We start from the raw sequence: 121896 nt of genomic DNA on the forward strand, positions 1-121896 counted from the left end.
ACCGTAAGACCTTTGTTTATCTTCAGAACACAAAATAAGATATTTTTGATGAAATCCGAGAGGTATACGACTTGTCCATAGACAGCAATATAATCAACACTTCCAAGGTCCAGAAACGTACTAAAGACATTGTTAAAGCAGTCAACATGACTGCAGTGGTTCAACCTTAATTTTATGAAGTGACGAGAATACTTTTTGTGTGCAAAAACAAAACAAAAATGACTTTATTCAACAATATCTTCTCTTCTGTGTCATTCTCATACGTTGTTTAAATCCAGTTCCTCCAGGTTCTACGTCAGAACAGCGACTCATTATTGGCCGGCATCTGCATCAACATTGAATGCATGCGTCGTGCTGCTCATGTGAACAGCGTCTGCCTATAGAGGGTATGCATCGACGTCACTTTCTCACCAGAACGCTGGACTGAGTGGCAAAAGAACCTGCTGCGTGACTGGATTTAATAGGGGGAAACTGTGAAAACGCGAGTAAAACAAACGATTACACTAAAGGTTGGGCTCGAAAATGTTTCTTACAACTTGTCAAAGAAACCTAATCCATGGATATTGACATGCAGCCAGGAGTCGTGTTTCCTGACATTTATATGTGCCTGATTTCGACGCCGGGGAAATACATAAAGCAAATCTGCCTGTGAATATTTTATATAACTACAATATAGGTAGGTTTAAATCCACGTAATCACTTAAATCTCAATGTTAAATCGTCATATTGTCCAGCCCTAAAACATATATAGTTTTATAGTATAGTTTTTGTCAGTGTTTATTTAAAAGCACCCAATTATGCAGAATATAAGATGGTAAATATTTAATTGATGATTTGTCAACACAATATGTAACAATACAAATACGGTATGATTTTACCTCAAAATCCAACATTTTGACACAAAATGATAACTGCAAATCCATGTTTCTCTGCTGGAGTCCAGTTGTTTCTGTGAATTGCAGTGAATCATTTGCTTCTTTTTTCTGTAGCTTTCGGCAGTCTTTAAAGGGATAGTTCACCCAAAAATGAAAATTTGATGTTTATCTGCTTACCCCCAGGGCATCCAAGATGTAGGTGACTTTGTTTCTTCAGTAGAACACAAATGATGATTTTTTAACTCCAACCGCTGCCGTCTGTCAGTCAAATAATAAGAGTGATTGGGAACTTAAACTAATAAGAGTCGAAAAAACTTCCATAGACAAATCCAAATTAAACCCTGCGGCTCGTGATGACGCATTGATGTCCTAAGACACGATGGGACATCAATGCGTCATCACGAGCCGCAGGGTTTAATTTGGATTTGTATATGGAAGTTTTTTTGACTTTTATTGTTCAAGTTCCCATTCACTCTTATTATTTGACTGACAGACGGCAGTTGGAGTTAAAAATCAGCATTTGTGTTCTACTGAAGAAACAAAGTCACCTGGGTCATTCTACAGAAACGTCCACTTTTCTGTCCCTAGACTTTACAGAAATATTACACTTGAAAAACACTTTAGGATTACAATTTTTTTTATATTTTAATATGAAACAATATGATATTTGAACAATTAAACCCTCTTGAGCCATCAATGTGGCAATATTTGTTTTTTAATTAATTATAAAAATTCCAAGCGCCACAAAAGTGCTCGTCCCCACAGTCATGTACAGAGGGAAAGTGCTTTATTTTGAGCTCAGAAACAGGTTTTTCTACCATTTCAAATACAATAATGTATACATAACTATCAAATATATCATGTAAATGACATAAAAAAAACAAATGCCAAATAAATATTATAAAATATATAATGAATATAGTTGTCCCCTGGTGTTGTGTCACTGGTGTTACCTTTAACAAAAATCTCTTATTTTGAAATAAATAATCACACTGATGACATCACTTGACTTCCTTCTTCCTATTTCCTGAAGATCCATGAAGAAAGGCCAATGGAAAGTCCACTCTCTCTTTTCAGTTATCAGAAATTTTAATTAGAAAATCATAATTTCATATGAAGCTTTTAGTTGAAGTCACTGGTGTGACCTACTTTATTGCTAGGTAATTAAAAAAAAAACTAGAGTACAAATGGATTAAATTACTTGATTTAGTGAATATATCATGATTGACAACATGTGGATTGATACCTTGCAGCAGCCATTTTGTAAAATGCATTTTTCATTAAAAATGTCACTGGTGTTACTGTCACTGGTGTTACCTTTTTATGAAAATGTCACTGGTGTTACCGTCACTGGTGTTACCCATTTATAGATAAACTTTATTTAAAGCTATTCATTTAGTTCTTTTGCATAAAATAGCACTAAGATTACATGATTATAACTTTTCTTTCTCATTGTTAATCCTCCTTTGGTTAGAAATAGCTAAATTAAGGATATATGGCTAAATTCAGTGCAGCGCGTTTACGGACAGCATATTTTACAGACAGTTTTAAAATGTTTTTTTTTTATAATCTTTTACTGACTGCTTTCACTAAGTGTCAATGATAGTCTTTTATTGTACACCAAATGTAAAAATTTAGTCCAATCTACTTAATTATAGTTGAAAAATTAAGGATCATTGGTCTTATGTATACGTCACTGGTGATTCATTGTGTCACTGGTGTTACTGTTTTTTGTCTGTCACATTAAATAAAATGTGTCATATGTGACATAATAATTTTACATCCAATGAATTCTGCTACACTCAAGAATTAAGATTTAAAGGATTGCATCATTACTTTTTTATAACTGTTTTTCAAATATTTTCATTGTTATAGCAAACACATGGTTGCGCAATTGAATTATCATCATTCAATCACACTTTTAACTAACCTGATTAAAATAAATAACACATAATCTCCTTATTTTTTGCATTATCATTATTATTCTGTAACTCTGACTGCATGTTCTGAAAAAATTGAAAAATAATATTTCATAAAAACATTTGAAAATGCCAGAGAAGTAAGGTAACACCAGTGACAAAAAAGTGCATGCAGTCTTTAAATAAATGTACAAAAAAAAAAAAAAATCGTTAAGCTGTCATTTATGTGTATTCATAAAGTCTAAGTGTAATATAATAATGTTGTCTAAGTTTAAATGTTAAAAAAAGAAATACATTTTAAGACATTTTGTCAGACCAAAAGTGGACGTTTTTGTAGAATGACCCACCTACATCTTGGCTGCGCTGGGGGTAAGCAGATAAACATCAAATTTTCATTTTTGGGTGAACTATCCCTTTAAATATATACCTCAGGTTTTGTGTCAAAGCTATTTGTACAGTCAATCACAAAGCTCTTTCCCGTTTTGGATGTATTTTGTGTGTTTTTCGCGGCATTCACGTTGAAAACCAATGCTGCCGCTCAGTCTTTTGCCACTTAACGGGCGTGACCGCAGCCGTAACGGTCGACGGTGACGTCACGTGCATACCCTCTATAATGAGTCGGCATTCGGATGTATTGCCGTCTAGGACAAGTCATAAACCTCTTGGATTTCATCAAAAATATCTTAATTTGTATTCCGAAGATGAATGAAAGACTTACGGGTGTGGAACAACATGAGGGTGAGTAATTAATAACAGAAATTTCATTTTTGGGTGAACTAACCCTTTAAGCTTTTTCTCCACCCATTATAGGACTGTACTCTAGATGTAAACTTTTTTATTTTAATCAATTTAGTCAACTTAATTTATTTTAATCGAATTATTGACTTACTATAATCAATGATTTAGTTTAATCATATTTTATTTATTTTACACTGTCTGTCTCTATACTTTTCCACTAAAACCCCTTGCACTACCTTGTAGATATAATTTTTAACAGACACAATCCAGTCCATTCGTCAATCCAGATCTGTTATATTAAATAAATATTATATTATATTATATTATATTATATTATATTATATTATATATAATATATTATATAAATTATATATGTTTTCTGAATTTGCCTGTCCCCCCAAAAATAAACCTAATTTATGTTTTAACTGAACTGTATTTTGGGCAAAACAAGCTTTAACCCACCAGCATGACTGATGACCAGATCTGAGTGTCTCATGTCCTCGGCGATTGAGTCTTTGAAGCGAAACACTTGCAGCGTCAGTCCTGGACAGCTGTCTGGATCAGGCACGACTGAACCTCTGCCAACCTGAAGCACCATGTCTGTGTATCCACGGTGAATCAATGCCTTCATTCAGAAACATAAGTCATTAGTGAGCCAGGATATTTAAACCCTCACGGGATACTGCGGTTAAAACTAACTCACAGGTACTGAATTGTATTCGTGTCATTCAGCTTACGTTTCCTTCGCAGCTCACTATTTATGAATGATATTATTACCTTCACAGATTCATCTGAAGTCAAAGTGCCAATCAGATCATCAAAACTTGTTGTCCCGACAGTTACAAATACAGTTTTCATTGTATCAGTGTGACAGGCTTTACTAAATGTAAAAATGAAAACAGAAATCGTGAAGAAAAAATAAACATGAAGTTTCTCTCCACCCTTCAAAATAAAAGTCCTACTATAAGGGAACTACTCTACTTGAGTCTTGTGTCTGATTTTAACAGAAGTTGGTGGTATCTCAAAGTATTTAGCCTTGTCAAAGGTGGGATTTGTCTCTAAAATATTTTTTATATTAAAAAGTATATATATATTTATATAGTCAAACCAAAATTTATTCAAAATTATAATAAAATATGACAAGATCTCAGAGTTAAACTGTGTCAGGAAAAAAAAAAAATTGTCGGATAACACTTAAGCAAAACATGGTCAGGTCAAAGTGTCTGAATAATTTTTGGTTCCAATTTTTTTTATAAATTTTACTGGTAGTCCACTGTATGAAGAATTTTTGGGTATAATATGTCACACTTTACTTTATTTTGCTATCCTCACTTACATAAATTAACTATAGTGTCCTGCACCCACTATTAAAAATATATCAAAAATGTCTGAATAATTTTTGGTTTGACTGTACATACACACTACCGGTCAAAAGTTTTTGAATTTTTTTAAGATTTTTTAATGTTTTTAAAAGAAGTCTCTTCATCTATACTGTCACTTTTGATCAATTTAATGCATCCTTGCTGAATAAAAGTATTAATTTCTTTAATTTAACCCCCAACTTTGATCTTTTTGTTTTTTTGCTGTATTTTGGATCAAATAAATGAACCGTTGGTGAGCAGAAGGGACTTTTTTTAAAAACATTTAAAAATCTTACCGTTCAAAAACTTTTGACCGGTTTTGTGTGTGTGTGTATATATATATATACATATATACATATATATATATATATATATATATATATATATATATGCAGTAGCCTAAGCAAACAAACAAAACAATACATAAAACAAAACATTTACAGAAGCGATTTACAAATGAGAACAACAGAAGCAATCAAATCAACAAGAGGTCAACAGTATGTCAGTGCTGTGTCAAGTCCCAGTTAGCGAAATGCATGTAGCAAGTTTTTCTTTTTAAATATAAATAGAGAAAAAGAATAGAAATATAAAAAGTGCTAAAATTAAAATGGGTCAAGTATTGATGAAAAATATGTCTTTTTAAACATTTTCTGAAAAATTATCATGATGATGATCATTTTCTCGGAATGAGCTAGGCAGGTCATTCAAACATAAATATTTAATTTGCTTGGCCCATTCCTGTTATGTAGTACATCACTGCATATCTCATTAGTTAACTATATATTTATATCTATATTACACCTTTTGCTAAAGACAAAAAAAACTTACAGAGCACCAATGACTCATGTAATTATTAAAACCTTTTATATTGAAACCTATTTAGTACCCTTTAGAAAAGTGGTTCTCAATAAGGGCGCTGGGGGCAGGATGATGCACCTGAATTTGGAGCCCTAAATTACTTGTTTTTAAATATATTCTCTAAATCTGGATAGTGAACTCTTGCTGGGTGACACAAGAACATTCAGAGATGACTCCTGAAGCCACTCCCATGAGTCACAGGAGGTCTTTGACTCAGATGTGCCTTTTGTCAAGTCACTCTGCTACAGATATCTAATCAAGTTCTGCAGATGGTCACCATTCCAACAGGTTTTCCCATCTCCACACAGAATGTTGCAGCTGTTACAGTAGCCGTTACGTTCTTACCCATCTCCTTGACCATAGGCCTTATGGGCAAACAGCAAAGGGCTGAACCTTGGTGATTTCATGCGTTTTCAATTACTCTTTCTCTTTTTTGTATTTAATACAGCATTTAAAATACTTTCAAGAACACACATGGTTTTAATTCTCTCTCTCTCTCTCTATGCTAAAGTCCTGAATTTCAGTCAGATGTGTATAAAACATTACATACAGTATATTAACGGCATCAGCCCTATATATTTTGTCCATGCAAAAATTTAAATCTTTTTTAAAACAGGTTTTAGTTGGGAAAGACCCACATCATCAGTAAGCAAACAGTGTTCCTCAAGCTCATCACGAGATCCGCAGATTTCAGACATTGGGTTTCTGCCACAATAAGACAGATTGTTGGGAACTGATAATGGCTGATTTCCAGGCAACCCAAAGGTCATTATCAAAAGCCTATTGTGAGGTATTGCATGCATCAATTGCGAGTTCTTTATTTAGTTGTTTTTGGTTTAAATGCCTCAAAAATGTCACTGATTACCAACTTTGGTATTTGTACATTTTATGTGCTTACAGTATGAATATTCACATTACTGCGATGAATGACCTTTAACATTACAAGTTTCTATAGAAGCAGTGGTGGAAATGTGTCAAAAACAAAGATTACAAGAAGAGACTGACAACACAGGTTTCAGACTGTAATCATTTAAGGCATCATCAATGCTGTACTTCAGAAACAATGCATACTATAGTCACAAAAAGCCAAAACAGCCAACGGAATATAAAAACGCAATATTCATCTATCTCAGTAATTAAAGACTTTAATAAATAGAGTATTAGGAGAGAAAGCATACATACCAGTAGTTTAAAAAAAAAAAAAATCAAGAGGGGGGGAGAAAAAAAGAACAGAAATGTTACATACTGAGGTCTCAAACCTGCATAATGGCTGTTACAGTTTAATAATAAGATATCAAACTTAATATGTTAAAAGAAAAAAACAGGGAACATTTACAACAGAGCATCTCCAGGGATATTATAGCCCTGAGCTGACCTGCTCGTCATAACACTTTTCCCTATATACGAAAAATAGCTATTAATAGCCCAAAAGTTTTCTGTGCTCCAATTCGCAGGCTTGAATTGTTTCCAGGTAACCAAAACATAACTTGAAGATATTGTATATGTGCTCTACAATCCAGACCCAGGAGGATTTGAGTTTTGAAGACCCTGCGATGATTTATTTCCGGGCAGCAAATTCAAGCCTCGGCCAGATGTCTTAAGTGTCAGAGTTCAAGGGGCTCAGTGGCACAGGTGTGGCTCAGAGGGTCATACGATCAGAGACTGGTTCAAAAGAGCGTCCGTCTGGATCATGTGTCTAAGAAACACAGAAATGAGAAATGTGCTGTGGTTACAAGAAATAGAAACAACTTTATATAGCATTACATCTATACATATGATACAATGGATTTTCTTTGGAATTTAACTTTCAAATAAATGACACCCAAGTCTGAAGTAAGATCATTTTCAATCAGCAAAACCTCCGAGACTGTAAAAAAATGTTTACATAAAGACACCACTGAAATGCCACATCTCCGGAACTCTATTTCCTGTTTTGCGACATCACTTTCCATTCAGGATGTTTGGATTTCCTTTTTCTTCACAAGGATCGTCCAGACAGCTTCATCTCAATGGTACTGGGATTAAGCAGTTTCACATTCTTGCTGTGATCCTGTCAGTCTAGAGCTTCTGTCCTCATTTATCTATACATTTATGTTTGGTCAGAATTATCACAACACAATTATATGTAAAAACAATAAAAAAAAAAAAAAATGAAGCATGATAAAGCTTTTTACCTGGAGTGAAAGTAAGGCCGGGACGTTCACTGCACAACGCAGGCGGTGCAGCACTGCTCTTGCTTCTCGGGCAAAGTGGTGTAGTTCATCTGCCTCACAATCTCCGCAAACAGCTCATCCACCATGCTCTTGCTCTTGGCCGAGGTCTCTATGAAGGGACAGCCCCACTCTTGTGCAAGGGCACGGCCGTCAGAACCAGCGACCTCCCGCTCTGACTCCAGGTCTACCTTATTCCCCACCAAGATCAGAGGCACCTTCTCAAAGCGCTTCACACGAACGATCTGGTCCCGCATTGGTCTGATGTCCTGCGGAGCATGGAGATAAGGGTGTGTTCATGGGAAACAAACGTATAAGATAACACACAGTTTAAGAGAAATGAACACTGTGATGAAACCCAAGTAGCAACAGATCTTTTCTTCTGTATTGTGATGTACCATTGAGTGTAAGAGATCATTAAAAAGGAAAAATGTAGGGCGGGGAATTGATTCTGTCCATGGGTTGTTGACTTGATTTTGAGATGTGGGAATGGCACTCAAAAGTGGAAACGGATGAATGCGAACTTGACGGGTGTGGTTTAAGCGGACAAAATGATTGGAAAAGTCCTGTATACGTAACCACAGAGAAGTGTTGTTTCACCAGAATATCCACTTATGACATTTTGATTACGCATATTGCTCACTGTAAGATCTAGCATGCACTTTAAAATGGGTGAATATTAATTTCATGCCAACTTGTTGAAGTTAGGGGCTGATGACTTTAAGTAGACATCTTTTTTCTGCTTTAGTGTATTAGGATCCCATCCAATTATGTTGTTCCTAATATATTGTGTTTATGATTTGTGGAATAGAATATTTTCCTTGTGAACATATGTAAAACAAAATGTTATGTGCATGTTTTGAATTGGATAATAAAAAAGTTATGATACAAATAGTGGGTGTGTGAGGACAACAGTGAATTTGAATATACTAAGTTTCAACCTGTTGCATGTGTCTCAAAACTACTTTTACTTATGATTTCATGTCATCTAGTTTGGCTGAAGTGGTTTAGGTTTCTAAATTACAGAAGTTCCTTTTTTCTAGAGTGTTTTTCTGCCCTCATTTGTGGCATTACGCAAGTAACAGTGGTCATAATGTCCTAATTTAAACCTCAAGTGCCTATTTGCTGAACTAGTATCACCAGATATGAGATGCAGCACTCACCTGAAATGACTGCTGATTGACAAGGCTGTAGACTAGAATGAAGCCTTGCCCGTTTTTAATGTACAGATCTCGCATGGAGGCAAACTGCTCGGTCCCAGCGGTGTCCAGGATCTCCAGCACCGAGGGGGACGAATCCACCTCGATCTCCTTCCTATAGAAGTCCTCGATGGTCGGGTCATATTTTTCTATGAATGTTCCGGTCACAAACTGGACCGTGAGTGCGGACTTGCCCACGCCGCCGCTGCCCAGCACAACCACCTTATACTCCTTCATTTGGTCTGATCCAGGCTTAATCTACAGCTAACTTCACCTGCTCAGCATCGGCCATAAAAACCTAAAAATACCACAGCACTTCTTATCGAGACGTTTTATGATCAAAACAACACCAGAGGAGCACTTTTCTCGGGTTCGAAGAAATCAGAAGCACAGATTCAACAGAGGAGTGTTTTATCTGAGTGAATGTCTAGCTAAATCCACAACGCCCCTCCATCTGCACTCTATCTCCATCGAGATCCGATCATCCGAGAGTTTATTAGCCACAGAGGCGATATAAAACACAAGTATAGTATGTAGTCGTGTCCATGTTTGGTGTCCGTGTGAATGAAGCGCTACATGACTAGCGTTAGCTGGCTAGTGCTTCTAAAAGAGAGCGAGGCTGCACTCACACACAAACGGCCCTTTCCTGCTTTAATACCGCTTCTGAGCGACGAATTTAATCTCCGGCTTCAGGTTTCTTGGTCTGAGATCATCAACTCATAGACGCTGTCTTTGAATCCTGCATTGCCTTCCCTTCTTGTGTCTCTTTCCCCCGGCCCGCCTCTGCATATCGGCCCAGACAGCAGCAGCAGCGGCCCCGCAGCGGAGCTCCTCTCACACGGTAGCGTGAACGAACTGTTCTTCCGATTCGGATCCTTTCAATGAATCAGTTGAATTGGTTCACGGACTGAGCGAATCAGCAAGGGTATTTGGAACCAAGGATTTGACTGACAGACCTTAAAGGATTAGTTCGCTTTTAAATTAAAATTTCCAGATAATTTACTCACCCCCATGTCATCCAAGACGTTCATGTCTTTCTTTCTTCAGTCGAAAAGAAATTAAGTTTTTTGATGAAAACATTCCAGGATTATTCTCCTTTATAGTTGACTTCAATGGAGCCCAAACGGTTGAAGGTCAAAATTACAGTTTCATTGCAGCTTCAAAGCGTCCTACGCAACCCCAGACGAGGAATAAGGGTCTTATCTAGAGAAACCATCGCTCATTTTCTAATAAATAAATAAATAAATAAATGAACAAACAATATAAGTTTTAACAATAAATGCTTATCTTGAATTCTGGCAGTGTAGACACTGCTAAGTGTATTACTGCCCTTCACAGGTTAAAGTTTGAACTAATTGTTATATACTTGCACTAGCATATTGTATATGACAATTTAGTTCAAACTTTGACCTGTGGAGGGCAGTAATACACTTAGCAGTGTCTACACTGCTGGAATTCAAATAGAGAAGAAGAAGAGAGCTAGTTCAAGATGAGCATTTATGGTTAAAACGTATAAAATGTTTATTATTATTATTTTTTTTTTTTTAGAAAATGAGTGATGGTTTCTCTAGATAAGACCCTTATTTCTCATCTGGGATCGCTGTAAACTGTAATTTCGACCTTCAACCGTTTGGGCTCCAGTGAAGTCCACTATATGGAGAAAAATCCTGGAATGTTTTCATCAAAAACCTTCATTTCTTTTCGACTGAAGAATGTCATCTTGGATGACATGGGGGTGAGTAAATTATCAGGAAATTTTAATTAGAAAGTGAACTAATCCTTTATATTAATAGCTGAATAGCAGAAATGTTACAAAAACGTGCAGGAAATATGTTTACAAATTAACTGTATGGTAATTTTATCAACACAGTTGATTTACTGTGCAAAACGTTTTCCCAACAGATATAGGCTAAGCAATAGTCATTTTGTTCTGAATTACTTTGATTGATAAACTGAATAATGACTGCAACAAACAAACTGAAATGACATACATGAAAATTAAATACTCGTTTTAGTAAAACTTTACATTTTAATATGGGACGCCAGTCAGAGGCGACGTCGTGACGCGATTACGTTATGACGCAAGGGGAGCGCAAAGTCGTTTTTCTGAACCGGTTCTATAAAATGAACTGTTCAAAAGAACCGATTCGCAGACATAAGGCGGGCCCCGTAGAGAAGCGCTTTTCTCTCACACGCCTCACACTGACCAATAAACATCCGCCGGAAATAACATCACTCTCACAATAAGTATTTAAAAAGTATAAACACAGGACAGCAATTTAGAATAGAAAAGAAGTTTAATTATTATTATTATTTTTTTTTGTAAATCTGAATGGCAATGAATAGTTATCAATAACCTGAAATGAATATAGCAGTATCTTTGAAAGCCAATTCTGATTCTAGGGGAATCATTGAAAAAAAATAAAAAATAAAAATAATAATAATAAAAAATACACACACACACACACACACACACACACACACACACACACACACACACACACACACACACACACACACACACACACACACACACACACACACACACACACACAGAGTGCTACTTTTCGGGGTACTTTTGAGATTACTTTTGACCTAATTTGTTTATTACATTGATTTGAATGAGATAATCTTGTACCATACTGATATAAAAATACCAAGAGAAAGAAAATATATTCCATTCTATTCCATATCAACAACATGATGTGCATTAAATACTACATTACATCAGGTACATTACCCCCAACTGCGGGGGGTTTGTGAGTTTAATGAAAAGCTATTAAGTAATTAAATCATGAAAATTAAAATAAATAACTTTAAATAAATAATCAAAATAAAACAAAAATAAAAAACTTGTCTCTCAATAAAAATGTATACATTTTAATGTGTTTGAAAGACAAAACCCTTCTAAAGACAGTCAAACATGGTTAAATGACTCACTGAGTGATAATTAATAATAATAATAATAATTAATGTGTTCATCAGAAGCTGATTAGATATGCAATCTTGCAATTTTATGAAAACATTTCTTAAAAGTGAAATGATTTGTGTAAATCCAGTGGTCTCAGTTATCAGTGATAGTCACATGACTAGTGGCTGGTCTGTGTGAGCAATTACAGAAACCCAGAAGACCTTCTGAACTTATATAAGCAGTAGACTTTTTCTATATAGAAAGGAAAATTTAAAATATAAGAAAGAATAGAATCAATGAATCATGAATAATTTACTGTCATTGTGACATTCTGATTACGTAATCCAGATTACATGTAATCAGTTACTACCCAGCACTGATATATATATATATATATATATATATATATATATATATATATATATATATATATATATCTCAAGTACAGTCCAAAAGTTTGGAACCACTAAGATATTTAATGTTTTTAAAAGAAGTTTCGTCTGCTCACCAAGGCTACATTTATTTAATTAAAAATACAGTAAAAAACAGTAATATTGTGAAATATTATTACAATTTAAAATAACTGTGTATTATTTAAATATATTTGACAAAGTAATTTATTCCTGTGATGCAAAGCTGAATTTTCAGCATCGTTACTCCAGTCTTCAGTGTCACATGATCCTTCAGAAATCATTCTAATATGCTGATTTGCTGCTCAATAAACATTTATGATTATTTTCAATGTTGAAAACAGTTGTGAACTTTTTTTTTTCAGGATTCCTTGATGAATAGAAAGTTCAAAAGAACAGCATTTATCTGAAATACAAAGCTTCTGTAGCATTATACACTACCGTTCAAAAGTTTGGGGTCAGTAAGAATTTTTATTTTTATTTTTTTGAAAAGAAATTAAAGAAATGAATACTTTTATTCAGCAAGGATGCATTAAATCAATCAAAAGTGGCAGTAAAGACATTTATAATGTTACAAAAGATTAGATTTCAGATAAACACTGTTCTTTTGAACTTTCTATTCATCAAATAATCCTGAAAAAAAATATTGTACACAAATATTTTGTACAATTGTACACATTAAATGTTTCTTGAGCAGCAGATCAGCATATTAGAATGATTTCTGAAGGATCATGTGACACTGAAGACTGGAGTAATGATGCTGAAAATTCAGCTTTGCCATCACAGGAATAAATTACTTTGTGAAATATATTCAAATAGAAAACAGTTATTTTAAATTGTAATAATATTTCACAATATTACTGTTTTTTACTGTATTTTTAATTAAATAAATGTAGCCTTGGTGAGCAGACGAAACTTCTTTTAAAAACATTAAAAATCTTAGTGGTTCCAAACTTTTGGACTGTACTGTATATATATATATATATATATATATATATATATATATATATATATATATAAATATACAGTGCTGGGTAGTAACTGGGTAGTCTATATAGAAAGTAACTTTCTATATAGACTTTTTCTATATAGAAAGGAAAATTTAAAATATAAGAAAGCATAGAATCAATGAATCATGAATAATTTACTGTCATTGTGACATTCTGATTACGTAATCCAGATTACATGTAATCAGTTATATATATGAGAATATATAGTCCCAGAATAAAATGCATGTTTGAGCTGTTTAAACTGAAAGCAACTTGCACTGATGTATTATTTTAAAATATGTCAGTGTCATTGTTTTGTCTCAAGATGCTTTTTTCTACGGCACGTTTATAAAAGCTACTTTAATGTCCTAATTAATCTAAACCCTGCCTGGCCATTAAATAATAATTAATATTATTTATAATAATAATCACCCTTTAATAAAGTCTATGTATTCAGCTATTGAGACAATATTTACAGACTATATAATTTACAATTCTATAATTTATAATACTAAAATTATAAAATAATAAGATAAAAATATGACAGTCAACGAGCTGACTAATAGTTTTTTGATAGTGGCAAAACCTAGGTCATTTAAGTGTGTGATCATGAAGCGGTCATCTGTTTCTGTTAGCGGACACACCCTGGGCATCCTTTTCAACGCAGACAAAAAGTCACAGCCGATGGCATTATCTTAACAGTTCAGCAAATGAACACTCTAGTTCTTAAACCCAATGATTTGTTTTGTCGACGTCTCTTCAGAGAGGTTCGTATTTGAACGCAACCAGGAAAGAAAAAAATAAAAACACAGCAAACACAGTCCAAAATTGCCTTTTAAGTGCTTTATTAAAATCAAACAAAAAGAACATAAGTCTTAAGTATGTATATATTCCATACATTTATATATTGCAAAGGGATTGACAAGAAACACAGTTCTTGAAGCACATACAAGCACGATAAGCTAAATAGAAAGAGAAGCATTTCATATAAAGAGTCAAAGCATTCAGTTTTATCTTGTCCTACAGTGGGAGAGAGAGGAATCTATTACATATGGCTTTGAAACAATGTAGACATTCTTTGAACGGTTCCACACACATAATAGCATTTACAGAGGCATCAGCAGATGCCTTTAAAGGGACATAACCTCTGCATCAACAAGCGATTTCATTTGAAACTATACAGCTTTGTACAACATTAATGTGATGCTCCGGTCTCGGTGACTTCTACACGTTAACACGAACCAATGACATTAGTGTTCCAGTCACAGAAATGACGATGACGTGACTGAATGTAGGGCACAGTTAGGTGGAAGTCTAACCTCAATGGCTTTCTTTACAGACCAGTCCTTTCACATCACACTGAATGTTTAGGCACAGGATAATGGACAGCAGAAGAGTGTTTGTTGATTTTCTCTGTCAAGCACAGTGGTAAAAGGAACGTCCCGTGTAGTTGCATTCGCATTGGGAACCTTAGTCTATGCTAAGTCCTAAGTGCTACCTCAGCTTTACAGTCAAAAGGCTGAGGACCATATTCAATTGGTCCAAAGGTGCGTCTATATGCAAGAACCTACAAAAAGACTCGGTCTCTCCCTCACTATTAGGGCAAGTGCCATGGCAACAAAATTATTGGCTTCCAAAGCAACTGTAGAGCACAGAATGTACAAGTTTTCTTCAACAGAGGGTTTTGTCTGGCGATTTCACGTGGGATTTTGAAGCAATTTGTTTGAGGATATCCTGTGAGATTTTCAGCTTTATTTGTTGTTCTTAGTGAATGCACAAGAATGGAAAATGTCCGTCAACAACCAAACCAAAAGGAAAACTGAAAACTTCGGTATTTTGTATAACCTGCAGCAATGCTTTCCAGCTGCAGTCTGATCCTGAGGTGCTCTTTATGCGCCCCGTGCTGCCCTTCCTGTTATCACACCCCCGTTTTACATTGCATCTAATGGGACTACACGGAAAACAAAACTGTGAGAATCGAGTTGGCCGTTCTTTGGTTTCTGGACTCGACCGCACCTCGGGATCAGACGCAAGCGACGTGCTTTTGTAAGCTACGCAAAACTACAAAGCCTTTTTTGACATCATTTTTTCTTTCGCAAAATGCAACATCATGCTTAACGATGAGAACGAGGGCATTAGCAAACAGAACAAACAACAAATTTCTCCGCGACACCCCGGCAAAACAGCTTCTATCTCTTTAACTGTTTACCTGTATCCCGAACAATACAGACATTTGATTTGAATCTGCTCTTCTACACATATATATATATATATATTTATTCATCTATGTATATTCAAAATAAATTCTGAATATTTTGACTCAGTTATGTACATAAGTGCAAACAAGGTGAATAACACACATTCGTACACCAATGGGGCGACGCGAGTCACCAGGTCCCAGCACAGCTGGGGTGCAGTCTGGGCGGGCCAGAGGGGGACAGAGACTTAAATCAGGGGCTCACTGTGGCTGATACCGTCCCGTTTCTGACATCACAGGGCTGCGCTATTTATAAAAACCAGAACGCACCATTGCGGATGCATCGCCAGCCCTTTTTGAACCAAATACGAGACTGGAAAGTCTTTCCCCCCCAAATTGATCCATCAGATTGGTTCAAAAGCTCAAATGCTGTTTAAGTAAAGATCTAAAAGTGATCAGCAACCCCAATAGAAAAATAATAATCATTACAACAGAAATAACGTATGATGTCTCCAAAGGGCCTTTGGACATAAAGTATCTCACAAGTCTGTATATATATATATATATATATATACGTATAATATATATATATAATTTTTTTTTTTTTTTTTTACAAAATAGTCAATCATCTCTTTTTCCAAGACAACTTAAGAACACATTCCCTTTCTGAATAAGTTAACGTTGTACATTATTTCACTTGAAGTGTGAAAAAATTCACAATTAAGATATACAAAGGTAGCCATGTTGTAGTTTTGTTGCCATAGCAACAAGAACTTACTATCATAGGTAACAATGAATCTATCATTGTAATACATACAAATGTGTATATTGATATATAGATATATAGATTAAGTAATTTTTTAATCTTAAACCACTAACTGCACAAACTATGATGTAGATTATTTAGATTATTTTAATTTCATGCGATGACAGACTTCACGATGTAAGGTAAGGAACCGAGTAACGCTAATGATCAAACTCAAACTACCATTGACGGCTTTGTCAAAACACACCGTAACATGACTGAAGTCGTGAAGATATAGTTAAAACAGGTACCATTAATGCGTGTCAATAAAAACTAGAATGATGATGATGATGATGATGCATTTGTAATACGTACACATAGATTATTCTAGCTAACTACTTTATGCAGGTATGCACACTTCTTAAAAAGTGAGATCTTAAAATCCTAAAGCCCCTGATGAGGCACATTGTTTTTTCTTTATCAAGTATTTCATTGATTCCAGCTGGATTGCAGTTGGAGAAGGCATAATTCTTTATATGAAAGAAAGAGAGAGAGAGAGAGAGAGAGAGAGAGAAGAGCATCTACACCTTGGCTGGGCAATGGAACTCAATTACAAAACACAATCCAACACATCAATAAACAGAAGAGATCCTTCCTAAAGAAATCCACACGTATTTGCCCCAGTATTTCTTAAAACAATCTTAAAACACATTATACAGAGATGTTTACAATACAGATATTTCAGATATAACACAGTATAGTATCATCTTGCTCTGATTTTGTGTTGTTTTAGACCACCATTGTATATCGTTTCATTTGTGTTTGGCCTAGATAGTGTGTGCTGATCAGCAAAAAAGGTGAAATGATGTTTTTAAGGGCTGGTTATCACAAACAAACAAAAATAATTCAGCTTTATGGCTCTCTCTTGGGGTTATGCTGTTGAAACAACATGGCTGTCCCAAAGGAGACAACAGTTTAGAGAAGGGTCTTTGAGATAAGTGATGATAAACACTTTTTTTTTTTCTTTTTTTTTCTCGGTTTTCTGTCTTTTTGTACATCAACAGTGGATGGCATTGGGAGGCTTTCACTTCCTTGATATGTTGAGAAAGGTTGTAGTTTCATTCGAGAGAAATGGTGAGACAGGCGTCCAAAACCTCTCGTGACATTCTCTCTGTCTTAAATGTCACATTCATTTATGCATGTAAAGGCCCGTGAGGGGCGGTAATGTCTTGTAAATGAAGCTTTGGCTGATGAGGGCCTTTACTAAGTACCCAGTCTGAAAATAATCAATTTTCTTTTCTTTGTTTGTTTGTTCCTTTAATGGTAACATGTCTACATGAGAGCTGCAGCTTTCAGCTCACAGTCCAAACAAGGATAGTATTCAACTGTCACACGGTCATCTACGCCCTTGCATTTTAGAGTCTGCCGACTTTTGAAAGTAAGGACACAGTCAGTGATTTAACCTTTTCACACTCTAAACATGAACACAACAAACACAAACTTAAATAGTCAGAAGTCAACCAGTTGTCTCTCTCAAAGTCAAAACGGGCAAAGAAATTCCAGTACGACGCTAATGGATTGCAGGCCTCTGTGTATCGTCTGTCTGACACAGTTTTCATGTTCCATCCATGGACGAACTATCAATAATATATTACTGCAATAATCTAATAGAGCTCTTGGTTGGCAAGGACTGGAACTCTATTAGTGGGTGCGCATGGTGTCCACTGATGCAGTAATAAAAACATCTGCTGAAAACTGGCCTACTCGCCTAATGAACGGTAACAATAACTGAGATGTTTCGAAACAAAGCACAAGATAATTGCTTGCTCAAGTGGCTTTACATTTGTTGCTCGAGTGGGCACATTTGCGATATTGCAATTTAAATCCATCTGGCTCATGACCTTGGCGTGACAAGGCCCGATTGCGCAGTCCAGTGATTGGCACAGGGTGACCTGTCAGGGAGTCATTGGCACAAAAGCAGTGCACTTGACATGTCTGTGCAGGGGGGCGCACATGGTGCTGAGTACAGCAAACTAATGGGAGAGATGCAGAATAATTACATCAGGTACCGGTCTGTAACTTCTAGAAAGGCTTTAGCATATCTCCTTGTTGTGATTGGGAATTTAACACATGTGTGCCAATCTGCTTTAAATGAGTGTGTATACAGCTAAACATGCAGTTAGAAGTGATTAAAGAATCATTTTGGCATCTGATGACCAGATCTTATAGTACTATGGGATGCACCAAACATGGCTGAACAAAGAGTGCAGACGAACAGACTGTCACACAGCAGGTGGGACAGAGCATAGATTGTGGCAGAGACAGTCCAGCCATCAGAAGGGGTTTGTCTACAAAAGACAGACACGGTAATAGGGTGAATCTCATGAAAATATGTCACGTTTCACATCAAAATCAGAACAATGAAAATCACATTTTGCATAAAAAAGATGAAGCCTCATTTTAGAACCTTTTTTTGCATTGCGACGTCATTCTCATGACAGTTTTAATTTTGATTTTTTTTGTAACTAGCACATGATTTTTTACTGTATAACTGCATTTTTTTGTGATATAATTATTTTTATTATAATTTTTTTTGTTAAAATTAGTATTAAATACAACCATGATGTATAAATACTTATTTATTGCGTATTACGGTAATGATTTTTTTTTTTTTTTTTTTGCATTATGGTAATGGCGATAGGAGGCTTAATGTTTTTCATTCAGTTGTCTTTTTTTCTTCTGCTTTTTGGGTGACATGTTTTCGTGAGATTCACCCAATAACCGTAGAAATGTGATACGTACTAATCATCGAAAAAACAAATAAATGTCATTATTTTTACAGTATCTGAATATCCAGGACATCAGGCGAAGGGTAAGGAGCATCTGCAAGAAAAACTGACTAGTCCAGCTGGAATAGAAAAAAAAGGTCCAGTTAAAATCTTCTCAATGAGACGTCTTTTACATCCAGAAGGCCTGCAATCAGACCTTACATTTCAGTGTGCAGCACACTTTGTAAAAAGAAGTGCTCAGATTTAGTCTGCTTAAGGCAGTTCTATTTTTAAAATGGAGGTACGAGTACGTGAACCAATCTTGCGTTTGACCATCTCGATGTGGAGCTTGAAATGCGAGGTGAGATACTTCAGGCATGAATATTAACACTTATCTCAGTAGACCAGTTTTAGCCTGTTGGACAGTGGTTAAATAAATAATACTCTTTCATGAGACCAAGAAAAACCAAGTCACTCACAACAACACACATCTCTAAGTCGACGGAAGAACGACACATTGATTCTGAAAGGCTACACAGGTATACTTTCTTAGTCTATGATAAAATGCAAGTCAGTTGTAGTACAGAAGAATGGGGAAAAAAGACGTCCACACACTTGTAACTCAAAGGCACGAACAACGACATTTTGAAAACCTCTCAACAAAAACCCTAAATCAGTATCAAGAACAGATTATCTTACAAAAGAACCAATTGTTTTCAAATAATCTTTTTTTTTTTTTTTCTACATTTTGAAATGTAAACATGAAATAAAAACGTGCCACGTTCATTAATTATAATTAAATGTGAAAGAAATTACCACCACCACAACTATGTAAAATATCATTAGCAGGTGTCGCTCTCACACGCTCTGTTGTCACATTTTACGACGGAGAAACATTCTGTCTGCTGATGATCTGTATCGGCTCCATCTCTTACCATACGTCGGCTCTGAAATCTAATGTTCACCTCCAGAGAATTCATTTTCTCATCTAATTGGTTTGCATGTATTCGTATGGCTGTGAGTTACGAGAGCGTTCCGTCTCCTGATTCAGCAACTGCACGCTCCTTACGTCTCCTTGCTTTGAGATGGCATGCTTCCTTATACAGTTGTAGGTCCAAATTTAAGTATTGCCTGTTTCAATGTCAACAAACCTCTGTCGACGCCAAATGAAGTGGGCATCTCTGATATGAGGATGAATGTATTGCCCGTTAAGGACTTACTGATTAGGCACATGTTTGTTGCATTCAATTTTCTGTTGTGTTTGGGCACACGTTGCATGAGTGATGGGCCTGATTAGGTTGTAGGATTGCGGGAGAGGCTTACTGGATTCAGCGTCATAGGCGCGGCCACCAGGAGTTTAGGAACGGGGCAGAAATGGGCCTCCATGGGAACGCACTGGAGGTCGATGGGGTCGGCGCTCAGTACCTCGGCGGCGTCTACTGGAAGACAGGTACAAATACAGCCCACAGATAAGGTAGTGAACCTCTTACGGTCAAACAAGCAATATGCAAAGAGAACATAGTCAATTCTTATCTACTCCGACATCAAACCCGCAGTTCGTTTCGAAAATGAGAAAAAGAATTACAAGAGAATGAATAAATGTTGTGCCACATCATCACGTAATGCATCGGTTATCTTGAGACAGTGGGTGCAGACCGGCGATTCCACGTTTGTAATTTTGCAAGACATATTTCAGCATAAAAGCAAGCGAAGCAGGAAATGAGAGCTGACACCTCAGGTCTGTGCAGCATTACTGGTATATACCTGTACTTTAAAATTACTATTAGATTATAAACTAGAGCTGAAAATAACACTGAACATCTCGGCAGCTTACATAATGCTTAAACGATTGTCCGCATTGTAGCTATTTAGGAAGTAAAACATAAACCGCAACTAAGGTTGGCCTCGTCAATTCGTGGCTCATCTATGATTCTGCAGGACACATAAACTAAACAGACTAAATGGCCTGTTTCCTCACATTTTGTACTTTGAAGCTAACTGTAAGAATAAAACAATGAAGAAGGAAGGACAAACAAAAATTCAGAGAACTGTCATCTGAAAACAGACACCCACATCCTATTTACAGAAAAACGCAGAGGACACGTATACCATCTCACTCTAATGTGAGCCACAGAAACAACTTGCTCCATGGTGAAGGGGGAAGAAAAGACAATGAACTTTTGAATTTTGGCATGTAAAGGAATAGTTCGTTCAACAATGAAACTTCTCTCATCATTTACTCACCCTCATGTTGTTTCAAACATGCAAGATTTTCTTTCTTCCGTGGAGAGCAAAAAGGAGAATTTTGTGATGAATCATTGCACTGCTCGTTCCATACAACAATAGTTAATAGTGATCTCTTAATCTCCAAAAATGACAAAACCCCATTAAATAAGACAATACCACTTGAATTGTACTTGAACAGATCCTTGATGTCTTTGATAATCAGATCAAACAGTTCACTGAAAAGAGCTGGCTCAATAGAAAAAAGATTAATTCAAGAATTACCCTGTTGAAAAAAACAGCATATGCTGGTTAGGTATGTTTTGAAACATGGCAGCTGGTTTATGCTGGTCCTTAGCTGGTCATGAGCTGGTTTAAAGGGTTAGTTCACCCAAAAATGAAAATTTGGTCATTAATTACTCAACCTCATGTCGTTCCACACCTGTAAGACCTTTGTTCATCTTCGGAACACAAATTAAGATATTTTTGATAAAATCCGATGGCTCAGTGAGGCCTCTATTGCCAGCAAGATAATTAACACTTTCAATGCCCAGAAAGCTACTAAAGTTATACTTAAAACAGTTCATGTGACTACAGTGGTTCAACCTTAATGTTATGAAGTGACGAGAATACTTTTTGTGCGCCAAAAAAACCAAAATAACTTTATTCAACAAAATCAAGTGATGGACGATTTCAAAACACTGCTTCATGAAGCTTCGAAGCTTTACGAATCTTTTGTTTCGAATCAGTGGTTCGGAGCGCGTATCAAACTGCCAAAGTCACGCCCTCCAGTGGTGAACCACTGAAATTTCGAAACACTTATGACGTAACAAAGCCTCGTTTACTGAAATCCTGTGAATTTGGCAGGACTTTTGACACGCTCCGAACCACTGATTCGAAACAAAAGATCTGTAAAGCTTCGAAGCTTCATGAAGCAGTGTTTTAAAATCACTAGATATTGTTGAATAAAGTCATTATTTTGCTTTTCTGGCGCACAAAAAGTATTCTCATAACATTAAAGCTGAACCACTGTACTCTCATGAACTGTTTTATGTCTTTAGAAGCTTTCTGGGCATTTGAAAGTGAAAATTAACTTGCTGGCAACGGAGGTCTCACTGAGCCATCAGATTTTATCAAGATGAATGAAGGTTTTACGGGTGTGGAACGACATAAGAGTGAGTAAATAATGACAGAAATTTAATTTTTGGGTGAACTAACCCTTTAAGCTGGTCAAGTACTGGTCCTAAGCAACTAGCTCCAGCTCAGGACCAACTAAGGACCAGAATATATCAGCTTAAACCAGCTGCCATGCTTCAAAACATATCTAACCAGCATATGCTGGTTTTTCAACAGGGTATTCAAGTAATTTAAGTATCTAATCAAACAGTTCATTGAAAACTACTGTCTATCTTATCATATAAACTATCATATAACTTCAGAAGACTTGAATACAATCATACAGGCTACTTTTCTTTATATGTTCACTATGAACTGTCGTTGTATGGAAAGAGCTGGCAAACAATTCACCATTAATGACTAATATTGTGTTCTATGGAAAAAATAACAGCATACAGGTTTGGAATGACACAAAGGTGAGTAATTAACAACAGATTTTTCATTTTTGGTGAACTATCAGCAGTTGTTTGCTCTAACACACAGTGAAGACACGGAAACAGACAGACAAAGATGTGAACACACAAACATGGTGGAACTGGGACATTGTGCTAAAGAGGTAAAGAGGCTCCTCACTGGTCCACAGAAAACTCAGTGACTCAAGGTCATCATGTTCTACCATTCTGGATCAGAAAATAACTCTCTTTACTCAAATCTCACCTTCAGACATTGCATTTTGATTTTAAAGATTTTCTTTTAAAACATATATATATATAAAAAGTTAAAAAAGCATTATTGTCTGTGGACCAGAGTCGGATGCCAAACAGCTGTAAAAAGGAGAGGCCAAAATGAAGGGGCAAACCTGGTTGGAGGTGGCTGATTCAGCAAAAGGAACATTGGTGACTGGGGTCGTAGCCGACGAAACAGTGGAAGTGGTGGCACCGTGCATCATGGGAACTTTTTTCAGGCGAGTCAGACAAGAAACAAGGGAAGGGGGAAGGTGGAGGGGAGGAGGAATGTTATGAGTACCATGACATAATATGCCAGAGGAATAGGCTGAGTCATGGCAACTACGTCTTCATGTACTGCAAAGATGATGTATTCACTCAAGAACAAACATGCAAACTTAAAAACACTTTGATTTATTACGTTTTAGCTTAGAGAGTTTTATCCCATCACAATTACTTTTAGATAAAACTACTGAGAAACCTCTAATGGGCAAAATAAAACATGGCCGTCATCAAAATCACACACTTTTGGAACAGACAGGAATGTCTGACTGTCATATTTTGATGGGGGCCGGAGAATGGATAAATATACAGTAGGGGAAAAGCAGGGAATGTAAATATGAAATTCATTCCCGTCCAAATATTGCCTTAAAATAATATGACCCTTTATGTCTTAGCTTTTATTTTGAGTTAACCTGATATTTGACATAATCGTTCTAAAACACCTGTAAATATGAATTAAGAGTTTAGGACTATTAGTAATAAAGATAAAGAGATAAAGGTCATATTATATGAAAAACTGCAAATTAACACAGCATGATATGTATACAGCAAGTGCATCACAGATGTCAAATAATGAGATAAGAACTAAAAATACAGACATGAGCACAGGCACACACTGGCACACGCACTGGTTCAACGCAGATCTAGCGTTTTGACAGGATTGGTCAATTTGTTACCCAGCTAAACGACTGTTAAGGACAAATTTAACTTGGCCGGCTAAAAACTGGGTTTCTGTTCGGGACTATTTACACCGACTGTGGCCAGAAATGGGAGGGGTGATTTCTACCTTTCTAAACAGGTAAATGGTAAGGCTGTGTGTGTTTGTAAGGGGAGGGGACCTAGACTCTACCCTCACCAGGATGTCCTGACAGGTAACGGCTTTGGGGGGCCCTGCAGGTGGTCCAGTCTCGCCTCTCCCAGCGGCCATCTGTCATTAGGCCTTGGGGTTTGAAAAGGCCTATAATAGATTTAAGGGGGTGAGGGAGAGGAGAGGATGAGGAGGAAAGGGCACAAAGAAAAAGGAACCAGTCTTAATGAGTCACGCTGAAGGCTTTGGCCTTGCTTATTTGTGCCCGCACTGTGCCGTCAGCTGCACACAAAATCACACGCACACATGCAAGAACCAAATGCACACGTCATACGCTGAGCCAAAATAAAGAGCAAACGATAAGAAGCGGTGAAAGCACACAGGTTGGGTGTAAACACAGTGACAGACAGGACAGGGTCAGGACTCTAGTTTGAGGCCTCATGAGGAAAATGACTGTGTAAGGTGCACATGTTAAGCTGTCCTTGTGCTTTTCAGTACATCTTGTATTGATGTTTTTAGGTGATGTTTCTTCGACTATGAGCACTTTTGTTCTCCTGAAAGTCATGAGCATTTCTACCACATTCCAAATTATGTACTGTGTTTAAAAGAATCCTTTGGTGGAAATGAAGGTGATGGAAATGAAATTTGAATCATTTTAAAAAATAAAATGGTAAACTGCATAAAATACCTAAATAATACCACACAGTAAAAATATTTTGTTCAGAAGTAATATTTTATTAGCAGCTGTAAACGACAGTCATAACGTGTAAAAATTCATTATTTAAGCACATGCGATCATAGATGGTAATCTTGATCATAGATGGTAAAAACCATTTACAGCCAATGCAGGCAATTTACCACGGGGAATATATGGTTTATAAAGCTTTTTAACAGTTATTGAGGTAGAGCCAAAAATCTAGGACTAGTTCGCCAAAGTTGGTTTTTGAAATAATCTCCGAATGATTTGATGGAGAGCGGCGGTCCTAGAGGCAAAGTTGCTCAGAATGAGGAGTTCTACCATGTGGTACAAATGTGGAATTTGGTACACAAACCTTTCCACATGTGAAAAACATGAAGGCATCTCCCAGTGGCTGATTTCTTTCGAATTTCTCATCTGATCGGCCTCCGTTAACCTTGTCTGATAGCTGCTCACACCTCATTGGCTGATGGCGGACATGTTTTTTGAGATGCGTCAATGTCCACATACACAACCAAGGGACCTTGGACAGAGACACTACGTGCCAATTTTCAAGTCGATCGGACAAACGGTTGCGTAGTTATAGCCATTTTCATGTTTTTTTTTCCTGTTATAGCGCTACCAAGCGGCCAGTCAATGCATCCTTTTTCACGCGACTACAGGATGAGCGCTTACATAGGTGTGCTGAGGTAAAAATATCTCATTCCGTTCACGAGTTATAGTCATTTTTAGTAAAAGTGGCTCCGCCCACGTTGTGGCGGCCCTTAGGGACCGTGAATCGAAATTTAATTTTTTTTTTGATAATTATTGACAAGCAGACTCCAGAGAATCTTGCTGCACTGGTTTGGTTTCAATCGGGCCAAAAACCTAGGACTAGTTTGCAAAAGTCGTTTTTTCAAGGATTCAAACGATATAAGACACTTGAGCCTACACTTAATGGTTTAGGAGCTATGAACGATTTTGTACTTTTGACCACTGTAGCGCCCCCCTCAGGCCAATCGGGGTGAGCCTTGGTAACATTGTAGATGGTGTGAGTACTACCAGCCCTCAAAGTTTCAAGTCTCTATGACTTACGTTTTGGTCTGCCCGATCACTTTTAGGGGAGAATCCTTGGAAATTTTAACAATTAGAATAGGGTTTCAGCGCTACAAGCTTGAACCCCTAATTATTTATTTGAATAATCAGTTATTTTCACAATTATTGACAATTCAATTTGAAATGCTTCAAATAAACAACAGCTAGACTGAAAATGCCACACAATAAAAATATTCGGTAACACTTTACAATAAGGTTCAATTAGTTAATGTATTAACAAACATGAAGTGCAGTTCATTATTAGTTCATGTTAACTAATGTAGTTAACTAATGAACCTTATTGTAAAGTGTTACTAAATATTGTTCACAAGTGATATTTACCTTGATTTTTTTTTTAAATGGCAGCTGTAAACAAAGCAGTCATGTATAAATATTTATATAAATTATTAATCTGAATCAATGATTTAAAATTATTTTCACAATTATTTACAATTAATATGGAAATGGTTTATGACAATTAGGCTAGTTAAAGTGCCCACAGCTGGAGAAAAATCCTATGGTACACTGCTGGGCCTTTGGAGTTAATTGTGGATCACCTTCCTGTCTGTCACAGATCTGAGATGCTGCTGTAAGGTAACCGTTGATCCAGAAAGACTGGGAAGTGACCTACCAATGCCTCCAGATGGAGCCATGCAGAATACGGAGCCTGCAACACCATGCACAAAGAGCCCAGGAGAAGAGAGACCGAGGAGGATGGACGGGTGGAAGAGATGGGGAGAAGGGGGAGTGAAAGCAGCATGAGAACAAGACAAAACAACTTTAGAGTTAGTGACACACAGCGAAAGAGCGATGACCGTCATTATGGGCGACGTGGTGGCGAGATGGTGACATGGACACAAAGCAGGGAGAAACCAAGAGGAAATGAATCACGCTGGCAAAAAAGGTCCTCACCGGGAGGGGGATCTTAACCTGGATGCCAATCCGTTGTTGCGTCAATACTATTTTATGTCTCGTCGGCTGAGTAGCCCAGTGCTAACAAGTTCGGCTTGACTGTTGTTTAATATTAAAAACAACATGCAACAGCACTCACAGCCATTTACCTTTTAAAATGTGCTGTATATTGGAGTTAAACAGAAAATTTAGCAGGATAAAATCTAGAATGGGGCTTCATTTCATCCATAAGGATTTGATTCAATCAGGAAGGTGTAAAGTATATTAGGCTACGATACATATGAAAATAAAAGCCATTTTTCATGTAGATAAACCTATTTTCTTGCTTTAAAATAACATGCAATGGATATTCTAGCATAAAACACTCATTAAGAAAGGTAAAATGGCCCATTTTGATTTCATGTTGTCTACAAAGACCTCCTGAAATGGTTTCATCGGTAATACTCAATTGTGATGTTTTTATTTGTCTTGAAAAAGGTGTCTAAATGGAACTACAGAGGATGGGGACATTAAACATCATCAGCCGAACAGGTAAACTCATCTACGCACTAGTCAGCTTTTACAGCCATATTATGTTGATAATCGTGATCTTTCAACTACTCTAACTCAAATTTTCAGGGAATTTGTTTTTATGTAAAGACTGGATAAGCTGTTAGAAGCTTAATTAAAAGTGACACTGAATTATCATAATGAACAAACTATGTAAGAATCAAACGATTGTTGGTCAAAGAGCTTTTCTTTTGGCAATAATCCAAAAGCCAAAGGAAAAATCCTTTTGGGTTTTTATCGAGTGAATCAGGGTGATGCTAACTTCTGGGTTAGCCTTTAAAAAAATATAGATTTTATAAAATTTATAGATTGGATAAAAAGCCACACGATTCCAATTTGATATTACTGGGTCATTAAGGGTGGCAAACCTACTGTAACTATCCTCTCAGAGCGTTTTTATAAGGCTGAAGGGTTGCCGCTACAGTCATTTAGGCAAAATACAATCTAGTTTTTCTTACGGATTATGTGAGAACAGTGAACATTGTGCAGTGCAGCATCAGAACAAGAGTGGCTAATGCTCAGGTGCATGAGGAGACAACGCAGGACTGTATGCATCATGGTACTAGTTAGCATGACATGTGTATAGGGTGGACTACTACGAGATAAAGAGAGCAAGTGGGCTTACAGGGAGAGAGATGGCAAGCAGAAAAAGTGCTCAAGTCCTCATCTAGCCGGGCACTTTGTCTTTAAAGTGCTGTATGTATGCAAGCCAAACTATTACAGGAATACAGTGTATTAGAGAGCAGCTCAGGGGAGAGTCATTTGTCTGTGTGAGCTCACCTGTGGGAATGAACGCTGGCTGCTGCAGCTGCATGCTGGCCAAAGCCTGCTGGTAGTGGAACATGCTGGGGTTGAAGACGGCAGCCGCACCGTTAGTCTTCTCCAGGGTCGGTCTCTTTGGTAGCTGTTGCATGGCTCCTGGTGGGAGTGCCTGAAGTGATCAGGATGACAAAGAAGAAAGAGGAGAAAAACAAAAAGAAAGATGGTGGGTGGAGGGAGAGGTCAGTGACAGCCATGATATTGAGCCACAGAAAACTTTCTACAGTGTGTGTTCATGTCCATGTATGACATATTGTGTATTCATCATTCTAAGTGTTGCAAATCATGTCATAAATTAAAGAGAGAAATGTTATCAAAACTTAGATGGAGATGTATTTGATTATTTCTTTTAGGATGCATGAGAAATATTTTGTTATTATTGCATTATATTTTATCATGCATATATACTACCGTTTGAAAGTTTGGGGTCAGCAAGGTTTTTTTCAACTTTCTTTTAATGAATAAATCCTGAAAAAAATCTAAAAAAAAAATAAATAAAATAATTAAATTTTAAAAAATATTTAAAAAATGTATAAAAAAAAAAATTAAAAATATTAAGCAGTAATATTAAGCATTTCAGCATTGATAATAATAAGAAATGTTTCTTGCGCACCAAATCAACATATTCAAATGAATTCTGAAGGATCATGTGACACTGAAGACTGGAGTAATGATGCGGAAAATTCAGCTTTACCATCACAGGAATAAACTAGATTAAAAAGTTTGAAGACAAACTTTAAGTTGGCTTGAAAAAGCCTAGCTAGAAAGTTTGAAGTAGTTTTAAAAAGTTTGAAGTTTGAAAGTTTGAAGTTTGAAAGTTTTAGTTTAGTAGTTTTGATAGATAGATAGATAGATAGATAGATAGATAGATAGATAGATAGATAGATTCTCAAGGCTAGGGTACTCAAGGTGGTTGCTAGGGTGTTGCTATACGGTTGCAAGGGTACACAGGGTCGTTGCTAGGGTGTTGCTATGCGGTTGCTAGGGAACTCGGGGTGGTTGCTAAGGTGTTGCTATGCGGTTGCTAGGGTACTCTGGGTAATTGCTAAGGTGTTATGCAGTTGCTAGGGTACTCGGGGTGGTTTCTAGGGTGTTGCTATGGGTTGCTAAGGTGTTGCTATGCAGTTGCTAAGTTGTTTTGGGTGGTTGCTATGAGATAGATAGATCATATTAGAGAGAGAGAGATAGGTTTATGAGTTTCAATGGATTAGAAATAGTACATAGAATGGCACTTGTGTCTAATTGAGTTTGAGTCTAATGGGCTTCCGTAGTTTAAATTTGAATTTTGACAGTTGGAATTTGAAAGTCTTGGCTCATTTGAACATTCCATCAATGAAAGTCAATGGGATTTTCCAAGCTTTAATAGTCATTTTTAGGAAAACCGTAAGTCGGATCAGTTAGAAAAGATATAGCACACTAAGTCAGAACAGTCTGAAGGTCTGACCCGAGTTTGGAGTATGTAGATTTAAAGCTCTAGGAGGAGTTAGAGTTGGAAATTTTAGTCTCAGAAGAAAATAGCAGAACAGTAAGTTGGCTTTTTCAAGCCAACTTAATAACATTTTAAAAGATAATAAATTAGAAAACAGTTAATTTAAATTGTAATAATATCTCAAAATATTGCTGTTTTTTTAATCAAATAAACACAGCCTTGGTGAGCATTGTATTTTCTCTAAGAAATGTAATAATTATGTGACTAGGATTATTTAATAGCATTTTAAAATAATTTAATTGTTTTAAGATATATGTTCAATAATTAAAAAAAATAAGGTCTGAATCTAAAAAAAAATGATGTAGACATTTCCTCAGCTTGTTTACTCATCAACTCCTATTCTATCAAAATAAATGCAACTGACCAAATTTGACTATAATCTTGCTGACTGTAGTTTTGACACAAGCTGAAGCTTTTTTTATTCATGTTATGCTGTTCCTCATCTCTGGGAAATGTCTGGGTTCCGTCTCTATTTCTCTATAAGGGGTGTCAGCAGCATGCGGCCTTGCATGAGGAGGAGTGATATCAGAAACAGAAACTGAGGTGAGGCATCGTTATCTGCTTCTGATAATTAAACAGGGAATGCTCAGTTCAGAAGAAGGCATAGTGAGGAGGATGTATGGTTGTCTTCCACTGTGTAATTCTGTCTGAAGACTGATATGCAAGGTGATAAGAGCAAGGTCAACAGGAAAGAGGATATCTGTGATTCGCAAACAGAGGGATGATGGGGGAGCAGTCTGGCCTCATGATTTACATGTGAACTCTATCCCAAGTAACTCAATAATAATGTGCTGTACTGTGTAGCACTCAACAGTCAGGCTCACAAAATAAAAATATCAATCCAAATCTCCATATTTTTAACACTAATATACAAACATCATTTGTATATTGCATTGGTGGTTCAGTGGTAGAATTCTCGTCTCCCACACGGGAGACCCGGGTCCAATTCCCGGCCAATGCAAGGGCTTTGATAGGTTGTGCCAGAAATGTGGGTGTTTCTTCTTCTGGGGCAGTCGTGGCCTAATGGTTAGAGAGTCAGACTGGTAACCTGATGGTTGCGGGTTTGATTCTCAATACCAGAAAGAAATGATTGCCTACAATCACTCCCTGGGCGCCACAGCAAAATGGCTGCCCACTGCTCCGGGTGTGCGTCCACGGTTTGTAGTGTGTGTGTGTGTGTGTTCACTACTCGCTACCCCTAATGTGTGTGCACTAACTGGATGGGTTAAATGCAGAGGAAAAATTCTGGGTATGAGTTACCATACCATATGATTTAAAGGTGCCCTAGAACTTTTTTTAAAAAGATGTAATATAAGTCTAAGGTGTCCCCTGAATGTGTCTGTTCAGCTCAAAATACTCCATAGATTTTTTTTTAATTCATTTTTTTAACTGCCTATTTTGGGGCATCATTATAAATGAGCCGATTCAGGGCTACTGGCCCTTTAATTCTCGTGCTCCACACCCACGGAGCTCGCGCTTGCCTTGAACAGTGCATAAACAAAGTTTACACAGCTAATATAACCCTCAAATGGATCTTTACAAAGTGTTCGTCATGTATGCGGCATGCATGCGGCGGATTATGTGAGTATTGTATACTGTTATAGTGTTTACATTGATTCTGAATGAATTTGAGGCTGTGATCCGTGGCTAACGGCTAATGCTACACTGTTGGAGAGATTTATAAAGAATTAAGTTGTGTTTATGAATTATACAGACTACAAGTGTTTAATAATGAAAATAGCGACGGCTCTTGTCTCCGTGAATACAGTAAGAAACGATGGTAACTTTAACCACATTTAACAGTACATTAGCAACATGCTAACGAAACATTTAGAAAGACAATTTACAAATATCACTAAAAATATCATGATATCATGGATCATGTCAGTTATTATTGCTCCATCTGCCATTTTTTGCTATTGTTCTTGCTTGCTTACCTAGTCTGCTGATTCACCTGTGCAGATCCAGACGTTACTGGCTGCCCTTGTCTAATGCCTTTCATAATTTTGGGAACATGGACTGGCATATGCAAATATTGGGGGCGTACACCCCGACTGTTACGTAACAGTCAGTGTTATGTTGAGATTCGCCTGTTCTTCGGAGGTCTTTTAAACAAATGAGATTTATATAAGGAGGAGGAAACAATGGAGTTTGAGACTCACTGTATGTCATTTCCATGTACTGAACTCTTGTTATCTGACTATGCCAAGATAAATTCAATTTTTTATTCGAGGGCACCTTTAAACGTCACTGAAAACAACTGCTTAACTGCTGAATTGATTACAGATAAATTATTGCACTCTACCTACAATCCTGTGTGAGATTCACCAATCAGAAGATGTTGTTTCAATGGAAATGAGAACTGAATTTCCAGCTAGATATCAATCCAGAAGGGGGCGCACGGTAATGCAACATTGTTTGCTAACCGCCATAACGGGAAAAAGCGCAGAAGAAGAACAGGTGATCTATGCGCAGGGTGTCTCATTTCGAAGGCTGTGTCGCAATTGTCGGCCGCATACGTCATTAAAGGATGTCTTATTTCAGAAAACTAACCATTATAAAATTGACCGTTATTCCTAGTGAAACTTACATTGTTGTAATTTCTTTATGACTTTGGAATGTAGTGGTCAGTTTACTTAAAGGGACAGTTCACCCAAAAATAAAAATTCTGTCATCATTTATAAACCCTCGGGTTGCTCCAAACCTGTATAAATGTCTTTGTTCTGTTGAAAACAAAGGAAGATATTTTGAAGAATGTGAGAAACTGAACAGTTTTGGGGCACCATTGACTTCCATATTATTTTTTTTCTACTATGGAAGTCAATGGTGCCCCAAAGCCACCTGGTTACAAACGTTCTTCAAAATATCTTCCTTTGTGTTCAGCAGAACAAAGACATTTATACAGATTTGGAACAACTATCCCTTTAAAAATCAGCCTCAAAGAAGTATGTGGCTGACAAATACGATCTCCGGAAGACGCAGTCTTGGAAATGAGACAGAGGCATAGATATGTTAACGTGTAATCTCTCAACCAGTGTATCGACCGCGGAAAAACATTAATAAAACATATTTGACGTAGCATTACATTTACCTTAGGCAAGTCATTTAGTGTCCACAGCATGTTAGTTCACTAGAGAAATGAACTCTAGGTGGGAGCATTTCACTAAATATATGTACGACATTAGCTTATATATTTGATATATTTACTTTAACTGTTAGTAATGTCTTGATTATTTAATATTTTTAAATCAATTTTTCATAAAAACAAGTTATCACAGTAACATCACAGTAGATTTTAAAAATGAATTGAAGTAGAAAAATAATTTTAGAATTAAGTTAATGCAAAACCTGCCTTTTATTTGAGTGTTGATTATTACATCTAAAAATAAATAGAACATAATTTAATAGTTTGGGCTCTATTGTTAATTGTAACCTTTAATATTATAGTAATGTGCAAGTCATTTATTCAATAAACCACTGTTTAATAAAAAAGATGAAAAAAGAAGCAATTTTATGTTCAGTTTTCTCCCCCCTGATGTACCGAACCCGTACCGAACCGTGACTTCAGTACTGAGGTACGTACCAAACCGCCATATTTTTGTACGCTTACACCCCTAACAACAGCCTATATGGTACTGATATATAACTTGTATCCTTATAAAAGATGTAAAATACATTATTTTTTTCATATTTTCAAATTTGAATAAAATGATGTGAACTTGTGATTCCTCTCTGAGCTAGTTGGTTTGGTTTAAAGTTTCAATTTTCTGAAGTGCCTGTGGAGAAAATTAATGAGAAATATACTTCTAGAACCCAGACTTATAAAAAAATGATCTCTGCATATATTTATTCAGTTTCACTTCACTTCTAACTGATTAGTTTACACAGAGGTTGTGGCTAGTTTCTTGCAGCGTTAACACGTTCATCAAAACACAGACTATATGCAAATGAGCAATTAGAAATGAACAAATTAGCAAAGAAAAGACACAAAAATAGGTGAAAAATTAAAGTACCAGGTTGAAAGTTGGCTGCAGGCTGCGCTTCAGAGGATGCGCTGGGGGCTGGGTATGCGAGCAGTGACCACATGACGATGACAAACCAATCAACGACAGTGGACATAAACACAAGACAAGAGAATGAGCCGTGAAGGAACAGATGCAGCTGAGGTTAGAGAGAGAGAGCTGGGTAATAAGCTTGTAGGACAACAAAGAGAGCTGTGAGGATGTAAAGACAATCAAGCAGTGTTCAAAAAGAATGACAGCATGAACCGAGAGGGAGTCAAATAAAGCCAACATATGATAAAGCCTAAGGCAAATCAGGTGACTGCAAGAAGCAGGGGAGGATATCTGGTTAAGGTTCCCACATCTGTGCACTGTAAATAAACCTCTGTAAAAATGTTACATGATAAGACTTGGGAGGACTGGGATAAAGATGACATTATTAAAGGGAAATTGGCTGCAGTACGCTCTCGGCTGAAAGGCTGCTAACTAGTGGAGGTTTCTGTGGGAATGAATTGCTTGTTTTTTTCCTTCTTATCATTTTTCTCTCCTGCACCTGCACTGCAGACACTGTTTGCTAGCGATCACGGAGCCCTGGTCTTCATACATCACACAAGAGACAAAGAGCTCGCCTACAGACACACACACACACACACACACACACTCCCCCTCCTGTGGGGGATCTGAATTATTTAATACACTCCTGAACCTCACATTGAAGATGTGTGGAAAGTGAGTTATAAATACACACACCTTCATCTGACACTAGTAGAGCTTATTGAAAATGGCGTTCTGGCCAAAACTAAGGTTGCTGGTCACTTAACTCCAGGTTACCCCAGTGAGTCTGTCCCTGTAACATGTAGTGAAAGTTGCCTTGGATACAATCGGATGCTAAAATGGCTATTTGCATTGTAAAATTGCCCAGTATAAGATGTGTTAAATGACTTGCCTTGTACTACAAAATGAATGCAACGATACCTCCTTTTCCACCAAAATGGTGCTAAATGATGACGTAACTTGCTAAATTACAACATAAAATGGCCACAAATAAACAGTGCATTGTGGTTTGAGACTTATGAGTTTGAAAAACAAACAAAAATTGTATGATATAATATCATTGAATAATGAATGGTAATCATATTCATTAATACATTTTTATATTAAAATCTTTTTGATTTATGCCATAACAAGCTACTTTTGATTAAATATTCAGAATTTTTTTTTTTAAATATGTAGCCCATTCAATAAATAACAATGTCTTTACACTTATGATATAACACAACTTTATTAGATTAGACTAACTTTATTTATCCCCCAAGGGAAATTTATTCACAAATTATTGTAAAATTGATGCTTTATATTATTCATTTCAAAATAAATGCAGATGGATGGATAAAATTAAGCACTTTCATTCATCAAGGTCTTCACTTGCTTAAAAAGTTTCAATCAATAGTGCATTAAATGATGTTTAGCCTAATTATCAATATGTCTACTACTTCATATTGTTACCATATGATCTTTACTGATGGTATTTTTACACAGAACATCATCTTCTGTACAGTATAAGTGATGTGTAATTGTCATAATTATGAGAATTAGTGCTTGTGATGTCATTGGAATGGGATCGTCTCAGTAACTCACCATGGCAGCAGCATTCTGGCTGGCTTGGTGCTGCGCCGCCTTTATCCGGGCTTGTAAGTGAGCCGGAGGGTGAAAGTACTTGCATTTGTCTCGGGTGCAGCGGCCCTTGATGTAATCCATGCAAACTATGACGGAGTTCTCACTGCCATCCACCATAGCGGTTTCCATTGGGTGGGCGTAGCGGCAGTCGTTCTCCCCACGCGTGCAGTTTCCTCGCTGGAATTCTCGACACACCTGGGAGCAGGACAGCAGAGATTTACTATCCCCTATTAGACATGCTTAAAAATCAACCTTAGTTACAGTCATTTTAATGTGAGTGGCACTTGTCCAACTCTGTGTTGTGAGTGGTTGCCAGGGTGTTGCTATAGAGTGCCCACACACTTTTTCAGTGACACTGGATCCGGAAGTATTTTTTCCATTCATTTTTCCCATAGGGATTTTAAAAAATGTCTTTGTTAAACAGTTATAAACCATGAACCAAACCAACCAGCTATGAGATGAATCAGAATATTACAAACGGTGCACACAACGGATTTATTGAGGGAAAGAAGCACAATTAAAAAAAAAAAAAATTAAACTACAACCCCATGAAGCATTGCAAATGACAACCAAATTAAAAATGGACAAAAAAAAAAATAATTTTTTTTTAGTTGTTAATTTTATGTAAAGAAACGTATTTTAAGTTTATTGCAAAATATGTGCATATATACATATATATATATATATATATATATATATATATATATATATATATATATATATATATATATATATATACGTGTGTGGCTGTGTGACATATATACACAATAAAAAAAATGAAAATAATAAAATAAAAAATAAAACCAATGTTTTTAATAAAAAAAAAGTGTTGTTAAATATACACACACATATTTTTTGAAAACAAACTTATGTTAGATGCGATTAATTGTGATTAATCGATTTGACAGCACTAATATATATATACAGACAGACTGTATATATATAGTCTGTCTTGAAAGGTTTATACGTTTTTACTGTAAAAAATCAATTTCGATAGAGAAATTTGGAGTTTGGTGTTTGAATGGAGTTTTACTTCCGGAACACAACTGTTGCATTCTATTAGGTTGATAGATTATTTTAACATGTTGCTATGCGGTTGCTAGGGTGTATTGTCTGGTTGATAGGCGCTTGCTTACTGGCCCAGGTCAAAACACCCCCAGTCCTAAGTCTCTATCACATTCTGGCCTGTATTTTTGACTCATTCAATGCAAGTCTATGAGTTTTTTCCAAGTTATATCGCTTTGGAAAAGTGTGATGGCTTTGGAAAAGGGACAGCATGCAATTTGAGATATATTTCATGTCAGCAGCACAAACGGTGTGGAACGAGTTACATGCTTAAGTATGTGTTTAGCAACAGTTACAGTGATATTATTAGACCACTAACAACAAGAGCAAGTTGTTCACTGTTTAACACCTCAAGTTTGTCTGTGCGAACATGTTTCTGCGTTGAATTTCCATTGCCCATGGCCATGCCGGTGGGGCTCCCCGGGACCAGCACGGGGGCGCTGGGCAGAAGCTCGGGCATGAGACTGATGCCCGGGCTCATGTGGCTCAGGTATGGGCTGAAAGCCATGCTCTGACTGTTGGCCAAGGAAGGCGTAACTGGGAAAGAGGTCTGGATAGGAAACACAAAGACAACAAGGGATAATAAACCAATGTTTTCAAGCCGACAGAAATGATTGTGACGTTATTGGTTATGAAAATCTGATCTCACGATGGGCTGCAGCTGAGCTCCAGGCAGCATGAACTGCATCTGCTGGGCCAGCATGGCGGCTGCGGTCTTCTGCTGGATCAGGTTGTTCCTGCCGTTTATCTCCAGCTGGGTCTTGAGATGAGGTGGAGGATGCAGGTACTTACAGTTATCACGTGTACAGCGTCCCTTAGAGGGGTTGAAGAGGGAGACACAGAGAGAGAGAGACAGAGAGATGAATTGCACTGAATCTCAGCTACTAAAAGATCCAAGACTGCGTGACAGGAAGATAAGGGCTCCGTGATTGAGAGGATAAATTAAACGGGAATCCCTAGATATTTGACAGTGCCGATTCCAACTTTCCACTACAATAGAAACATCCAAAACCCCATCAAATGAAAAGAAAACAGCATAATCTCAGGAGTGCTGAAAGGTCTGAATATCAAACGATCAGAGGAAACAGCAAAATGACAGCAGTGGGACATGTACGGAAAAAAAAATTTCACTACTTCCAAATGAATTGACAGTGACAGCCTTCCCTTTCTGTCTGTCTGTTCGCATCAACGATCTGCCCGTCTGTGCGGCTGACAGATTATATAGCCCTTGTGGCTGTTGCACGCACTCATACTACATATGGATCGGACGTATAGCGTGATGCTTATCACCCAGCTGTCCGAGCAACATGTTGATCGTCGAGCAGCAGACACGGTCAAACGCACACACCGAACGTTCATGAGCGTGGTCGATTAACTGGGAGACAAACTCGATGAACCCATGGAGCAATGCCATTTGTTCTGCACTGTGTAAGGTACTGTAATAACCCAGTAGGGAAACATGTCGTTCCATCAGTCTGACAGTTAAACACTCCGGCTGATGGTCTATGGAAAAACCTTCTCCGTTTCCTTTCATGTAAATTTCTTTTGTTCAATTTTCTACCCTTTTCAGGTTATGGAGCTCTTGGGGGATAGAGAAATGGAGCAGGGACCACCTGTTATGTATGGCACAAAATTGATAATTGCATGTTAAACCTAGGGATTGGTAACAATTATCGACTAATCAAGACCTAAAACTTAAAGGGTTAGTTCACCCAAAAATGATAATTCTGTCATTAATTACTCACCCTCATGTCGTTCCAAACCCGTAAGACTTTCAATCGCCTTCAGAACACAAATGAAGATCTTTTCGATGAAATCTGAAAAGACAGCTGAAAATCCCTCCATAGACAGCTATGCGGCTACCACTTTGGCCCCATTTGAGGTTTCAGATTCGGTTGAGCTTCTGTTTATGTTCACTGATCAATGTTTATATGTGAATAAAAGCCTAAATTAAATCTGTTCATCATATAAAGCGATCTTCAGAAAATTTGGACTAAAACACTCAATTCATATGGATTTGTTTTACAATCTCTTTATGAACTTTTTGAAGCATCAAAGTGGTAGTTGCGTGGAATGACATGAGGGTGAGTAATTAATGACAGAATTTTCATTTTTGGGTGAACTAACCCTTTAATATATTTTTAATTAAACCTTTTGGAGATTTCTGTCTCTCCACTGAAAGTTCAGGTAACCAAAACTTGTAATATCCAAAAAGTTCATACAGACATAATGAATCGAGTGGTTTAAACTTAAAGTCTTTTGAAGAGATAAGATTGTTTTAGATACGTGATATGGTTGTTTGTGCTTCAAAGATTAACCAAAGTCTTATGGGTTAGGAACGTCATGAGAGTGAGTAAATGATAACAACATTTTCATTTTTGTTTCATTTTCATTTTTCATTATCTAGTTTCTTTTTCTTTCTTTTTTCAATTAAATAAATGGTTTAAGGGGAGGGGTTAAGTAAAAAGTACTGGTGACATTAGCTGAAAAAGAAAGTTGTTTCAGAGTTGAAGCGAGATATACAATTTGATGAAATATTACAAACACAAATGTTTTTGACAAATTAATCATTCTTTTTTAAAGAGATAGTACATCCAGAAATGAACATTCTGTCATCATTTATTCACCCTTATGTTGCTCATAATGATTTTCTTTCTTCTGCAGAACACCAAAGACTTGATATAAAAGAATGTCTGTCGCTCTTTAACACACAATGAAAATTAATGGTGACCATGACATCAACAATATTTAGACTTAGGCCTAACTTTTTGGTCTGTTGCGCACAAAGCTTTCATACGGGTTCAAAAGACTTTGAATAATACGTTATGTAGACTACTTATATGGCATAACTCATTTTAGAGCTTGACAGACCGAGTCTTTCACTGTAATTGCATTGAAAAGAGCAGATTGGACTGTCAAACATCTCCTTTTGTGTTTACGAAAGAAAGAAAACCAAATGTGCCCGCTTGGATTGTTTGGTGAATAAATAATGGCAAAATATTTATTTCATTTAACATAGAATGTGTATTAAAGAAAGCAAATAGTCTATGAAAAATGTTTATTCTACTGTCATGCAGACATTTTATTCTAAAAGAAAACCTGTACTCCTTATCCAAATCTTCAATGCTTAAAAAAAGCATGATTGGGTGCACTGAATGTCTTCCTTTAATGCATTCAGATCTGTGAGGGAGGAAGAGTTAAAACACATCTTAATGCTTCATGTTGCTCTTTACAGACATCATCTGCAAAAATGCCTGAAGAGTTATAACAATCTTCGTCAACAGGCATGCAAAGGCAACAATGACTTGATTTGCTGCAAAAACTTCGATTTTTTTCTCTTTCTTTGGTTAGATAAGAGACTCAATTTTTACTAAAGTCATCACAGATTTAAATGGGTTGTTGGGCTCACAAACCGAATTGAGCTTCTTAGCATGGAACATGCGGTTGTAACAGGATGGAATCTGAATGGAATCCCGACGCAACGCTGATGGAATTCAAATTAAATTTGTGGAAACAATGAATGCAGATGGTATCTGTGCAACGCTAACAGTTCAGACACAATGTCAAAGTGTCACTCCATACGAACAAGATGGACAACTGTCCACCACATACAGCAATTTAAACACTTGTCTGTGTCTTCGGTAGCCTCTGGGCAGCTTTTAACAGCGATGAAGTCCTAACAAAATTTGAAGTGAGTGAGTGTGGGGGTGTCTCTTTGCTGGCCAGTGTGATCTGGTGCACTTAATAGAGATGAAAGTGGGAGTCTGGAGTGTCAGTGTGCAGGGACAGCGTGATCAATGTGTGCTGTTGAGGACTTGGAGATGTTCCACCATCCAACTGCTGCATCATTCAATGCAACTCCCACACATGCAGCTCCATATGACACCTAGTCACACATAGTCAGGCGGCATAAAGCCATATCCACATCACATCCTGTTCTGGCTAAGAGCAGTGCCCTTGGCTTGCTTGTAAAAGAAGTGAGCTCAACATAATCAGAGTTGGAGCGTTTCTCTATAAATAAAGATTACATTCACTGCAAACCCAGTGACAGTGTGTTAAAGTACATGACAACAAGCAATGTTTACCATCGGTCTCCCTGCATCATCCTGAGAATCACACCAACCTGAAATCTCACCATGACCAGTGTGGCGGTATGTTATGCACTGGGTTCACACTGTGTAGTATTATTTAACTTCACTTCAAAGTCAAAAGTAATGCCTAAATATTTCAATATTTTCAATACACAAACAATGTTATTAAATAATTATTTAAACATCCTAAATTCATACTAAACAGAGTATACATGTATTAATATACAGTGGGCAGAAATACATTTATGCATTACTTTTGAAAAGTTTGGGGTCAGTATGATTTTTTAATGGTTTTGAAAAGTCTCTTATGCTCACAATGCTACATTTATTTGATCAAAAATGTGAACTGTTTTCTATTTTAATTATATTTTAAAATATAAAATATTATAAATATAAAATATATTATTTCCTGTGACGCAAAGCTGAATTTTCAGCATCATTACTCCAGTCTTCAGTCAGTGTCACATGACCCTTCAGAAATTATTCTAATATGCTGATTTGCGGCAAGAAACATTTCTTATTATTTTCAATGTTGAAAACAGAAATCTTTTGTGAATCTTTTCATTCTAAATGTCTTTACTATCATTTTTGATTAATGTATTAATTTCTTTCAAGAAATAAAAATCCCAAACTTTTAAACAGTAGTGTAAGTATTATACATTATTATTAAATTACCAATAGAAACAAGTAAATGTATGTAAATGACATGTATTAAAATTATTACATTAAATATCACATTTTTCCACCTACATTTGGCTGTATTAAGGTTAGAGATGAATTCCGATAGTTGACTCAAGTTACAAGTCACCAATTCCAATACGACTTGAGTAAAAGTCTTAGAGTTTCTGATTTTATCAGTACTTAAAGGTGCTACAGAGGATCTTTTCGTCGACTGAGAAACCAAAGACTGTTTTTGAAATGAGCGCATGCGTAAGAACAACCCCCCTCCTTCACAGCTCATTTCGAGGGAACGCCTCCCAAAACTCGTGCACGAGTATTGGAACACGAGTGTTTACCACCGGCATGCGCTGTGTCGTGTTAGTGCATTCATTATGTCGGATTTACCGCAGGTAACTCATAATCTGCATTTGTTACTCCTGACTAAAACATTGCATGCGGTGCCTGTGGAGTGTGGAAAGTTACCGGAGCGCGCAGCCGCGCACGTCTCTCACAAGGAACGTCATGGCAGTGATTGACAAGCCAGAGGGCCAATCGTTTACGCGATGATCGCGTAAACGATTGGCTGATGTTTTTAAGGCCCTACCTCGTGCACAGATGATGTATATTAATATTATTCCTTTCAGTGCACCTAATAAATAGTCTTTTATCAGTTAGTGGAAGACAGTTTCAAGTAATATTGCAAAAATGTATAAAACAAAACATCCTCTGTAGCACCTTTAAGTATTTTACTCATACTGAATGTAGGCTCAAAGATGCACTAGTCCTCAACATCTAAGAGACGTGCCAGTGAAAAACAAGAAACAGTTGATTTTTTGGAGAGAGCAATCACATGTTTATTTTCTAAAGTCAAAACAAAACTGAACACCTTGAAATTTCAATAAATCAAGGTCGACACAACAGCTTCTTAAAAGTCTACAAACACTCAAGTCTCAGTTCATCTCAAGTGCTCAAGAAGAGCAGAATTAAACCAATATCCTTCAAAAAGGCCTCTTCAATATAATGGATAAATAAAATAATGTTGAGTAAAATTAAATAGTCAAAGCCTACTTGCACTGGACGCACTGGCCTCATCACCGGCTGCAGCCACGTCCTCATCTATGAAACATGCGATTCAGCAACTATACCTGCTAATACACTCACAATTGCATAAAGAAGCTTTGTTGACAAGTTTGGGTGGGTACGGGCAAAACGCACAAGATATAGTACCTTCAATGTCCTGTAGATGGCGATATCACTTCTTTGTAGCAGAAATAAACTGCTGCAGAAAAAGTTAGGAGCCATGCAAAATGTAACAACTAACTGTAATGAATTTCGCTGGCTTCTGCGGCAGATCACACTATAAATAAACACGTAACGCTTACTTTATTGCCCTCCGTGTTTACTTCTATATGACAGTGCACTGTGTGTGTTGCCAAGCCTGTGATTTTCCCACAGAATTGGGTTACTTTTTCACTGTTGCCGCGGGTTGTTTTGCTACTCCAAGAGTTAAAGCGATCGCACTAACGTGATATTTAACCCCCAGAATGCGATTTTTACCAGGATACTCCATTGAGCTAGTTTTGGACTAGCTTTGAGAAGCAATTGAGTGGACTTTGTGGTAAAAACCTGACAACCCCATTTGTATCGTTCTTTTGCGCATGCAGGTCAGTTCAGAATCTGTTCACACTGGAAATCTAATATTGGCCACATTTAAAACAACAATGTGAACAAAAAAAATCAGATCTGAGCAAAAATTGAGCATTAAAGGGTTAGTTCACCCAAAAATGAAATGAATGTAATTAATTACTTACCCTCATGCCGTTCCACACCCGTAAGACCTTCTTTAATCTTCAGAACACAAATTAAGATATTTTAGTTGAAATCCAATGGCTCCGTGAGGCCTCCATAGGGAGCAATGGACACTTCCTCTCTCAAGATCCATAAAGGTACTAAAAACATATTTAAATCAGTTCATGTGAGTACAGTGGTTCAATATTAATATTATAAAGCGACGAGAATATTTTTGGAGCGCCAAAAAAACTAAATAACGACTTATTTAGTGATGGTCGATTTCAAAACACTGCTTCAGGAAGCATCGGAGCATAAATGAATCAGTGTGTCGAATCTGCTGTTCGGAGCGCCAAAGTCACGTGATTTCAGCCGTTGGCAGTTTGACACGCGATCTGAATCATGATTCGACACACTGATTCATTTATGCTCCAATGCTTCATGAAGCAGCGTTTTGAAATCGGCCATCACTAAATAAGTCGTTATTTAGTTTTTTTTTAGTCTCCAAAAATATTCTTGTCGCTTTATAATATTAATATTGAACCACTGTACTCACATGAACTGATTTAAATATGTTTTCAACTAACGGATTTCAACTAAAATTTTTCAACTAAAATTTCTTAATTTGTGTTCTGAAGATTAACAAAGGTCTTACGGGTGTGGAACGACATGAGGGTAAGTAATAAATGACAGAATTTTCATTTTTGGCTGAACTAACCCTTTAAGGCTCGCAGTGTGAACATAGCCTTTGATACTTAGTCAAACTACAAAGTAGCCAAAAAGATACTTAAATACAGGAACTAATTACATTTCCTCAAATACTTTACACCACTGCTTTTGTGTGTAATATGCATCAGACGGTCTATGAACGCTCTGGTTTTGAGGTTAATGGGACGGTCGGTGGGCGTGCCGTCTGAGCCTGATACGATACCTAATGACACCCCCTTCAATTCTTCTCCATAAAACCATCATAGGCATGACACTCGCATGCAAGATGTACACAGTCACAGATGTGTGTAACATTGTTAACTGTGTGCCCTGACACTTGTATGTCTCTTTGACACACAGTGACATTGAGAGCAATTGCATCAGCAGCGTGTATTGTGGGAGTGTGTGGTTAATGAGCAGACCGTCTCAAAGGAGCAGACAGGTGATCCTGCCAAAGCACACATGAGAACCAGCCTCACAGCCAAGCTTTAACATTCTGGAAGACAGTGAGAACACGCCGCTCATTTCAATAGAACACAGTGATACAGAAAACACAGGTCGTCACCACAGAGAGATGCGGGAAATGAGCTGAGGGCTCTGACAGTGTCCCCATGAGAAGAGAAACGGCAGAGATGAAAAGCTGTAAGTCATGTCATGTAGGATGGACTAGGTCAGGGATCTCCTCTGCGTCGTCATGGTAACACACCCGGCAACCGAGAGTAAGTTTTGCCTCATGCTGTCTCCTAACTACTGATTGGCCAGACAAGAAGAAAGGGAGAGGGAGGAAATAAAGGAGAGAATGTACAATTGAAAAAAAGCAGACTGCATATCTGATTAAACCACAATAAACTTCAATTAAAATCTGAGCGCTGAACCTTTTCATAATGCAGATTTCTCTTGTTCAAAAAGAATATTCTTAAACAGACTGTATTCCTCAAGAATCTTAGACAATATATGTTCGTGCCAAAAACATAATTTAATTTTTCAATACAATTTTTACCTTTCTTATAATTAAACAGGCTGTTTTTGCTACTGTCCCTTTAAAAGTGAACTCACTACTTCTTTATGTTATGATGAACAATATGGCAGTTGTCAGGACTTGTGGTGTAAAGCAATGCATGAGTAATCACTAAGTGAGTAGTATTTTAACTGGTCATGTGATTTCAACACATAAGGTGACCCACTCCATGTATAATAATACTTGCTTTTATTAGACTATTAACATGACTGCTGTCTGTAATGTTAATGTTTGTAGACATACTCAACAGACCAAAAGATTGGGGTCAGTAAGAGTTGAAGTCCCCCTGTAGTCAATAATTTTAACGCCCACTGGCATGTTAGTGAGATGACAAGGAGAGAAGAGGATCAGGATACAGAACTAAAAATAACATTACCTTTCATAGGATCCTAATGCTAGGAATATGGTTATTTATTTTCAACAACGTGAATGTCTCAGTTGAGCTTTATTTATTTGTATTCAGTACATTTCACTGTGGTAAATCAGTCGTAATTTCAGCGCAGGCTTTACAAACAGACTTTTACGATATGATCTCGACAGTAATGCAACAACATGTAAGTAACTGTGTAATTATAATGCCTGATCTGTGACCAGTGATTTCTGATATGTAATAATTCATGCACAGTCAGATGTTCTTTGTCTATACAGTAAATCATACCACTGACTAAACGGTCAACTTCACATTGTTTCTCTTAGTAGGATGAAAATAATCCATTATTTAAACTGTGATTAAATTACATCTAGAAAGCGATCAAATCGCGTTTTTAAGACTGTCTTTGGTTCACTGCAGTTTTAAGGAGGAAATACTCAACAATGGTGTTGACTTATGAATTTGCACATGGTTTGTCTTAAAGGGTTAGTTCACCCAAAAATGAAAATCCTGTCATTTATTACTTACCCTCATGCCGTTCTACACCCGTAAGACCTTCGTTAATCTTCGGAACGCAAATTAAGATATTTTAGTTGAAATCCGATGGCTCCGTGAGGCCTGCATAGGGAGCAATGACATTTCCTCTCTCAAGATCCATAAAGGTACTAAAAACATATTTAAATCGGTTCATGTGAGTACAGTGGTTCAATATTAATATTATAAAGCGACAAGAATATTTTTGGTGCGCCAAAAAAAACAAAATAACGACTTAAAACACTGCTTCATGAAGCATCGGAGCACAAATGAATCAGTGTGTCGAATCATGATTCAGATCGCGTGTCAAAATGCCAACGGCTGAAATCACGTGACTTTGGCGCTCCGAACAGCTGATTCGATACACTGATTCATTTGTGCTCCGATGCTTCATGAAGCACTGTTTTGAAATCAGCCATCACTAAATAAGTCGTTATTTTGTTTTTTTTTGGTGCTCCAAAAATATTCTCGTCACTTTATAATATTAATATTGAATCACTGTACTCGCATGAACTGATTTAAATATGTTTTTAGTACCTTTATGGATCTTGAGAGAGGAAGTGTCATTGCTTCCTATGGAGGCCTACTGGAGCCATCGGATTTCAATTAAAATATCTTAATTTGTGTTCCGAAGATTAACGAAGGTCTTACGGGTGTGGAACGGCATGAGGGTGAGTAATAAATGACATTATTTTCATTTTTGGGTGAACTAACCCTTTAAAGCATATTAAAAATACCACATAGACATATAAACAGCATTAAAAACTTGACTTTCACCACAGGGAGTCTTTAATACTTGTATTCAGAAAGGTTGCATTAAACTGATCAAAAGTGACAATAAAGACATTTACATTAGCTGCGTTTACAAGGACCCTAATAATCCTTTTTTGTGTCACAAATACGTTGTAACCAATCCCATTTGTATGGGGGCGGGCTTTAGCATATCATTAACTATGCTCTGAAGCAGTGGGTCTCAAGAGAAGCCAGGTTATCCCGGTATATTCTTCTGTTGATATGAAAAATCGAGTACATTTAGCAATATAGCAGGTGAATTATGTATATGCCTTTCTCCACTGATGTTCTGAGTTGTTCAAAGTGTTTGTAAGGATACTGATTTTCAGAAGGCAGCTGTCTGACTGAGATGGTGAACGGGAACATGGTTTGTATAACATTAGCAACACATTATTAGCTGTTTGATAACGTAGTCAAGCCAATGGCTAATCATATCAGTTACCGTTATGTGTCCAACGTAGAGTGCGATACATAAAATGCATTACCATTCTGATACTTTAACTTGTAGACGAGCCTGTATAATTCACTCTTCCTCTTCTTCTGAATCAGTTTCTGGTTCAAACATATATGACTGTGTAGCATTTACTACAGTAAAATTGAGTGGATGAGGTATTTCGAGCTTGTGCGATTGAGAGGAGGGGCTAATTTGCATATTCATGGATCTGCCTATACTAAATTAAGCAAAGGTTACATTCAAGCTATTTTAAGGCATGAAGAACTTATTTTCACTGAGAGGAAAAAAAAAGTTTAAATATGTCATATGGTGATCAAAGATGAGTTTTATGGGTTAAAATGATTGACTACAGGGGGACTTTAATACAAACTAAGGGTTTCTGTATCACTTTCAAATGTAGTACTTTTTTGTTTGTGCCAAAACACCCCTGACATATTTAGCTGGCCTGTATCACATGACTGTGAGAAGCGAGCGTACAGCCATGCACAGTCACACCACAAACACAGAGACACTCACTTCCACATTAAACTGAGAGAGATGGAGAGAATGGCAGAATGGAAACATAGTTTGGTGTGGTGCTACTTTTCACCTGTAGAAAAATGTACAACAAGATGCAATGATATATATGATACATGGTATCTTAGTTGTTTTATTCATATTTGGTATAATTAATTACTTTATTATTATTTAATCACAATATATATATGTCAAATACAAGATTATTTTTATACCTATTTCACAGAATTACTGTTTTACTGCATTTTTTAATCAAATATATGCAGCCTTGATGAGCATAAGAGACTGAAAAACATTAAATAACCGTCTCCACACTTTTGATCAGTACTTTAATATTCACATAGTAAATTAACTCTTTTATTGCAAAAGTACAAGGTAAATCCTGTTTTCCAAATGTCCCCATTAAATGTACTTCCTGGAACAGTGTCTCTCCGTGTCCATTTAGTTGTCCTATTTTCTAAAAATAACTTTTTAACTCATGTTCATGTGAATAAGACGCAGTCAGTGACAGTACCTGCTGATTTAGTTTTTCAGACAGAAGCCTGTGCCAGCGCCAGTGCTACATCAATAACTGAATCACATTTACATAGACTAGCTGACTGCCTAATTCATGCTTCTCTGATACGTTTTCAAGCAAACCAAACCAGATTAATGGTCAACGAACAGCAAGACATTGTGCATCAGGGGCTAGTGGAAAAAAAGACAGAACAGCAGCCATTAGGGGATATCGATAAATTAGAAAAGATGTGGAGGTGTGCAGGGGCACAGAGGAGAGAGAGTCCTGGGGGGATGAAACTGGGTCTGGAGAAAAATGCTGGAATTATTTTGACATAAAAAAATGCCATGATTGTGACTGAAGGGGGCTGCACTCAACACCTGAGATCTTGCACAATTAAAGGGTTAGTTCACCCAAAAATGAAAATTCTGTCATTTATTACTCACGCTCATGCCGTTCCACACCCGTAAGACCTTCGTTAATCTTCAGAACATAAATTAATCCGATGGCTCCATGAGGCCTGCATAGGGAGCAATGGACACTTCCTCTCTCAAGATCCATAAAGGTACTAAAAACATTTAAATCAGTTCATGTGAGTACAGTGGTTCAATATTAATATTATAAAGCGACAAGAATATTTTTGGAGCGCCAAAAAAAACTAAATAACAACTTATTTAGTGATGGCCGATTTCAAAACACTGCTTCAAGAAGCATCGGAGCATAATGAATCAGTGTATCGAATCATGATTCAGATCGCGTGTCAAACCGGCAACGGCTGAAATCATGTGACTTTGGCGCTTCGAACAGCAGATTCGACACACTGATTCATAACGCTCCGATGCTTCCTGAAGCAATGTTTTGAAATCGGTCATCACTAAATAAGTTGTTATTTAGTTTTTTTTGGCGCTCCAAAAATATTCTTGTCGCTTTATAATATTAATATTGAACCACTGTACTCACATGAACTGATTTAAATGTTTTTAGTACCTTTATGGATCTTGAGAGAGGAAGTGTCCATTGCTCCCTATGCAGGCCTCACTGAGCTATCGGATTTCAACTAAAATATCTTAATTTGTGTTCTGAAGATTAACGAAGTTCTTACGGGAGTGGAATAAATGACAGAGGGTAAGTAATAAATGGCAGAATTGTCATTTTTGGGTGAACTAACCCTTTAAATACAAGATTTTTTACCTTTTTTGAACTGAAGAACACCTTAGCAACTACATAGCAACACCCTGGCAACCACCCACAGCACTAGTGTCTGGCATACTAGTGCTGTGAGTGGTTGCCAGGGCATTGCTAGGGTGTTCTGGGTGGCTCTTAAGTGGTTGCTGATAATTTGCTCTTTTTTATCCTTCTCAACTAAAAAAATTTCTTGGTCGGATCACCTAGAAAAGTCTGAAGCACCTAAATAAAATTACATTAGCATGAGCATGAGCATGTGAACACCTTTCTCTGCAAGTTTTTTAGCATAGAGGTTTCTCAAGCAAAGGTTTGTCTTGTGTGTGGAAAACGTTTTTTTTTTTCACTATGAAAATAAAAATTGACAATTCAAGAAGCATTATTAAACAGTGTATCATACAGTATACTGTTTACATACAGTACCATACCTGAAACAAAATAATATTCCCTCAAAACGAAAGCTGAATGATGCAGACATAACGCCAGCAGGGGTCACTCATACTTCATTAAATAAATTAAAATAAATAGGTAATTTTGCTGAAATATTATATAATTATAATTTTTATTATATAACTACTAAGACTGTTGCAAAGTGATACACAGATCTGTTGGCTGAAGCTGTCATAGCCGTGCTTTATCGTAAATAAATAAATCAGGAACAAGGACTGTAACAATCCATTTCTAATATAAATTATTTATCCGTATACTTCATTTGCTTTTACATGCGTCCTCATAATCTTTCATCAAAAACATTAACATCCCCTCCCCCTTACGACAAAATCTCTTCTCTGATGACGCGTGCACCAGCGTGGGGGCGGGACAATAACCTGTCACTCACAGCAATTAGCAAACAACAATGATCCAATCAACTTCCGACTAACAAAATCAAGTCCCACCCCATTTTTATTATTCAAGAAGCCGTTTCACTCAAATATATGTCACAATAGACAACGCAATTTCCGTTTCATGCCGACTTTAAGTGCACCTCTTCTTAGCACTTACGCAGGAGCCATTTAAACTCTTCAGACACACACACACACACACACATAGAACATAATGAAGAATGAACAGCAAACAGTTTCTCTCATTTATTTCCTCTAGCTTTTATCTCTCTCTGTCATAACAGCAATCTAACCCTGAGTTTTTAGATAGAGACGGCTGGCTGCTTTTACTGTTCTGATAAAAACAATCAAACAATTGGATGAGCAATTAATCTACACAGGTCACTGGCACCCAGTGCTAACAACTGTAACACGGTTCACAGGGATTACTGTATCCAGTCGGCTGGCGCTGTTGCTAGGCTTCGTGTAGCTTTCTCTCTCACTCCTCCTCATCCTGAGCTCCCCCACACATGCTGTACACAGCCAAAAAATGGCCAAATAATACATTCTAGCTCAATAAAAGAGGAGACAGCTGCTGCACTCAGACAGAGAGGGCCTTGTCTGGCTCTTTCCCCGCACATAAACACATACGCAGAGACATAAACACACAAACACATTTGTTGTGCTCATAGCTCAATGCTCAGCACCACAGTTAATGTGAGTCCTGATTGTCCCACAGCTCCATAGAGTTCCTTCCTGAGATCACCACGGACAATCAGAAGATAAAAGGTATAAAATTTGAGCTAATAAATCAACAAACCACCTAAAGCTAAACAAAAATAAAAAAAATTGAATTCTGTTACACAGTTAATCTGCTAATCATACATATGATTGAAGGGACAGTTCACCCAAAATTTCCGTCATCATTTACTCATTGATGTAGATAATCTCTATTAATATACTCACAAAAGGAGAAATTATTTAATGTGCTGGTTTTTACTTTTCATGCAATTGCAATGAACGCGGACTAAGGATTGCACACTAAAAAGTACTCAAAAGCTCCAAGCTTCATCATAAAACTAATTATTATGACTATATTTGAAGACTTCAGATGCAAAAGCCGTCTGAAATTTTCTTCTAAAATGAGCATTTTTATCAAGCTTGTACGTTTAGGTTCAGTAATTTCACTTTAATGGCAATTAATAGGTCCTTTTCATTGCCATTAAAGTGAAATAACTGAACATAAATATACAAGCTTGATAAAAATGCTCATTTTAGAAGAAAATTTCAGATGGCACTTTGCATCTGAAGTCTTCAAGTTGTCTAATGGCATATAACGGCTTTGTGAAAGAAACAAAATTAGTTCTAAATTGTTATTCACATAAAATCTTTACATTCACCAATGATGTCCTATTCATGAATGAATCATTCTTTTTTCACATCAGTCTGAATGATACATTCAGGAATCTGATCTGGTTTCTGAGGCCCTGTTCACACCTGGTATGAAGATGCGTTTTGGTTGATCGGATCACAAGTAGATGAGGAAGACACATATCCGTTTACACCTGGTGTTTTAATCCGTCTCTTTTGTCCACTTTCAAACGCTTCTGTCCTGATATCTTCGAGGTGAAGGTCTATGGGCGGGTAAATGTATGGGGTATTTCAGATCTTTCGATCTAATGGACAAAACAAGCTTGCGCAATTTCCATATGAATGCGCACAGAGACAACGAAAAAACATACAGTGAGCGGCAGCTTTAGTTTCTGCTCTGACAGCTGCAAGACCGAATGCAGTGAGTGTGTATTAGGAATGGAGAGAGAACATTGTGAATTATACGTTTTTTGGTCTTCAAACCAAAATTGGGTCTTCAACCGACAAATTTTAAATCCCGCCCAGCTAGCGCGCTTCTCGCAATGTTTACGTGTCAGGTCAGTAGGCGGTCCTTTGTGGCTGTTCAAACACATTCGACCACATGAGCCTCTACACTACAAAAGCAATCCGGTCAAATGCGTTTTTGACAACCTCTGGAAGTGGTTGAAAGTGGACAAGCTCAAAACATTTTACAACCCGTTTAAACCTGTATTTAGTGCCGTACACTTGTGATCCGATCAACCAAAACGCATCTTAATACCAGGTGGAAACAGGGCCTACTCACTGACTTCATGATCCAGTCAGCTCAATTTTTGAATAGATTATCTGCAAAATAATAACTTAAACTACTGTGATGCAAAGCTGGATTTTCAGCATCATTACTCCAGTCTTCATTGTCACATGATTCTTCAGAAATCGTTCTAATATGCTGATATGATGCTCAAGAAACATTTCTTATTATTATCAAAATTGAAAACAGTGAGTTAACGATGGCGGAACTGACGTAACTGTTCCTTTAAATGTTGTGCCTCTGAGATGACTTCATTATGCTTTCAAAGAAAAAGTAAGAAAAAATCACCATGGATTATTTGGAGATAATCCAACAGTATTAGAATGTTTTTTGGATACATAATGGTATTCTTGGCACTTTGGAGGACCATGTAAATACTCAGGGCCGTAACACACTCCCAGCATTCAGTGGTAGTCAATCAATATTCTTTTTCTATTTTTTTTTCTTCAGTGTAATAATGTAATATAACTTTATAATCATAACTAACCAATCCCAGACCAGAGGTTTTAGAGTTTTAGAATGACACAAACTCAAAAGCTGATTTCAGGACATCAGAAGGAGAGAAAACACAACTCAGAAAAAGAGCCTGGAGGTTTTGACAAAATGACCAAATATTGTGTCTGAGTGATTAAATCTGCACTAAAACACTCTAATAGTATATATATCACAGTGCAATAATAATGTGTATTTACCTTGAGCGAGTCGAAACAGGCGATGACGCGGCCGTTCTCCACGTGGCACGTGCGAGAGGGGTGAGCAAACTTGCATTCGGTGTCCGAGCGCGAGCAGGTTCCTCGTTGGAACTCTCTGCACACCTCCAGCGTCAGCCACTTGGTGTCACGGCCCATGGTCACATTGACGGCCATGGCGGTCCTTCGGCGAGTGGCGGGTGAGCGGAGGGCTGGGGTAGGGTGGGGCAGCCAGGCGTGATAAAGCACAAAGGCTGCAAAAAAAGGAGCACAGTGGCGAGGAGATCCTCAGACTACCAGTCTAGAGATGAAAACCAAACTCTCTTATTGACAGGAAGGGGGCATAGTCTGGTGAGTAACCAAAGGGTAAGTATGATGAAAATATGAGAATAGTTTAAAGTCAGGTAGGGAGAGCGATGGATCGAGAGTGCTGAGGTGGGGTAGGTCACTGTAACATGCTGCGGTGCATCTTCGGCTGCCGTCCAGGAAAACAAGGCATTAAAAGTAGAGTAGAGCGGCACTTTCTATTTGTCTGCAGTGGTCGTCCCACTGTCTAGACTCACCCTCCGGAGCTCTCTCTTGCATTGATGTAAAACGGACTCTCTCTAATTTTAGGCTTCTGAAACCCCCTGCCCTGTTGCCATAGCCGCAGCAGTCCCTAAAGATGCTCGCATGTCTGGGTCGCAAGGGATGGAGAGACTGCAGAAGTGAGGGGAGAAACACTTTGAGAACCCAAAGGGGAAACTAATCGACTGGCGTCCTTGTGTTATAAGGTGAAACGGCGAGCAGGCAAAGTTGGAATCGAGGAACAGGCAAATGGGTTGATTGACTGTCAGGGTGAAATATAGCCCGAGCCAAGGCCAAGCGCACACGCACGCTCAAGTCAGCGGGGAAAAGAGCGTTCCGAAGCAGAGACCAGCCAGGACGGGAGTGCGGACACAGAGGAGGGCTTCCGCAGCATCCAGATGAGGCACTTTATGGTGATGCAAGTCTTCTTTTACTTGAAACGCTTTCTCATCCCTCCTGCTTTCCCTGCATTCCTTTCATCGCACTGTGACGTGTCCTCGCACACTTCTAAGAGTCCTCTTGCAGCAGGAGAACCTGTCTTTGCGAAAAGACACAAAAAACAAAGACAACAAACTCAGTTAAAACAGCTTCAGAACTGCAAATACACTTCGCAAAAGGAACATTTTGCGAAATACAAGTAATAAAAGTGCAAAACAACAAAGGAAATGCATGAAGCCGCAGCTGTTTATGTTGCAAACCTGTAACTGGGGAATACAGAGGTGAGCGACAAACAGAGAGAGGCTGAAAGCGCATGGCAGAAAGCGCGAGTGAGAGAGTGCACGAGAGGTAGAGGAGGAGTGCAGACGGGAGGCAGGCAGCAATGCAAAGGCTGCGTGTCTTGATTAAGAGATAGAGGGAGGGAAAATGGGGAGGAGGCAAAGAAAGGGACAGAGAGAGAGAGAGAGAGAGAGAAAGCACATGGGAGACGGCAACGTCACTTTATGGCTCTGGGGCAGAATGAAGTTACAGAAAGTTAGCACAAAACAAAACAGCGCTCGTTGCGGAGGCCATAAACTACGCGGCGATCGTCACTCTCGGTGTTCAGGATCTAAACGCTGCTTTTGTGAGAGAAAAAGGAAGTAAAGCAGCTGAGAGGAAGGGCAAATTTCCATAGCTGCAGCTGCTGAGCACGGAACACTGCAACAGCCAATCAGCAGCTGTGATGCAAACAGGCAAGGTGGATCGGCCAATCGGGAGGAGCCTAATTTATCGATCGTTAGTCTCCCCACCCTCTTTGTCATTGCATTGCTCCTTGGCTGAATCCGAAGGAGAGTGGCTCTCTCGCTTCCCCGGAGCGTTACCGGGAAGGTTTTAACGTATAGGCGATCGGTCTCGTCGGAGTCACAGGTGGGAGGACGAAGGAGAAGTGAATGGATCGTTATCGCATTCATTCAACGAGAGAGGTGATGTGGGAAGGTGCAAGGGCTGGAGAAGTGAAATACGGGGGGCGGTGCCACAGGGGGATGTGAGTGGGTGTCTTGGGTGGGTCTGACAGCTGATATGTGGTCCCATGAGGAGAGAACGAGACAGTACAGTGAAGAATAATCAATGCTGTGATGACCAAGCATACTCGAACCGATGCGGGAGGGAGGGAGGGAGGGATGGCTAAACAAATAAAAGGACGGGAAAACGAAAACAAATAAAGCAGAGGTGAATGAGCAGACAGTGAAGGGATTAGAGGAGAGGTTAAGGCAGATATTATCTGTCCCTGTGTCTCACAGCGACAGACACAGACGGAGGAGGCGACGGGAGGGTGGGGGGGGGAGGAAGCGCGTGAGCGGAGCACGCAGACAGACGGTCCAGAAGGAGAGCAATGCGGTGAGGGGAAGATGGAGATCGGGAGAGAAAATGAGGGAGAGAGGACTGAAATTGAATTAATGACACCCACCTCCAGAGACAAGAACAAAGGCACTAAACGCAGCGCAACGTAACACCACACAAAGCAGAAAGTAGGTTTTACAGCAGGCTGACGTGCGCACCCTCCCCCAATATCAGCCCTACAGTAAGATCGATGAAGATGCCCCCCCGGGGAACGCGGACCTGCATTGAGCTGTTTGTCAGCACTGAAGTTAGCACATCTCTGTCTCGGAGCAGCATGGTACCTCAGCCACACCTGCTTCCTGCATGCACAGCGAAAGGCCAATTATCTCATTTATATGTAAGCAGGTGAACGGAGAGGTGATCCGTGAAGAGAACATGTGGCCGTGACGTCAGCCGCCGCGTCCGGTTCCCTCCACAGACGCCGCTATTACCTTAATATGCAGTACAAGCGTCGCCCTCCCAACGATTGCTAATCCCCCTCGCAATGATAATCATCGTTATTTCCCAAATTGGATGATTTTTATCTGCGCGGCTTGCAAAGCTAACGATCACACACACCCCGAAACAATGGGACCTGTTATAAATAGATGTCTTGAGCTGATTTTACAACGTGATTAAGTAAATTATTAATGCAAAGTAGACTGGCAAAACACAATCTGACTAGTTGGTGTGGGTCTGGCCTAGTTACTACAAGCTGTATTTACTTTACAGACGTAAAAGCAGATAACACTAGTAGAAAGATATATTGTTTCATCTAGAAGGACAAATGAATGAAAAGTGCAAAAGCGAAGACAAAAGTGTTGGGAAAGTGACTTGCTAAGGTTACTTATACTTTAAACTGGTTATTCTATTGAAAATCAATTGATTGATTTCAAATATCAATTCTTGATGCTCATTGCCATTTTAAAATATAGGTGATTTCATTTTTATGTGAGCGCTAGATTATGGCATGGTAATCTAAATGTAAAAATAGAGGAAATGAGCATTTACAGTTAAAAATCTAATATCAACTGATACCAATATTAAAAAACAAAACAGATATTGTACTTATATATCATGCATGCCCAATATTTCATTCTAACAAAGAACTAAAATGATACCAGGGACTGTAATCAGTTAATTTATGGTTTCATAAACCAACTGAAAGATGCAAGAATGAATCAGAATATGAAGTGCCTCAGCTTGTTTGGGCTGAGCATGCAATACAATGTGACATTAAAAACAGCAATGCAGCACTTTTAATGCACATTGGAAAAACTAGCTTGTTAAAGGGATAGTTCACCCAAAAATGAAAATTATCCCATGATTTACTCACCCTCAAGCCATCCTAGGCCATCTTCTTTCAGACAATCAGAGATATATTCAAAAATATCCTGGCTCTTCCGAGCTTTATAATGGTAGTGAATGGGGGGCATGTTTTGAAGCACACCCAAAAATGCATCCATCCATCATTAATATAATCCATATGGCTCCAGGGGGTTAATAAAGGCATTCTGAAGTGAAGCGATTGGTTTTTGTAGGAAAAATATCCATATTTAAATGGCCGTATGCATCGATTTGCAGCGGAGGAGTAACCCCTGACCCGACGCATGACAAATGCGGAAACACAGAGGATAGAGCAAAACAAAACACCAGTCATGAATTAGAAGTCTAAAACAAGAAATTTTATTTTAGGATTTCGATATAAGAGAAGAGGAGCTTGAGTCTGTTGCACAGCCCTATTTGTTTGAACCGCGAGAGGCGTCAGGCGTTACTCTCGTGGCGCAAGTCGTCTTGCTCAGAATGCGTACGGTCGCCTGGCAGAAGCTTGTTATTTTAGTTTATAAAGTTTTAAATATATATTATTCTTACAAAAACCCATTGCTTCGCTTCAGAAGGCCTTTATTAACCCCCTAAAGCTGTATAGATTATATTTATGATGGATGGATGCATTTCTTTTGGGCTTCAAAATCTCGCCCCCCCATTCACTACCATTATAAAGCTTGGAAGAGCCAGGATATTTTTAAATATATCTCCGATTGTGTTCGTCTGAAAGAAGATAGTCATATACACCTAGGATGGCTTGAGGGTGAATAAATGGGATAATTTTCTTTTTGGGTGTGGGTGAACTATCCCTTTAAATTAAAAAGCTACACTATTTTTTAAATGAGATAGTAACACACTACCTAAAATTATATAGGCTAGATTAGATACATCTTAACTTGAATTGAACCTGGAAAGAGATTTAAAAAATAACGGTAGAAAAAGTCTTAAAATCCCTTAACGCATTTCATACAAAACAAATATTTCTAATGCACAGACAAGAAGACAAATAACCTTGCGCTCGATATTAATAACATCAGCTCTATGTAGTACAATTGTTACACAGACTACTGTAAGTGCTGGTTTTGTGTGGTCAGTTTACTTTGATGTTCTACAGCAGGCAGGCGGCTGGGCGGAGGATATACAGTACAGTATACGTGTGTGAGTGTTTCTGGTGCAGATCTACAAAGGAGGCTGTAAATATCAGAAGTGTGGAGGTGGCGAGTGTGTATTGTTTCTACAAGGTCACTGAGCTGTATACACATCGCACTTGTGGCAGTGTCCTTCAGGCACCGCATGTGCATGCACAAGAATCAAGTCAATAACTGGAATGTACAGCAGAAGACTGGGCGTCTGAGAAACAATAGTCTTTTAAAAAAACCTGGCTGTGGTTTGTAGACTCTAGTGTGCTATTCAAAGCCGTCTCAGTCTGAGAAGTCAACAAAATCACACCTACTGTCTGTCTGTGAGAAATAACATTATTCCGGCTAAATTACATTCTAAATGCTATATGCTTTGAATTAGGATGAAATGAAAATTCACATTATTTATTTTGTATTTCCATGGTATTGATCTTATTCAGTCTCAGAAAAAAAGCTGTCACTGGGACGCTACCCTTTCAAAAGGTACACCTTTGTACCTAAAGAATGCATATTAGTGCCTTAAAGGTACATACTGGTACCAAAAGTGTACATATTAGTACCTAAATGGTACATATTAGAACATTTTTACCTTTTTCTTCACCCTAGTGACAGCTTTTGTACTATTTTTTTTTTTTTTTTGAGAGTGTTGTGAATGATTATTCAGTGCATGTTTCTTTTTTTTTTTCCTTTTTTTTTTTAACTTGCGTATGCTGGACTTAATTTCAGCCTGCTGGACATCATTTAGTCTGCTTAAACCCAGCACTTTCCACAATCAACTACAAGCTTGCATTTATTATTTATTTCAATCAAAGACTATAGATATAGAAAGGCGATTCACTCCTATTAGTTATGAATGGGAGAAACTGCAATGTGCAAAATGGTGGAATATATCCTGCCTTCTAAGTAAAAGAGACAATCGCTGATCGATAAAGTCATTGCGTCAATGCAGCTGCCATTAGACGCTCCGGTTCTCATAGAAATCTGAGACTCGCGCTTAAGACTGCACATGCGCATTGGCTCATCTAGCCTGAAAAATAAGCTTTTTTAATGCTATTTGAGCATAAGAAACAACATTTATGGAACAGTTCATGTCAGATTTTGTTGCCGATTTGAAATGTTACTTAATTGTGAGTTCGCCAAGCAGCTTTTGAGATTTCAGCACTCCCCCATTCAAATAGATCGGACTTGGTCTTGGATGCCCGAAATAGCTGCCCGGAGGCGTTGCAAATATGGCAGCCGAGTGAACAGACTTTCCTTGAAAGGGACTTTGGTGCAATCCCACTTTTTGAGTGCAATACCACCAATTTTTGCGAATTAATTTCACTTGGATGTACGTCACAATGCGGAAGAAAAGAAATTGTTCATTCTAAAATAAAAATTCTGTCAATTTATTAACCCTCATTTACTCACCCTCAATTTTGGTTAAATTTACTATCCTTTAAAAACCAGACTCCCGAATTTGTTATCTATTCGAGACACACTTGCTGAATGAGCTAATCTTAGATCTTGGAATTATCGATTATACAGATCAATATGACAACAGCTGCCCTAGGTGAAATAATTACAGTGATCACTAGAGTAAACATCATTTAGTGTTCATTTGAGGTCTATTTTAACCGTTTTCACAAAGCCTTCCACTGTAACTCCTGAACCAAATCGACAGAATCAAGCATTAACGTGTACTAGGAGGAATATTAATTAAATTGAGGTAAGCAAACAGACTACAATGTAGAAAAAAAACTGCTGACCAAAATATTTTAATAGCCAACACAAATCTCATGGCTTGATGAAGCAACATTCTGCAGACGTGTCTTTTTTTCAGGTCCCACCGGAGTACAACATTTTGCTTATGTAAATAAACCAAAGGCCACGGGGCCTTTTGAACATTTTATTTTTCATGGAAGCTCAGTCTTTGGGACATGCCTCATGTGTGAATAGGGAAAATAGAGCAATGCGGCACTTCCACGCTCACAGTCATAACTAAAGCTGACCTTGAAATGCTGGGAAGGCGATGATGGGCAAACAGTCGCAGCATTCAAATGACAGAAATTTTCAATACAGGTTGCCGCCACTGCAACTCTGACAGTCTGTGTGGCACAAAATAAGCCCAGAAAAGCAAGTGAACTAACTAGATCGGAATGAAACTCACAACCAATGCAAGATTGAATCTGGTTCTCCGCCTTTGCCATACTCGTCCGCAGAGACGGCAGTGGGAGTGTGAGGGTCAGTTGGCAGAGGTCAGGGCAGGAAAGAGAGGAGTCTGCTGTTCCAACGCACTGCAGCGCTCAGCAGCACTGGAGCGCCACAACATAACCTTCATACCACAGAGCTGACGCATACAAGGCGAGCCCAGCATGACCAGCACATACTGCAGCTCCAGCAGCACAGCACATGCTCCCCACATGCATTCTGCAGCATGTACTGCAGCATTTCTCACGGTGAAGTGAGAGCTCAGTAGCTCAAGTTAACCTTTGTATTGCTTCTTAATAGTGACTGTAATCATTTACATCATTTACTCACCATCATGTTGTTACAAACTTGTACGACTTTCTTTCTTCTGTGGAAGATAAAAAAAGATATTTTGAATAATATCTTTGCCCGTACGATGGAAGTCAATGGTGATCAAAACTGTTTGGTTACCAACATTCTTCAAAATATCTTATTCTGTGTTCTGCAATCATACAATTTTGGAACAACATGAGGGTGAGTTTCATCTTTAAGTGAGCTACGCCTTTAAATGTCTCTTTGGCACTGCCTATCTTGCAGGCAAATAGATCTAAAGTAAAATGAGAAATGAAACTCAACCCATACATATTCTCAGAAATAGAGTCATGCTTTGGGGAATTTGAGATTTTAACAAGGTTTGCTGTTTAAATATGATTTCAAATAGCAGATTCTTCATTATATATTTTTCTTAAAGAGATAGTTCGTCCAGAAATAGAAAAATTTTATTATTTTCCCACCTTCATGTTGTTAAATCCAAATTCTCCAAGCTTCTAAATGACAAAAAGCACCATAAAGTATCATAAAACAAATCCATATGGCTTTGTGTGAGGAACAGAACAAAGTTTCAGTCATCATTCACTGAAACGACTGACATCCATCCTAGGTCTTGGTGTGTTTATGAGATAAGTAGGGATGTCTGATTCATCAAGTTCAAGTTCAAGTTTGGTTTATTTCTGAAGCACATTTAAAAACAGCCACAGGCCGACCAAAGTGCTGTACAATAAAAGCATAAGGGTACACAATAAATGAGCACTTAAAATCACCATACGAACCAGACAGAACTACACATTAAAAGCCAAGGAAAAAAGATGAGTTGTAAGATGAAGCGGAAGCCGTTCTGATTTGGTAGGTTATTTCAAAGAGTGGGACCAACCACTTCAAAAGCTCTATTTCCTCTAGTCTTTAGGCGGATGCATGAGCAAATATTCTTTTTGAGTCATATCTTTTCAACAAATTGGTTGATTTAGTTCATAAAACTGGACTAGTTCACAAACCATTCTTGAGACTGGTGATAATCTGGTCATAATGGTTCAAAGTCCACTGGAGTGGAAGAATATTAGTAAATAACAACAAATTTCACTCTGTCACTCAATGCTATCATATGGCTTAATTAAATTGTAGTACACAAGTCATATTTGTCAATTTGGAGCTTGATGGCCTCATGAATGTCAGTAAATGATGGTAGAATTATCTTTTTTTTAGTGGACTGTTCCTTTAAGAAGAGTAGAAATGGCTCAAATAATTCATAGTAAAGGAATATCATTAAATAACGGCTTAAATTTTGCTCTGTCACACAAAGCTATAATACAGAATTATAGTCCTCGATTCCTAAAGACTAGTTTCATGAAATTGTCACTTTTGAGTTTGACAGCCTCAGTTATAGTTCAAATGTTCCTTCATTTAAAGGGATAGTTCACTGTAAATTGAAAGTGTTTAAATGAAAACGAAAATGTCACGTTTTTGTTAACCTCGATTTATCACAATTTGTGTGCTTTTTCTGGGTGAGACAGAATGAGCTGCAGCGCTAATAGAGTCACACCAAAGGTCAAGGTCAGGATTTTTGTTAAATAATACATTAAATTTCATATCCTATACCCCCAGAACACTTGGAATATACGACACGTGTCGCATGGGATCATTTTGTGATACTTTTGCGTCTTTTTTTTTTAAAAAAAAAAAAGCTTGATTCTGGTCGCTATTCGCTGCCATTATATGGACAAGCGTGAGCGGGACATTTTTTTTTTTTAAATTCTCCATTTGTGGTCCATTAAAAAAAGGGAATACGACATTAGAACAACACCAGAGTGAGAAATTTATGACTTAATTTTCATTTTAGCATGAGCTATCCCTTTAAAAAAAAGTTTCAATCAGAATAAGATGGCTGCATACTTCTTTAAACGTTCGAATTGTATGAATAGACACACTGTCCTGGCCATTACAGGGAACAAGCTGTCTGAATGACATTTAAAGGACAAGGCTGATCAGTGCAGAGAATCTGATGCAGAAGTATGACCCAAATGTAACCGATATTAAACCATGTGCGTACTTCCCTTAATGAAAGGAAACAATGCAAAAATACATAGACACATAATTCTCTGTTCCTCAGAGCCAGAACTGCAGCATTCACTCAAGAAAAACCCAGAGAAATGGACAGTTCTGACAGCTTAAGGTGGAGACATGCAGGGTCTCACATGTTGGAGAGAGGTTTTGAGACTCAAGAGCTCATGAGACGGGACTGGCAGAGGAGAAAAGCCCCCAGCCACAGGGAAAAATAATTAGGTTAAGTATATATAATCCTTTCAGCCTATTACAGCCCCACTGCCTCCATTCATAAAAACATGCAGCTGCCTGAGCTCGCTCACAAACTCACAGCAAGAACAGAGACACGTACGGCGCTCTGGAGAGCACAAACAAACTCTAAAATCATAGGCTTAGAGCTACATGACACATTACAACAGGCTGAGCCTCTTCCCCTCTGCCCCGCTCAGTGTAATGTTGCAACAACAAACTGCATTCGAGACGACTGTGAGGAGCAAGCAGGATCAAAGAAGACAAATACATCATTTTATGTAATTATGAACATCCCAAGATGTTCAAAAGCAGGTCAACTCTTTTAAATGAAGCACAGACTTGCCAAATCCTCATTTGCGTTTGTGCAAATGCACCCAAATTATATTATTTACTCGAACAAATGGTGCGTTGCACTTTACAGAATAGTGGTTGAAAGCTCATTTGTGAGTAACACGATCTGAGGATGTCATAACCTACTTGCCAAAAAAGAGGGCAGTAGGCATATTTATAGAAAGCAATAGTCTAGTTCTTATACAGAACCGATATTTACAGCAAGGATAGCTTTATCGCCATTTAGCTATATAGTCGCTCAATCTTTGATCATTTGTAAATGCTGTTGCTTTATCAGCCCATCACCGTGTTTTATTGTCATTTCAAAGCATATGGCATACCATATTTGGTACAGCAAAGCGGAAGAGGGGAAATGAGGACATGTGTGTACAGTAACCCTACTCTCTGTTCTTATCATTAATTTTATAGGGTGAATGAAAGCGAGAGCAAAGTCCACGGCGTCAGTGGCAAACGTGCCTGAACCTGTGGTGCAGTTTCAGCACATGCGGCAAAATGCGGATGTGAGGTGCTAACATGGATTGTGTTTAAAAGACTGCGAACGTGTGCATGTGGGACCATCAGGGGGCTTCCTAATAAATCATTTCCTATCTGCTTCCTACGAGTTAAAAAAACGCTGCCATCTCAGCAGCTCACCTGATTTAACCCCACATCATTTTCTCACGTCTATGGCTACCTGACTTGTTGTGAACACTGGGAACTAATGGAGCTTGTCGTCAGATGGCGTTCTGTCTTGGTGTATGGCGGATGTGGGTCTAGTTCTAGAAGTGCAGGATAAACAGACCCCTCGGGGAGAAGGAGGGTAGGGTTAGTGCTAAGAATCGGCCTTGTATTACCACCAAGATATATGACTTGTCAGCCATGTGAAGACCTTTAAATCGCAGATATAACTAAAGGGCAGTGATGCCACTGAAGTCTGACAGACAGCAGCCCTCTAAAGCAGCAGGACTCCTCTGACCTGACCTTTGACAGTACACATCAAGGTGTGAAATCAAACAGAATGTCAACTGCCACTCACATGACTGTAGGTGCTCTAACGTCATCACTTCACTTTAAAGCAACTGTATCGTCATGCATATATTATTTGATATTCTTTGCACAAAATCTGTGGCATATAACCAAATGAGATTTAAAAAAAGGCATTAATATGAAGCAAGTCCTAAGCGCGATGCAACAACTTGAGACCTTCATAGCTATACTGTTTTAATTTGTGTACAGGTCAATAAAACATATTAAATTATATCAATTTAAATTGTTATACTTCTTAGTGCCAAAAAAATCTACTTGAAATTTGAATATGGCACAACTGTGTGCCAATGTCCCAAATTTTATAAATAAAAAATATTATAAATGATAATATTTTACAGCAACATTCATTGGTTAACATTTATTAATGCATAAGATATAATAAACAATCGTTTATTCATTTAGGTTCATATTAATTTATATGCTAATTCATATTTGTTTATAATACATTAACTAATGTTAATCAATACAACTTAAAATGTTACAATAGCTTACAATAAATTAGTGTAAAACATTAATAATAATGCAAAATTGCTAAAATTTCATGTTAACTACATTAGCTAAAGTCAACATATAGAAACTATACACTATCTACTCAATAAAATTGTGGCAACAGATTACACGCAATATTATTAAATAATAAATATTTTTTTTTTACAAGATGTAATAGAAGTCTAAGGTGTCCCCTGAATGTGTCTGTGAAGTTTCAGCTCAAAATACCCCATAGATTTTTTTTATAAATATTTTTAACTGCCTATTTTGGGGCATAATTAGAAATGCGCTGATTCAGGCTGCGGCCCCTTTAATTGCGCGCTCTCCGCCCCCTCCCGAGCTCTCGACTCTATCAGTGCATAAACAAAGTTCACACAGCTAATATAACCCTCAAAATGGATCTTTACAAAGTGTTCGTCATGCATGCTGCATGCATACAACGGATTATTTGAGTATTGTATTTATTTGGATGTTTACATTTGATTCTGAATGAATTTGAGGCTGTGATCCGTGGCTAATGGCTAATGCTACGCTGTTGGAGAGATTTATAAAGAATGAAGTTGTGTTTATGAATTATACAGACTGCAAGTGTTTAAAAATGAAAATAGCGACTGCTCTTGTCTCCGTGAATACAGTAAGAAACGATGGTAACTTTAACCACATTTAACAGTACATTAGCAACATGCTAACGAAACATTTAGAAAAACAATTTACAAATATCACTAAAAATATCATGATATCATGGATCATGTCAGTTATTATTGCTCAATCTGCCATTTTTCGCTGTTGTCCTTGCTTGCTTACCTAGTCTGATGATTCAGCTGTGCACATCTAGACGTTAATACTGGCTGCCCTTGTCTAATGCCTTGAACATGGGCTGGCATATGCAAATATTGGGGGCGTACATATTAATGATCCCGACTGTTACGTAACAGTCGGTGTTATGTTGAGATTCGCCTGTTCTTCAGAGGTCTTTTAAACAAATGAGATTTATATAAGAAGGAGGAAACAATGGAGTTTGAGACTCACTGTATGTCATTTCCATGTACTGAACTCTTGTTATTTAACTATGCCAAGATAAATTCAATTTTTATTTCTAGGGCACCTTTAAGTAAATTCAGCATATAAGAATTGAGTTAGAATTAATCAAATTAATTGCTTAAAAGTCGACCATTTAAAATGCGTAAAATTTGGAAATAACATTACAAAAACCACAAACTGATATAAAAAGCAAAGTGTTGAACTGCCCAACTAAATGAAACAATGACCACCATAATGGTGACCAAACATTTTCAATAAAATCAACATCAACATCTAAACCTCTGTTAATTCGTGTATTTCTCTTTCCTTTTTTCATCTTTGACGTCTGTCTGTCAATCAGATATTTTTGTTTAAATTTTACTTGTTTTATTAATCTGATTAATTCTAACTCAATTCTATTTGTTGTATTTACTTAATAATATTGCTTGTAATCTGTTGCCAAAATTTTATGGAGTCGATATAGCGTATTACTTTTTACAGTGCACTTTATTTTACAGTGTCCTTGTTACACGTTACATGTAGTTACTATAGTAATTACTATAAACTGTGCATAATTACATGTAACTAACCCCAAACCACATCCAATTCCTAACCCCAAACCTATAGAAAGTGCATGTAGTTAATCATTATTACTCAGTACTTAAATGTATAATTACATTGCAACACGGACACCTTAAAATAAAGTGTAACTGAACCTTATTGTAGAGCGTTATCTATCTATCTACATTGTAGAAATAATTACTAATTAATTTCCATGACTGTGGAAAGCCTGTATACTAAACAGTTGCCATCAACAGGCTTAAAAAAGGTCATCAGACTAAAGAATATGTTGTAGAAGGAAAGCTTACAAAACTATCCTCTCAAGCATGGATGACAAAATAAACTAAAGCATTTGGCTTCGGACAGTTGTCTGTGCTGGCAAATGTCCGATGATGTTAAAGGTAAACAGGACAAAGGACATTTATCTTCAACCACACCAAAATACAAAAGCAACCCTCACAATTGTTTTTACAGTACCACCTTTTACATGTTCCAGGAAATCAAGGACATATTCAGCTCCAACCGTGGGTAAACACCTTATGGTTGGGAATGCATCCAGCACTGGCCATGAAAATTGAAATGTCAGCATGACAGCATTACTTGTCTTAGATGCCAGACACAAATACAGCATCAGAAAAGACTGCACCTGACTATTACAGGGGCTCATAACATGTGAGCAGAGTTTGAGCTCCATCCAACCAGTTTACAAACTAGGTGCTGTTCAGGGCACCACAGCACTGATGGAAAGCTCAACAGCTGTCAGCAAGTGCATGATCAATGCTTGACACCGAACTGCATTACAGGCGTTTTATTATAAGTGACAGCTTGTGCGGTAAGGTCAAATGATAGACTTGGCTACTAAGAACACGAAGAAATTCAAATTCTAGTTTTATGCGTCACGGTGCGAAGAGGCCATGTGCTCAAAAGCAAGGTTAGAGATGGAGACTCATAAACGAACGAGCGAGCGTCAGTCGTGACAGCGAGCTATGCATTACACCAATCACATTTGCAATAACATATGTGCGGCAAGACTGGAGAAGGATATGAAATATTGGTCTTTATGAAAGCAGATGACTCACCTGTGCAGACAGCGCGCGACTAGAGCTCGGGTGACATCAAATGCAGCGCAAAGCGAAAATAAAGATTTGTCAATAACTACGTCACGATCACTGGCTGATGTGAGGCGCGCGCTTTGGTTGCAAAAGTTCCCGCGTTGAACCGAGAGCTTTCGATCGCGCAGTTTGCAGCTTAAAGCCTCGTACAATGACCAGCGGCTGCGGGGTGTTTCGAGTTGAACGACGAAGCTAGCGATGGGGAAGCGTGAAGCGAACTTGCTAGCTGCTGCTAGGCAGAAGACGAGACGAGGGAGGGCAGAAGGGAGGAGTAGAGCGAAAGTGTGCACGGCACTACGTGCATTCCCATGTATTGCCTCCATTTTAGGGGGATTCCCACTCGACCTCAGTGCAAACTGCGCCTCATGGATGAGGAGAGCTATAATGAGGAATATTTCACGCTAGGTGGAATTAAATGGAATTAATATCGTGCAGTACAGCAGCTATGTAAATATTTAGACACGAATACAAATGTTACTGTGCTTATGAGAAACGGCCCGGGTGTTTTAAAGGTGCACTCCACATTTTTTAACTCGGAAACCTTACATAAAGAAGTGAATAGTTTTTTTTAAAAAAATGAAATATTATATTTCTGTATACTCGCATAAGATGAAGGCCCCATTAGTCTTCTAGAAAAGACCGATTTATTGTACTTGGAGCGGGTCGCCCCCTCGTGGACGCAGCCATGATGATATCACATGACCTGGCGTATCATACAAGTGACTAATTATTAATATTAATAAACGTTATTTTATATACTGGACAAAAAACACATGCCTGGGGCAATATAATAGTGTGGAAAGATGGTATGAAAGTGCATGATCTAATAATCCAAACAACATAAGTATAATTTAAGGGACAATACTGATGTAAAAGTGAATTGGTGAATTTCAGCAGCCAGCACAAACCACCAGCAATATTCAATAACAAATTGGGGGATTTAAGCAGCAGAAGTTGGTAAGTTTAGTAGTCTAAATACAGGAAAAATGCTGTCAGTATAAACTTAAAATTAGGGCTGTGAAAAGATTAATCGCGATTAATCGCATCCAAAATAAAAGTTTGTGTTTACATAATATATGTGTGTGTACGCACACATTCATGTATATATAAGAAAAATCTGTTATATTTATATATAAAATATTTTTATATATAATATATATAAATATACAGTATATACATCCAAATATTAATTAATTATATACACGAATGCGTGTGTATTTATATATACTAATTATACACAGTACACACACATATATTATGTAAACACAAAGTTTTATTTTGGATGCGATTAATCTTTTGACAGCCCTACTTAAAATCCAAAATGTGCATTTTGATATATGACTACTTATGTTCTACAGATCACATGTGTTTATATATGCAAGCTTCCATGTTACTTTGGCTCCATCTGCTGTAGAGAAAAAAAATGAAGAGACACCCTTCCAGATCAACTAGCCACAAGAAATTTGAAAAAAATGTATTTATTAGTACTCACAGATGTTATTCATTTTCCAGAGCGATCTGCGCCCCTCAGTACAACCTATGGTGTGTTGTAAAGATGAAGTGATTCACAATGGCTTTTTATTTTCAAGTAGCAAAATACCATGATCCAACCCATATCACGTGATCCTATTAGCAAACATATAAATAAAAGGAACGAGAAAAAAATGCATTTCATATAAAACATCTTAAATCAAAACATAATCCAAAAGACAAATGTTGGACTTAAACAAAAGGCTGAGTCGTGATGTGCATGGGACTGTGACTGTCGAGGACACTTGAAAAAAAAAAAAGGCAATATTTTAAATCTTACATTACAGGAATGTAAATAAAAATGTGCTGCCACCAGCTTCTTCCTCAGAACAGCAAGGTCAGAAAACGGTGTTTCTGAAACATTCCATTCTTTGGCTTTTATGATTAATATTAAGCATTTGCTATTCCTCCATAAAGATTTTCAGTAAATTAACTGCAGTGATGATCTCCCTGCAACCTCATAATGCCCTCTTCTCAAGGGCAGAGTGGGGATGGGACTGTTTATTTTAGCATATCTTTAATTCACAAGTCACAAGGCTGCAAGACGATAATTCAAATTATATTTGACAGTAAACTGGTGCTATGAATCAATATATATGGCAATTATGATGTGCATTCCACAAAAATCATGTGTCACAAAAAGAGAAACCCGCAATTAATAACCCGTACATGCTAATATTTAGCAGTGATTTGGGATTAAAGGATTATAGGTACCCCATAGTAATAAAAGGGAATCACCATTTTCTAGTCCATTATTGAGTTCAACCAAATAGCTGTTGGCTACCGCCACTGCTCCACATTTTCTAAATAGTCCAATATGGTTTCATTGCCATCCTCCTCTAACCAGCTGTCCTCTACCTGTCCTTCAGTCTCACTCTCCACTTGTCCAGCATCTGCTTGTTTTTCTTCAGAGAAAGCGGGATATTGTTCTGTCATTGGTGGCTCCTTGGTAGGTTTAAAAACAGCTTTTCCAGTCACCCCCCACCAAGGCTTCACCTTGGCACGTAGCTTGCGTCTCTCCTGCAGGCGTCGCTGACGGGCCTCCCTGCGCTCCTGCTGTCTGGCGTACTGGAATCGCTGCAGGAAAAGGTCCCGCGCGTACTCGTACAGCTCTACGTCCCACTGGTTCAGCTCTCGAATCCTGCGCTGGGTCTCCGGTTCCACCTCGACGCTCGCAGCGCGGGTGCCGTTGAGCTGCGTGAACGGAGCGATGAAAGACAGGCGGAAAGTGTGCTCGAAGAGGTACTGCGTCTTACGCTGATATTCCGTCAGACCAAAAAAGGCCATGTTTCGCAAGTTGCGCTTGGCACTTTCCAGTAGAACGGCCCACCGCTGGTTCTCACTCATGATGGAGAGGTTATAGCAGCCCACCAGGCTGAGGTCGGCCAGCATACGGGTCTGTCTGTTGTTGGCCAGGTTGTAAGGACACGCCATGAATTCCTCCAACGTGCAGCCTGACCAGTCGTCACCAGTGTAACAGCTGGGCAGCTCGGTCAGGGTGGGTAAACGGCCATCACAGATGTGTTTAGAGGCCTTCCAGGTGGCACCGCGCTGAACGTGCCTCCATTCGCTCAGGTACCGCCACACCGGATCCCTCAAGATCGTGATGTAGTAGTAGTTCCTTCTACGTGAGACAGGAAAGAGAAGAATTTATCAAATTAAGTTATCAAAAAAGCGGCAAAACGAGTTGAGAACAAAGTGAAATGTTATATTGCATATGAACCATTAAGTGGGTAAAGCTGTCATATTTTGTGCATGTTCAGTGACAGAATTATTCATGGTGAGGTTTCTGTTGGAGTGTGTCAGGGGAACGATCTTGATGGAAAACGGAATGAATTATTGCTGGTTGACTGTAATTATGGGCATTTTAGCATAATGAGCGAATGAGAAGAATCATCTTTCAGCTCACATCCAAAACACTTTCCATATGAATATCAATTAAGATTGTCTGGACAAATCCATTCAACAACAGCACAGAGAAAGTCTCTGGAGAGCCTCAACTTTTTCCATTACTTACAAGCCAACAACAAGCCAATGGGATTATGAGTTCATCTAATTGTGTCCATTTGTGCGTTTATATCTGTATACATCATATCTGTGTTTATCTACATTATATCTGCGTTTCATATCTGTATACATCAGTCGATATCGTTGTATCTTTAATGGTTCAATTACCCCTATTCTTCATTTTTCTTACCTTTGCAGTCATCTAATGCTCAGGCTTTTATTATTTTGACATGGCTTGATTATTGTAATCAAGCTTTATATGGTTATTAACCAAGCATCTCTTGCCAGTCTGCAAATGGCACAGAATGCAGCTGCTAGACTCCTAACTGGTGTGTGGAAACTGGAGTGCATTACTCTGGGTTTAATATATTACTGGCTTTCAATTCACTACATAGGCTAATTGAAGTGTTGTTACTGGTTTTTAAATCCTTGAACAGACTAGCACCTGCATACATTCCTATCTGTTCACAATCCAGTGAGGTCTCTAAGATCATCCAACCAGAGACTGCTAAACATCCCTTGGGCTAGGCTGAAATTGGCCCTACACTACCAGTGGCGGCTCGTCAGGGGAGGCAAGGGAGGCACAGCATACCCAAAATTTTGAGCTGGAAAATGGGAGAAGGATGATTTAATGTTAATAAAACTCCCAGTTATTATTAATATTTCATTTCATGTCTCAGAATGTGAGTTTCTTGTTTGTAATTTCAGCATTGTAACACCATAAAATATCATTGAAGTTGGAACCACCGCTGCTGTTCCCCAAATGTGCCGTTCGGAAAACTGGGTCGAGTCTGAGAGGATAGAAAAGTGGAGGGGGAGGAAAATCATGGACAGAGGGATGGATTTTTTTCCTTCAAGTGATATGCTACTTTTATTTTCTTGATGTATACATGTAATTTTTTGAGCTGCCACTGTACACTGCATGATTTTAAAGTAAAACTCAAAACATATCTGTTAAGTTGTATATGGTTTTAATGATGGTCTTTATTTAACAATCGTTGTTTTTAAAGGTGCTATATTAATAGGTGCTATATATATATATATATATATATATATATATATATACACACACACACACACACACACACACACACACACACACACACACACACACACACACACACACACTACCATTCAAAAGTTTGGAAACATTACTATTTTTAATGTTTTTGAAAGAAGTCTCTTCTACTCATCAAGCCTGCATTTATTTGATCAAAAATACAGAAAAAACCCCAGTAATTTTGTAAAATATTATTAGAATTTAAAATAATGGTTTTCTATTATCATATACTTTAAAATATAATTTATGTTTGTGATGCAAAGCTGAATTTTCAGCATCATTAAATCCAGTCTTCAGTGTCACATGATCCTTCAGAAATCATTCTAACATGCTGATTTATTACAAATGTTGTGCTGCTTAATATTTTTTTATAACGTGATAATTTTTTCAGGATTCTTTGATGAATAAAAAGTTAAAGGGCAGCATTACTGTTCAAAAGTTTGGGGTGAGTATTTTTTTTTTTTTGGAAGAAATTAATACTTTTTTTTCAGCAAGAATGTGTTAAATTGATAAAAAGTGATAGTAAAGATTTATATTGTTAGAAAATATTTCTATTTTGAATAAATGCTGTTCTTTTTTACTTAATTCATCAATGAATCCTGAAAAAAAGTATCATAGTTTCCAAAAAATATTAAGCAACACAACTGTTTCCAACTTTGATAACTATTTAGTATCACTATATATTAAGTATCAAATCAGCATATTATAATGATTTCTGAAGGATTATGTGACAAAAGACTGGAGTAATAGCTGATGAAAATTCAGCTTTGCATTACAGAATTTTTTTTATTTTAAAGAATATTAAAATAGAAAACCATTATTTTAAATTGTAATAATATTTCACAATATTACTGTTTTTTCTGTATTTTTGATCAAATAAATGCAGGCTTGATCAGCATAAGTTGACATTGACACTGACTTTAATATTTAAAAACACCAATAATTAAACAAATTAAATGTAATCTTTAGCCGATTTTAAAATCCACACTGTACATTATAAAACTGTGATGCTCAAATTCACTTGTAGAAATTTTAGTTTTCAGCGTTTTATTTTCATTTAATTAGATAAAATAGTATAGATTTTTAATATCTGTCATTCATCGGTTATCAAAAACAACAATAGCTGACAATAATTTTCGCTTTATCTGTATCAGTCACAATATTAACAAAGGTGCATCCCTACATTCCCTACTCCATTCTACTGCTATTTGAATATTAACTAATATATTAACTTGAAATCATTCTACAGTGTTGGTTATTCCTTTCCCAATAAAGCATTCCCCAACGAATGCACAAAAACAAATGTAGCACAGAATGAACTAACATCACCTGAAGAACTCGCCAAATCAAAAATAACCAACTCATTCGAAGGAAAGCCTCGCCATTCAAAACCAAGCAGGGTTTAGGGTAAACTAAAGGTGATTAGTGTTTATTCTTCAATGAGGACTAAAAAAAAAATCTTACTGGCCTTAAACTGTTGTCCTTTTTTAATCAATCATTGATTAATTTTTTCCCCCTCAGCTTTAATATTTTTGAAGGTATCTTATGCTCAACCAAGGCTGCATTTATTTAATTAATTTTAAAAAATAGAGCAAAAATAGTAATATTGCACAATAATGTAAAATAACTGGTTTCAATTATTTTACATTTTAAAACAATCTATTCCTGTGATATCAAAACTGTCAGCATCATTACTCTTCTAGTCTTCAGTGTCACATGATCCTTCAGAAATCATTCTAATATGCTGCTTTGCATTACTGCTTAACATTTTTTTGTGGAAACCGTGATACATTTTTCAGCATTCCATGGTGGATAGAAAGTTCAAAAGAACAATATTTATTTGTAATAAAAAAAATGTTGTAACATTACAACACTGAGTGTCTTAACAGACACTTTTGACTGAATTCGTCTTTGCTGAATGAAAGTATTCATTTATTTTCACCCCGACCTTTTAAAAGGTAGTGCTCAAGGCACACAAACGCTTATCAAAAGCAATGCCTCCCAGTGCAAACATTATCAAACAGGGTTTATCCCATGCTAAGGGGAGTTTATTTAAAGGACAGGCCTGAGAGAATGGCAGATGTTCTGGTGCCAGCAGGCTGTCTGCCCTCCAGGGTGTCTGAAAGAGTGAATGATTATGATGATGGGTCCCCTGTTGCAGGAATGCGCTGAATGAAAGCACTCTCTGGGGTTGAGCATGACCTGTTGGAGGCCTTTTGTCTCCACATAATTGACTTGCTAAGAGGCTTCAGCACCGAACTGAACGAGAACAATGTGAGGTGGAGGAGTGGCGAAACACACCGTGACACCACACAAAACACAATACCATAACAAAAGAAATAAGTTTGTTTGTGAAGACGCGTTTCAGTCCATTACAGACACTAAAATCAGTTTATTACACTGATAAAACCCAATTAAACTCTCACCTGGGAATCCCGCGCCTCTCCTGAGACTCACGGTTGCTCATGTAAGAAGGCACGCAGTTAGTGAGCTCCGTCCAGTCCGCGTGCAGACCGCAGGTCCAGCCGGTGGAGAAGCGGGAGAACAGCCAGGTGTCCCTTTTGCCCGGCCGGTAGCAAGTGCACTTCTTCTGGCCCGCATGGCACTCGCACGGCCTCTCCAGCTGGATGTTGCGGACCAGGTGACGGCCGAACGTGGTCCCCCCGGTTTTCTGGATGTGGAGAAACACTATAACATCGTCTCCCTTGATGTTGAAATCTACAGCGCGATTAAGGTCTTTGGTGGTGAAATTAAAGCGAGGCACAAAGCGAACCAAAGCACCGTCTTCTGAGCTGTACGGATCTCCAGCACCGGCTCCGTTCATGCGATCCCCGGGCTCGCGACTCCCTAGTCTCGAGGACAATGATGCCAGGTGCAGCAACTGGCAATCGGATGTAGGACAGACGTATTGTAACACAATAACACCGAAACACAGGACCATCAGCAGTACGATGAGAAGCCGGCTGTAGTAGGATTTTTCATCCATCTTCTCGCTGGAAAAGTGGAAGCATTACTCAGTTGTGCGGGTCCCCACCGCGTCGCGTCGCGTCGGCCGGGAGGAATGTTGAACAAAACCTGTGACTCGAGCCTCAGCACATCAAAATATGAACACGCCCAGCCCCTTTTTTGGATGTTAGTCTGCTAGTATCGGACGTAATTAATGTCTACATGTTTCCACGAGGCTTTCCCGTCCGTTGTTACACCGTATCGCGCTGAGATCTTCAGATAACTTCTGCTGTTTACCTCTGCCACAATCTCGTACTCTCTCTTCCCCGTTCCCACCCGCTTTCTCTCTTCACAATAAAAGTCCCCATGAGGACACAACTGCGATTTTACAAATATTGTTTTCGCTTTTGCAAGGCAAGTGGCTGTCTAGACAATTTAATTTGCTCAAATATCACCTCTAATAGACAAAAATAATTTTGTTTTATATTTCACATCTTGTCGTTGTGAACAATAAAAAAAAAATCACAACACAAAATAGCCTATCTAAATAAATAATGTTAATTAAATTTGTTGTTTGTTTATAAAAAAAAATTAGGAAGTCGCTGCTTAAAATGTTTTAACACATTTATCACATTATTTTCGGTACAATTGGATGAAAACATCAAGGGATGGTTATTTTGATTTTTGATATGGTAATGAAAAAAGGGATATTGATAGCCCTATGCTATATTTATATGTACTCAAGTGTTGGGGAAAGTTACTTTTAAAAAGTAATACATTACAGTATTGCATTACTCCCTAAAAAATAACCAATTGCTTTACTTAGTTACTTTATATAAAAAGAAATGCGTTACATTCTGGATTAAAGAATATGATAAGGAAGTTCAACACTCTTATTTGTAAATCTAAATTCATTTTTTCTTATTAGTATGGTTGAATTAGATCATTGAAGGTCAGCAGCAAAGACATTGGTTTATAAAGTGAGATTAAATACATAAAGTATATTTGTGTCATTTAATATTGTTAATTATTACAGGTTTGTGTAAAATTCTGAGATTGCATTTCACTGTTTTTATTCATTTTGAGGAATACTGAATGTTTTCGTGCAAGTGAGATGAGTAAATGCATGTTCACATTTAGTCCAGAACTACAATAACATCATGTTCACAAAGCGCACACACAACACCTCTGCACTTTATTACTCTCAACATGGGGACAGGAGAGCTGTCAGTCAATAAATGTGAAAAAGTAACTTAGATATTTTGTTGTAAATTGAAAAAGTAATGCGTTACTTTACTAGTTACTTGTAAATGTAATCTGATTACGTTACTCAAGTTACACCCCCCCCCCCAACACTGTACTTAGTCGTCTTCATCTTATCTTAACAGTTTAATTTAATAACACAGTGAAGACTAACACTTCAACTTAATTAATGGTTTTGATTAATCAATGTTCATGATTGTTCTAAGTCTTTGGTGTTTCATTAATGGGTTCCCTTAAAGAGATTTTCAAAGCAATCATGCAATTCACTGGCAACAGAGCAGAAATGACATGACACATTTAAATATCTGCAGTCTTTATTTCAACAAGACTAAGAAATGTTTAATATAACTTTTCTCTTACATTTTTAGCATCTATCTCTTTGTTTTGCCCATATTAAGCACATACTCTGAATGGGTAAAATCTGATGAACATCTCTCAGAGACCACTAAAACGACTGCTCATTATTTACATTTTTTTCCTTTTCTTTCTTCAGTCTCTCTCACTCCTCATCACCGATGACTCCATTGATATACAGGGCTGCGGGTCCTGCAATCTGTCCACCTGAAGTTCAGCATTCAAACTAAAGATGACATTGCAGAGGTTCATTCAAGAGTCCATGTCATCTTCACACTGACTCGGAGTAGCTCGACATACTAAGCACAAGACACTTCCTTTCCTGGCCTTTACATCAGAGCCATCTTAACATGTGACAGTGGGAAGCTTTGGGTCATAAGGTAGGATAGAAAGCACATACTGCTTCCCATTCGTTGCAGCACATCAGCCTAGAAAAAATACATATCCGATCTGAGGTGCGGCGCATTACTGCTGTAGAGATATTTACTCATTTCAGGCTCCTGAAACCCTGACAAGATTCTTTGCATGTCTGAGGACTGGCCATTCATCCATACATACTGAATGAATCTCCAAATGAATGAATAAAAACAACAGTAAAAAGCTGAAATATGCATGCTGCAGATATGATTAAAAGCATCATTTAAAAACTCTCTTGCTGTGAGGTATCTGAATGCCAATTAAAAGTGCATGTGACATCAGGAACGATCAAGGACCGATGGCCAGCCCTGTCCTTGCATCAGCTTGTACGATTTTCATAATCCCCTAACATAAAACTATAACGACAAAAACAAATGCTTACGGTAGCTTGGTTTACAAAATCTAAATATTACGTATTATGAAATTTGAAGCCAATATAAAACCATCAAAGTGTGAAATCATTAAAATGCATTCATCTACAGACATAAATATTTTGAATACTGAAATTAAGATACCTAGAAAAGTGATGCTTGCGAATGCCTTTCAAAGAGACACGTGGTTAAATAACTTACTGTACAAGAGAAGGGGAGATAGTTTTTGTTTCTGAGAGGTGAAAAAAAACGTTTTTCTTTTTTTTTTTTTTTTAAACCAACCAACAAGCATTTGTCACACATTTGAATGGGAACTCACCCAAAAAAAAAGAAAAAAAAAAGTCAACTGGTATTGGATCGTACCACACATACATACACAGTCTATTGCTCTATATGAGGAATGGTTTAAAAATACCGTACCGACTTCTATGGATATCAATCGGGAATGGGAAAAAGCTGGACATTTTGTGTTAAAAACAGAAAAACAAAACAAGAGAGGCCACCCAACCTCTCAAATTAGCACCGGCTGTCACTGTGTAGAAATCTTGCAGTACCTATCTTACAGTTTTATACCTTACAATACATTTCCAGCCAGATAAACACCTCCAAGTAAAACCCTGTGTAGAATTCATCCAGACAGCTCAGTCTTGAGCCATCTTCAGCACACGCTCGTGTCCAGCTGGTCTTCCTGTAAGTTCATAACTAAACATTCAGTAAAAAACAACTTTCCTCAGGCCGCACAGTCTGCATCATGCAGGAAACATGTCTCTGCATGTCATCTTTGAGGGAACCATCAAGGCCTATTCATCAATGAATCAACTTTCACACAGACCTTACCTAACCAAGGCTCCTTCTTCATTACACACTATTAAGTTATTACTGAAGACTATATTCTCAAGTTATGTATTATACAGCTGAAGGTATTTGGGATGATGATATGGGGGCTGTGAAGGTTGTTTGGAAACAAATACAGAAGAAAAAAAAACAACTTTTTTTCAGAATAACCGTTTCATGTCTGGGATTCCGCAATTTTGATTTCATTCATAAGGCAGCATTGTATAAGTTATTGTCGATCAAAGCCCTAATAAAGGGCCCATTTATAAACTATTTAAGGCATCATGAAGTATTTATCAACCTCAATAACATCCAAGGAACATATATGATCTGCAGCTAACCGAAGCCTCCATGCACACCCACACACGCACACTCAAAATGGATTAAAAGTCAGTCTAACGAGTACTTCATACAGATTTGCTTAAATCACATACATGTGTTATATGGGTTGATTAATTGTTTACCTTTAGAAAAAGCACTTGGATGATATATACAGCCAATCACACACCATCCACCCAAACACACACTCAGTCTGACCTACTTTCAAACAAACACCTAACCGAAAATATCACTATGAGGAGTTGACGATTCTGGACTCTACAGACATAAAAACCCAGCTGAGTGGAAACGTATAGCTGTACATAAATGAAGTCCGTTCTTATAAACACAAAAAATACACTGAAGGGAAGTTATTTGAATATTAATAACTTGAGTGTCTTCCCCCGATGGCAGGCAGACGGAGATCCTGAAAGCAGTGTCTTTAATGTCCTATGGCAGTTTTCTGCTCTCTCGTTCAAATTCGTACAAACACACATCCTCTTCCTCTCTGGGCCGGTCTTATCTCGTGTGAAGGGTGAGCAGGGCGAGCAGGAGCGCTGCCACCGCCAGTGCCAGACTGCAGGGTGTCAACCGCGTACCACTGGAGGGCTGGTTGTTCATATCCCTGAGGATGCGAGGTGTAACGGGCGCCGGGGTGGAGAAGTAGATGTCGCCGTCACTGTCGCAAGAGGGCGAGTCGCAGCCACTTCCGCTTTCCTCTCCGCTGCCGGCATCCTCTGAAGAGCCAGGAAAGACAGATAAAAGTTAAAAACAGGGCTTGTAACTTCACACTGGTTTTATAATTCAAATTTAACCATTGTTACTCAAATGAAACGTGCAGAAGCTGATGCCTCGTACCATTGACAAATGAGATGTCGGTGCCAGTGTAAGCAGCCTTAAGCCAGCTGGTCATTTCCTTCAGCACTGCTATTTGCCGCCGAATCACCATGTCTGGTTTGGTGATGTCAACTTCCACATCAGGATTAGACACCTGATTGGCTAAGCCATTGCCCATGACGACAGATTCGTACCTGCATGTGAGGAAAGAAATGAAAAGTTGGGTGGGCGGTCAATGTTGCAGTTTGAGTCAGTAAAGGAATGAAGGAATTTTACTGTATCTGGATCAATGACCATTAACAGTGTCGTTAAAAAGCTAGTCTAGAACACACGCACCAAGGTCTTAGTAATGACCTCATGTTTGTTTCATATGCTTTCAAAAAAAAAAAAAACAGTCACAATTTATATTAGGTGTCTTTAACTACTGCTTACATAAAAAATAGTTAGGTACTATGTATTATTGTGTTCATTTAGTATTGCAAAACACATTTGCTGCAGGTTTGGTGGTATGGGTAGGTTTAAAGGTGGGTTAAGGTGTAAGGGATGGGTCAAAAGTCTAATTATAGAAATAATTACAGCTGTAATTTCATGCAGGTATTTTCAAATGTAAAAACATACAGTACAGTCCAAAAGTTTGGAACCACTAAGATTTTTAATGTTTTTAAAAGAAGTTTCGTCTGCTCACCAAGGCTACATTTATTTAATTAAAAATACAGTAAAAAACAGTAATATTGTGAAATATTATTACAATTTAAAATAACTGTGTACTATTTAAATATATTTGACAAAGTAATTTATTCCTGTGATGCAAAGCTGAATTTTCAGCATCGTTACTCCAGTCTTCAGTGTCACATGATCCTTCAGAAATCATTCTAATATGCTGATTTGCTGCTCAATAAACATTTATGATTATTTTCAATGTTGAAAACAGTTGTGTACTTTTTTTTTCAGGATTCCTTGATGAATAGAAAGTTCAAAAGAACAGCATTTATCTGAAATACAAAGCTTCTGTAGCATTATACACTACCGTTCAAAAGTTTGGGGTCAGTAAGAATTTTTATTTTTATTTTTTTGAAAAATTAAAGAAATTAATACTTTTATTCAGCAAGGATGCATTAAATCAATCAAAAGTGGCAGTAAAGACATTTATAATGTTACAAAAGATTAGATTTCAGATAAATGCTGTTCTTTTTAATTTTCTATTCATCAAATAATCCTGAAAAAAAATATTGTACACAAATATTTTGTACAATTGTACACATTAAATGTTTCTTGAGCAGCAGATCAGCATATTAGAATGATTTCTGAAGGATCATGTGACACTGAAGACTGGAGTAACGATGCTGAAAATTCAGCTTTGCCATCACAGAAATAAATTACTTTGTGAAATATATTCAAATAGAAAACAGTTATTTTAAATTGTAATAATATTTCACAATATTACTGTTTTTGATCAAATAAATGTAGCCTTGGTGAGCAGATGAAACTTCTTTTAAAAACATTAAAAATCTTAGTGGTTCCAAACTTTTGGACTGTACTGTATGTTCACAAAAAGTTAATTGTATCAAATGATTACTTTAAATGTTAGTACTTTAAAGTTAAAGACATAATATAAAGTGGGACCAAAAACGTTTATATTATTTTCAAGAAATGTTTCAATTGAATGACTTTAAAAAAAAAAAATGTCATGTGGTTTAACAAGTGAAAAGTAATACCATATTTTCTTTAGACCATAAGTGTTCATGTTATTTTCAAAAATGTTTTTAAAAAGATTTTATGGAATTTTTTTTAACGTTAAAAAAAATAATTAAAGTGTTAGTTCACCCAAAAATCAAAATTCTGTCATTTATTACTCACCCTCACGTCGTTCCACACCCGTAAGACTTTCGTTCACCTTGGAACACAAATGAAGATCTTTTTGATGAAATCTGAGCGCTTTCTGTCCCTCCATAGACTGCTACACAACTACAACTTTGACGCTTCAAAAAGTTCATAAAGAGATCATAAAACTAATCCATATGAATTGAGTGGTTTAGTCTAAATTTTCTGAAGAGACTCGATCACTTTATATGATGAACAGATTTAATTTAGCTTTTATTCACATATAAACATTCATCAACTCCCACATGTTTGCATGACATACGAGAACCAATGAGGTTCATTCTCGTCTGTTTCGCAGCACATTTGAGCTTCAGGAAGAGGTTTGTTCTTGCATGTCAAGCAGGTTCAGTTGTGCTTTTATGTTTGCTGATCAATGTTTATATGTGAATAAAAGGCTAAATTAAATCTGTTCATCATATAAAGCGATCAAGTCTCTTCAGAAAATTTGGACAAAACCACTCAAATTCATATGGATTAGTTTTACAGAACTTTTTGAAACGTCAAAGTGGTAGTTGTGTAGCTGTCAATGGAGGGACATAAAGCTCTCAGATTTCATCAAAAAGATCTTGATTTGTGTTCCGAGGACGAACAAAGGTCTTACAGGTTTAGAACAACACGAGGGTGAGTAATTAATGACAAAATTTTCTTTTTTTGTGTGAACTAACCCTTTAAACTTGATCACTAACCCTTGCATTTTATTTTATTTTTTTTAATTAATAGATCCGGACAAAAAAAAAAAAAAAAAAGACCCATTGACCCACCTGCTTTTGGCTGTACCATTCCAGCATTCATCACCATTGGCAATCCGGTCTCCAACACACACCGTGTCCGGCAGGGTGGACCAGAACTTCTTGGCATGCTTCAGTTTCTTCTTGACATCCGTCAACTAGGAAAAAAACAGTTTGTTACAAATGTCCCATTCTGATCTAGTAGAATCAATCAACATGTTAAAGAAAGTGTTTGGAAGGGATATGGGTGGTAATAAGGGAGACCCTTATCCTTACCAGTCGGTCCAGGCTGGTGCCAGCGGCAGTGGTGGGTCTGGCATCAGGGCTGTAGGGTCGGAAACGCCCAGGGAAGCCCGAATCTTTAGGAGAGCGCCGGGTGCGGAAAGCCATGTTGGGTTTGGGCTGCCCACAACCCTGAAACACCTGAAACAAACAACCATAAATATAAAATATCTAAAACCATTTATATACATATCATAATATATATCAATAAATGAACAATAGCAGTTGTCAAGTTTGCGATTTACATGTCAAAATGTCATTTTGAAAAGAAATTAAAAACCACACCTTCTGTGAGACCTGCATGCTGTTCTCCTGCATGTTCATGATGGCGTCTGAAATCTTCACGTCTATAGGGTCCATGACAGACTCAAAGTTAAAGGGTCCCTCTAGCCTCTCAGCGAGACCCAACATGGCATCTAAAATGGAAAATAAATGCACTCATCAGAAGATCACCCACAAAACATTTCAATACCACTTTTCCAAATACCCATGCCTAAACAATTTCGCCGCAAGTTGTTTCCACCACTAGAGGGCAGTATACAGTCATCAGTCCAGGCTAAGTTCATAAGGAACTGAAGTCCGTTGCACGAACAGCTTGTTAAACAGACAGAGTTGAACAAGCGCCCCAATTAAGGTTCCCCCAAAAGCTGTCAGGCAAAGTGAGCAAATCCAGTCCCAGAGTCCCGAGAGCCAGGAACAGTTTGTGAGAGCGCATGAGAATGTGTGACAGGACCTGGGACCACACGGCCTTCAGAGCCACAAGAGGCCCAAAACACTTCATGAAACATGCAAGGATAAAAACAGAGCTGTTCCCAGCGTTCACTCCTAATTCAAGTCAATTTCAATCCTGGTTTCAAGCTGAGGCTTCACATAAATTGTTTTGGCCTTAGAGCAAGTGAACAAGAGGAAACCATTTCAGTGTGACCTGTTCATTTTTTAATCTGTGCTTATTATACTTCTGTTCTTAGAGTGGAAAACTGGTTCCATCGCATTTAATAACGGTTCAGTAATAAATCAATTACTTGAGTCATTTAACACTCTCTTACCCAGGAAGTTATTCCACTCTGTGTCCAGATCGGCCTGATTGGCCAGGCAGCCTCGCATAACGTTGAGACAGTAGTTCTTGCAGGGCTTCAGCGCCACCTGGCCGGTACAGTACGGGCAGTAATACATCTTCATAGCTGCACGCACGCAGCTCGGAGAGGCGCTTACCTGAGAGAGAGGACGAACAAGAAGATTGTAATTGAGCGGAGTCAGCAAAACAGACACCGGAGGAAAAGGTTAATGAGTCTCTAACCTAATTCACATGCCTGATGTTGCTGATAAAACACTGAACAGAGAGCAATAGTGACCTGGCCACCTTTCATAAGGTCACTGCTGAACTTGTGTTTGCTCAATTTGTCATTGGAGGTTCAATTGCTTCTGCTAACTCACTACACACGCTGAGAAGCCTTGGCCTCTGATCTTTTAATGCTGGGAGATAAGCTGCGATGGGTCCATCCAGGTGTCCCCCTTCACATACTGATAAACCCTATAGAAAACCTGTACTTTAGATCTCTGTCCCTGAGCTCTGACTCGCTTAATAAACATGAGTCGCCATGCTAACCAAAGGCAACGCTAGAGCTGGGTGGTATTAAAGATTTGATTCCGACTTACAAACTCTTGATTCGATTTTATTCTGAGACAGTTTGACTCGATTCTAATTCATTGGGGTGTTTGTCAGTTTTGCATACATAAAAAATTCTCTCTCTAATGCTGTAACTTAAACAGGCTAGTGTTTCAGACACTGCAAAAAATGCTGTTCTTACTTAGAGTTTTTGTCTTGTTTCTAGTCTAAATATCTAAAAAGCATTTTCTTGACAAGTAAAAATTATTTTCTTGTTTTTAGGAAAAATGAGTCAAAATTAAGTGAGTTTTTCCTTAAAACAAGCAAAATAATCTGCCAATTTGGTAAGCAAAATAATCTTAATCCAAACTGAAAACAAGATTATATCTCTTATTTTTGGTTTGAAATAAGATAATATTTTGCTTACCCCACTGGCAGATTATTTTGCTTGTTTTAAGGAAAAACTCACTTAATTTTGACTTATTTTTCCTAAAAACAAGAAAATAATTTATACTTGTCAAGAAAATGCTTCTTGATTTAAGAACTTTAAGATATTTTGACTAGAAACAAGACAAAAACTCTAAGTAAGAACAGCATTTTTTGCAGTGGACAGATTCAAACTGATTTAAATTGATCTTTTCCAATTTTACATTAAGAAAAATCTGTTCATAAGCAGGGTTATCATTAACTAATATTAAACGTGAAAACCAATAAAAACATATTGTTAACTGAAATAAAGCTGAAATAAAATCAGTAGATAATGAAAGATTCAATTGATGATTATTAGATTAAAAAAAAAATTAGAAATGAAAACATCTTAATTTAATTTGATACAAGGGCAAAATGTTCCTATAGTTCAAGTTGTAGCACTAGAATTACTAACTAGAAATAAATAAAAACTAAAATTGATTATAAAAAAAAATATTTTGGACCCTGGACCACAAAACCAGTCATAAGGGTCAATTTTTTGAAATTGAGATATATACATAATCTGAAAGCTGAATAAATGAATAAGTAGGATAGGACAATATTTGGCCAAGATGCAAGTATTTGAAACTCTGGAATCTGAGGGTGCAAAAAAAAAAAAAAAAAAAAAAAAAAAAAATTGAAATATTCAGATAATCGCCTGTAAAGTTGTCCAAAGGAAGTCCTTAACAATGGATATCCACTCACAAAAATATATTTTTTTATATATTTACGCTAGGAAATTTACAAAATATCTTCATAGAACATGATCTTTACTTAATATCCTAATGATTTTTGGCATAATAGAAAAATCGATAATTTTTGACCAACAATGTATTGTTGGCTATTGCTACAAATATACCCGTGGTCCAGGGTCACATTTGTAAAACAGAAATTAAATATTAAGCCTAAATAGTAATATAAAAAAAACCTTAAAAATTAAAATGAAAGCTTTTATTTTTATATTTTCAGTTAATTCAAGATATATAGTATATAAATATTACTAAAACACTTCATAAGAGTCAGTGATTGTGCTTTATGTTTTTAACTCACTAAATTTGGCTGTGGTGCCAAATTTATTAGCAGCAGTATAGATTCATTAGCTGGGACAACTCCAAAAAACCCAAACGCATGCTTCTCACCGTGGAGACTTTGCCCACCACCTCGGGCATGAGCGCCAGGCCGCGGGTGAACGTGCGGACTGCGATGAAAGAACGGGTTAACTGCAGGCGGAGCTTGCGTGGAACGTCACCGAAGGGTTTGAGCTGCTCCATGTGCCTGCTGACGCACTCCATGTACGAATCGCCGAACTCGTACTGCACGTTGACCAGTCGGAACATGCGCTCCAGAAGCTCCGTCCAGAACTCCGCTAGCATGTCGTCCAGGTTGACAGCGCTGCTCCCGTGGCTGTAGTAGCGGCGTAGGTCACGGAAGAATTGCTCGAAGAGCTCGGCGTTCTTCACGTACATCAAGCCGTAGGTCCGCACGAACATGTCATTGAGGGATTTCTCTGCATTGTTCAACAGCTCTCTGAAGAACTCTGAGAAGAAAGAACAATATCAAGAGCGTTGGTTAGTTTTAAATGCGTCGAACTTGATGAAGGTTGTGCAAGAGCTTCTGTGAATGTTCTGGTAAGATGTGTGGGAGAAGAAAATTAGATACATTCCCAAAAATCTCGTCATAAGTTTTATGTTCTGATTGTGCACTTGTAGTGTAATTCATATATAATTTTTGTAATGAAGTAAAAGGCCACTTAAGTGTACTTTTAGTTTACTATAAATGCTTGTACTTCTTCACAAGGGTTACATACTATCATGTTGTTCCAAATTCTGTTATTTTGTTCCCAGAAACAATTTTTCGTTTTTCCAAGAATCATCACATCAGTCTTTTTTAAATCACCACAGGCTGTCAAACTCCAAAAAGGACTAATAAACATGTAGGCCACAACTTGTGCACTACATTCTTAGTCTTCTGAAGCCATTTGATAGTGAGAGGAACAGATTGACAGACTGTTTTTACTGTTAATCTCCAATACAACTCATAAAATATGGTGCAGGTTTGACATCATGATGTGTGGTTATGAGATTCTCAAAAACCAATAACGATTGATGAAGTCCAACCAGTCAGTATGTCTTCAGAAGACTGGTAAAACAGGCAACGTCATCCAGACTACATTTACAGTGCTTTCTTGCTGCTTTTTTTGGCTTTTTATAAACTTGACAGATGTGGCCACAATAAACCGTCAGAAAAGATCTCAATAAAGATTCATTAAAAATTCCATTTGGAACAACATGGCAGGGAGTAAATGACGGCAATTTTCATTTTTGAGAGAACTACTGCTTTAACATTCATTAGTTGTACATTAAGAAACTTTTGAAAATTAGTATTTTTGGCAAGACCTCAGCTTTAAAGTATTCTTGGATAAGAAACACAATCCAAAATAAAAAAAATGAGATCTCTACATCTCATCTTTAAAAGAATGTGCACTTACAGGCCCCGAACATAAATACAGCAGATATGATTTCGAGCACTCACGTAACATGGAACAGAGTGTACAAGCAGAAAGACTTCACTTTAGAAAAAGCACACAGACTGTCAACTTCAACACGTATAAAATGAATTGTTATTAACTTTGGAACTTCAGCTGGCAATACGTCCATGATTTTGTCGTTACAATGACACTCGAGAGACGGCGATTTAGTGCTCCGCAGAGCCCTCTGCCTAACTCGCTCTCACCGACTGGAAAACCTACCAGAACTGCCAGGGAGGCCAGAAAAGCGTACGCTTATTATCTAAACAGATTAATGCATATTCCATTTGCCCCAATGCAAGGTTTTCACTCGCTACGTTCCAGGAAAATAACTTTTGTGTCGAGGGAGAAAGAGCTGAGAGCGCAGAAAGGATGAAGGGCAGCTCGTGGTTCCAATAGGTAACGTCTCGCCCATCAAGCCGGCTGAGGCTGACCGCTATCAATGGCATTTTCCTGTTGTCACATTCCATTCGCTTTTCTTTCTCTCCGCACCGCTCCCGCTCCGTCCTTCAGAAGGCTTTTCAATAGGATTACTGAATAATGCCGACCCCCCTCCCCGAAAACGGACCTGTACCCCCCTGAAACCCCTCACTCTCTCTGACTCTCTCCTGCTTTCAGTTCATCAGTGGCTTCAGAAGGCTCTCTTCATTGGAGACGGGGAACAATGCCCTACTTCATCCTGTGGAATGTCAGGCCCCCCCCTTCCCTCCCAGCCTCCCCAAATAATCCAGCCCCTCTCTCCCATGAAACTCTCTCTCCCGGCCGGCAAACCCTACTTACTTAATCTGAACAAAATGAGAATTCCAAAGAAATGCTTCACCTCTCTTCCCGCGCTCACACACGCTTGCCCCGCGAGGCGCGCCATTTGTTTTTCGCCTTTGTATCACCTTTCTCCTCTCGCTTAAAGCCTGCCGGCCCACGGCACAGATGCCCTGCGCATAATGAGCAAGACTTTGAAGTGTTAAGTGGCCATGAATCTGAAAGCGCCGTATGGCGTTCTCGTAAACCGTCTTTCACTACCCATGGGCGTCATCGACACAAACAAGACACCTCGGGTTTATAAACAAACAAAACGTACTGTGCTGCTGTCGAGTCCACTTCGAGCGAACACAAAGTCAGCTGAATCATAGAGGTGCGTGTTCATGTGAGAGACGGACAGGGGAATGCGAGTGCATTCGAGGGCTTTTCTAAATGCCCCCATCCTGCTGTGTAACCACGGATACCGGAAACACCGCAGCCCTCGCATTTAGCTCCCCTCCCACGAGTGGCCCTCGGCCCCTGGCCCCACACAGGGAGAGAGATAGAAGGCACCCAGCTCCACGCTCCATTGACAGAGATTAAACCTTAAGGGCCACCGCACCCGCCTTCCTCCAGATCCAGAGGAATGCCAGAGCTGTCACAAGTTTAAAGTCAGGGGGGAGAAAAGAACAAGAAAGTGAAAGAGGTGATAATGAGGAGGAGAATATTTTCCAGGTTTGCAAGTCAGTGTGCCATTACTTAAGAAAAAAAATGTACATGAACCACATTTAGCAAAAAACCACTTCAAGGAAACGCATGTTAAATCACCGTCAAGTGGAATGAATTTCTGTAGTTCTTGGATGATTTTTGTGCATATGCATCAAGGCACAACTAGAGACAGTAATTATACACCAACTAAATGCAAAAAAAACGTTTGCTAAACCGCATGTGGGTCAATGGTATGATGCCTTTTTTGTCAGAATCTCAAAAACACATTAAAATGCTATTCGTACAATGCAATAATCACAGGGAAAATTGCAGTGAAGCAGTTTTGTATTAAAATATTTGTATTCAAAAAACTTTTGTTAGCCAAAGTTATGTGGCGTAATAGGGATGCACCGTTATGAAAAATTTGGCTGATATCGATAACCGATAATTCTTTATATTTGAAAGCTGATAACCGATATACTGGCCGATAAATCTAAATCAAAATTTTTATATACTTTTTGGACCCTGATTACAAAAACAAAAGTCTCACCATTAAAAGCCATGTGCCAAGCATGTTGTTCTCATTATAACATTAAATAGCCTTAATGACAGACCTGCGCTGTACGTTGCACTTAACTGTATTTTCCTTTTTGAAGTGATTTCAATCATATTTCAAGCAATTCAAAACCATAATGGAGGACAGTGCACATCTGAAGTGTCTCAGCTGAAGGAAATAATCCATTATTTATCAGCTTTAACATATCAGCCAAATTTTCTTTTAAGGCCGACAACGATTACATTAAAAATGAACATTTATCGGCCGATATCGATATGGTGGCCAATATATTGTGCATCCCTATGGTGTAACCAACTTGCAGAAACAAAACAGAAGAAAAAAAAAAAAAAAAAAAAAAAACAGGAAATATTATTATAGAGGTCCTCTGAAGAGCCCCATGACCGTGTCAAGGTCAGTAAGTCTCATAAAATATCAGATAATTTGACCTTTTTATGAGAGGGCAAGGTTAGTTTATGTTGTAAATTGTCAAGAAAAGCTTAATAAAATTGATGCATTAACTAGATTTAATTAACTAATCTGGATAAGATGTTAAAAAAAAAATATATGTATTGAAAATGTTATCACTTTTTATGTGGTTACACCATGACATTTTTAAGAGTCATTAAATAAAAACTTTCATATCGTTTTTCAACAGGAAACCCCAAAAAACATATGAGCTAACATGAGTACATTTCTGAAAACATGGCACATTTTTTTTTTTAAAACTAGATTTTTAAAAGATGTTTCCTTTTCTTTATCATGGACACTCTTATACACTCCTGTTACCGACCCATTAACAGTTGTGCATAAAGCAAAGTAAGTCACTCAACAACATCCACCATCCCCCACGCCTCTTCCTCTTTACATCCTTCCCAACATAACTGCTGAGATTTTGGGACCCGGTGTTGTAAGCGTTACAGTTGGAGGGGCGTTACTCAGGCGTCCTGCTTCGTCATTAAAAGAGACTTTATGATACATGGGAGTCTGCCAACAAGCAGGCTGTGGACCTCCCTTCTGATTTTTCCATTAAAACGACCTTTCTGCATTGGTTTAGAAATGTGTGTGAAAGGTTACGGGAAGGTGCTCGCTGGGAGAACTACAGAACCATGTTACAATATCTATGAGGAGGAATGGAAAAGGGGAGTTTAGACTCGCACTTCAACAAATGCCTCAAAATAGGTCCCAAAACACTTGAGTGCCCAAACATGTTCCTCAGGCATCTAGAGGAGGGAAAATTCCAGACTTATTCACCGTCCCGCCCTCCACGCTAGCTTATTCCTCTACTCATCCCCCCTTTGATAACTCTTCTTTATCCCAGGCAGTAATTGTTCCCCATTTGTGCCAATTAGTTGCTCAGCTTCTTTCTTTCCTTGTGGGATTTCAACCCCCCCTGCAGAGGTGTCGAGGATGAGAATTTGGTAGGGGGTTAATCCTGAATCTTGCAGCACAGTCGCAACTCCGCCAGACAGGGTCACCTAGACCCAGACCGGACGCACAGGGAGGAACAAACACACCAAGCTCTAGAGGGAAAACTATTTCTGGAAGGGGACTTAATTGCCCGTGACTCCATCCTCGAGGCTTTCAAAGCAGAGGCTGCTACCAGTGGTTACCCCCCTCCAACCCATCCAAACTCACTTAAGAGTGTGTGCACTTAAATTCATTTCATCTTAATGACATCTAGCCGCTGTGTTGATAGCGAACCATTTAGTCTTCATTACCATCTCCATCCACTATAAATACATTCACCTCTGCATCCCGTAGGCCTGTCCAGCACGGAGGAACCGTCTGGAGTAAAATGCATATCTTCCATGGCGAAAACCTCTCTTAAACTCTCAAAGAGACTTAAGCATCTCATTTACACCGTAGACATTTCCATAGCGAAGAAAATACTTACGTTTCAACGAAAGAACACATTGAGAGGGTCTTTGTTTGCAAGCATAAAAGCTACTGGTATTTTAAGGCCCTTTAGCTCATTAAGTCACATGCCAGGGTCTAGTGCACATTTAACGCAGACTGGCGATTCAGAGCGTATTCCCACGGTAAAAGTTCAAAAGACCTGAGAACCTGGAGATGGAGGAGAAATGAAAGGCATAACAGACTTATGGCAGAGAAAAAAGGGGGAGAACAGGGACAAAAGGCAGCAGAGAAAAAGAGCAGAGGAGGCGGGCGGGATCTGGCCACCACCGCATTCCGACACGTCACATTCCTGCTCACATCTGGCTGCAATACACACAATTCCTGTTACCATTCACTCCCTGAAGTCTCACTTTCTTTTTACATTCACACAAACAGCCAATCTTGAGACCCGACCAGGTCACCTTTCACTGCCATCAATGTTCCCTCAAACATCACCTCTGATTCGGTTCCCTTCCTCCGCAATAGGGATGATAAAAGATGTTATTTCACTACCAACATGCTATGAATAAATAAATGTAATGAATGTAAAAATTATTAAATGCCTAATAAACCAGTCTAATATGCCTAATAGTCTTGTCTATTTTTTTTAATCATTATTAAACATTAACAAGAACAAAAGAAAATAAAAATGTATACATAACAAAAATAAATATGCTATTGAATGCACTAACAATATTAATAATTATCGATAGAACAATTATTATTGTTTTATTATTAAATGTTCATAAAAAGTGAGAAAAACTGCAATTTTATATTTATTTTTAAAAAATACAAGTAAAAATGCAGTGTTTCCTTTTTTGTTAAAAAAAACTTTTTGTTAAAAAAAATTAATAAAATTATTATTATTATTATTATTATTATTATATATGAATTAAACCACATTATTAACAATGACACTTTTACTTTGAAAAACACTTTTTTTTTTAATAAATTTTTATTTTATTTATTTTTTTTTAAACTAAAAGTGGTATTGTTAATAATGTGGTTTAATTAATATATTTCAATAATAATTATTATTGTACTGCAATTTGTTTTTGCAGTGGTGCCGGAATTAATAGAGAATCATGAAATTTCAGTGGTATTGCCACTGACTATTGAAATTTTTACTATTGTGACAACACTAGCCTACACAAACATTCACATTATGTTGTTGATACACATTCAAGAGTATGCCTCAAACCATGAACATCATAACACACCCCAGCTCTCGCAGAACATGCCAGAAAACCGACTGTGTTGAGTCCATTAAAAACCGCTCGGATGCTCTGCCAGAGTAACAGAGCTTTGGTAAAGCTGGATGGCCACATGTGAGTTAACATGGGTCTCATTTAGAAATAGCTGTGGCTCAGAGAGGATGGGTGACGAATCACGTGTGAGTGGAGGGAGATGTGCCATCAGCACTTCATTTATCCTTCTTTAACTGTCCAGTCATTGATCATCAATCCAAACACCATCTCACCATTTCATCTCAGAGGCTTCAAACCGTGATAGTCTTGGCTCATTTCTAACTCTTTCAGCTACCCAAAGGGATGTTTTTCCTTAAAATCTACCCTTGATGAACTCAAGCTGGGCCAATCCGGATGCATGTGACCAGGTTTGTCTCACTTTTCCCCATTTGACACGCTTTTTATGACATTACGCCATGAAGGGAAGGGAACACATAAAACATGCATTATAAAGCAGGCGATAGAGTGTGTGAGAGTCTGTGAGATAGCCGGCAGAGCGTCTGCGGGGTTTTCCCCCTCCTGAATGAGTCAGCAGTGTCGACGCATGTTCCCATGCACCCCTCTGCCCTGCACTGGGGAAACCTGATCCCTCTCTCTCAGCCTGATATTCACTGCCACATGCACTGCAGAGAGGAAACCAGGCCTCTACATGTGTGTGTGGTCTGTCTGCATGGCTGAGAGTACGTGTGTGTGTGTGTGGGGCAGATGACTGTGGGATGTTGAGGGACAGGTGGAGAAATGGATGCATAGACTGTGTGTCTGGCAGCCGGGGGTGTCTGTCAAACTAACTGTAGCAATGTATGGAAGGGGATCAGCAACTGATGAAACAACAATATTACAGAACTCATTTTAAAGGATTAGTTCACTTTAAAATGAAAATTACCCCGAGCTTTACTCACCCTCAAGCCATCCTAGGTGTATATGACTTTCTTCTTTCTGATGAACACAACCGGAGTTATATTAAAGGGATACTTCACCCAAAAATGAAAATTTGATGTTTATCTGCTTACCCGCAGGGCATCCAAGATGTAGGTGACTTTGTTTCTTCAGTAGAACACAAATGATGATTTTTAACTCCAACTGTTGCCGTCTGTCAGTCAAATAATGAGAGTGAATGGGAACACAATCAATAAGAGTCGAAAAAACTTGCATAGACAAATCCAAATTAAACCCTGCGGCTCGAGACGACACATTGATGTCCTAAGACACGAAACGATCGGTTTGTGCGAGAAACCGAACAGCATTTATATCATTTTTACCTCTAATACACCACTATGTCCAACTGCGTTCAGCAGTCGGTTAGTGAGGTCTGATCGCGCTCTGACAACAGCAGTGATGTCTCGCACTCATTGAAGTATAAGTGCGAGACATCACTTCCATTGTCAAGAGTGCGATCAGACCTCACTAACCGAGTGTTTTAGAGGTAAAAATGATATAAATACTGTTCGGTTTCTCGCACAAACCGATCGTTTCGTGTCTTTGGACATCAATGTGTCGTCATGAGCCGCAGGGTTTAATTTGGATTTGTCTATGCTGGTTTTTTTGACTCTTATTGATTGTGTTCCCATTCACTCTCATTATTTGACTGACAGACGGCGACAGTTGGAGTTAAAAATCATCATTTGTGTTCTACTGAAGAAACAAAGTCACCTACATCTTGGATGCGCTGGGGGTAAGTAGATAAATATCAAATTTTCATTTTTGGGTGAACTATCCCTTTAATAAATATCCTGATGCATCCAAGCTTTATAATGGCAGTGAACAGGTAACAATGAGCAAGAGCTGAAGAAAGTGCATCCATCCATCATAAACATTCTCCAACGAAGCGATGCGTTTCAGTAAGAAAAATATCCATATTTAACAAGTTATAAAGTAAAATATCTAGCTTCCACCCGACCGCCTTCCGTATTCAACTTACAAAGAAAGTTACTTACTCTCGCAGTTCAAAATGCTTACCCTATGTTCTACGTCTTCCGTATACAACTTACAAAAAAAAATGTAACTGACGCGATTAGTCAGTTAAGCTTTCTCTATCTTGGCAGAATATTTTACTTTACAACTTGTTAAATATGGATATTTTTCTTACACAAACACATTGCTTCGCTTCAGAAGGCCTTTATTATCCCATGGAGCCGTGTATGTTTTGCTTTGGATGGATGCACTTTCTTAAGCTTCATACTCATCGTTTCCCATTCACTGCAATTATAAAGCTCGGATATGTCAGGATATTTATTAATATATAATATAAATAACATCAGAAAGAAGAAAGTCATATACACCTAGGGTGAGTAAAGCTTGGGGTAATTTTCATTTTAAAGTGAACTAATTCTTTAAAACAAATGACATGATCTGATTGGTTAGATTTGCATGCGTGAATGTGTGTAAGAGCAGTACTGACGGTCAAAGTGACGGTGTCTCTGGGTGAAGGTGTTTTGTAGATTAGAGCTGAGCTGATGAACGGGGGCTTTCAGGTCTGTTCGGCTCTGCTGACTCAACTTCTCCTCCATCTCCAGAGTACAGCAGGAGAAACCTTGAGGACACACTTTCAGATGGTCTCCTGAAAAACACAGACAGAGAGAGAAGAAATGTAAAGTTCTGCCACGACAAAAAAGCAACTAGAGAACATGAACTGGAAAAAGACATGCTGGAATGATAATGATTAAAAAAAAGTTTATAAAAGTGACAGTATAAGATTTAACAATATAACAAACTATTGTTTTTATTTTTACCTTTATATAACAACAATAATAATAATTTTTATTTGACTTTATTTGATTTTTTATTACATTACAAACTTTGAGATGTAAACTAACTTTTCACTGCTATGATATGTCATTTGTGGTCTGTATAATGCTGACAACACAAAGCTGTTTTACAATGCCAATAAAACTCTTGCACCTCAAATGTTAGAGCAAGTCCTTTTATTTACTTATTCTTCATTGAAATAAATGTCTAGACGTTTGGCAACCCGAAATCTGAAAACCTCATTTCTGATACAAATCAAACAAAAGAACAGAACTGAAGGCAATGTGCATACAGTATAAAGTGAGCTGACAAGCCACAGGCATCCTGGATGAAAAGCAAAAACTGAATATTCAAGACCCTACAGACACAAGTTTCAGTAGTTCTGAGGGACCCCGGCCTTTCTTCGTGATTCACCCCATTAGAAAACAAGCCTGCGCTGCGGCCGACAAGTGAACGGCACAGATGGACAGCGAGCGTCTGGATTACACAAGGCGTCACATTAACATGGGGAGTGTGAGCAGGGCGGACTGCGAAGTTGCAGCTGCAATAATGTTTTGTTTTTCTTTCTTTTTTTAATGCGGTTGTTGGAATTCAAGAGAACACAAGGGTCCTTTCAGCGGACTAGACTCCGACCGGCGGTTTGGCTACCCCTGCTGCTGTTCAGCAAGACTGGCCACTCTGGATTGCATACTGCACACCGATGAGAGACCCCTGCTCTCAGGCCATTCCTCAATGCGCATATACATTCATCTCCATGCATTTCATTTTTATTCAGCGAAATTCATATAATTTTGAAGGCCAGCATGTTCCTGTGAGGGATGATCAGGGCACACAATCTAAAAAGATTACAAACCTTATCAGCATGTCTCATGAATATTAATTAGTTACATAATGCTCACCCAACAGTCGTATACGATTTAATGAAATGCATTTAAGTGGGCGCTAGCCATATTAGGATTACCGTTCAATTGATTGATTTCAACCAGAAATGAAAATTCTGTCATGATTTACTCCGCCTCAAGTTGTTCCAAACCTGTATAAATTTCTTTGCCCTGCTGTACAGAAAGGAAGATATTTGTAACCAAGCAGATCTGACTACCATAGCAGGAAAAAAAATACTATTGCAGTCAATGTGGGGCAAGATCTGCATGGTTACAAACATTCTTCCAAATATATTTAATTATGTTCAGCAGAGCAAAGAAATTCATACAGGTTTGGAACAACTTGAGGGGGAGTAAATGATGACAATTTTCATTTTTGGATGAACTATCCCTTTAATGCCTACAACTGTAAGCAGACACTTTTAGATTACATTTTGTCCAAAAAGAAGCAGAAAAATCGACTAAATTTCTAAAAGCAGACATACCCCCAAGTTATAATGATTGCTACGCCTCTAGGGTTGACAAACTTGCTGCACGCTGCCCAGTGTCTGTAACGTGCGCGGCGCATTCGATATCTGTGACACGACTCGTATCGTAGCATCTGCTGAACACATCGCGTGGGTGAAAAGCGAGGAGCTGTTGAGAGCTTACAAATAATCACCATCTCGCAAAATGTCCAAGAGGAATTGTCACCAACCACTGCCAGGGCTTGTTTTACACAGGCGGAGCAGGAAGGAGAGACTCGGAGTGTATCGGTGATTACAATAAGACTGGTATTGACTGGGGTGTCAGTACCACCTTATTCAATCAATCCTGCATTAAAGCAGCTTTGCCCAAATTATAAACAAAAGCTACGATTTCATACATATAAGGAGTCAAACAACTAGACTATGAAGCTGAGAAAGAGCAGCACCTTCACCCTGCCGCGGCCCCAGTCCAGCTGTACCCCTCAACTCCACTGGGACCCCGTCCAAATCACTCACTCACTTACTTACTTTCACACAATTTGCATCAGGTACATACAAGACCTGTACATCATATCTAAGCCCAACAGACAGCTCTTTGTATATGGGCATTTGGAGAGAGAGAGAACCTAACCTGAAAAAGCAAAGTAAATATTCTAGTAAAAACACTGAAAATGGAACCAAATTTAAAAGGTCTTGCAAATTACTGAACAGGGAAAACAATTCTGAACCTTTGACCATTTCAATACAGCCCATTAACTAATCAAAACAATCAAAGGGTGATTTTAGTAAAGATTTTTTAAGCCAAAAAAAGATAACTGGAATATGTTTGACAAGAAAATACTATTTCAGTCCATCTACTTTCTATAACAATTTCATGTTTAATTCAATGTGTTACTTGCAGTTTCTATGTAATTATTTGTGAAATAATTTCAAATGAAATCCTACACCACTTTTTTTCCAGTGTACAAATAAAAATACAGCATTCTTAAGGTTATACATACTATAACATGTGAATATGTCATTTCTGCACTGCAGCACCAAAAACCATCGGCTGAGATTGGCCCACTCAAACAAACAATTTAGAAAGTGCCACAGTATTTACACTCTTTATTCAATATGTTTATATAATCAATACTTCTATCTTTTAAGAGGACAAGTCAATATGCCTGCAAGAGCTAATCTGGGCAGAAATCCATCACACATGCATAAGGGAGGCTTCGTGGATTTCACGTTGCTTTAACGCAAGGCCAAACTTTTTGACAGAAATAAGATCCATTTCCATTCACATGTGATCCTTAGGAGTAAACCACCTGACTATAAATCTGAAAGAGGGATTTTGTTATTGCTGACTCCAATAAGTCACTTCCTGTTGCTGTTCTGGAGGCCCAGGAACATTCTGTTTTGCTGACGGATGAAGGGATGGAAATTGCCCTGTGGACAAAACCCAGATTAGTCCCGACACCCCCCGTTCCCCTCTCTCCTTCTTCCTAGGCCACGATGGCCCCAGACAGACTTCAGCCTCCACAACCCCACGCTGCTAGCCAGCAGGCTTAACCGCCGGGGTTAAAGGTTAACAGCCACTCCTCTGAGAGAGGCCATGCACTGTGACCCTGCTAGGATTGACCAGCAGACCCACCACCCACACATATTACGCGCACACACATTCAATCACAGGCCGGACCCACTGAGTCAGAAGTCATAAATTCTCCGGGGGATTATTTCAGGCCACCCGTCACTATAAATCGCTCTGGCCACCACATCAACATGCCGTTGCCAAAAGAAACAGAGTAATGGGCTTCCCTTGTCTGCCTAATAAGACACATGCGGCAACTTCCACATGCCAGCACGAGTGTCATCATCACCATCGCTTCTATGTGCACCATGATGAGCCATGGAGAATTATGATTCCACTTCTTATTTGAAAAATACATTTTTCCTAGCTACAATTTTCCTCAACAGAACAGATTGAAAGACATTTATTCTATTCTAGAAAAACCAAATAACATTTCTACAAAAAACAATACTGTGTAAATGCAGTTATATGCATGGTTAATGTTCAACATTTGAAACATAACTGACAGCAATGATATCTTTGAAAATTTGCATGCATAACTTCAATTGGCTTTCTTTCATGCATTTATTTGCATACTAAACCGTCTTTGACAAATGGCCGACACCATGAATTAAAACAAGGTTAAAGGATGAAAGTACACTATTTAAAGAGCTGTAATATTTCTGATGCAACAAAAGGAAAATCCTGGTGAAAAAAAAAATTATGTTGTGAAGATTTTCATCCAATATCTTATTTTATTGTTTTTATATTTTTAGTTCAATAACAAAAACACTCTCACTAAGGTCAACTGTCAAGAAAGATAATTCAGTATGCAAATAAATGCAAGAAAAACTATGTAAATATTGCAATATTTTTGTAATATTTTGAATAGTTAACATGAACGATGTTAGTCAATGGAAGATTTTCACAAAACAAAAAATGAATGTTAAAGGGTTCAAGCCAAATTGAAAACTGAAGAATTTATTTTATTTATACTTTAGTTTTAAAATATAAAAAAAAAAAAACATGTTCACTCTCAGTGATGAGAGACATTCAAAATGGACGTGACAACATGACTCACACGCTACTGTGAGAGTTGACTACAAAGCAACATGGCTAACATCCCAACACCAGAGCCTTCTTTACACTACCACAAGCTGCAATTACCACAGAAGGAGGGGAACTACTATTTGACAAGAAGCTTTTTTTCCCTGTTGCGCCATGGGGTTTAAGACGTCCCGACCCAACTAAATCAGATGTGTTGCTTTGGCTAGTTTTCAGGAGAGATAACCACAACTTGCAGATAAAACATCAAACCTCAAGGGGAAATGCTCCAAATGAGTATTGCTTGAAATGTTTGTGGAATGAGCATTTAATGAGTACACTCCCTCCCTTTGGCATAAGACGCTCGTGCATTGCTATTACCTTTGAGATGAGAGTGGATTATTGAGATAAAAGGCAGAGCGAAATTAAGCGCAGGCATTTCAGACAGATAAAAGCTAAATATTTGATTTCTAAATCATAGCCTTTCTATTATATGGTTGTCTCCTCCAAAATGTGCCTTTCATGTTCAGACATGTCTCCGTTCATGCACTCTCCTGCCTTCACACCATCTGCATGAAGACAGATCTCAGCCCTCTTCTCTCTCTGTGTGGCCTGAGGCTATCTTTGGACTGTCCATCCTTCATTTACAGACTCATGAATACAGGGTGGAGGAAGGAGCGCTTTCACAATGACTCCTGACAATCGTCCTTTTCTAAATTGTCTAATAGCCTGAATGGACATGGGTCTTGATATCAACAAGACAGACATCATGCAACACACAAAACCTGGAGTTGGAGTGCTTTACAAGAACAACAAGATCCAGAAAATATCAGATATTTTTAAAAGACACTCTTGGTAATCACAAGGGCTGCGGGATATTGAATATTCGCAATATATTCGCAATATATTTGACTTACTTTTAATTCAAGCCAAAAAGTCTAAATAATTTGGTTCACTCAATGAGCATGAGAGACCACAACTGGCGTCTTGTTCATGAGGAAACAGCTGGCGCTCTCTATTAATAGAGTTGTACAGAAGGTAAAGATACAACTCCTCAGGTTTTCATTGTGCGGTTCTCACCGCAATGGGAGCGTATTCAAACAGGAAAACTGTAACAGGAACCCATTATTAGAGAGCAACTGCTCATATGGCGGTAATAAAGAGGGGAATTACTTTCTCTTTCTCTCCAAATCCAATCCAGCATCTCTCAAACACTGCCATGACAAGTTTACAACACAATTGCCAGCACAATGATGCCTTTCAGAGACTTGCAATAAATGTAGGATGGCTAAATGGAAATGACAGCGGAGCTGGCCGGTGCATACGATCACTAAACGAAATGGTGGATGATGTCAAGGGGGTATTTTATGGCACTTGAAGTGAAGCACTGAGAAAAACAGGCCTTGGTAAGGAGGTACTCAACACTTACATGTAGGCTATATTGTCCTGTAACCATCATCAGATTTAATGAGACAAGCTTTTACTTGCTCACCGTCAGTCTATATGACTACCCCTTTCCCTTCTTGACATATTCTACACTTTTGCAGTATTTTATTTTTTGCATTTTAGTGCACTTATAAAGTTAGACAAGTTTTTTTTTTTTTTTCAGGGCATCACAAACGGTCATATTTTAGTTTTTAATTATCAATTAGGCTTTCACTAACCCTTAAAATTACACATGAAGTTTTTGTTATTGTACCTTTAAAGCAGAATTATTTTTGGATGTTAAAAGCTCAAATGTAGCCAAATGCTTCAACAATAAGTAAGCTATTCATAGGCCGACTCCCTGGAAAAGACTCCCTCGAACACTGTGGCTTGATAAAAACATTGCTATGTTTGTTGCCATTTTAATACCAGACTATGCCAATGTTGTGCATTTGGCACAGTTTGATGATCAACGATATATACGTTTTTTAAATTAAATTGCAGCCTTTGATTTGATAAATCACACCAAGCTATATTGCGATTATCATGCAGCCTCATTTATTTATTTTAAATTAACATTCGATATAATTATTAGACTTTCAATTCACAGCCTCTTTCTGTTCCCTCATGAACCCCTATTTAGGAAACCCTGATTTGGAGTATTGGATAAACAATGCATAAATGTGAGTGGTCATATGTTAATATGCTGACATTCTGGCATCATAAACATTCGCTTTCAGAATGACCGACTTTTTCCACTTAGTTTCCATAAATGAGCTTGATGAACCTTAGAGTTGTTCTACATAGGAGATCAAACTCTCATTTCAAAAGAGCAAAGAAAATCCTATTTTCCACCAACTCACGCGTGTTCTGTCGATGCTGTTAAAGCGCTAATAGGCGTGATCACATATGTAACGTGAAGGGGGTGATTCAAAAAGCTCTGAGACTGTGCTCAAGGACACATTCCACTATAAAAACATTAGCAAAAAGCTCACTTCACAGGTCTGTTGACCTACAATTAGAGAGATGTTTTTCCAATCCAGCCCCCCTTTCCATTCCTGATATATCCTCCTCCTGCTCTATGGAGAGCTCCTACTATTCCCTGATCCTCTGAGGCCACATACGCAGGTTATACTACTGATCCGGAGCAGAGCATTTTCCATAGTAGGTTGTTTACTTGCTCCATGTGGTTGATCCGTCCGCAGAGGTCACGTATCATACCGTGTCTGGAATGAGCGCTGCTAATCCCTTTCGCTATTTAATCTTCAGATATGAGCGATATCCTCTGAGAGACACATCTCTCTGCAGCCCTGTGGGGCAGGTGTCATATTAATGAGGAACCGAGTTAACAAGCAGGATATCCCACGCCAACTGGCCCAACTGACACTCGCACAGGGCAGGAAACCCTCTTACAATACTGTACAGTCCAGCCAAGGGCTCATTCAGCAAACTACGGCCCTTGTGTCCGGTAAGACCGAAATAAAGGAAGAAACACACAGAGTGATTAAACAAAACATGATGCCAGATCACTGTTTGCCCAAAATTTTCCATTTAAATTCATAATAGGACAACAGGTTTAGTCTAGAGAGACTTTTCCTCACCAAATTGTTAATGGTTAATGATTTTACAGAGGTAATTGTGCATGTACGTGGCAAATATTCAACAAAATGGTTAATGTGCAGTTGATGCAAAACATGTCCATGAATTTTTTAGGTTCACATTTACGTAAGTTTAAATGCGTATTTTAAGTACTGTGATTATTCACTTTTCACCATTCTATCTTTGTTTTAAGTGGTCTTGCAGTGTGACAAATGCATCTTTAAAGCCGGCGTTAAAAACGAAAATTCACCTTATATATTTTCTAAATGCATTTTATTGGTCTTATTCTGAATGACCAATCCACGGATGCGTTTCATGTTTTCACATTTTTTGACCTCATAATTTTGAATTCCGGTAATGTATGCCAATCATTTCATAAACTTAAACTCTGGCGCTTTCTTATAAATCAACTGCAAGCTCTCATTCAGATCTGCCTTCAATCAATAGATAGAACAAAGTTTTGCCTTTTTTTTAATAATCTGTTTAACTCAGGCATGCTGACCTATGAGGTTGTCAAATTAAAATTTGAATTTCGAATATTGTGACGAAATCATAACCAAGCAGTTCACAAAGAATGCATTTTCTGCGCTGCTTTTCCATCGTTTGCTAGACGGACATCTTTGACCGTTGCACTCGCATCTTGCACATTATAGAAAGCCGTATAAAATTAAAAGAAATTCAATTTTCAAAAATCATTCCACTGCATTTCATGTTTTCAAAAGCAAAAGTACTCTGTGCGATCGGTGCTTCGGCTCTTTTGTATTAAACAAACGCATCATGCTTTTTTATGCAATTTACAAAATTATATTTAATTTATAGTTTAAACAGTTTAATATGGTACATTAATATTTTGCTCATTGCATCCTCTTGTGGCCTCAGGAGACAACCCAAAAGATGTGTTCCCCTTATTGAAATTATTCCATTTAAATTCAAATATTAGTAATATTTAAGTAAAAGATTCGAATTTAGTTTTTCAGCCATTTTAACAGCCCTACTGACCTACCAAAAGTATTTCATGTCAGCCACCCTTGTTTCAATAGAAACATCTTAGAGCAATAGTTACATTCTGAACTACATACATCTGGTTGTACTCTGAACCCACATAAATCACAACCAAAAGAGATTTAGACCCACAGAAACGTTTCAATCCAATTCTTGCTGAGCTCTTTATTCAAATCATATAAAATAAGCACTCAAGGTTCGCTTTGCAATGGTTCAGATATTAGGAATTTCAGTTGAGGAGATTTAGAGTTGAAGAGACATGGCAGTCTGCCACAAGGCCAAGAAAAGCATGTGTGTGAAATGATGCTTCCTTAAATTAATCAGGGATTAAAATCTCTCACACAGCTGTCAAAACACCAAACCACCAACATTTTCTTTTCAGATGGCATGCAGGTTAATGAAGAGGAAATAAATGTGCAAAAAAACAAAGCAATATGGTTGTCTTCATCAAAAGTCAAGGTCCCGATCGTATACTACCGAGCCGTTACACTTGACTCTTAATAACAGGCTTATGAGTCTAGACGCTTGTGTGATCATTAACCAGGGTAAAAGCACAGCAGTTAAACCATCTCCTGCTCTTCTGTGGTGCACTGAGGCACAAAGCAACATGTAAAACACAAACCAGATGTAAAGTATGATGCTGGGCAGGGAGCCTTAATACCACGTAAATCCTCAAACTCTGAATCGGTGCGGTAAGACACACATATGTTAGATTGGTGCCTGTGTGTGTGTGTGTGTACACACTTGAGCGATCACCCACAAGCTCTCATCCTTTTGTACCAGTCAATCTCTGATTGCTAAACCAGAGCAGGGCCTCTGGCCAATTAAAACTCCCCACTGGTAAGCATTCCAAAAGGCTGCCATCCATGAACATTTACCCAGAAGTCCTTGGGGAGATTCCACAACATCGCTACAGTCTCTCACTCCATGTCTGTCTCCCTCTCCCTTCCCAGCGTGCCGTCTCCGGCTTTGTCTCCACTCACAAAAGCTCCCTGCCTACACCACTTCCCAGGTCACCTCATTGTGAATCATTTAACTTGGACTGCCTCTTTCAGAGACACATTAAAAGTCAGGACACTGCATGTTTGGAGTTTAACAGAGGAATCGACGGATCTCTGTTGTTCATTACTTTCATGAAAGCTGGAGTGTGAAGCTTCTCGTTCAAACTACAGGGAAGTCAGTTAATGACAGAGCAGGGTCAGATCTCATGGGCGCAAGTAGGCATGCACAACGTGGCGGTGAATATCAAGTAGTGTTTTATTATCAAACCTAACAATAGATAATATTATCCATAATTATTTGTGCTTAAAAAGACATCCAACATCTACAGACTTCTCACAATCTTTCAGACTTCCTAAAACCATCACCATTTACTATGGATAAAAAAAATAAATAAATAAAAGACTGCAAGTACTTTTTTTTTGCTTGAAATGTGAGGTTCTTTGACCATTTGACTACAATTTATTGGCTTAAATATATTGACCCAATATATTAATAAAAAAAGGAGCATTTTTGTTTAAGAACAGGCAAAACAGTATAGATTTATAAGCCATTATATTGTTTACGCACCATATTTCAGTACTGGTAAGATGTTTTATATCAGTGCCTTCCCAGGGAAATATCAGAAAATACAGATGATTCATCCACTTACAGAGCTGAGTAAGGGACGTGCTGAAGACGTGGACACAGCGGCTCCATGAAATGGAGCAAAGTTCAGTTGGAAGCAATTACACACCCCCATCCAATACCTCCAGCCAGAGATACAATAAAAGACAAATTACAATGAGACGGCGTGTAAGCAGAGACACTGACAGCCTGGAATGCACCGTTTATTTACCCATGAGGAAAAAGAGGGCAAAAGGTACAAACCAGGAAGAGTCCAGGAGGAGGAGGGGGTTGAAAAAGAGGAGAAAATAACACATGAAAGCTGATGACACAGCTCACTCTGATGCTACAATGAAGGAATCCTCAATCTCTCTCCAAAAACGAACATCTGTGCGCATGTTTGCATGAAGACACACACAGATGGATGACAGTCGAGAGGTTAGCAGGGGGTGGGAAGATCCAACGTGAGAAACTGCAGGCCTGGCTGAGCAGTGACAATACATACATCACCTAAAATAATCAGTCAAACAGTAAACAACCTGGGGGGGACCGCAGAAAACGTACTTTTCCTCTCAAACATCAACAATGACAAACCAAAGCTCTGCTGTAATGCAAAGTAATGCCAGTTATGCTAAGAGGTAAACACTGCCTCCCCAAACACATCTTCTTTCCTTGTAATTCATCATTACAAAATGGAATTCAAACCAAAAGTATGCCTTGAGCGCACATGTATATATTAACATGTATAAAAATAGTTACCAGAAGTACATTTCCCACACAACTCAACTATCTGTATATCTCTTTCTATCTGTGTCTCTCTGTCCGAGTCTCCTACAGTATAGAACTGAGCTCTTTAACTTCAAACAGCCATAGAAGATCGACACAAACAACCTGAGGTCCAAAAGGGGGTATTTCTAGGTCAAAGCATGTCTTGTTTGGAAATTTGCAAGCCAACCATAAGCCGCATACGACTGAAACCACAAACACGCTCACTGTACGGCTCTCCAAGTCTAGATCCCCTTTATTTTTACACTCGTATTCTTCCTGACTCTCAAAATCCGATTTTTAAAAACAAAACATCTCCTTAACCTTCAGCATATGAAAGGTTTTAACGCAGGAGCGCTATATTTTATCCCCCTTGGTAAAGCAAGTCAGCGGAAGCCCGAGCCATTCTTTGACACTGTTTATAACCAACATCTAAGAGTGGCTGAAATCCACCAGATGTCGAAACTGATGGACAAGAATCGAGGTAATGTGTGAGCTGTGTGTTAGAAAGAGAGAAGAGGGGATGGGGAAAGAGAAAGAGAGGGGCCCACGGGCAGGATGAGGTCAGGCCAAAGATCATATTTCCAAGTCCTCAAAGCTACAACGCTGCAACAATGATTCTGATATACCTGTTGGGCTTAGGAAACCGGATAGCCGTGAAGTTGGTAGGAAGAGCGGCAGCAATAAGTGATTGTAGCGGGAGTAAACCTACACCGGGATAAACTTACTATGCTTTTGACTGACATCTCACCCATCTAGGATAATATATATGGACAGGTATGTCAATAAATTAACCAATAAGAGGATCTTCTACGTTTAAAGACTGAAAGGAGATCAAATGTGGCCATTTTGGGTTTTCAGGCCGGGTGTCCATTTTGTTTTTCAGTGAAATCATTGCTACGACTTTTCCCAATCTAAAAACATTCATCCAGGGTCTGCATGAGTGAATTGTGGCAAACTGAACAGTCATATTAGACTAGAAAAAAAAAGAAAGAAAAAAAGGCACTTAAATGTCGGAGCCAGGGGTGGGACCGGAGCCGAGGCATTTGGTTTTGATGACCGTTTTAAGAGTTCCCATCACCTCGTCAGTTAAATTGACGGAGGTCTGTGAGGGAGTTCTTCAACCGCCTCCACCCGTCTGCATGAACACACACCACCTCAATCCTCCAATCTCTCCAAAGGCTTTTTACATGTGTATGAGGTGCAGAATTAGGTAATCGAACGGGTTGTATACAAGCGGGCTGATACGAGTCCTGGTCTGAGGCTCATCAGGGGGGAGTCTTGATGTTGGCCGTGGGAGTAATTAGCAGGGATTACAGGAAATCTGGAACATTCCCAGAGCTGAGGGCTTCTGCCCAAAACCCAGATGAGCCCCTGGCCTACATTTCTCGGCTCTCAAACAGCCACAAATGATTGTGAGCGGCAGGAGAAAAACCACAGACATAATATAGTCATGATTATCATTATTGCTTTACATTTAGGTTGTTATGATACAATCATATCACGTTTCAGTAACACTTTACAATGAGGTTCAATTTGTTAACATTAGTTAATGCATTAGGTCTACCGTTAGTTATACTTTTACAGCTTTTATTAATCGTAATTTGTTATTTCTACATATTCTAATACATTTTTAACATTAAGTTGGATAAATTCATATTAGTTAATAAATTGTAAATGAACATGAAATGCTCATAAAATAAATGCTGTAAAAATTGTTCATGGCTATAGTTCACGACACGATGCATTAACTAATGATAATGATTTGAACTTTAGTGTTATCGACTCTTCTGTTAACGCTAGATAGACTCATATTCATATTGTGTTGTGTCAACTCATTTGGGGTCGGTACATTTTTAATGTTTTTGAAACAGAGATTAGAATTGCAGAGATTAGTTGAGTCTTGAGTCTCAGAAAGCCTAAAAAAATGATCAAACAGCACCTACATCCCCACAAGTTGTTCAGGAGGGTTTCAAGAAAAATCCTCTGCTCTCATCCAGAAACAATCTCCAGGATATTCAGTTGTCAGACAAGACTGGAACTTCAAACTGGACCGGCTTCTATGGTCAGATGAAACTAAAAAAAAAGAGCTTTTTGGCAGCAAACCCACCAGATGGGTTTGGTGCACACATGGATAAAAAGTACCCCATGCCCACGGTTAAATATACTGCTGGATCTTTAATGTTGTGGGCCTATTTTTCTGCTGTATCTTGTTCAGATACATGGTATCATGGATTCTATCAAATACCAACAGATAAAAAAATCAAAACCTGACCGCTTCTGCTAGAAATCCAATAATGGGCTGTGGTTGGATCTTCCATCAGGACAATGATCCAAAACAAACATCAAATCCAACACAAAAATGGGTCATTGAGCACAAAATGAAGCTTCTGCCATGGCCATCTCAGTTCCCTGACCTGAACCCTAAAGAAAATGAGTGGAGTGAACTGAAGAGAAGAAGCACCAACATGGAGCTGGAATCTGAAGGATCTGGAGAGATTCTGCATGAAGGAATGGCCTCTGATCTCTTGTCAGGTGTTCTCCAAACTCATCAGGCATTATAGGTGAAGACTCAGAGCTGTTATCTTGGCAAAAGGAGGTTGCAAAAAGTTTTGAATAAAAGGGTGCCAATAATTGTGGCCAACATGTTTTGGAGAAAAACATTTATTTCATAATGTGAGTTTCCCTCCGACTTTCAATTATTTTCCTTAAATGAAAGGTTATAATTTTGTGAATTTTTTGAATGAAAGATCAAAAGGATAAACAATGCAGATTTATTTTCACAGCTGCTTTTGCTCATAATTACTAAGGGTGCCAATAACTGTGGAGGGCACTCTACATACCATACTTTTGCACTACATTGTGTTAAACCTCCAGCATATCTCATTTGGTTGATTTTATGCAGCTTTTGGAGGTGTAAAGAATTTATGATGTGAAGAACCTTGAGTGAAGGTCTCTGCACTGCTTACAGCTGGAGTAACAACACCAACCTGACTTAAACCAGCTAAAAAAAAAACACCAGCTCTCAAATAACACACACAGGGAGCTTTTACAGAGGAATGAGGGCAAGGGAATGTCCCAGTTGAGACCTGTATCCAAAGCTCCAGACTCTAGTCAGTCTCTGCTTGCATACTCCACCACATAGCAGCCATGCTAATGTCTGATAACAAAGCCACGGGAGGAAGGGTTTGAGCAAACAGCAGCCATCGCTGTAGCAGTCTGTTTTTGTATTAAAATCATCTGGAAAGCTTCCCACACACAGAGCAGATAGGGAGGTAAAAAGAGTGGGACAAATGAAAAGAATGGGGGGGGGGGATAACACTTGGACAAGACTATGTAGAAATCCAGGATGGATGAAACAGCACAGAAAGAGAGAGAGAAGGAAAAAAGTAGTGTAGAAAAGCTGCTTCGGCACAAACACTTCCTACAAAGCTGTGCCTATCCAGCGGGATGCGAGGGAACAGGAACAGACCCACCGGCCAAGTTTGGGGGCCCAGGGAGTGTCGATTTAACAGCATGCAAATGGGAAGTGTTAACAAGGAACTTCAGTGGCAGCCTGTATCTGCCTTCAAGTGTGGAAAGCCACAAACACAGGGCCAGATTTTACACAGCACCCATCCGACATCACTCTGTACTGTGCCAGATTTACTCAGGGAAAACCACAAACTACACTAACAATGTCACAAGAGACACAGGTCTTGGGCTGAGGAAGTGTGGGGCTTTTTTCTTCATGTCTCTGCACATCTGCCTCATTCAAAGAGCACGGATGACTCAGGGTGAGTCAGAGCTCACGAATCCCGCCCCGGGCCACGTTTCGGAGCGTTCCTCACATTTCCTGTGAGCGGGTCACACGCTCTCGCTCAATCATATGTGGTGGCAGCTCCTCTTAGTAACATGTTAAGTTGCCACTCTTCTTCTGTCAGTCAAAACTCCCTTCTCTTTCATTCAACGGTCAGTCAATCCTCTGTTGAAGATGCTCCAGCTGAGTCTTTGTTGCCACTCCTGGCTCTGAGGACCCAGTGAGGAGGTCTTGGTGGTCCCCTGTGGAATGCGCCAAGGAGGGGGCAGACTCTGGGTAAAAGGGGTGCCCCATTGTTCCCACACACTGAACTTACCCCCCACCAGGCCGTCGCTTTGGGGGGGTTGCGGGGGGCATTAAGAGGAAGCAAAGTAAGAGTAAAAAACAAACTTTCTCCACACATCTTCATAGATTTTACTTACGCAGACCATGGTAAGTCATAAATAATGAACATTTTGAACAGAACATGGATTTAAGCCAGGATACCACATCTACATCAGGAATCAGCTGGTCCAACCCGAACTCAGAGAACAAAATAACCATTTTACGGGGTGGCAATTTCGTATCAATTTGTACTATGCGATTCATATGAAAACCTATGATTTTTAGGGAAAAAAACGTAAGCACGAAGGTTCACGGCTAAATATAATTGTCAGTGGTTCATAAACAGATCATATGAGAATGTACAAGGGTCACTGATGAATAAGGTTTTTAAAAGTGTAAAAAAACCATAATGAGATTATGAGGTTTTTATAAATCAGTTAACACTGCTTTTTGGATGGACAAAATTTGTCACCAAAAAAGTCACTCGGTTTAACCAAATTTTGGTTTTACCGAATGACGATATTTTCAAAAAATGCTAACCGGTTGATATCTAGCTAACAAAAGAACAATCAAACATTTTATATTTAGTAAAAGTTAGTAAAATTTTTAAAATATTACAACATTTCCCATGTTTTATAGTGGTTGTACCAAATGACCTGATGTTTCGGGGACATGCGTATGAGCAAGTGAAAACAAATTTTTCAAATAGTTAAAAGAGAGTTAGTTACTTTGCTTCACGGCCATGTGGTCCTTTGCAGGTTACATGATACTGCTCACATGACTTGATCCAAAATGATCCCTTTATATTGGTTACTCTGAATGACATCAATGAAATTCATTTTTCCGGACATTCTTTCTCACAACAAAGCAACGACTTGTACACATAATTTTAATACCATTTTGCCCTATGTTAATATATGGTGTTATAAAATCATGCCAGGCTAAACAATATATACATTTATTACATTTTAAGATATTTTAATCACAAATAAAATGATTGTATTGGCCTTTGGACGGTTAAACCGAATGACATTTTGACACTTCAAAATCTTTAAAATACCTTTATATGTAGCAAAATATAATTAAAACCTTTTGGATTCAATAAAAGAGATCTAGTTGTACTAGCTTACATACTTTGGATGCCATATCTTTATTTTTTATTATTATTAAGGCCTTTGAACAAAAAAAAAAAAAGACCTGTGACGTCATTGACGCACAAATTAATATGAATTAGCCACCAATTCACCAAAATGTAAAATAGTTACGAATTACCATGGGAATGTGTTGGCCAGGTGGCATTGCACTACTACTTCTCCTCCTGCTTGCTCATTACCAACCGCTGCTCGGTTCGCATTCACAAGACCACTTCCTCCTGATAGCCAAACTCAATTACAGGCAGTTATCCACAGGGCTCAGGTCACTGAGAGCACAGCGCACAGATCAGCTCCGATTCAGTCTCTCCCACAGCAGGAAAAACATTGCATTGCAAACCCATTTGACCATCTACAGACAATTCAATATTTAAAAAAGGATAGTTGACATTTCAAACAGCAAAAACAGTGTTTTTCAAAAACAGTGCTTGTCACTTGTCATCTACCTTGAAGTAGAAGGGTATTAATGTGCATAATCACTGTAAACTAATCATTCGCAAAATACTGAAGTGTTTTTACTTTAATATTACATTATCCTCTAATTTAATGAGCGACATCTGCCCTGATAATAGTACACACAGCTGACAACAGTGACGACTAATGTGATTTGTTCTTTAATTATCGCACTTGCGCAATTTTCCTCTGATTAGCTGGAACAGTTTTTGTGTTTAGGGAGGGCTCTCATCTGACACAGTGGCAGACAAAGGTCTCATTAACTCGGCAAAAATTAACTTTCTTACTGGCATGATCAACTTGTGACACTGACTGTCAGTGGAGGAAACAGTAGGTTTGCATTTTACTCAATTAAACAGCTAAATTCAATCGACTTTATATCCTTATTCTGTAATGAACTGACTGCACATAGATGAATTCCCATTCATTAATATGCAACGTTCAAATGAGGTGGAACAAACCTGCTGTTCTGCATGTTTAGAGGATGCAAAGCCGTACAGCAAATGAGCTCTTATCTTATCTCTATATCCAATCACCATCTCTTTGGGGGGGGGATAATGGATTTACACGCTGTACAAAACACAAGAGAGCTACGAGTTCTGCAATCCCATCAGTAGCTGATAGCAATGCTCCAGTCAGGATTTTTGCAGCTGATACTGACTACCGATTTCTTGTCATCATGATCAACTGGTACAGATCCCACACTGTAAAAAATGACCGTGATTTTAACAGTAAAAGACTGTAAAAATGCCGCGGTGAAAAACTGTCAATTGGTTTACAGAAAGTTTCCGTACTATATACGGTGAATAACTGTAATAGATCTAATGGTACATTTAATGTAATTTTACGGTAACATTTTTGGAAGTGAAAAATAACAATTCATTGTAAAATTTACAGTGAAAAACCGTAAATTGACATTCCCACAATTCCCATTTGCACCTTCTATATGTTAGTATTGTCCTCCTCAGCTTGTGGAAAATCTGCTTGTGATGAACTTTGATTCATCATGTGACTCTTATCACCACTGTGTTTGGTGACTGTCAGTGTATTTATAAAGGTACAAAACAGATATTAGTACTTCATTAGGTTGGTAAATTAACATTATATCAGTTAATGAAATACGTTATTTTACCGTAAATGTAACTGATTTTTTTACGTTGCTACTGTATTTTTTACGGTAAAGTTCTGGCAACCACAGCTGCCGTTTTTTTACCGTAAATTTTACTGAGATTTTTTTTACAATGCAGTCACTCAAGCTTTATATATGTGATAAGTAAGCTCTCTATCGGCTGTCACTTTCGACCACTTACACCCTGAAGGCATTTTTAATATTCTCATATTCTATGGAGCACAGTAAATCATGATTTGTCAATTTGAGCAATCAATCCAGTGCAAGCATGCTCCAGCTGTAAAACAACCCACATGGAAAAAACCTATATAAACATATATGTTTCAATATAGGTTTGATATAGGTTTTTAATATATGTGACATATATAAAATTGGCCGTTTTCCTATATTATATGTACATATATGTACATATATGCACACATATATGTACACATATATGTACACATATATATATATACACATATATGTACATATATGTACACATAATATAGGAAAACGGCCAATTTTATATATGTCACATATATTAAAAACCTATATCAAACCTATATTGAAACATATATGTTTATATAGGTTTTTTCCATGTGGGACCAATTTCACGTGTTCGTGTAGCGGTGTGTTTTCTGCGTTGTGTCGTAATCAAAGACAGACTGCGAAAAATCTTGCCATCAGGTCCTCACTTTATTCTGTATAACACAAATGGCAATATATGAGGACTTGTGCAGCATACAAACAGCATGCGGCAGCAACACACAACGCTGAGAAAGAGAGATATTAAAAGTAACTTAAGTAAAGAAAAATAATCAACGAAACATCTGAATGTACATCACAGAGGGGTTTTGGATTACAATCATACAAATATATCATGTGAATTCAGCTGTTACATGAAACATGGCCTTAATTGAATCACCGCAAAAACTTTGTGCGACCTACCGCTGTGATGTCTCATGCAGACTGGGAAGCAGCAAAGTGCGTCAACACCCCAAGTCAGCATGGCGGCAGGACACCCCAAATATGGTCATGGCAAGTGGAATCACAAAATAATTGTCTAAATACATAACTGCTACATTCGCACATACATAAGTTCTTGCATAATTTTTTTCGTTAATTCTTAGTTTTTGCCTTGATAATAGAAAATATGAGCTAGGCATCATGTATGACAGTCAAAAATGAGATATGAGCTACAAAATGACCAGATCCTGCCATTAGCTATATAGAAGACATATCTTGTATGTATAGGGCATATATATGGATATGAAGAAGCAATACAGGAGACCTATATTTCCTGTATATGCACATATATGCACCTCAATTTTGCCTATATGTGGCATATATACACATATATGCAGTATATATACGCATATATGCAGCATATATATAGCATATATGCAGTATATATGCGCATATATGCAGCATATATATAGCATATATGCAGTATATATGCGCATATATGCAGCATATATATTATCATATATGTGCATATATGCAGCATATATGTACATATACACTGCATATAGGTTTCATATATGCGCATATATCCACATATAGGTTCTTTCCATGTGGGAATGTCTGATTGGTCTCTAAACATTGTCCCTACCCACCATACATGTGATCCAGTTTCTATTGGTTGAACTTTCAAATGACGTTGGACGCTATGTGATCGGATCCCTTAAGTCCCATAGACCCCTTAAAAGTTTGTAAACATTGCAACGTTTCCTGGTGGGCGGGGCTTAGCTGGAGGCAAAAAGAGACGCTGGACTCAATGTTGACAAGCGTAAGCTAGCATGTTTTAGGAGGGATTTATGAAACATAGATGCAGAAGAAGGTTCAGAACTGTCCGAATATGTACAGTCACTGACTCTGCGGGACCGTGACAGCTATTTTTGTAAATTAACTTAAGTTTTGGATATTTCTTAGACAACATATGAATTACTTTCGGGTGGTTCTGGGAATTTTGTCAATGCTTATTGTCTAATGTAACCTAACGCTGGGCTAACTGTGATTATGGCTAGCAATGTGGATTATTTTAAGAGACCATTCAAAGGATGGCACACACATCTATTGCTGTATGTTTGTTTAACATTTAAGCTAGCTAGTGCGCTGAAAGTTGGCGACTTTTCACCTATAAAACAGAAACTTGCTGATTTGTACTAGATAAAACCAACACACCATTACATATGCATCGATTATTTTACCTGATATGAAGTGTGCACTGCAAACACGAGTATTATTTATGATCGTCTCCGTCACTTGGGTAAAGTTGGTTTTATATTCGCACATTCGGACTTCTGATAAATTCAGACTTTCCAATAAATGTGCAATAAATTAATGTTTGCGAATTTTAAGCAGCAACATGATATTGACAACCAACGATTGTCAACTTACAACATTTTTCACAGTCGATCAAAATAGGCAAGTATTGTTTTAATGGTATATTTACTTGTGAATGTCCACTGAATGTCCAATGTAGTGTGATTAACAAGACTATTGAATACGGATGTCCGAATGTGCGAATATAAAACCAACTTTACCGAAGTGTCTCCGTCCAGTCTGTACGGCGTATTGCTTTCAACCACAATTATCTTTTTGATTTCTGTGAAGGAATGTCTGCCGGGATCTGGTAAAACTTTAGTTTTGAACCAAAAGTCCTGTTCATTCTATTCTGGCAGCCAAAAACACAACAAGACGACATTTTAAAGTCAAAACCTCAAACTTTTAGCGCGCCCGCTATGAGTTCTTATTTATGTTTTGCCTCCAGCTAGAGCGGTGACGTCACAGTGACGTAGGCGATTAAGGGGTCTATAGCTTTAGTAACGCAGCATGTCACATCACTCCGTGAGGATTTTTTCAAAATCTATGCATCATATTATGTTGTGTGTGGGCTCGTTTGAATGGAGACAACCTGCTCTAAATAAAGATGTGTGATTTACTGTAGTCTACCAATGTTTCACAAAGTTACAAAGCAGAACGTGGCACAGAAGGCTCATCTGTATACCATTTACATGCACATCAGCAGCAACTTTTTACAGTTTTACCTCATCAAAATGCAATCGGTTCATGAGATTCGCCAAATTTAGTGACTATTCATCAAATCACAAAATGTGATAATCGGCCGATACCGATTTGCAGCCGATCGATCAGAGGAATAATAATAAAAAAAAGACTGCAAAAATAAATCTTGATGCATTTAAGCTACAGGCCAAAGATTAAGTGTGTCCAATTCAGATCTGATCTGTACAATATCAAGAGGCCAGTGAGGTGAAGTCATCGCTTCTCTGAGTCTCATAATGTACTCAAGTAATTGAGAGTAGGATGAATCTTTCAGAAGAAAGGGGAGGAAACATGTCTGATCTTTGCCATTGTCCATACCTGAGGCATGACATAAGAGCAAACTGCCAACCATAAAGCAAAGCAGATTTCTCCAGAGCAGGGAAAAGAATTCTGCTGGATCTCTATGAGGAGCCGTTGACAAGGCGAGATACCAATCTGCTCAGTGTCAGTATCTGGTCAGCCGCCTGCCACTGGCTGAGAGGCACTTGACAAGCATGTTTCATGACATCTAAGCCAATCAAACTATCACAATCAGTGAGGCTAGCTTTTTATAATACGGCCAGGCGGTGCTTTCGGTTCAGCTGAAGATTGGAGGACACAGACGGTTTAGTCCTCAGCAGGGATCTATGTACTTCAGGGCTTAAAGAACTACGAAGCTTCCTAAAGTGCAATAATCCACAGTCCTCTCAAACTGAGAGGCACTCTGACCATGAATAAAGATCTCACCTCTGCTTAACCAAAAGCTCCTTACAAAAACCATGCTTGTCAAGCAGAGAAACAGCACTCTCCTCCGAATAATCCACATTTTCTTCATCACTGCTTCGCATAAGTTCTTCCAATGCAGCAGCAGGAGAAAACAACTTCTGTGCACGACGCTGATCCATGGCTGGCGAACGTATTACACGCGAGATTATGCTAGCAGTGCGAGTGCTAGCGGCCAGCAGGTGTGTGTGTCCCTTATATTTGCGTCACGCCAGCGGGCGTGCGCTATTTTTTCTGGAAGCAAATTGTTACGCACACTAAACAACAATGTATTACACGCGAGATTATGCAAATCAACACATTGGCGTAATCGTTATTGCATAGGCTAACGTTACATGACAACACAATAGTTTGCCATTTCTGTCTTTTTACTTTTTTCCCCACTTATGTTTGCCTGTGCGTAATCACACGTCACTGAAAGCGCCTGTCCACTTTTTTTTTATACATGTGTCCAGTTTTCATCGGACATCTTCTGGGCTGTTCTCATTCATTTACAGACACTCTACTAAATACAGTGATACGTTATATTTCATTGAATAAAGCGCTAGATGTGGACAGTTCGTCGAATAAACATGACAGCGCACCCGTGAATAGCGCTTACAGGATGTTAACAATAGAAGTTATATCGATTTTTATACCAGTTTGCATGCTTTTGGACAAATATTTACTATGGAAATCGTGTATTGGACTCTTCCCATGGAAAAAACATTGATGTCACCTTTTATACTGCCAAACATTACAGTTCCACGACACAAAAAGGTAAGGACGCCCCCTCCCTTTTGTTGTCTTAGGAAATTGTTCACGGTCATACAGAATAACAAAAAACTACTATAAAGTTATCTTGATTGTATAATGCTTGTACAGGTTGAATCAGCATTCTTGTATCTTTCACACAACTTGATAAATTTCACTCAACTTGATCATTTTACTTGATAAAATGTATTGTAAACAAGCGATCAATGTAAACAACGTCACACGTGAGGCCGTCGCCGATCCTTGAACGTAAAGGGGTTAAGCCAGGATTAGGTCTTAGTTCAATTAGGATATTTAAGTGGCTTTTATAAATGTGCCTTGGAGAAAAAAAAAAAAAACATTACTGGTGTGCATCTTGAGAAAAAACAATGACAGCGATATTTTAAGATATGACAGTAGAAGTTGCTTTCAGTTAAAACAGCTCAAACATGCATTATGCTTGGCTTACGCCTTGTCTGTGAAACCGGGGGAAGGTGTTTTAAGCTTCTAATGAGCTTCTGAATAATATTTAAAGACACAAATAAAGGAAAGACATTGTGACTCATCGTCATAACACACTACAGCACATTTGTTAAAAACAGCAAGAGGCAACTTCCTTATTACTTCCTTATTTTTGGTTTACTTCCATATCATGAACTCCTACGGTTAAAGGCAAGATAGAGAGTAAAAATGTAATTTCATCCTTTCACTGCAAATCAAAAGCAAAAGATACTTGCGGCTCCAGGAAATCTCGTCATGTTGGATGCAGTGCCTGCAAAAGCCATAACGTTCTATACTTCTGATTTACAACTGTAACAAAAGCAAAACGACACTGAAAAGAACAGTGGTCTTCAATGAAACGACCAGCCTTTCTTGACTAGTGTGAATCACATGAAAAACTATTCTGTGTATAAATAATAATACCCTTCCAAATGAATGGCTGGAACGAAGAAAAATCGTCATGCATGGGGTGTAATTTTGACAATTTGCCTGATTAGCGCTCCGTGTAGGACTGGCTCAAACCATAAGGATGGAATTGTGCTTCGGGACTACAGAAGAATAAAGAAGACATGTTTTGACTACAAGGTGAAGAGGGCCAGCTCTGAAAGCCAGAACCAGGGGGCCACTGCCAGTTCAATTAGGTTCTCCTGTGGACCATTTTCTCCCTAGCAACAGGAGACATTGTTAAGCCAAAGCAGAGCTTTTTGTGCTTCCTTTTTTTTCTTTCTAAGAACCTCCACCCCTCAGCGACAGCAGACCATGTCTATTTCTCTGTATCAATTATCTCAGTCTCTTATTGACAAAGGCACGCTAACTGAGGTTAGCCTTGCACTGGGTCCCGACGCATTTTGTGCACCATTGTGAGAGGTACACGCGCACGGCACCCAAACCTACCCTCTAAACGAGCCTTTATAATTCACTGTTTAAAGCCATCACAACAAAACTGGAGATTTGACACAATAAAACATGACAAATGCAGACATGTTGGGGAACACTCAAAGTTTGCATTACAATGACACCACGGGGTAGACAATGGACCTGTTGGGCTGGTGTAAAGTACAGGGAAAATTAAAGCTCAGTCGTTTCTCTTTACCTAGATGCAGTCATGCATGCACTTGGTTTAATCATTAAAAAAAAAAAATCATAGGAATACATTAGATAATACACAAAAGCTCACGCAGGTCCTCAAATTTGATTGATTTCAAAATGCTTTTAGCAGTGAGGAGTAGAGTGTAACAATATAGATGGATGCATTGATCAAATAAATCAACTATATGCAATTCTGAAAAATATGTGATATAATTTTAAGATTACATTTTTTTAATTATTTATTTTTCTGTGTTATTAAAGGATTAGTTCACTTTCAAATGATTTAAAAGAATGAAATTACCCCAAGCTTTACTCACCCTCAAACCATCCTATGTGTATATGACTTTCGCTCACTGCCATTATAAAGCTTGGATGCGTCCGGATATTTATTAATATAACTCAGATTGTGTTCATCAGAAAGAAGAAAGTCATACACCTAGGATGGCTTGAGGGTGAGTAAAGCTTGGGGTAATTTCATTTGAAAGTGAACTAATCCTTTAAGTGTATTTTTTGTTGTGAATGTCCCAATTGGGATACAGTATTTGAAATATCCAGAAAGTTCAATCAAATGTCATTTTTTGTTGGCTGCATTTGTGAGTTCATAAAAATTGTTTTTTGTAAAAGAGGCACATTATATCGTAGTATTGGTATATCGATCACAGGCTCTGTAATCGTATTGCGGCATGTTTTGAGGTATCTGCAAACATTGTATTTCTGGTCAATGTCATGTCGTATTGTGATGAAATGTCTAACTTACACCCCTAGAGAGGAGAAAGCTGTCAATCTGCCACACAGATCAAAGCCAGAATTGCTTAATGAAACTCAATGAACACTTTTTAGGGACTCTTTTCTCTGTCAGAGAAGAAATATCCAAACTAATTGTTTTTTTTTTGTTTTGTTTTTTTTGTCTGAAGCACAAGTTATTCATATACCTAATTGGTACAAGTAAAACAACTTCTATACTGTAAAAACTTGCAAACTGCTGTATACAATATCATGCATTAAAAACAACAGCACTCTTGATCTTGTGATATTACTTTATAATGCATACTTGGAGTGTGTCATGCCAAATTCAGATTTCAAATGAGAGGTTTCATATCTGTGCATTGGTTCATGGGTGGATTCAATGCCCTAAATGCAGAGTACAGAAGCATTTGGACCAGCCTTCAAGTCAGGAAAGCTTTCTCTTTTACTTAAGGGGAAATAATCCAAACTATCCCCCTCATTCAAACCTTGAAGAGGAGCTAAAAACTGCAACTTGTTACGCCCCCGCCCCCATTGCCGCTCCAGATAAAATCAGTGCATTTACATGAGCATTAAGCGCTTCTGAATGACAATCACTGTCCGATGACTGACTCTCGCTTACAATGACAAAGTACACCACTTTGAAACAAAGACAGCAGCTGGGGGTGCGGAGGGGAGGAACGACGGAACACTTGTAACTATAGAAAAGTAATCACGAGCTGCATCCCGTTTAAAAGATGCAGTTACTGCATGCTCACAATCCAAAGTGCGGTAACGCACATGTTAGCCGGAGAAAGCGACTTAAAGGGACAGTTCGCCCTTAAATAAAAATTCGGATATGTGCTCAAAACTCATGCTTTTTCCTAAACATTTTGTCTTTTATGTCTGTGGAACACAAAATGTGATGTTAGGTAGAATGACAGTCTCAACATTCACTTTGATTGCATCTCCTTTTTCATATAATGCAAGTGAATGGTGACTGGGGCTGTCATTCTGCCGATCATCATTCACGTTCCACAGTAGAAATAAAGAACAAAAAATGAGGACATGTAAACGGTATTTATTTAGGTGAACTATCCCATACTGTAAGTCATTATTGTACATTGTCAAAAATACTGTCTTACTGAAATTGAAGGCCAATATGATGATTGAACAACAATATTTGAGTTTTAAAAAGTTATAGATAATCAACATGTGGTCATAGTAAAACCCTGAACTTTATACACTTTCTTGGAAAATACAAAACAGACCTTGTTATGTCCTTCACTCTATTTATGCATGGCCGATTGTGTCTATTTACACACCTTGCTGATTTTAGTAGTTACCTAAAGCCTTGATAATCAAATCTTTCTTGAAAAACTGTCACATTTTTTTTTTAAAGTAAATAAATCAGTGTAACTCACCGTGCACTCCTTTGTTGGGAACATCGTTGACGTTGAAACCTTTTGAACTGTAGGCAGTTCTGACTTCATTGCAGTTCTTTAACTTCTGATCAGCCTGAGCCGACGCCAAAACCACAACCGACAGACATACAGTAAAAACAGCGAACATCTTCATCGCTGACTGCTTGAGCAATGGATCACCAAAAAGTAATAGATAAAAAGTTCAGTCACGAAATCTTTTCGATTCGCACTTCTGATTTCCTCATCAGGATGCGGCGTCTCTCGGTGTTTAACTTCTTTTAGCCGCTCGGATCTCGCGAACTGGGTTTTCTTGAGCAATAAAAACCGGGCCTCTAAAAAGAACAACGAGCGAAACAATCCTACAGTGTGTAACGAATAAAAAACGAACAAAAGTAACGAGAAAAAGTGAAGTAGTCAATACTTTGCGCTCTTCTTTGCCACTTTTTTTTTCTTAAGAAAAACAAAAGCAAATCTGCCCTATAGTCCAGCGCTATGCACGCGCACACATGTTCAATGTTGATTCTTCTTAACCAGTTTCTTCTATTGAAAGGATCCGCAAAGCAGTTTGCGCTGTAGAAGAAGAAGCGAGAAAATTGAGATAAAAAAGTTTTAGGAAAGTTTTCCCCCTCTCGCGCTGGTGTGCAGTCGGGACGCAGAGTGGGAATCGAGGAGTTGCTTGTGCGCGCGGCGAGATCTCAGCACAGAGTCAGGACTGCGCGAGCACGCAGCTGAGTTCCGGACAAAGAGAGCTGGCCACGCGAAACACACGGGGTGGAGCATGGCGCGCGCAGGAGGTTACATTGACTTAGAATATTAACATTTACAGTCTGCCAGTAACCGTGTACATATTGTTCAAATCATTTCTGTACTGAGTAGATATAATGTTGACACTTTACAGTAGTTTTTGCCACTTTAATTGATAGTTAAGAGCATATATAGACAGACAGATAGATAGATTTTTGCATTACATTAATCAATCAGCTCACAAGAAAGGCACTAAAGAGGTGAGAACATAACCTCTTGATATGTCTGCATGTCATGAAATGTGACACAGATCTGCAAAGGTTGTGGTGTGGCTAGAGGCCCAATGACAGCAAGAAGATTGGGAAAGAGAGGCTGAAAGAAACAGAGAGAGAGAGACTCAGTGGAATCTCAGCCCATGCATGATGAGCAACCAAACCGAAACATCTCACTTAGATTATGACAGTCTTCAGGGACAGCAGCCCGTCTTTCCAACAATGACACAGCCCATAATTAGAGCGGTTTTTGTGCGGTTTAGAGCAGTTGTTGTGAAACTCCTGAGACTTGAGCTTTTTTGAAAGTCAGGATGTTAAACCACATATTTATTCATATATATTTTGCTGCATAGTACAAAGTAAACCCGAATAAGTTGGCAAAACTCAAATTTTTTTTAAGCAAGCACAACTTGCAGATTTCAATTTTGTACTCATACATTTTAATTGATCTTAAGGGTTAGTTCACCCAAAAATGAAGGCTCTGTCATTAATTACTCACCCTCATGTCGTTCCACACCCGTAAGGCCTTCGTTCATTTTCGGAACACAAATTAAGATATTTTTGATGAAATCCGATGGCTCAGTGAGTCCTCCATTGACAGCAAGATCATTTCCTTTTTCAATGCCCAGAAAGGTATAAAAACACATTTAAAACAGTTTGTGTGACTACAGTGGTTCAGTATTAATATTATAAAGCGAGGGAAATACTTTGTCCACCAAAAAAAACAAAATAACGACTTTATTCAACAATATCTAGTGATAGATGATTTCAAAACACTGCTTCATGAAGCTTCAAAGCTTTACGAATCTTTTGTTTCGAATCAGTGGTTCGGAGCGTGTATCAAACTGCCAAAGTCACGTGAACTATTGAAATTTCAAAACACTTATGATGTAACGAAGCCTCGTTTACTGAAATCACATGATTTTGAAAAGATTGGAAACAAAAGATTTGTAAAGCTTCGAAGCTTCATGAAGCAGTGTTTTGAAATCATCCATCACTAG

At 38.1% G+C, this 121896-nt stretch overlaps 5 protein-coding genes and 1 non-coding gene across 14 annotated transcripts in view; 1 reads left to right on the forward strand and 5 right to left on the reverse strand.

Annotated features, from left to right (window-relative positions):
- zgc:92907 (uncharacterized protein LOC436733 homolog) overlaps positions 1-4488 on the reverse strand; it is a 5883-nt gene extending 1395 nt beyond the window's left edge. The window contains exons 1-2 of the mRNA XM_048176483.1: positions 4310-4488; positions 3995-4157 (exon numbers count right to left, since the gene is read on the reverse strand). Coding sequence (XP_048032440.1) covers positions 3995-4157; positions 4310-4390 — 244 coding nt within the window. The 5' untranslated portion in view covers positions 4391-4488. The remainder of the gene's footprint in view (positions 1-3994; positions 4158-4309) is intronic.
- Positions 4489-6764: 2276 nt separating this feature from the next.
- Positions 6765-10061, reverse strand: rap2c (RAP2C, member of RAS oncogene family). Its single transcript, XM_048176399.1, has 3 exons — positions 9125-10061; positions 7926-8230; positions 6765-7447 (listed from the first exon to the last, which is right to left on the reverse strand). The coding sequence occupies exons 1-2, from the start codon at positions 9395-9397 to the stop codon at positions 7952-7954; spliced, it is 552 nt and encodes a 183-aa protein (XP_048032356.1). The 5' UTR covers positions 9398-10061; the 3' UTR covers positions 6765-7447; positions 7926-7951.
- A 4237-nt stretch (positions 10062-14298) lies between these two features.
- Positions 14299-67580, reverse strand: mbnl3 (muscleblind-like splicing regulator 3). Of its 9 annotated transcripts, XM_048176668.1 has the most exons (11): positions 67053-67579; positions 52901-53998; positions 37267-37431; positions 36967-37167; positions 35514-35747; positions 33888-33935; positions 28347-28497; positions 26737-26772; positions 24383-24484; positions 23379-23473; positions 20460-20616 (listed from the first exon to the last, which is right to left on the reverse strand). In XM_048176668.1, exons 2-11 carry the CDS (start codon positions 53072-53074, stop codon positions 20599-20601), a joined length of 1224 nt encoding a protein of 407 aa, XP_048032625.1. In that variant the 5' UTR covers positions 53075-53998; positions 67053-67579; the 3' UTR covers positions 20460-20598. The 9 variants fall into 9 exon arrangements, with proteins under 9 accessions (XP_048032629.1, XP_048032630.1, XP_048032625.1 ...); XM_048176675.1 differs by lacking the exon at positions 24383-24484 and having other exon boundaries at positions 67053-67580; XM_048176669.1 differs by lacking the exon at positions 33888-33935 and having other exon boundaries at positions 67053-67519.
- trnag-ccc lies at positions 30765-30835 on the forward strand. The gene has a single exon. It is a non-coding gene; the product is annotated as a tRNA-Gly (tRNA).
- A 967-nt stretch (positions 67581-68547) lies between the features above and the next one.
- On the reverse strand, positions 68548-74986 carry hs6st2 (heparan sulfate 6-O-sulfotransferase 2). The gene is made up of 2 exons (XM_048176678.1): positions 74109-74986; positions 68548-70239 (listed from the first exon to the last, which is right to left on the reverse strand). Exons 1-2 carry the CDS (start codon positions 74666-74668, stop codon positions 69396-69398), a joined length of 1404 nt encoding a protein of 467 aa, XP_048032635.1. The 5' UTR covers positions 74669-74986; the 3' UTR covers positions 68548-69395.
- Positions 74987-76187: 1201 nt separating this feature from the next.
- On the reverse strand, positions 76188-120656 carry gpc4 (glypican 4). The gene is made up of 9 exons (XM_048176038.1): positions 119880-120656; positions 94058-94216; positions 85127-85524; positions 82960-83125; positions 82199-82329; positions 81908-82054; positions 81665-81789; positions 79044-79216; positions 76188-78922 (listed from the first exon to the last, which is right to left on the reverse strand). The coding sequence occupies exons 1-9, from the start codon at positions 120031-120033 to the stop codon at positions 78705-78707; spliced, it is 1671 nt and encodes a 556-aa protein (XP_048031995.1). The 5' UTR covers positions 120034-120656; the 3' UTR covers positions 76188-78704.
- Positions 120657-121896: the final 1240 nt, after the last annotated feature.

This window comes from Megalobrama amblycephala, linkage group LG23, assembly GCF_018812025.1.
Source record: "Megalobrama amblycephala isolate DHTTF-2021 linkage group LG23, ASM1881202v1, whole genome shotgun sequence".
Lineage (NCBI taxonomy): Eukaryota > Metazoa > Chordata > Actinopteri > Cypriniformes > Xenocyprididae > Megalobrama > Megalobrama amblycephala.

Bases quoted from the DNA above. Each gene is read 5' to 3' on its own strand.
- rap2c (XM_048176399.1), bottom strand. From the start codon at position 9,397: ATGAAGGAGTATAAGGTGGTTGTGCTGGGCAGCGGCGGCGTGGGCAAG. The intron at 8,231-9,124 runs GTGAGTGCTGCA...CATGCTCCGCAG, and splicing joins TCAATCAGCAGTCATTTCAG to GACATCAGACCAATGCGGGA.
- mbnl3 (XM_048176668.1), bottom strand. From the start codon at position 53,074: ATGGCCGTCAATGTGACCATGGGCCGTGACACCAAGTGGCTGACGCTG. The intron at 37,168-37,266 runs GTGAGATCAGAT...TTTCCTATCCAG, and splicing joins GAGCTCAGCTGCAGCCCATC to ACCTCTTTCCCAGTTACGCC. The intron at 35,748-36,966 runs GTGTTAAACAGT...TCCTGCTCCCAG, and splicing joins TTCGCACAGACAAACTTGAG to GTGTGTCGAGAATTCCAGCG.
- hs6st2 (XM_048176678.1), bottom strand. From the start codon at position 74,668: ATGGATGAAAAATCCTACTACAGCCGGCTTCTCATCGTACTGCTGATG. The intron at 70,240-74,108 runs GTGAGAGTTTAA...TGTCTCACGTAG, and splicing joins GAGAGGCGCGGGATTCCCAG to AAGGAACTACTACTACATCA.
- gpc4 (XM_048176038.1), bottom strand. From the start codon at position 120,033: ATGAAGATGTTCGCTGTTTTTACTGTATGTCTGTCGGTTGTGGTTTTG. The intron at 94,217-119,879 runs GTGAGTTACACT...TGTGTTTTTCAG, and splicing joins TCCCAACAAAGGAGTGCACG to GAGACCATCTGAAAGTGTGT. The intron at 82,055-82,198 runs GTGTGGTTTTTA...TGTTTGTTTCAG, and splicing joins GCATGCAGGTCTCACAGAAG to GTGTTTCAGGGTTGTGGGCA.